The sequence below is a fragment of the Lepidochelys kempii genome, chromosome 3 (assembly GCF_965140265.1).
Source record: "Lepidochelys kempii isolate rLepKem1 chromosome 3, rLepKem1.hap2, whole genome shotgun sequence".
NCBI classification, from domain to species: Eukaryota; Metazoa; Chordata; order Testudines; family Cheloniidae; genus Lepidochelys; species Lepidochelys kempii.
In genome coordinates, this window is record NC_133258.1 from 33,006,290 (window position 1) to 33,150,468 (window position 144,179).

The window sequence follows — 144,179 nt, forward strand, 5'->3', positions numbered from 1 at the left end:
AGCTTATGCTCAAATAAATTGGTTAGTCTCTAAGGTGCCACAAGTACTCCTTTTCATTTTAAATGTGGACTGTTAAGATAACAGATTGTATTTACAGTATCTGGTAGCAGGAATTTACTTCACCAGTCAGAAATTATCAGATCTATCCTCATTTGTGGAAGACAGTAAATTTGATCGTCCTCACACCTGTTACATTTTCTACATAAACAAATACATGGACAGTTGTATGCACTAAGGTGATTAAATCCCCAGTTAATTAAAACACAGCCTGCAACAGTACATTGATTCTGTAGATCTCATCTAAAACTCATATATCTCCATTCTAAGATGGCATTTATGTAGCCTAATGTTTGCATTTTTTTTAAAGCTAATGCTTATTATATACAGCTGAAAACATAGATCATATATATTTATATGGAGACACATTTGTCAACTATTTAAAAAAAATTAATTAGTGCTTTTGTTTTGTATTCTATTTCAAGGCATACAAAAGCCCTTTAAAAATATGCTGAGGACATCCAGATGCTGACAGAGAAACATTAGAAATCACGTGTCTCCTTTCATATGCTTAATACATGCAATCTTCTAAATATTAAATCACAACTACAGGCTATAAAAATATGTTCAACTGTTTCCCCAATAAATTACACTCATGACTGGGGGTAATGCCACTGAAATCAATGTAGTAAATTCGCTGTGTAAGACAACTTGGGCTCACGATGTCTTATTTCCAAGTTAGTGTGAAAATGGAGTAAAAATCAAGCAGCCCTAATTATTAATAGAAAGCTAAAAACATGACTGCCATACAGAACTATAGCTGGTTGAAAATTTTCTATTGAAGCTCTTTTTTCAATGAAAAAAGAGCGTTACCCTCAAACCATTCTTTTTCATGGAAATTTTTTTGTTTCATCAAATTTTCTAGTATTTCATCCAACCCCCCTGAAAATATGAAATATTTAAAACTGAAACAAATCAATATTGGGTTAACCTATAATGATTTTTCCATTGAGAAACTGGCAATTTTAAGAACATAAGAATGGCCATCGCGGGTCAGAGACCAATGGTCCATCGAGCCCAATGTCCTGTCTTCCAACAGTGGCCAGTGCCAGATGCTTCAGACAGAGTGAACAGAACAGGGAAATTTACTGAGTGATCCATCCCCTGTCATTCAGTCCCAACGTTCAGCCATCAGACATTTAGGACACCAAGAGAATATGGTTGCATCCCTGACTCTCTTGGCTAGTAGCCATTGATGGACCTATCCTCCTTAAACTTATCTAAGTCTTTTTTGAACACAGTTATACCTCTGGCCTTCACAGCATCCACTGGCAACAAGTTCCCCAGGCTGACTATGTTTTATTTGAAGTACTACTTCCTTATGTTTGTTTTAAACCTGTTGCTTATTAATTTAATTGGATGACCCCTGGTTCTTGTTATGTGAAGGAATAAACTTTCTCCACACCAGTCATGATTTTATGGACGTCCATCATATTGCCCCTTCAGTCTATCTTTTCCAAGATGAACTGTCCCAGTTTTTTTAATTTTTCCTCAGATGGAAACTGTTCTATACAACTATCACTTTTGTTGCCCTTCTCTGTACTTTTTCTCATTCTAATATATTGGGGGTTTTTTTGAGATGGGGCAAACAGAACTGAAAGCAATATTCAAGATGTGGGCATACCATGGATTTACATAGTGGCATTACAATATTTTCTGCTTTATCAATTCCTTTCCTTATGGTTCCTAACACTGTTTGCTTTTTGACTGCTGCTGCACATTCATCAGATGTGTGCAGAGAACTATCCACAACAGTACATTGATTCTGTAGATCTCCTCTAAAACTCCTACATCTCCAAAGCAGAGGGAAGGAGGGGAGGTGGTGGTGGAGCATCTATAGGGACACACAACTTGAAGAACTCCAGTTCTTTCATAGGTTTCAGAGTAGCAGCTGTTAGTCTGTATTTGCAAAAAGAAAAGGAGTACTTGTGGCACCTTAGAGACTAACAAATTTATTTAGTTCTTTCATAAGAATACAACTGGACATCCACTTTGACTACCTCTGTTTTGAAATGATCAAACCCTTGTTTCTGTCCACAATGGATATAAATAGTGTAGGAGATTTTCCTAAATGATTTGGTCCGGTCTAGGTAGAAGACTAATGCCCTCCTGATGTCAAGAGTATGGAATACGACTTCTTGACTAGTCTGATGCAGTCCTGAGAAGAGAACTGAGAGATGAATGGTTTGATTAATATGAAATTCTGAGGACACTTTGGGTAGTCCCATAGTGACACTTCCTCTCTGGTGAATACCGTAAATGGGAGGTCTGTCATTAAAGACCACAATTCTCCTACCCTGGAGGCAGAAGTGATTGCAACCAGAAGGTGTGTCTTTGTAAATAAATCTAGTAGCGAACAATGTAGCTAGTGGTTCATTGGATGTGTCATAAGGCAATTAAGGACTAGGTTCAGGTCCCAGGTAGGAGTAGGGTCTCTGATTAGCAGGAGATATTCAACAAACCTCTTGGGAATCTTGCTGGAGTTGGGTGAACAAAGAATGAAAAAACCCTCTATCGGTGTATGAAAGGCTGTTGTTGCTAAGTGAACCCTAAAGGAATTTACAGAAAAACCCAATGTCTTCAATTACAACAGGTAATCCAAAACTTTAGGAAAAGGAGAGCGAGTTGACGAAATCCGATGACTGTTACATCAAAGATGATATCATTTCCATTTCTAGAGGTAAGTATTGTAGAGGGTTTTCTGCTGTTTCCTAAAACTTCTTGTACCTCCAAAGAACTGAATATCTCTATTTCCAAGAACCATCAAGGAACCATGCTCGGAGACTCAGAATCTGCAAGTTAGGGTGAAATGTTTGACCTGCATATTGAGTCAGTAGGTGAGGACTGATCAGAAGCTTCAGTGAAGGACAAGAGGTGAGACTGATCAGACTTGTCTTGGCCATGTTGGTGCACTGAGTATGACTGGCCTGATCTAGTCAAAAATGTTTAACAGCAACGGTGTTGGTGGATACATGTCCTCTTGTCAATGAGATAGAAGGTTGAGACCACCTCTGGAGCAATAACTGATGCAGTTTCCATTGGCTGCCATGGCAAACAGATCGATCTCTGGGAACCCCCAAGTTAAAAATATTGTGTAGAGGACACAGGAGTTTAATTCCTATTCATAATTTAGAAAGATGTCATCTGAGGTCATCTGCCATGGTGTTTGAATACCTGGGAAGTAAGAAGCTGAGATCACTGTGTGGTTGATTATGCACCAGTTCCAGAGTTTTATCACTTCAGCACAGAGATAGGGAATGTACTTCTCCTTGATGGATGATATAATACATGCATGTCATGTTGACTGTCATTATCTCTACTGACTTTGATCTGATTGGAGGTACAAAGTGACGGCAAGCATTTTTGACCACTCAATTCCAAAAGGTATATGTACACAAGCTGCTCTTGTAGTAAGCATTTGCCCTGCACCTGGTGAGGTCCCAAATGTATTCCCCCAACCCAAAAGCAAAACATCTGATGTTATCACTATGGTAGATGGGATATGAATGAATGGAATAACTGCACGTCTTGGTCAGGTCCTTCCACCAGCTGTGTTTGCTGGGCTTGTAAACCATGGAGGAGGCATGACAGCTTCATCATGTAATGAGGAGGAAACATTCACAACAGGTGTCACTTCCTTGTCTGCCTTTGCTTCTTGCACCTGACGACAATGGGTACTTCTCTGTTTCATTCAGGGGTGTGAAACCGTCATGATTTTCTGGTGATAGAACTCCCATGGATCCCAGCAAGACTATGGGGGCTAAAAACAACAAAGGGAATAACTGTTCCAACACTATAAACATAGTATTTACTTTGAAAGATAACTAACTAAATATTACAGAACAGGCACATGCTTAGACTCTGTCTTAGGCCAAAGGTGGTTGAGAAAGAACTGAGGGCAGTTCGCCCATGCAGCCCCATATGGCCTCTGTGCAGGCATGAGGATATGTGGGGCGCATGTGCAGGCAGAACGGTCACAGCTCCCAAAATCCTCTGCTCAAAACTGCAGGATGCACCTGAAGTGGAGAACCCACCAGGACACTACTTGAAGAAGAATTGTTTGTTTAAATTGACCATGTCAAAGATGCCTGTTCTTTCCTGTAAGTTAAAAATTATTCCGTCTTTACACAGTGCTTATTCAGGTAAAACCTTGATATGCATCCCTTTATATCTATATGATATGATTGCTATTGCTCACTAAAGGTAACCTAGAAAGATTTTTTTTTAAATTGTCTTTTGTCCCCCTTTTATTTCATCATGATGAGGTAAAAGGGACCTAAAGGTTGTTTGCCCCTTCTCCTTCTCTTTTATTTCCAAAGTATTTGAATAATGAGATGTCTTGCTAGAGGTATCTCCAAGCACATTTGTTATGAAATCTTTCTCCTGAACTGAAAGGACAGGAATGTCCCATTTTTAACAAATCCAGCCTTCATCAGAACTGTAGTGGTTTAAGAGGCACCAAGAGTGGGGTTCACAAAGGGGCATTAGATGCCTATCTAAGTCCAATATTCAGGTGCACTAGCATTCACAAAGCCCCTGCTCAGCTACTATCTAAGCCTGTAGGTGCCTAAAGTCTCTAGGTGTCTACGTTTCCACTGCTGAAGTCCTTGTGGCAGCTGGGCATGCACAGAGCCACCAAAGTCCTGAAACTGCACAGTAGCTTGGTGCCTGTCATGCCTAAGCCCCAGCAGGATTCACAAACTAGGCGCTCCCCTACCTAGCCTGCTTTGGGGACAAATTCCAAGTCAGTGCCTGAGTGCAGTTAAAAGCAAAATTGTGCCCAGCTCTCCCATAAATAAGACATTTATTAAAAATGTTATATGATCTTAGAGTCATTAGGTAGGTAGCAAGACATGAAGGACCAATTATTTTACAATGTGGCCGCTAGGAACGCATTGCTTTGCATGAGTGATGACTCATTTGCACAATTTTTGTGCATGAGCACTTGTGTGATCAGATGATAAAAGGATCATTAATGATTTGTATTATGGTAGTGTCTAGAGACCCCATTGAGAGATCCAGATTCCATTGTGGTAGGGAGCTGTACACACACATTCTAGATAGGTTTGGCAGAATTTGATTTTTTAAAATTTTGTTGATGGCTAATAGAGATGTTTACTTTAAACATATATTTTATTTTTCTCTATTTAAATGTTCACAGTTGCAGGAAATTGGAGGAGGGGTCAGAAAATGGAGATGGTCAGTCAATAATATTTAACAGTAGATGTGGAAATTCAAAAAGTTAAAGCTTTATAACTGTTAAAACACAAATTGTCAACATCACATGTCAAAATATACAAAGTAAATATCCTTAAATCAAATTCTACTTTGTTCTCAAGCAGCATTTTTCTTACTTTGTCTATAAATTTCAATAATTATTATTTTTTCAGTATGTGTGTATGTTGAAATCAATGTTACTGACATCTACCAATAAAGAATCCTTCCAAGCCTACGTAATAAATTGTGACTGCAAATTGAGCATAATGTGAGGAGGGGTGCTTTGAATTTGAAAAGTCTATCAAAGAACTGCATGTACAAGTGATTTGAGCTCATAGAAATGGAGGCCATCTTGGGGTCTTTTAAAAATGGGAACAGAAAGAATAAACTTGTAAGGACAATACCATAGATTCCCTATTCATTTGGTTCTGGATAGACAGTTATTGTGCTGCTTTTTTGGAAAATTTGCTTCATGTCACTATTATGACTCTTAACACCGTTTGCTGGGCAAACTAATCTGTTTTATGTCACTTTTAGACACTGCTCTTCCTCTAGTGCATTAAACAAAAGAATTGCCAAAGGGTAGGGGTCTTACAGATGGATTCTGAAAAATGTCCAGCTAAATACAAGAATAAGTAGACTTCTAAAATGGCACTAAATACAATGAAAACATTTTAAAATAAGCCTCAGAAAACTAACTGCAGCCATTTTTTGTCATGGGATTAAATAATTTTAGAACATTTTATCTAAAGATATGCATCAGGACGTAGACTTTTTTGTTTTATGTGGCATCAGCTGTGTGAAGGCTTCTGAAAAGTCACCAGGCATAGAGAACATTTGCCAGGAATGCGTTGATGGCAATTTAAATGTTAAATGGCATTGTGATTTTTAAGTACTTGTTACTGTGGCCAGTTGTAGTGTAACAGCTTGTGATAGAGCAGAGGGAGGTGTGTGATTTTTAAAGTCACAAGGGCAGCTTGTGTTTACTGCAATTTCTTCTACACCACAGAATGTGAGGTGTTGGATATGGAAATAAACGTTTTTCCAAGGCTGATATTAATAGACAGTGAGAACTATGCGATCCACTGAAAGAATAAAAAAGAAAACAATGCTGTTTTTAAAAATATTCTGAAATGTTTCACTTTGTATAAAAAGCATCAAATAAAACTTTTCCATATTCTTTTCAATATACAGTGATATTGGTATCCATGAAAATTTGTCAAATTGATAGTCCTGGAAAAATAAGTTTCTTTTGGATATGCAGACCAGGTATAGAATAGGCAGCCACAGCTGAATCCTTACCAGTGTGATTCAGCTTAAATCTGAACCACGTCATTTTTCAGGTTGTAAAACTGTTTTTAATGACTGGAAGAGCAGGTTATCTCCCAGGTGCCTATTACAGATTTCCTTGCACCTTCCTCTGAAGCAACTGATACTGGCTACTATCAGAGACCAGATACTAAACCTGATGGACTACTGGCCTGATTCAACATGGCAATTCCTATGTTCCTATTTCTAGTTGTTTTCATGTTAATTCAAACCTTTTGATGGTGGTTTTAGAGATGTCCTCCTGACACAAGTATCTCATTTCACACAGTTCTCCAGACAGCCATGAGATGGTCACTCAATGTAGGACAGTCTTCAGTCACTACTGATACTGGCTGTTCTTCAGCCAGTCATTTTGAAGGGAATGATTTAGTAGCCTGTTACTCCTACCCAGAACTGTTCATTTCCCCATTGCTTGAGCACTTTGAGGAGTGTATACCATTCTTCTGAGTGTACAGGAAATTAAATTAAGATATAGGCCACTTTTCCAAGCTCATCTGTTGCTGGGTTTCTAAACTAGAAAGATATTTATGATTTATATATCTTCAACAATGTTCAGCACATGTCTGATCAGGTTTATTTTGTCATCTTTAATCTTTTTTTAAAATATAATGGCCTGAAAAGGATAGAGGGCCATCGGTTTAAATAGCTTCAGGATCACTAGCAGAAGTGAAACTTAATAGGTAATTATGTATCAGATACACAAGTGCACCCTGACATTGTACAAAGGTCTCAAAACCATCAGTACATTCCTCCCAATTACATATTTACATCCTGCTATTGTGATGTCTCCCTAAGGCAGGATATCAGGTTTGAAGTCAGGAAGACTTTTACTATGTTGGTGGTGCCTAATATCTAAGAATAAACTAACTCGGTTGGAGAGTCACTTTCATGTTTCAAAACAGGTGATGAACCCTCTGGGACAAGTGAAAGGTCAACCAAGCAAAATGAGCACCTACTAGTACTATAAACATAGGACTACATGCTATCCTTAGTAAAATCCACCTGACCCATTTTCTTTACTGGAGCTGCTAGGGTGTAAATGAGGGAGAAATTTAGTCTAGCATGTTTATATTCCAGAGGCAGTTCTTTGACCCTAAAAAGAAATGGAAGTGGGAAGAGAATAAAAATGTAAATTTAAACTATGCATAAATCAAATACATACGAGGCCAAAGCCTGAGTTCATCACTCAGGATAAGTTCCTGGCTGACATCCGTAGGAGTCTGGCTTGAGTGATGACTAAGTAAAAATGGACTCAAAACTTTACAGCTTGACCAACAATTAATGACCTTACTCCTCCATAGGAACAAAGGAATTGGCATATCAAGACTCAGGCTTCAACTAACCCAGTGTCATATATTTGTAGATTTCAAGGCCAGAAGGTACTATTGTGATCATCTAGTCTAAGGGTTGGCAACCTTCGGCACACCAGGGGATGGGCCGTTTGCCGAAGGTTGCTGACCCCTGATCTATTCTGACATCCTGTATAATACAGGCCATAAAACTTCCCTAAAATAATTCCTAGAGCAGATCTGTTAGAAAAACAATCTTGATTTCAAAATTATCAGTGATGAAGAATCCACCATCATCATTGGTAAGTTGTTCTAATGGTAAATTAACCTCCCTGTTAAAAGTTTACACCCTATTTGCATTTGTCTAGTTTCCCATCTGCATTTGTTTAGTTTTGATTCCCAGCCATCGGATCTTTGAAGACTATTATCAAATTTTTGTTCCCCATGTAGGTACTCATAAACTGTGATCAAGACACCTCTAAATCTTCTCTTTGTTAAGATGCATAGATTGAGCTCTCAGAATCTATCACTATGAGGGAGTTTTTCCAATCCTTTAATCATTCTCATGGCTCTTCTCTGAGACCTCTCAAATTTATCAAGAGCTTTCTTGAACTGTGGACACTAGAACTGGACACAGTATTCCAACATTGGTTGCACCGGTGTCAAAAACAGAGTTAAAATAACCTCTCTTCTCATATTTGAGATTCCCCTGTTTATGCATCCATGAATTGCATTTACCCTTTTGGTCATAGCATTGGACTAGGAGTTCATGTTCAGTTGATTATCCACCATGACCCCCCAAATCTTTTTCAGAGTCACTATTTCCAAGGACAGAGTTCTCCATTGTTTAAGTATGGCCTACATTCTTTGTTCCTAGATGCATATATTTACATATAGCAGTATTAAAACACATTGTTTGTTTGCGCTCAGCTTGTCAAGGGATCCATATTGCTCTAAACCGGTGACTTGTCCTCTTCATTATTTACCACTCCCCCAATTTTTGTGTTATCTGAAAACTTGATCAGTGATGACTTTATATTTTCTTCTAAATCATTAATAAAAATGTTCAGAATTACAGGACCAACAATTGATCCCTGTGGGACTGCACTACAAATGCAACTGTTAGATGATGATTCCCTGTTATATTTTGAGACCTATCAGTTAGTCAGCTTTTAATGTGCTTAATGTGTGTCATGCTAATTTCATATTTTTCTAGTCTTTTTTTTTAAAGAAAATGTCATAAGGTACCAAGTAAACACCTTACTAAATATATTACATCAACACTATAATCTTTATCAACCAAACTTGTGATCTCAAAGTGCTATCAACTCAGTTTGCCTGGATCTATTTTCCATAACCCATGTTGATTAGCATGAATTATATTTGATTCAGACTTTATTCTGTTTGCACTTTGTAAATGTGATCCAGTCATTATCACTCATAACTAAGTTACCATTAATTTTTAGTTCTGTGATCAGTTTGTCTTTATCTGTCAAGACAAGGTGTAATACAGAATTCCCCCTTGTTGGATGCAACCCTTTTTGAGTTAGGAAATTGTCATCTATCATATTTAAAAAATTCCAAGCTTGTTTTAGTTCTGGCAAAATGAGACCTCCAGAACATATCACTCAAATTGAAGTTCCCTATGATCACACAGCTTATGCATATTATACATATAGATATATCTGGCCTGTGACTGGCCAGCACCAGATGACTCAAAGGAAGGGGTAAGAAACACCACAGAGAGCAGTTGTGGGCTAATCTCCCCCCCCCCCCCCCTTGAAGGTCTCATCCTGATCCCTAATAGTTAGAGATTGGGCTTAAGCTCCTTCTAATAATGCTAACAGAAAGTAACCCAACAATGCTTGATATTTCTGTTATCCAGATAAACATCCAGTCCTTCTTTGAATCTTCTCAATTTTTTGGCCTCATGAACATCCCCTGGCAATGAGTTCCACAGTCTAATTTCTTTTAGTCAGTTTTGATTTTTTTTCTCCTTTCAGTTTCTGAATAGAGAAAGAAGCAGTCATTCTACTCTTCATGTCTTCCTGGTTTTAGAAATTGCAGAAATTCATCTGAGAGACAAAAGGCCTATCTGACATCACTTGGACAACTGGCAAGGTGTTTACCTGAACAGAGAAGCCAGTTCATAACTATTCAGTTGCTTAATGCTTCAGTAAATAATCCAGTGTCTGTGAAGCTATTTCAAGAAACCCACAATAATTGTTTAAAATGAAACAGAGATTGAAGCAGGTGGATTGTGTGGGCTAAGATGTCACACACATAAAATCTGCACTGAAAGACTGTGCAGTTCAGTGCACTTAAAACAGCTGAAAACAGAGCGGGAGTGGGTCTGGGGTGGTAATATGCAATGTCATTTGAATCTATTTTGGTTCAAGGGAGTTACAGGGTACTTATTGCCCTGAGGCCTGATGTAAAGCTGTAGTGAATTTCAGGATTAGTCACTGAAAAGACTTTCTATTTCCACCAAAGGAAATACATGACTGATCAAGTCAATTCCAGAGTTCAGTCTGAGTCCTCACTTTGCATATTGTGTTTGGTTATACATTTCCATTTACTCTACCAGTAAATTAGTACAATACCTTTGGTCTGTGTATTATCCCTTCCCTTTTTGTACTCTGATTACATCTTGGGATTTACACCTCATTTCCTTGGCAAATGCCCAGACAAGGCCAATTGCTCAGCTGCAGAACAATAAGGTATACTTCTACAGTCTATCTTCACACTGGGTAAACGACAACCACTATGCAGTGCTCTGCTTACTTTGGAGGGAACTATAGTCACAACCAGAAGTGATCTTCAATCTTAAAGGGACAATATGGTTCACTGGATAAAACTGGGGACCAGGAGTCATGAGACTCTACCGTTTACTTGTTGTGTGACCTTGGAAAGTTACTTTACTTCCCCATGATTCAGTTTCCTCATTTGTAAGATGGGAATGATCATACCTACCTTTCTTTGTTTATGTGTTTACACCAGTGAGATATAATCTGCTGCTCTATAATTTCATGCAACTCTGACTCATCGTCCTTCTCACAGAGGGTAGGCATCTAATCAATGCTCACTCAGACTATGTGGGCAAATAGAACTATGATGTGGGTACCTCTACAGTTCTCGCTACTGCTGGCAGAATGAATAGGAGATGTGAAGTTTCTCCCACTGATAAAAGTGGTTCCCCTCTCTCCACTCCAAGAAATTATGAGAGTGTAGGCACAATAATTTTTTCCATCCATCCACAGACAGCATATAGGGTAAATGAAGAGTCTGAAAAATAATTGTTCGGCATTAACCAGGAGTGAGAGGACAGAAGAGATTGTTCTATGCCAGGATCCAGAAGATGAAGTTGCATCAATAAATAATTATGCTAAATTGCAATGATGCAACCATGCACAACTACTATAGCAAAACACTACAAATCATTTTCAGAATGATATTATTTTGCTTCCCTCTGCAAATCCATTTGACGAAGACGTTAAAAACTGAACAGCACTGTTCTACACAAATAAATAAACCTTGATTTGCAACACTCACACATGAGAGGAGGAGCTTGTGGGAATTCAGCAAAGACCACTGCTTACCATGCTCACCAATACTGTCTCACTGTTTATGTATACTTCCCCATCTCTGTAACCATCTGTTGTCTCTTGTCTTATTCTTAGATTATAAGCTTCTTGAGTAGGGAGCATCTTTTTTGTTCTGTGTTTGTACAGCCCCTAGCACAATGGGGTCCTGGTCCATGACTAGGCTTCCTGGGTGCTATGCTAGCGCAAATAAATAATTAATAATTAAAATAAATTACATCATCTGTCAGTATGACTTTTAAATCATTTGTAATGTATGACTTTTAGTTGTAAATGTGCAAGTTACAGATGCCCTGCTTTCTGAATGGTCTTTTATTTCAAATTGCTCACTTTGTAAATAAACAATCATAAATCACTACTAAACATAGGTGAATGGGGTCCCTTTTTGACATCTAATAAAAAAAAACCTAATCATTCTGAGCCAGCAGGGATAAATTGTGCATTTTTCATCCAAAGACTGAAGAAACATATACAATTTGGAGAACAAACATACCCAATTTCATTGGGGAGTACAGCCTTAAAATCAAATTACATAAACAAGAGAGGACTTGTTGCCCTTCCCCTTACAGATACACAGTACGATCACAGATAGAGCTGTCTGAAAGCTGGCATTTTTGGTTTGCAGAAAATGCAGTCATTTTGAAATTTGGTTTTGGTCCAAAACTTTGTTTTGTCTGAAAATTTCTAACCAACTCTAGTAACTCATCTTTCACCTGGGCTCATAATGATGTGGCTTTTACTACAGTTGCCTTTTCAGGTAAAGTGGTTTAATCTTCCAGTCAGTCTGATATTCCCATCCCTTCTGGGAAAAGGAAGGTGCAAAATGAAAAAGACATTGTCTGTTTGGCAACAAGAATTCCACAAAATAAACAAGCTGCCTCCTTGTCGGGTCTGTCCTTCCCAGGTGTTTTCTCCTGAGATCACAAATTCTGTCACTGAAGGGTGCACAAAATAAACAGCAAAAGGATTCTGAGCGTAGGCAGCTACTAAAGGTGTCCTGGAAAGAGAACAGAAGCACTAGAGGAAGGAGAAATCCCAGATAGGAGAGACTGGCTATTTGGGGAACTTTAGGGGAATTTGTTTGAAAAGATTTCTGGGTAAAGAAAGTACACTGAACCACAACTTGGGCACAATATCTGCTCCTTTTCAGGGGCCCAGGATTAGGAGTGTCAGTAGAGGGAGGGCTCCTTCTGTCCCCTCCTTTCACTTGATCCCAACCGCAGCTGGATGGGGATCTTGTTATAACCTGTCAGAAGCCTAAAACCAGGATAGCCAGGTATCTGGTTAGATAATAGTCTAATTCCTGCTTGTATTCCCCTTAATTGCACAACATGTTCACAAAGAAAAATTTCATTCACCTTGAAACACAACAGTATATTTAAGAAATTACTCTATAAGGGCACATAAGGCCACACACATAAGGGCCTAAATCTGCTGTCAGTTACAAGGATGTTAATCCCAAATAACTCCAGTGAAATCAACAGAATTACTCTGGATGTAAGGAATTATTTTGGACAGAATTACTTTGGATGTACCAATGGAAATGAGAACCATTTCTTGTCCTTAATGTGTTAGTCTGGTGAATGGCTTTAGGCATACAGTACAAGTATATTATGTTGAGTTTTTATATTACTGCACTTTTATCCCTTTTTACCTATTCTCTAAACCAATTCTTTTTATTTTAATCATTTTTCCAATATTCAATCTTAATTCCATTGTCATTGAGGACATAATTGTACTCCCTTTCAAGTCAATGTGAGTCTTTCCATTGACTTCAATGACAGATGGATCAAGACCCTTGGACACCTTGACAGTGTTTCAAGATTTTGCCCAGTTCTAGCAACAAACTGTATCTGCTTTTCTGTGAGCATACATCATTTTGCTAATCTGTCAGACGCAGACGAAAATAACCAAAGGAACCACTATTGCAGGCATGTTTCCTTTATGCCGTTAGGGCTCCAGTAACAGTATGTACCAGGACTGAAGATTTTTACTCTCCACTATGAAATTCATTGCCAGCTGACAGATATTAAAATCATTGTGGGTTGTTGTTTTTTTTCCTGAGAAACTTTCTCAAGTCTGATAAATGTTAATGCAAAACCTATGGCACCAGCATGACCTGGCATCCACCCAACCACTGCACCTGCACAATTACAGCCAAGCTTTCCTGAACACTTCTTCCCTCGCAGCTTGGTTTGTTTTGGGGTTGCTGTTGCTTTGTGATTTTTTTCCCCTCTCTCTGAACACTGAGCACTTAAGGCAGGCATAATTTTTCAAACATTGTTTTGGAGAGTTTGTTGGAGCTAATTGTATATGTCCCGGGAGAGGGACTGCAAGACTGGCCCACACTGAAGCAGGAGTTAGTGAGTTCCAGCAAAGATGCCATTGAAGATCTGCAACCACCTGGCTTGCCTGAAGGGCAACAAAAGATTCTGCTCAAGGAGTGCAGAGTGAACAGCTGCTTTCTGCTCAGGCCACTTTGACTGTTCCCACTGTACCAATAAAACCAGAGCTATCAATCACTAAACAAGATCAGCCAGAATTTTACTATTTCCCTCCCCTCTCTCTTTCTCTGCTGCAAATAGGTTTGAGTGTTCTGCATCGATACACAGTCAGGTGTGTTTACACACAAATTATTTGCATGGATGCTTGTGACCTAACAAGGCAAAGAAAAGGAATGCCAGCTCATTTTGCTGCCCTTTGAGTACTTCCATACAAATTTTAAGAAAAGGAGAAAAAATATTAAAATAAGAGGAGCCACATTCTCAGTTGCTGCAAATCAGCAGGAGTTATGTCGATTTACACTAGCTGAGAATCTGACCTATCTTGTAAACTGGTGGGTAGTCTGACACATTAAAATATTAGAAAGAAAAGGAGGACTTGTGGCACTTTAGAGACTAACACATTTATTTGAGCATAAGCTTTCATGAGCTACAGCTCACTTCATTGGAAGCTATAGCTCACAAAACTTATGCTCAAATAAGTTTGTTAGTCTCTAAGGTGCCACAAGTCCTCCTTTTCTTTTTGCAGGTACAGACTAATATGGCTGCTACTCTGAAACCTATTAAAATAGTAGGTGGTCTTTTGCAAGAGAGGTGAATTTAGATATATTGGGCCAAAAATCAGACCTGGGTCAAAGAGGTGCAATGACACTGAAGTCAACAGACAAGATATTGTTCTCATTTACACTGATATAAATTTGGAAAAGAGTGGAGTTACTTGGAATTTATACTGGTGTAGCTGAGACTAGAACCTGGAACTGCACTGTCTTATGTCTGGTCACTGGTTAAGGGTCCATTAATTTTCAAGCAGAACTCCTTCATTGAAAGTGGTAGGGAAGTTCTTCTTAAAGGCAGATGATACATTACAACTTTCAGTTTGGCCTTTGGTCTAGATGCTACTAAGTATGTAGTGGATTTTCATTAGTATTGGAAACTTGTAAGCCCTGTTTTCAGACTAAAAGGAGTTCCATATCCCTTTAAATAAGTCTAAATCCTGAGGGCCTCATTTATGTTGTACTCAGTTCTCCTTATTCAGGCAAACTGAGGAAGCTGACCAAGGTTTAGGATTTCATCCATCAAGATTATTAGATATAGGTTATTATTTCAGGACTTCCTGGGGAAGGTTGCTTGTCTTTTTGTAGCTGACCTCCCACTTAAAAAATTCTGAATACTTTGAGCTGGCACTGTTTAATCAAACCATTGGTCCATAAATAATAAAATAATGAATTTATTAGACCATAAAAGTACATGTGTACTCCATGTGTGTACATGTGTTCTTAAAAATGTGTGACTGGCCACAAAATACTGTAAAATGGAAAAAGACCTTTGAGAAACAGGACACCACACATTTATCATAGTAGACAAAACTACAGTAGTCACTTACATACTGTGGCCCAGCTTCTTAGCTGGTGTAAATCAGCAAAGCTCCAATTAGTGCAAAGGCTGAGGATATTGCTCCACATATTTATATGACTTTTTTTAAAATTGTGATTAAAAACTTTTACTTGAAATATTAACAGCACATAGGTTCAAATATAGGCACGGAAAAGTTGTAGATAATAAGGAAATGTTTTGTCTCACTTTCCCCTTAATTTTGATGTTTTAGTTATTTAACTATACTTGGGCTCTGTTCTATGAGCCAAATTTTCAAATAAAGACAACTTCGTTGCACCTACAAAAATATTCAGACATGGTCACAAGCAGGCAAATGAGCACACAAAATGCACACATTTGCACATTTATATGCCCAATCCCCAGTTTTGTGCATACACAAATATATTTGATGGGTGCAATTATCTGTTGTGTTCAAGTGTGTAGTCTTGTGGTTGCAGTTTAATCACCTAGGCCTTGGTTCAGCAAAACACATAAGCCCATGCCTCTTTAAGGGATGGATTTACACATGAGCTTAAGTATTTTGTTCATTCAGGGCATTAGTTTTGAATAATTGTCCCATTATATCTACTGCTATGTATTTAATATATTATTTAAAAATTAGCTGTGGGACAGTCCCAATGGTCTAATGGGACACAGATCATGGTGATATGGTAGTGATCAGATGACATTCACTGTCAGCTCTAAGGAAGCTGGGTGTTTTGTGCTGCTGTCATAGCAATCTCTATAGATCATTTGGGTAGGAAAGACTGTCTAAATCCTATTTTTGGTGGAATAAAGCATTGATGATGAGGGCCTTCCAAAAGATAGGCCTACTAATGGGGAATCTAGTACTTCTATTTAAGGACTAATGCTCTGCCCTATCTGAATAGGCAGAAATAATCCACACTTTGAAGGAAGAAAGACTGAGAGGGGCCTATCATAAACCTATAAATCTAAAGCTATAAGAACCTGCACTGCTGGACCCCAGCATTGGAATGCAAGATAAGCAGGACTCTGAGAGAGAACAAGCCACAGTATGAAGCTAGATGACAGTAGCATGGGGGTCAATAAGGAGTGTCAACTCCCCAAGAATCTGACCTATGTAAGTACAGGGATCCAGACGTTTCTCTAGTGGAAGTCTGTATTCTATATGCCCAAATAAAATGCTATTTCCATTATGGTTTTCAATAAAGTAAATTACTAAACTTCATGTACCTACATACTTGTTTGCTTTTAAATGATAAATAAGAAAACCTTACTGGCTGAGAGAAATTTCTCATTCCTACTGTCACCATCACCAGTGTTGTAGGAGCCCTTCCTTAGAAACCTTAGCACTTCAAATTTAAAATCTATACACATATAAGCAGTGGTTCACCCACACACATGTACAGTTTCTTAGATTCACATTGAGTGGCTAAAATGCAGGGAAGGTGGATTTTCTAAATATTACAGATGATAATTGTCTAATACAAAAGGTGTTGCACCCTACTTGATGCTAACCAGTTTGTACCACACTAGTATGGATTAAGATGAACTAATCACTGCACTGGCTGCTGGTGGTTCCCTAGGGCCCTGTGATCATGACCAGATTACATTCAACATGGGCCCAACCAGAAATATGTATAATTGATGCTTCCTCTCTGAAGAATATGATTTAATCAAACACAAGTTATTGGGCTCAATACAGCTATAACAGAGTGAAATTTCATGGCCTGTGTAATACAGGAAGTCAGTCTAGATGATTTAATGGTCCATTGTGGCCTGAAAAACTATTAAATGAGAGCCTATAGGTAAACATTTCAAAAGCATCTAATTGATTTAGGCTCCTAAGTCCCATTAAAAGGCAATGGGACTTAGGTTCCTTTGACCCTAACAGCACCTCCATGCCAGAGGGCAAGGAGTTTGCATGTTTGTAGCAGTGAGTCTCAGCTAGCCTGACAGCCGTGTATACCCATACTTACTGTTGTCATAATCTGTATCTAAAAGGTGTCATGTAAGGTATCATATGTGAGCTGGTAACATGCTAGTCATTAATATCATTGAGTGGTGTGTGTATGGTGATATATGAAAACTTATAAACATGTGCTGGAAATATGTTCTTAAAATGTGTTTGGCAGGTATGGCTTAAGCCATCCCTCCTTCGACAAAGGAATGTGGTCCTATGTGCCGGACTGTATCTCCAATGTAAATTGAACAAAGAGATACAGTGAATGTACATTTACATAAAAGATAAACAAATCCATAAAACTAGAGAGTGAGGGAAATAACTACTTAACTATCATGACATGGGAAGGAGACTGCAAAAATTAACATAGTATCAGCTCCCTGATGGACAGAGCAAGTTATGCCCCCAGCAAGTTATGCCTGACTTTGAAAACAAAAATAAAACTTTGAGGATATGAGAAGAGAGGTAAAGCCATTATTGGCATCCTTCACTTGAGAAGGCAAAGAAATCAAAAGCTTTGAGCTTTGTGCTGGATTCTGGCTAAGAATTGGCCAGCCCTGCTGAAAGAACAGCTGTGGGGAGAAATGTACTTTGGACAAAAGACTCTAGTTTGTTAAGTGAGTTTTAGACTTAGAAGAAGCATTTTTACATTTCTTTGTTTTGTTTGTACCCATTTCTAGCCCTATTCCTTCTCCTTGGTATCTCTTAAATGTCTGTTCTTTGTTACTAAACTTAATCTTGTTTTATTACACAACTATCTCAGTGCAATGGTTCAAACCGAAGAGTAAAATCCTCAGCCAAAAAGCCAGGCTGGTGCTGTGTACTCATTCTTTCAAAGGACAGCAAATATGATAAGGTTTGAGAGTGCTTCAGTGAGAGGGGCTGAGCACTGCAAGGGAGATCGTTTTGGGGGAGTTGGGACTGGCAGGGCTGTTGGTGTCACTCTGCAAGGAGTAACCAGGCTTGTGGAAGCCAGGAGGAGGCCATTGTGCTGTGAGCAGGCTGCTGGTGTCAGGGCTATCAGCCAAAGCTGCACCGTGTGGAAGCTCCCAGTGTTACAGGACAGAGGGTGACACAACCCCTCACTATTAAAAACCTACACTTCATTTCCAGTCTGAATTTCTCTAACTTCAACTTCCAGCCACTGAATTGTGTTATAACATTCTCTGCTAGATTAAAGAGCCAACATTATTAAATATTTGTTCCCTGTGTAGATATATAGAGACTGTAAATCAAGTAATCCCTTGATCTTCTCTTTATTAAACCAAATAGATTGAGCTCCTTGAGTCTGTCACTGTAAGGCATGTTTTCTAATCCCTATAATCAGTCTTCTGCCTCTTCTCTGAACCTGCTCCAATTTATCAATAGCTTTTTTGAACTGTGGGCACCATAACTGGACCCAGTATTCCAGCAGCTGTCGCTTCAGTTCCAAAAGCAGAGGTAAAGTAACCTCTGTACTCCAACTTGAGATTCTCCTATTTATGGATCACATTAGCTCTTTTGTCCACAGTCTTGGACTGGGAGCTCAAGTTCAGCTGATTAGCCACTTCGACCCCCAACTCTTTTCCAGAATCACTGCTTCCCAGGATAGAGTCCCCCATTCTGTAACTATGGCCTACATTTTTTCTTCCCAGCTGTATACATTTACATTTAGCCATATTAAAACACATATTGTTTGCTTGTGCCAATTTACCAAGCAATCTAAATCACTGTGAATCAGTACCTGTTCTCTACATTGTTTACCATTCCCCCAATTTTTGTATCATCTGCAAACGTTATCAGTGATTATTTTGTGGTTTTTTTCAAATCATTGATAAAGATGCTAAATAGCTTAGGGCCAAGTACCAATCCCTGTGGGACGCCCTGGAAACAGGCCTGGTTGATGACAATTCCCCATTAACAGTTACATTTTGAGACCCATCAATTAGCCAGTTTTTAATCCATTTAATGTGTGCCATGTTAATTTTATGTCATTCTAATTTTTTAATCAAAAGGTCAAGTCTAATGCCTCACAAAACTCAAAGCATATTACATCAACACTATTACCTTTAGCAACCAAATTTGTAATCTCATAAAAAAATGATATCAAGTTAGTTTGAAAGGATCTATTTTCCATAAACCCATGTTGATTTGCATTAATTACATCACCCTCCCTTACTTCTTTATTAATCAAGTTCCATATCAGGCACTTTATTATCATGCCTGGGACCAACGTCAGGGTTACAGGCCTATAATTATCTGGGTCATCCTGTTTAGCCTTTTTAAAAACTGGCACAAAGTTAGCTTTTTTTCAGTCTTCTGGAACTTCCCTAGTGCTTCAAGTCTTATTGAAAATCAACCTTAATGGTCTAGTGATCTCCTGAGCCATCTCTTCATATGTCCATTGAATATCTGCTTGCATGATATACCAAGTGAAGCCAGGCTTGCAGATATCGGAAGAAAAGTCTGGTTTGCTGAGTCATGTATGTGCATGAGGTCCTGGATCCCAGTACTTGTCAACATGAACACATTGTTTTCCTAGAGCTGGACTTAAGGCTTTTGAACAGGGAGGCTATGGAGTAAAACCTGTCTATCAGGAGGTAAGCCATGGTGGCTGTGGCACTGAGATCTGTTTCTATGAAACTTATTCACTGTGATAGCTATAATGTCAATTTTCTACATTCATTTTTAGGCCTCAGTGAGGGAACAGATGTCTGGTGATGAGAAAGCTGTTCTGGATGTGGTGCCTCATCTTCTCCAAACTAGCCAATCATCAAGATAAAGAAATATTTGGACACCTACACAGTGCAAATGGGCCACTACCACCATCGTGCATGTGGTGAACACCCTTGGAATATAAAACAAAGGGAAGCACCATATACTGATAGGCCTTGTTGAATTGAAGATACTTTCAGTGGCCCAGGTGTATCACCACATGAAAGTAAGCCTGCTGCAAATTGAGGGCAACATGACAATCTCCAAGGTAGGGATAATAGAAGCAATGGTGACCATCCTGAACTTTCTTTTTCTGATAAATCAGTTCAGCTCCTGTAGGTCCAGGATGGGTCAACCACCTCTCTTTTTGGTAATCAGGAAGTACGGGGAATAGAAACCCTTCCCTCTGTGTTGGTAAGAAATTTCCTCTATTGCTCGCAAATCCAAAAGGGACAGTAATCTCTGAAGCAAAAGAGTTTTGTTAGTTGTATCTGACTGAGCCAGTGGCAGCAGGTGAGGCAGTCAGAAGGAAGGGTCAATGCCGACTGCCGGCAGATAGGCGGTTGAGAGCTGCATGGAAGACCTGAGAGTGCCACTATATGAAATGCCATCAATGGAGCCCAAACAGTCAAGGCTAATGGAATAGGTGCCAGACAATGTAGTAAACCAGAGTCCAGCAGAGGCAGACACAAAAGATCCTTCACTACAAGGAAGGCCTGCAGTGTTGATGACACCAAAATCAGAGGCAAGTGTTCCATTACCATTGCCGATGGTACTTTACAGCGCCAGAGACAAAGATGTGCCTGGTAATGATCAAGGCACTAGTCTCAACAGTGCCATCTCAAATGGTGATGGTGAGTGTTGGTGTTTGTAACCAGACTTCAGTTCTGCACCAGAGAACTTTTTAGAAGCTTTCCTGTGGAGCAAAGAGACTTCGACAGTCTGTTGGTCTCAGAGGACACAGATGGTTTCGGACACTTCTAGGAAGCTGCAGGTGAATATTATGAGCCATATTTCTCACCTAATTTGGGCTTAGAGGCCAGAGTGACTGGAGGGTTGCTTCTTGTGGAGGAACTGTCCGTCCTCTGGTCAGGGTTGGGTTCTGAAGGGGGACTCATCGCCTTCTCCATGAGATGCACCGAATGGCAGAAACCCCTCTGCCTCTTTACCCTCATTGGACAGGAGGTACAAATAGGACATTTATACCTCATGTGTCTCTCACCCAAACAAATTAGGCAGCTTTTGGTCCTATCTGTAGCAGGTATCATAGCCCTGCATGTGGCACACTGCTTGAATCCTCGGGATTTTCACATGTTAAAGCCCCGAATAAGAAAACTAATTATCTGGGTTAACTGAACTATACCAATATTAAACTATCTTTAACTATATATAAATTAGAGAAATTCTCTTTCCAAAGGCTGGCTAACTAAAGCTGAAGAGTGATGGGGGAGCACTAATTCTAGCCACGGGCAGTAAAAAGGAACCGAGAGGGAGGCAGTGGTCATGCCCTTAATAGCCTTGCTTGGCACACGAGAGTAGCAGATACGTGTGCACTAGGGAGCATGTACTGCTGGCAAAAGTCTCTGATTCAAGTGCATTGGGCACAGATACACATACAGGAGAATGTATATGTGCACACCCACTCAAAGGAAAACAATCAGCACATAACTATGTCACCTAATATAAATTTTGGTAATCAGGAAGTTCGGGGAATAGAAACTCTTCCCTCTGTGTTGGTAAGAAATTTCCTCTCTTGCTCACAGATCCAAAAGAGACAGTAATCTCTGAAGCCTATATTTGCCAGAACCAGTGATAAATTCTGTTTTAACATTGAATCTATAACTTCTTTGACAGGTTAAACTGACTTAAATTTGCACAGTTTCAACACAAAACTAAGGTATAAATTGGCCTCAGTTTGAACCGATTCCAGATTTACCCAAAATTGGTCCAGGGTTTACTCAAAGAGACATACCAATATTGAGAGTAACCTGTGCTAAGGTCTGAGTTTGAACAGAAACACAAACCCAGGCAGACATCTTTCATATTGATTTGAAATAAGGATCTCTTTGGGTGGACTATGCACCTTGAGTTCTTTCTTCAGGCTGCGAGAGTGTGTTGGCTGCTGTGAAATCCAGATCTGCAAAGGGACATCGCATATTGTTCTTTCTGATGATTGTGCTGTGTATGAACTGGTTCTCAGCCACACGGATTCCCAACCCTCAAATAAGCAGAAAATATCCTGGATGCGTCCTTGATTGATTATAACACTGTGCAAAAAAGAAACCTGCAGGGTATAACTCACAAGGTCCATATGCAGGGCAGATTGCTGGACAAACCACTCTAGAGATACAAGACTAATTATTATTGGCATTCAACCTCATTATCAGGAAAATTCTCCAAAGCTCTCTAGACACAAGCACAAAGTGTTTGAAATATCTCAATGTAAAACAGTCTGTGTAACATCATTAGTGCAGAGCTTGCTTCCACCGCATCTGACATCCACAGATGACATTGAAAGTGAGTGGAAGACACTGCTTTATATAACATGCAAGGTCATTGATGAGACATGCACATAATTGGCTTTCACAAGCACAGAACACAGGACTCAGCTGATGAGAAAAATGATTCAAAGGGAGTGTTGGCTGAAGAGAAACAGAGGCACATAAACCCCTGATTTCTAAACCCAATCTGCTGCTTGAACACCACACTATAAAACAGGGGTTCTCAAACTGGGGGTTGGGACCCCTCAGGGGGTCACAAGGTTCTTACATGGTGGGGTCGCGAGCTGTCAGCCTCCACCCTAAACCCTGCTTTGCCTCCAGCATTTATAATGGTATTAAATATATTTAAAAGTAGTTTTAATTTATAAGGGGGGGTCACACTCAAAGGCTTGCTATGTGAAAGGGGTAATCAGTACAAAAGTTTGAAAACCACTGCTATAAAACATCAGTACAAGAGGGATGCAAAACATTGACTATCGGCTTAGCCTGATGTCAAATATGTTCCCCAAATATGAACAGAATTTGTTTGTCCAGCTGTACAATGTGCAAGCCCCACATTAACTCACCTCGCCCAAGCTCTGCCACAGTGACTCCCTGCTATACTGTAATGCTGGACTAAGGCAAGGTGTGAACAGATAATGCAAACACTGACAAACCACCAAAAAATCCATTTGTCATCACTGACATGGATAGAGATGAACATCTGTGGGTGCATAACTGCATGAATAAGCCTCTGTGATTACCAAGGTCAAGGAAGCCAAAGACCAGATACAGCTATCCATTACCCTTGCATAAATCTAGAGTAATCCCATTGACTTCACTGAATTTCCTCTGGGTTTATAGTGGGTAACCAAGAGCAGAAACTGACCCATTGAATAGTGACTTTACTTCACAGTAAAGTGAGTAATATTTTAATCTTGGGTTCAGTGGTCTAAGTTTCTCTGACAGCAAATGATGGCATCAATAACACCTAAATTTGCAAGTTGCTGCATTCCTTACATGACTTTATCTATCATCAGCTGTAGGAGAGGAAACACAGGACCTTGAACTTTGCAAGCAAAGGAAAAAAAAATATGATCAAAATACATTTGTTTTAAAGCATATTTATTTGTATAAGTTTTTCTACCCACACTGGTAATGATATTGGATAATGAACAGTGGTTTTGAAATGCATTTCTTTGAAATGCTGTTATTTTTAATAACCTAACATTTCAAATTACTGATTATGATTAAGGTGCTTCTGACACCATAATGATGGATGCAATATGAGTGTATAGATAGATTGTCCATATACTATAACTGAAAACTCTTTGTGCCAAATTTCTTTTAAGTGGAAAAGGATTTGTTAATTGATTTTCCCCTCTATTTTTGTTGTTATTTTTTAAAAACTAAGAAGGGAAACATACATAACAGGCTACTATGAAACAACTCAGTTTGATCTGGACCCATAGGACAAGAGGTGATTTATCGTTAAAGTTACCATTCCGCTTAACTTACCCCAGGAAACAAGAGTGCTACTTTGTGTATTCTTATCTTGCAAAAGTGCCAAGTGAAATGAAACAGTTGTGTGCCCTTAAGACAACCGCAAGTGACACTTTCGGTCAGCTAAGAGAAGTCAGAGGATGTCCAGAGAATAAGGGTTCAGAGCGAGTGAGTAAATTTGCAATGAAAAACTTAGAAACAAAACAGTGCCCCAAAATGATAGCCGAAATTTTAGCACCTAAGATGGGAACAGTTTCTTACCTTTCTCTATTACTTTAATTATCCATATTTTGTATTGATTTCTCTCGTGCTGAATATTTTTATACTGGCTCAATTCAAAAGCACCACAAAGCACATCACATAAAGTCACATGGCTAGCAATGCCTCCTTTTTCTAATTTCAATTTGTATCATCTCAGAAGCGGTAGTGCTCTGTTACCAGATTTGCCCATTACTTTGGGGTATGCTCATTTATTAGGGTTACTCTTCTGGGGAGGTGGACAGGTGGGGTGGTTCTGTAATTCTATCCATGTACTACTTGTGTCACTTGTGTTCTCATACAGAGCTCTACTTCTCCCTTCTGCAAGTTCCCTCCCAATGGAGCTATCATACAGGACCTAGGTTCCCCGGGGCTGGGTCCTGGGCATCAGAGCGCTTACTTGAGCATGAGTAAGGGTTTTTGTAGGGAAAGAACAATGGTTCAAGGGAGAACACTAGATTTGTTTGTGGGTAAACTGAATATACCAACGTTGTTTTGTTCAGGCTAGACAAAAGGAACTGATCTTTCCTGGGTACGGGCGGTGTTCCTTCAAGGGAGCTCACAGTGCAATTAGGCAGCTTCAGTATTTTGGATACCAATGAAGGATTTATTACTAGAATTGGTCTGATAACTACTGAGCTGGGTGTGTGCAGGCGTGGGTTCATCAACATCAGGAGCAGAGATCTCCCATGATGCAGTGCTTTCCTGCTTTTCTGGTCCAAGAGTTCCATGCAGTTCTTGCCTTGGAATCTCTGCTCTCCATTCTGTATGCTAGTGGGGATGCCTCCCCATCCCCTCCTTGATGCAAATGAGGCTAGGGGAGTTTCCTTAATCCTGTCACCCTTGTCTGGAGGGGTTTAGGTGGGTCTCCCACTGCCTTTTCATTGCTTTTTGTAAGTCTTTCTTCCGATCGGCTTTAGTTAAAGCAGACGCTGGGGTGGGGAAGGTCTTTTGTGAGTCAGACAGTCTGGGTAATGCACTCTGGTTCCCCAAGAACACAGAGCTGATAGCTAACAGCTCTTAAAAGCTCTGTTTAAGAAGAGGAGACAGTCTGATACAGGAGTAATGCCATCATGTTGGCCAAACAGCAATACTGAAAGCTCACATTTATGCTGATATATTAATGGACGCAGTTTCTTGCCATGAGGAACATGATTTACTGCAAGTGAGAGGAGCAAGTTTCCTCTTTTTGCTTTTTTATCCAAAGACAATCAATAATTAAGACTTTATTATGAATAATGTCCAGGAATCATTCTCCCATTATTACATATCACATGGTTTTGGTAATACTGTACCAACAAGAAATGTACCATCGTAACTGCCTTTAATATTTATAAGACTTGATTCTACAGTCCTGACTCAGAAAAAACTTCCTGTACTTCTCCTCTACGCACCAACAAACTCTCCCTCTCTGATTGGCTGAAGTTAATACTGTGAAAACTATTAGTTACCTCCTGGGACGTAAGCAACACGGTTTTTCCCCTTCCATCTATTTCCTTGAGAATATTGGGTATTAGTATGCTATGCTATAACTGCCCCATGTGGACTGCTCCACTGGCATGAACTAAAAGGTAACGTAGCTCTGGCTGAAAGAGGAGCAGAACCAGCAGCATCCACACAGGGGACTTACAGATCAGCATGCCAGTGCATGCTGCAGTTCACACCCCTGTAGTCCGAACTGCGGGGCCGAATAGACAAGCCCTTAGTTTCAAAGGAAAAATTGTTACCCTTTTGAAGTCCCTGTTCATAATAAAGGGATGTCCAGATATTTCTTCTGAAGACTCCAATCCTCTCTGTTTCTTGTGAAGACTCCAGTCCTCTCTGTTTCTTGTATGTTAACTAATAAAATACCACAAACCAAATATTAAAATAATAATAAATAATATAGACATATATGAGGGCCAGATTCTGATACCTTCATTCACATTGAGTAGTACCTTGCTGCACAAGTTGGACAACTGCGATCAATGGGGCTGCTTGCAGAGTAAGGTACCACTCACTGTAAATGAAGGTACCAGAAACTGGTTGTTAGTGCTTTTAAACTTTGAAGGATTTCCATTGAGTAGAACCCTGGCCCCATTCAGATCAAGGATAGTTTTGCTATTTTGCCTTCAATGGAAACAGGTTTTCATCAACAAACTAATCCTCCCATCACTTATGAATAAGTATTATCAACCCCATTTTACAGTATGAAAACTGAGGTGAAATGACTTGAGAAGACAGTTCATTGAATTTGCATGATTATGCAAGGTCTGAGAACCCTCATTTACCACTGAAAACAATGGGAATCAAGGGTGCTCAGAGCCTTAAACCCTTGGAGACTTGCCCAAAGGTCTCAGTTTCAGATTCATTACTAATTCAAAAGTTCTGCTCTGCATGTTAGGCTCATGTTCATACATTCATAGTGTTTAAGGACAGAAGGGACTATTCGATCATCTAGTCTGACCCCCTGTATATCACAAACCCTTAATGACAGGTTTCAGAGTAACAGCCGTGTTAGTCTGTATTCGCAAAAAGAAAAGGAGTACTTGTGGCACCTTAGAGACTAACCAATTTATTTGAGCATGAGCTTTCGTGAGCATCTGATGAAGTGAGCTGTAGCTCACGAAAGCTCATGCTCAAATAAATTGGTTAGTCTCTAAGGTGCCACAAGTACTCCCTTTCTTTTTACAAACCCTTAAATCTCACTCAGTTACCCCAATACTGAGCCCAGTAATTTAGGACCATACCTAAGTCAATATTTTGCTCTCTAGGCAATATATTTTTACTGTTATTTATCACAGAAGAAGTTAACACTGATTCTTAGCCCTTTTTTTCAATGAAAATGACGTGCTAAATATAAAATTCATCTTATCACAAAATATTTGGAAGGAATGTATCATAGGACTTACTGGGAAAGACTTTAAGGGAAGATTGCATATCTCTTATTGCTTTCTTTGTATCTTTCTGTCAGCATATTTTTAAAAAGGACACTATCAGCTTCAGAATATATGTTACAAACAAATAAATGTCTTAACCTATGTTTCTAGCTACATCTGAGAGTACTAACAATGAAAGCATTTTAAAAATCCAATGCACTTGTCACTGTTTATGTGAAACACACTCAGAGTGGCAATTTGTCCCCCTCTAGTGATGACTGGGCCATACAGTGAGGTTGATGAGCCTACTTGGCTAACATTGGAGGGACTTTTAGCTCTAGCAGAAGAGGTGCATGCTTTAAAAGTCAGAGGTCCCAGGTCCAACTGTGGTCCGGCATTAAATATCCATTATGCTTTGTTCATTTTGTTTACAGTCAATTTCACTTTCAGGTTCTCCATGCTGCAATGTCTGCATTGCTAAGACTAGGGAGGATATTTTTTTTAAGTGCAACTGTTCCCTACAGAATTTTAAGGGGAGAAATTGAAATATTTTTACTGCACTTGGATTTGATACCAATGATGCGTGCCTGTGGGAGCAGAAATGAGATAATTTTGATTCGATGGGTAAGGTTTGTAACAGCTTATTTTCAGAAAAACTAATTGTGACAGTCCACTGGTTTTGCCAAAGGCACCATCTATATATTTCCATAGAAGATGTGAAACTTTGGCAAATCTAATCCTTTCAAGTCCTTCCGGGTTTCCCCATTATTGATTTCCTGTTACAGTTATTAGCAAGTTGGATGCTGTATTTATAAATTGATGTTAAGCATTTTTCTAATTTGAAAAGCAACGTTTTCAGGTTCTATATAGGTAAAGAGTGGCATTGGTGCCCCCTCTATCATGCAGCTCCAGCTGCCTAAAGACGAATTAGACAGCTTCCTAGCCACTGATGAAAATGGCACAGTGCAGTGTACAATAAGAGCAATATTTTGGTTTAGGTTCCTGTTCCAGTAACAGTGGGTTACACTCCTTTCCCCCACCCAAAGCACGCACACACACACTTTACACTTCATGCACACTTTCCCAGCAAAAGGCAGAACAAGAGCCAATGGTTGGAAGCTGAAGCTAGCCAAATTCAGATGAGCTATCAGGCACAATTTTTTAACAGTACAGGGGGTAAGTAGCCATTGGAACAATTTACTGAGGGATGTGGTGTATTCTCCATCACTTGTAATCTTTCTATCAAGACTTTTCCAGTAAAATCAAAGCTTTCCAAAAGATATGCTACAGCTCAGAGAGAATTTGCTGTGCTTGATACTGGAATTACTGGGTGAGGTTCTACAGCTGGTGTTACCTTCTGGATTTAAAAATCTATGAAAAAAACCAAAAATGAGTGGGTACACAAAACACCACATTTCTGTGACTTAATCTGACACCCCAATAGTGAGCTGTGTACAAAATAGAATTAGACAAAGAGCTGGAAAATTATTTGTGAAGCTATTTCAAGAATTCAGAATTGATCTTTGATATGGCTTTATTCACACAACTTTTTGTTCACTTACCCACCCAATTGGAAGAATTTTTCACACACTTTGGAGAATAGCCAATCTTCACGTGCATATTAACACACCAACAGGGGAGTTCATGTACAAATCTGGGAGTTCACTATTTGAGCTGAAATAGTGTTCAATTTCAGTCACCAAACTGAGTTCAACTTCAGTCACCAAACCAGGGACTAGAAACATTGCAGTCACAAGCTTGGGTATTCCCTTAAGTGCTAGCATTTTTATTTCCTTTGAGCTGATTAGGGTGTATTTCATGATGGTAAAAGTTTGGACTAGAATATTGTAAGTGGATAACTCAGTGAACATTTGCACTGCACAGCACTGAACCCATTTTTCCTAAGGGACTCTTCAACTGGACTGCATTCATCCATTTTACCCAATAACTACCAGTACATTAAACGAAGTCTTCTTTTCTATTTTGTCCTGCTAAGCTGAGCTGTTCAGAGGGCTTCATTAACATAATCACGTACATAGTGGGGGTAAAGTTGCAGCTGATCTGGGGGATGTAACATACAATTGTTTTGACCATTGACTCTATCCACTCTATATTGTGTCTATCCTACAGCAACCACCTACACTTGTACCAAAAGTTAAAATGATAAAGTCAAAAAGAAACATTTCGATTAGATTACTTTGATGTTTCCAAAACAAAATATTTAGGAATTTTGTTTTGTGGTAAATTTCAAAATTCAATACAGGACAAGATGGTATCCAAACATATCCTACATACCCTGTCAATCATTATTGTCGACCTGTCAGCTAAACTGAATAACCAACCTCCATCTCTTTCGCCAGAAGGCTCTGTTTATAACCACCACCACCCATATTTTCAGCCTGTGTTTGGTTATTGTTCAAAGATGTGAGGAATGGAGGGAGAAGTGGACATTATATAATTTAGTAATTGTAAATAGTTCAGCATTCTTTCAAGCCAGGGACCTTAGTGCAGGAGCCAGATTTTGGGCAACATCTGCCCAAAACATCTGCCCAAAACTCAACTCCAGAGGCAGAGGTGACATGTGGCGGGGGAAAAGGGGTCACGTCCCCCCACCCACACACAGTTGGTGCTTGGCTTGTACTGAGCATGCTAACATGGACCGAGCATGCTCAGTAACGTCTGCTGAAGCTGCTGCCCTTGGCAGCAGATATGGGTCATCTCTCCTATGGGCTGGAAATAGAGTGCTAGATTCTCTGTTATCCTGCACCTTTTATAGCCATAGGCAATGTGGGTGTCATTACCAGAGTCATATATCAGAGTAGCAGACATGTTAGTCTGTATTTGCAAAAAAGAAAAGGAGTACTTGTGGAATGCATCCGATGAAGTGAGCTGTAGCTCACGAAAGCTTATGCTCAAATAAATTGGTTAGTCTCTAAGGTGCCACAAGTCCTCCTTTTCTCATTGTCATGTAGTCGCACTTAACACTCTACTTTGCATCTATGTCAATGATATCACAAGGTGCAATATAGCAGAGAACCAAGCCCAGTAAATCCTTCATTACACACTTGACCCAGCTTTTGCCAATACAAAGTGTGGATAGTACATATCTAGCCTTATTTTATTTATGCACTTGTACAAGGTGGTTCAAGGTATCCTTGATTTGATACGATCTTTCCCCTCTCTTATGTAAATCTCCATGCAAAGTTAATTAAATTATTTCAAGTATTAGGGCAGGAATTGAAAATATCCAGAGACAGATTTTGTCAAGGTGCCCGAGACTAAAGAATATAAAATAATTACCTGCTAATGAACAAATTTAAACTGAATTATTCAGGTCAAAAGAAACAAATACTATGCAGATTGGAATCAAAATGTGAAATGAGCATGGCAAATTATCTGGTGATAGTTGAATCCAATGTATTCAAAGAAATCAGGGCTAGTTTATGAATGATTTTGAAACAAAAAAAAAGGCTAAATTCTGACGATGTATTCACAATAACAAAGATTGGTCTTCTCCCATTACATTACTAGTAGAGATTCTTTGAGTCACTAAAGAATTATTTTACAACTACATTTCTCTTTGAAAGGAAACCAAATGTAAGGTTACAGGGTATATATCTTGCAATCTTTTATCAGCACACTACTCTATGAAGTCGGGTTTAGGGGCAAGTAGACATTGGTTCTAAGATCATTCCTTAATAACTTGATCTTTTAGCTCTCACCCTCCCCATCTCCTTTTCAGGTTTCAAACACTGAAGAGCTCTCCAAGATATTCTAATGGAATACTTCACAGCAAGACTTTTCTTAAAAGCATCTCTCCTTTCTCTTTTTCTCTCCATGAATAAGATTCAACTCTTAAAAATAGGTCTGACTGTGACACTTAATCCAGCTGGAGAGAAGGAGCCAGCGTCACAGAAAACTTAGCTTCTGGGTGTGAGCTGACTGCAGCAAAAAAATGGGTCAAATTTGGATTTAACCTAACTTTCACTTTTTGATCATTCTATAAACCTCATCCTTAGTGTAGTGTCTCTTGTCTCACATTGAAGATGATACAGTTATACTGAGATAAAACTGGTGAGGGAAGAGAACTGGGCCTTTAGCTTTTAGTCCACTGTTTGCTTCTCTCTCACTAGTTTACCCTTATTTTATATAATCTTTCTTCCTTTTTTTTTTTTTTTAACTCTGCCTAGTAATTTTCCATTTTTCTGCTTCTTTTGTAAAGGTGGAATCCAACTAAAAGCCTGGATCCAAACTCCAGGTCAGGATCTAAACTTCATCTCTCTGCTCCAAAGAGAAGCAACTTCATTTCCAAAGCCAGTTATTATTGCTGAGTAACAACAACGTACTAATCTACCATCTTGTTTACAAAATTCACCCACTTCAAAGCCAGGAAAAGAATAGTTAATGACGTCATACACTGCAAGCTATCCATATAATAAATAATTCTTACTGCAAACTATCCATGTAATAAATAATTCTTACTGAGAAGGTAAAAAATATGTCATCGTACCACAATGATTTTAACGCTGACCCAAAATGAATACTATTCTTTTACCAGTAATCATAAAACAGAAATACAACAGCCCTTTGAAAAACAAGCTTTAATTTGAACATGTATGTTTGTGTTTCATTTTCTACAAGGTTTTGTTGTGAACTCTCTTAAATGGCACATCCTTAACTTCACTATTGCATATGTACCAAGACACATTATCAGCTTAGGCAAAACATTTTATTGCCTCTTCTAATCAAATCTGGAGGACGTCTGAACTCCCATTAAACATACTTTACTTCACACTGGGGGGGTTGAATTAATTAATTAGTTCCTGTTTGTACAGCACACTGAATATGTAAAGCACTGTGTAAAAGCTATGCTGTTATTAAAAACAATAATGATTAATAAATCAATTTTACCCTTTGACTCTTTCCAGTTTAGCTGCAGATCACCCCTCTAATGCTATTAGAAGCAATCATTTAATGGGCCAGATGCTAAGTTACTGTAAATTGGCATACCCCTCGTTTCCATGGAGCTAGACCAATTTACACCAGCTAAGGAGTTAGTCTTCTATTTGAGCAAAAATCACAGTTAGCAAAATAATCATTTCTAAGCTTTAAAAATGATTATTCTCACTCTTGCTTTATCTATTTGTTTTTCTGACTTTCCCCTCGGATTCCTAGGGTGTTTTTAGCATTATGTTTGTTGTTATGAATGAACTTGACTCAGATTTGGATTTTATTTTCCCCCATAGAATACTGAGACAAAATGCTGAAAAATGAGCTCCAAGAACTCAGCAGTAGCAATTGTCCAGTCTCACTCGATGCAATCAAGAATACAACTTTAGAATGTTCTCACAACTAATTGGTGCCAATTATGAAGCTGTGAACAAAAGATGAGTCCTGGCAGGATGCACTTTCTTCAGTGAGAACAAAATTTAAGCAACAGGGCATTCAACACACTGAGATTGATGGCATATTTTCTACTCTTGAGGGCACTGCCCCGATGTGCTGGATTATTTTGCTCACATCCCTGTTTATGGTTCCCAAGACCTCAAAGCCAATTGAAGTGAAGGGGACTCCCGGCATTAACTTCAGTGCATTTTGGATCAGGCCCTTTTTTCTACACTCAAGGTGAAGAATAGAATGATGTCTTTGTTTCTGAAGGAGTGCACCCCTGCACTGATTACTACCTGGAAAAAATGGCTTATCCTTTGGATTTATACATACATAAGCAATACTTATTTAATAATTTGTTTATTTGCTTTTAAAATGGAGCAAACTTAGGGGAAAAGAGAGAGAAAAAAAGAGAGAAGATACTTCCAAATCCTTCAAAAAGCTTTTCACTACAACTGGGTAAAGCATTATTGCCCTTTTTGCCTTCTTGGGAAGAATCCCTGAACAGACTAATTTGTTCATTCTTCAAAACTGTTCAAAGTATACTTTCCGTAAACATTTTTTCAACCTTTGGGTTGTCACAAACTTCAGTTTGGCTATGTCTCCAACTATTCTCAATTTGTTATTCGTGGAAATGTGATTGGTTGGCTCTGTCACATTTTATTATTCATGATCCCTGTTTAGATTTTTGAAACTTCTGTAGACAGAAGAAAGGAAATCACAGAGTTTTCAAGAGGCCTGTGTGAACACTTCCACCAGGAATCTTAGAGCAAACTTCAAATGGTGCTGTCACCTGGCTCAATTTTGGTTATGAGAATCTGTTTAAATGGGAAAATGAATGAATGGATTACTCAATCTCTTTCTCCTTCCCACTGTGCGAATGCACATCCCTGGTGCAAGTGGTTTATTACAGCCTAACTGGGAATGTATTTGTGATTTGAAATCTTAGGGTGCAATTCTGCAATGATTTAAGCACATGCTTAAATTTGGGACTATTCACATGCTGAAAGCTAAGTACCTCCCCAAGTCTTTGGAAGTTCTAGACTGTTACCCTGATCACTGCTTGAGACTATATGTAATTAGGACAATAATAAAATGATTCTTTAAAGTAGCAATGTTTTTTAAAAAGTCAAGAAAATAAACTTGATCCTGTTGAAAACAAAATTTGGATAAAAATCAACAAGAAGTAATTGTAATACTTTGAAATTGTGTAGCTCCTTTTAACAAGAATCTTAAACCCTCCAGGTGGTTGGTATGATTATTTTTCTGAAGTCAAACAGTGAGTGAATAGTCGACTCAGAAACAACACTCTTTGGATATCCTGTCACTTGCTCTGTCCATTTCACAATACTGCTTACCTTAATAAATAAGAAAGGAAATATTGTAAAGGATCTTGGAAATCTGGGAACAGTGATAACCAAATAAATGCCTCAGAATCAGATATCCAGAAGTTTCTTGAGTCAGCAACTTTGGAGTTAAAAGACAGGGTCTTAATAATGATTTCAATTACTTGCAGTTGAAAGCCACTTCCACACAAGTTCTGAGCAAGAATTGGTAGAAGGATGTTGAATTATCATGATTATGGTTATGTCTTCACGTATAGGTACTCAAAATGCACTGGCAGTTTGTGCGTATGTACATAGAACAAAGTGTGCCAAAAATACTCATTGGCACGTGCAAATAGAGGTTTCCACATGGCCATATATTTTGCAATAAAATTGTGTCCTTAAATTGAAGCCTATTTAGACTTTGAGGTTTTTTTCAACTATTAGGTTCTAAATTAAATCTTAGGTTTTAATTTTACTAGAAACAATCAAGTAGGGTTACAATGACTCTAAAACAATTATTTCAAACATTCATACACATGATATAAATCTGAGAAGATGTTTCTGATTTGGAGAAGCTTTAAAACATTGCCATTTGCAATATCTAGCAAAAAAAAAAAAAAAATCCAGGCCAATAAAATCACTTTTTTTTTTTTCAAAAGGGAGGGAAGCCTCCGGGTATGCTGAGTAAAAACTCAGTAGAATTTAGTTTTAAAACTTTATGCTTTAATTAAAATGTATACTGATGCGTATTCATATCCCTGAGCACAGCAGTATGGTAATAAGCCTTTAAAAATTCAGATCTCTGCAGTTTCATTGTACATTTTTCAATCTGATCAAACATTCTTTTCTCTCTCTAATCAGTACTTTTTCTGGTTTATGCATACAGTATGTAATCTGATTTCATCCCCCTTGTGGGTTGTTATATATCTTAAATATGTAGAGTAAAGGTGCATTTAGAAACAAGAAAAGAATGATGCGAGAATACAGTTGTTTTCTTCAATGACTTGTATATGTTAAAAAGACACCATCACCTCCAAAATTACACTTCCATCTGAAAATATTATTCCTTCTATTATTAATAGAAGTTGAAATAGATTAAATGAAAAAAAATCTCCATTATTTTCCCTTGGTTTAATTTACACATTTATAGTCACTTTCATTGTTTTCTAGAAAGTTAGCACTTCCTGTCTCATACAATAGCATGATGCACCCTCTCTCTCTCTCTCTGGGGGCTGATGTGCATGCTGTTCCCCAGGCTTTGAAAGAGGTTGTTTAGCAGGAACAGCAACACCACAGCTTAAAATGGAACAGAAAAGTCACTAGGTAGCATGGCAGGCATGGGGGAGGGGGAGGGGAAACAGGTGTGAAGAGAGGAGAGAGAGGATGCGGGACTCAATATGTTTAGTAGGATCATACTAAACATCAGATAAAGAGCAAAAGACCCCAGCGCTTGTGATAAAGCATGTAAAGCATTTTTAAAACTAGTTAAAAGGTGCTCAATCATAAACTGGGTTTTTTTTAAATGTAGAAAGAAAAGGAGGACTTGTGGCACCTTAGAGACTAACTAATTTATTTGAGCATGAGCTTTCGTGAGCTACAGCTCACTTCATCGGATGCATTCAGCTGTAGCTCACGAAAGCTCATGCTCAAATAAATTTTAGTCTCTAAGGTGCCACAAGTACTCCTTTTCTTTTTGCGAATACAGACTAACACGGCTGTTACTCTGACACCTTTTAAATGTAGGTCAGTTTTGAATATTCAAGATGACAGTATCCCTTCAATCAGGGATGAGAACTGGATTTAGGCTCTCAGAAACAAAAGTTCTGCTCTAGTCAGATTATGTGTGCAATTATGTAATGGTATACACAGCAGGCAACCTTAATTCTGGCATCTCCTAACTCGAGTGCTTGATTTTGCAACCTTAATAAAGTTCTTTTAACATAAGGGTTTTTTTGTGTGTGTGCCTATCTGTTCATTTATGTTGCTTACTCTTGACTGGCCCACAGATAAGGTAAGGCACCTAATTACCCCTAGTAAGGTAAATCTTCTAAAAGAAGGTGTTAGTCCTAGAACTTCCCAGTAATCATGCTTGTTGTCTCTACCACGTGTATTCATTACAATAAAAAATAATTACTGCAGGTTGCTGTGATCACAGAAGCTGTGAATGAATTACATGAAAGAACTTCTGTTGAAGTCATAGGTAATCTTGTAACACTTAGTTCACTTTAGTTGTTATCTGTAATTCAATTAATGGTTTGTTAGTTAATTGGTTCTGGAGGACAGGTTGCCTTTTGTTTTGTTTTTTCCCCTTGCCCTTACTTTCACTCTAAATCTTGATTTTAAGCAATTTCTCAATAGAAATCACCTGCGGGGTTTACCCACTGCCTTGTTGACAGCATATAGTTTTGTAAAGCCTCTGCCTGATTTAACTTGGGTGAAGTGCAGAGCAGAGTGCACCTGCGTTACTATGGTACTGGAACATGCTGTTACTTGATTGGAAGTTGAGGAAATGTGTGTATCTTTGTCCGGGGACAAAGCACAGAAAGCTTCATTGCTAAGAGATTGCTGTTTTGCTTGGGAAACTGGACAATGTTTACAGAAATGGGGCTCATATGGCTACATGTAGGATTGCTGCTTGATGGAAGATGAAGTAACTGTGGCTATTTAGAGTATCCATGCCAAAGGATATTTTGCAACCCTTGTGATAGGAGTAACTGAGTGAATAGGGAATGGGAATTAGCCATGAGGATTCCGATTCAATATGTTCTGGGAGTTGTATACTGTGATTGGGAAAGACTTGTACAAAACTGTATTCAGATCGTGATCTTCTGTCTCCTCTGTCAATGTGCCCATAGAAGCCGAACATTCTGTCCCTCTCTGTTCCAACTGAAAGAACCCCAGGTTTTCATGTTTTTTGCCAGTGTGTGTGATATTATTTGGTAAAAATTCAAGTAATAACTTTCACATCTGAATTTCTGCTGCATTTATGTTTCATATGAAGAGAGTCCTGTGACTGGCTTTAACTGTTGCATTTTTCGGTTCATCTCATTTATTACAGTCTCAACTTTAGAGGACTATTTCAAATGAACACAATGTACATTCGAACATAAACCTCACTCAGATTAAGACAGTACGTGCACATAAATGGCCAAAGAAACAAAATGTTAGTGTCCATCTTATTATTTGTATTGTGTAGTGTGATGACCCCACAAACATGGCTGACCCACTGAGGACTGAACCAGTGACCTCCAGAGCTCAAAGCATGAGCAGAGCTCAAGCTCTTATTATACTGGCAATCATAGATGGAAAAGTTTCAGAGTAGCAGCCGTGTTAGTCTGTATCCGCAAAAAGAAAAGGAGTACTTGTGGCACCTTAGAGACTAACAAATTTATTTGAGCATAAGCTTTGGTGAGCTAGAGCTCACTTCATCGGATGCATCCAGTGGAAAATACAGTGGGGAGATTTATATACACAGAGAATGGTAACACCCATTGTTTCATGTTCTCTGTGTATATAAATCTCCCCACTGTATTTTCCACTGAATGCATCCGATGAAGTGAGCTCTAGCTCACCAAAGCTTATGCTCAAATAGATTGAAAAGACATCTTTGTATTAATTATGGCACACCACAATCAGAGAAGACAATTTGGGTATTAATTAGTGAGGGTGGAATCTTGGCACTATTGAAATCAATGGGAATTTTGTCATTGACTTCAATGAAGCCAGGATTTCACCCGGAAAATTAAATTGTCCTGTAAGAGGTTAAGAAGTAAAATTCTTTGTCTTATTATCTACACATTTGGGCTATGTTTGTCCCTCTTGTTCTGATTTTTGCCACCACACTGAACACATTTTGAGATAAAATCTCAAAGGGTTTTCATGATGCAACTTGCTCTTTGTATTTGTGATAGTCAGGGGAAAGTGCTGGTAACAGCCTCAGCTCATCTTCAAAAGAATGTGCAAAAAGATTGCAAGTGGAATGCAAGCAGCAAATCTTGTGCCTAATGGGGATATTTTGTTGGGGGGGGGGAGGTAAGAAAAGGTACCTCCCGTGCACCAGCACTTGGGATCAAGTAGTGACCGCAGCCCTAGAGATGGGACCTTCAAAAGCATTCACACACAGGTCTAACTCTGATCCCATTGAAGTCAATGCTTTGATGTCAATACGACGCACTTTTGCAAATCCCATCCTAAGCAAGAGCACCACAAATTAACTGCTAGCATCAGAGCACCAGCTGCTCTGTAACATCTCATTAAAACAGCCATGCGATACAGAGTAGCCAAAACAAAATAGGCGTTTGCTTGACAGCAGTTTGTGGATGAGCAGCACTGCTGTAGCTCCCAGTTTTCCCAAACTCAAGCTCAGACTTCAGGCGAAACTGGGGAGTGGAGGAGGAGGAGGAGCAGGAAGAGGAAGAAGACCATAGACATTGCTGATGATGCAACAGAGTGACAGAAATAGGACTGTGGGATAGAAAGATGTTACAACAAAAACAATACCTGGCAAAAACAAGTGAGCATCATGGAGGAGTACTTTTGTCTTTTAATATATAACAAAAGAATACAAATAGAATGACATAATACATCACTTTGTGAATTCTCTTTTTGTTGGCTACCTGATAGAGGTAGAGAATTTAAATAAGAGAGTAGTGGCTTTGCACACCAGGTCTGGAAGGATAATTCATGTGCAAAGATTGGTGTGCAAAAATGAATAGAAATGGTTGTGAACGAAACAGAAAAAAGCTGTAATTGTGATCATTGGTGGAGTGGTGTAGGTAGAGCAGGACAAATGGAAAAGAGGAAAACTAGGTCACATAAGTAAGCAAGGACATAATTGTGAGGCTATTGGAGAGATTCAGTAGTGAGGAAGTCGTGGGGAACCAGCGTGTGCATGTGTGTGTTTGTGTATCACTACCAGTGATGATTGGGATTGTATTTTTGTGTACCGCATGATGCCAAATACATTGTCAGGCTCAAAAATATGCATTGTTATTCTTTATTTGTGGCACAGATGGGGAAAGTAATCATTGCAAACTAGGGCTGTCGATTAATCGCAGTTAACTCATGTGATTAACTCAAAAAATAATCACAATTAAAAAAATTAATCAAGATTAATTGCAGTTTCAATTGCACTGTTAAACAATAAATACCAATTGACATTTATTAAATATTGATTTCAATTTCAACACAGAATACAAAGTATACAGTGCTCATTTTATATTATTTTTATTACAGATATTTGCACTGTAAAAATGATAAAAGAAATAGTATTTTTCAATTCACCTCACACAATTACTGTAATGCAATCTCTTTATTGTTAAAGCACAACTTACAATGTAGAATTTTTTAATTACCTAATTGCACTAAAAAAAAATGAAAAACTTTAGAGCCTACAAGTCCATTCAGTCCTACTTCTTGTTCAGCCAATCGCTAAGACAAACAAGATTGTTTACATTTACGGGAAATAATGCTGCTGGTTTCTTATTTACAATGTCACCTGAAAGTGAGAACAGGTGTTCTCGTGGCACCTTTGCAGCTGATATTGCAAGGTATTTATATGCCAGATATGCTAAACATTTGTATGCTACTTCATGCTTCAGCCAGCATTCAAGAGGACATGCTTCCATGCTGATGACACTCATTAAAATAATAATGGGTTAATTAAATTTGACTGAGCTCCTTAGGGGGAGAATAGTATATCTCCTGCTCTGTTTTATGTGCATTCTGCCATATATTTCATGTTATAGCAGTCTCAGATGATGACCCAGCACATGTTGTTCGTTTTAAGAACAGTTACACTGCAGATTTGACAAAATGCAGAGAAGGTACCAATGTGAGATTTCTAAAGATAGCTGCAGCACTCGATCCAAGGTTTAAGAATCTGAAGTGCCTTCCAAAATCTGAGAGGGATGAGGTGTGGAGCATGCTTTCGGAAGTCTTTAAAGAGCAACACTCCAATGCGGAAACTACAGAACTGAACCACCATAAAAGAAAATCAACCTTCTGCTGGTGGCATCTGACTCAGATGATTAAAGTGAACGGTCTGCACTGCTTTAGAACGTTATCAAGCAGAACCTGTCATCAGCATGGACACATGTCCTCTGGAATGATGGTTGAAGTATGAAGGGACATATGAATCTTTAGCAAATCTGGCATGTAAATATCTTGCTACGCCAACTACAACAATGCCATGTGAACACCTGTTCTCACTTTCAGGTGACATTGTAAACTAGATGCGGGCAGCATTATCTCCCGCGAATGTAAACAAACTTGTTTGTCAGAGTGACTGGCTGAACAATAAGTAGGACTGAGTGGACTTGTAGGCTCTAAAGTTTACATTGTTTTATATTTGAATGCAGTTTTTTGTACATAATTCTACATTTGTAAGCTAAATAGATTGCATTACAGTACTTGTATGAAGTGAATTAAAAATACTTTTTTTGTTTTTTTACAGCACAAATATTTGTAATTAAAAATAAATATAGAGTGAGCACTGTACTCGTGTTGTAACTGAAATAAATAAATTTGAAAATGTAGAAAACATCCAAAAATATTTAAATAAATGGCATTCTATTATTAACAGTGTGATTAATTGCAATTATTTTTTTAATTGCTTGACAGCCCTATTGCAAACATCTTATGCTGCAGGAGATCGCATTTATCCTTTCAAGATATGGCTGATGACTCCAGTTCAAAACTGCCAAACTAACTGCAATGGTGCATACAAAGGGCCAATTTTTCAAAAAAGTGGCCTCTAATTTTGCCTATATATTGAATTACAGAAATTAGAACATGGAAAAAAATTGTTAGATTATTCAGTCCCCCTCTCTGACTGCACGGGAGTTTCCTTCATCTCCAGACTAGCATATTTGAACCCAAAATGCCCATTTGCAAGGGCAAATGAACAAAATGGTCTAGACAAATGTACTTTTGCACAAAAGAGTGCATGCACCAGAGTGAGAAAAAATAAGAGAAGGGTTGATGCAGGCTGGAAATCTGGTCTCACGTTTGGGACAGCTGACTCTCAAACTCTTGTGAAAACTCTGAGCATGACAGTTTTCTGAGATCTTCCTTACTCCACAGGCATGTCCACTTGGACCTGTAAGTTGAAATAAAAACATCATACCATTAGAAAAATAATTATCATAGTACATCCAACCTAGCTGGAAGCAGGAAGTACTGAAAGCCACATAAGAATATCTGTTTCATGAGATTTCGTAATCCATTGCTTGTCCAAAGAAACTCAGATACTTTAATAAACATGGAGAACTTTTGGAAGCTTACTGAAACTGAGAAACCTGCCTACAACTTTTGAAGTTCTCCCAATATTACACTATGTATAAGTAGTTTTTTTTAATAACTCCCATTAAAGGTGCAGTGAATGATTATAAAGCCCATGTCTTTATTTACCTGTAAAATTAAAGAATCACTCCACTTAACTAAGGAAGATCTGGAATAATCCAACTTGATGTTCTCAAGCACTTTTCTAGTTCTGTTGCCTTAATCACAAAGCTATCACACAGCATACTGAAGAGTATTTACTTAGGTGAAAATCTCAGCTCTGAACGGTTTCTACCCCTTTGTCCATTTGATGCACTGAAGGTTGTTTTTCTATTTAAAAGTTATGTCCATGTTTTTAACAAAGCTTTCTTTCTGCCACTACTGACTCAGTTAAGTGCTGTGACTGCTTCTACTATATTGCTTCTATTTCCCTTGTTTCCGAGTAATGCGTCTTATCTCCAGCTGCTGCCACACGTGCTCCCTATCTTTATTTCAGCTCCAGTTCCCGCCAGTCACAGTACAATTTTTTTCAACTGCTGCCAATTCTCACCACAGGAAGCACACACAATTACTCCAGTAAGGTAATTAATATATTTTACAAGCAGGATGGCCATTTTTCAATGCAGGTGCATTTAATAAAAAAGGACCATCAAGAAACAAACCAGATTGGGATGACTTGTCATTCTGAGCCAAGAGGAACACTAAAGGCAATGATCAGGTTAAGATTCACTTGGAATTAAAGATTATCGGTGAATAATCTGTTTTCAAACAATGCTGTTCTCTCCCCTCCCCCCTCCAACAGTGTCAGTGAAGTCTGTTGGAAACAACCTTGGACAAAGAGCAGTTTGCAGTACATTCCCCATTCAGCAAGAATATGAGGCAGACATGATTGTCTTCTCTGTATTTTCAGGGTGGCCACCCAGGAGGAAAAATACCCAGTTAGGGAAAGGGGAAAAGAGAGAGAAACAAGAAAGGAAGAAGTAGTGAGGAAGGGTGGCCGAGTGGATGCTAGCCTGGGATTTAGGAGACTGAGTTCAAGTCCCTCTTCTGCTACAAACTTCCTGTGGGACCTTGGGTAAGTCACTTAATCTCTCTGTGCCTCAGTTCCTCCTCTGTAAAATGGGGATAACAGCACTTCCCTGCTTCATAGGCGTGCTGGGAGGATAAATATCTTAAATATTGTGAGGTGCTCAGATAGTATGGTAACGGAAGCCATAAATTCCTCTAAAATCGATAGAGAGCACACCCCTCCCCCAAACATGGCAGATACTCAGTGTAAGGCTTTTGATGGGTGTACAGGTCAGATACAGTACTTGTGGTTACACCAAATACAAGGGATTCTAGTTAGAGACAAGGCCAGATGTTCTGTCTAACCCTTCTGCTTGACTCTTTATACATCAATATTATCATCCGTGAGTGTCTGTATGCTGACCTCATAAGAATCAGTAATGTTCTGGGAACACTATGGGATCCCAGTGGGGAACAGGCCAGCTTTTCTAGTACCACTTATGATGTCTTTGTGTAGGATGGGTCATATACCTTCTCATCTAAAATCGCATTCTTTTGTTCTTGCCGCTAGTGTTTGTTGCTGTATGAGGCTTATTTCTTGTTCTCTCTTCCAGTCTAAATTCATATACATTCCACATCCCTCTTCCTTAATGGCAAATTGGCAACAATGATGGGACTCAATTTACTGGACTCTCACGTTTGCTGAGCTGTGTGGCTAATACAGCACCTCATACTGAAGGTGTCCACTAATGGTTGAAGCACTATGTGCAAGAGCCCATACTGAGTTAAGTTTCAGGAAGCATATTAAACACAGTCTGTCTGTCTGTTTCTGACACTCTCTAACCTTAAATATCACACACAAGAAAAACATCAAGATGCCCAGTACCTCACTTCTGCTTAACAATTTGCCCTTACAGATTTTTGCATGCTTTGCAGTGAATAATAACCACTGTTCCCATTTTTAGCAGAAAAGCAAATTACAATGGTATGGAATCACCTGAAAATGAAAAAGGGAGCATTCTGAATCAAAATTCACAAAAACACTTTCAACACTTTCACATGGCTCGAATTATGATTCTAAAGAAATGCAGCAGTTTTGTCTAATGAACTGAATATGGGCAAGAAACCAGGAACTCCTGAAATCTTAACACAGTTCTGCCACTGACTTGTGGTGTGGCATTGGGCAAGTGACTTATATTTTCTTTATCTCAATGCATCAGTCTATAAAATAGGGTATCAACATTTACTGTTCTCTCTTCTAGAGGTGTAGGTGAGATGAAGGCAGCTGGAAGGCTAAGGGAGTTGCCAGCTTGGGAGGCTCTCTGAGGTATTTCTGTCTTGATTAACTGTGAAGCACTTTTCTGTGCTGGGAACTTGCCATCAAGTTTGGTAGGACTGGGCTGGTTTACTCATTTGCTGTGTTTGATATCTAGGCTTGGCTGCTGACTGTCTGAGCTAAGGTGCCCTGCAGTTGGGTGAATTAGCAACTAATTCTAGCAGGGCTCTTTGAAGAGAGAGCAGTGCAATTTTTTTAATAAATAGACCAGTGATTAGAGATGTCTGAGGGCTGGTCTACACTACACAGTTAGTAAGGCAGCTTATTTTGACCTAATTATGTCAGTGTCTACACTACAGCCTTCCTCCCGCTCTCTTGTCAATTTCAGGACAGGAGAAGGGGGAGGGGGCAGCTGAGAAGCCCCAAGCGGCTTCCTCTGCTCCCTGTGGGGAACACAGAGTGGAGGGGGGCCAGCTCACTGGGAGCCCAGGAGCTGTGGGGCAGGAAAGAAGAGAGGATGTAGGAAGGTGGTTGTTGGTGACTCCTTTCTGAGGGGGTGTGTAGGCATCATGTCCCAGGAGGTGTGTTGCCTGTCTGAGGCCCACCTCCCAGATATTAAAGAAAGTTTACCAAGGCATGCATCCTCTGACCACTAGCCAATATTCCTCATCCATGTGGGCACTAATGATACTGCCAGATATGAACCTGGCACACAGGATCTGGTCCAAGAGGTGAATACAGCTGAACCACTCGGTAATAGTAAGTGCAATGTGATTAAATTTAACATCCGTGTAGGGGAGAAAATACAAAAGAAACCCACCACAGTACCAGTTAGCTTCAAAAAAGGGAACTACACGGAACTGATGCTAGCTAAACGGAAAATAAAAGGAACTGTCACAAGAGTGAAATGCCTGCAAGCTACATGGAAACTTTTAAAAACACTATTATAGGGACTTAAATGATATGTATGCCCCAAATTAAAAAAAGTGAGTGTGAGGCTTGCTACCACGGCAAAACAAAAGAGGTGGTTAGAGGCAGAAAGATATCCTTTAAAAATAGGAAGTCAGATCCTACGGAGGAATAGAAAGGAACATAAGCTCTCGGAAGTCAAATGTAAAAGTATAATTAGGCAGGCCAAAAAAGAATTTGAAGAGCAACTTTAAAAAGCAAAAAAAATTTAAGTACATCAGTAGCAGGAAGCCTGCCAGACAATCAGTGGGGCCACTGAACGACTGAGGTGCTAAAGGAACACTCAAGGAAGACAAGGCTATTGTGGAAAAGCTAAACACATTCTTTGCATCGGTTTTCCCTGCAGAGAATGTGAGGGAGATTCCCACACCTGAGCCATTCATTTTAGGTGACAAATCTGAGTAACTGTCCCAGATTGAGGTCTCAACAGAGGAGACTTTGGAACAAATTGATAAATTAAACAGTAATAAGTCACCAGGACCAGATGGTATTCACCCAAGAGTTCTGAAGGAACTCAAATATGAAATTGCAGAACTAGTAACTATGCTGTGTAACCTATCACTTAAATGAGCTTCTGAACCAGATGATTCCAGGAGAGTTAATGTAACATCAATTTTTTAAAAAAGGATCCAGAGGCAATCCTGTCAATTACAGGCCAGTAAGCCTAACTTCAGCATCAGGCAAATTGGTTGAAACTATAGTAGAGAACAAAATTATCTGACATAGATGAACACAATATGTTGGGAAAGAGTCAACACAGCTTTTGTAAAGAGAAATCATGCCTTACCAACCTATTAGAATTCTTTGAGGAGGTCAACAAGCATGTAGACAAGGGTAGACCAGTCATATAGTGTATTTGGACTTTCAGAAAGACAAGGTTCCTCACCAAAAGGTCTTAAGCAAAGGGAAGACTCACAGCATACGAGGGAAGATACTCTCATCAATCACTAACTGGTTAAAAGACAGGAAACAAAGGGTAGGAATAAATGTTTTTCACAGTGGAGAGAGATAAATAGGTGGTCCCCCAAGGATCTTTACTGGGACCAGTGCTGTTTAATATATTCATAAATGATCTCGAGAAAGGGGTAAACGGTGAGGTGGTGAAGTTTGCAGGTGATACAAAATTACTCAAAATAGCTAAGTCCATGACCAAGGGATCTCAGAAAACTGGATGAGTGGGAAAGAAAATGGAAGATGAAATTCAATATAGATAACTGCAAAATAATGCACTTTGGAAAACATAATCCCAACTGCACACCCATAAATTGATGCTGTCTAAATTAGCTGTTATAACTCAAGAAAGATCTTGAAGTCATTGTGGATAGTTCTCTGAAAACATCTGCTCAATGGGCAGCGGCAGTCAAAAATGCTAACTGTGTTAGGAATCATTAGGAAAGGGATAGATAAGAAGACAGAAAATATCATAATGCCACTACATAAACCCATGGTACACCCATACGATTAATACCAGGTGCAGTTCTGGTCACCCCATCTCAAAGAAGATATATTTAGAATTGGAAAAAGCACAGAGAAGGGGAAGAAAAATGATTAAGGGTATGGAAGAGCTTCCATGGGAGGACAGATTAAAAAGACTGGGACTGTTCAGTTTAGAAAAGAGACGGCTAAGGCTGATATGATAAAGCTCTATATATCACGAGTGATGTGGAGAAAGTGAACTAGGAAGTGTTATTTTCCCCTTCACGTAACACAAGAATGAGGGGTCACCCGATGAAATTAATAGGCAGCAGGTTTAAAACAAACAAAGGAAGTACTTTTGCACACAAAACATAGCCAACCTGTGCAACTCATTGCCAGGGGACGTTGTGAAAAACAAAAGTATATTGAGTTGAAAAAAATAATTAGGTAAGTTCATGGTTGATAGGGTCATCAATGGCTATTAGACAAGATGGTCAGGGATGTAACTCCCTGCTATGGGTGTCCCTAAACCTCTGATTGCCAGAAGCTGGGTCTGGACAAGAGGGGATTTGCCCTGGTAATTGCACTTGGTAATTGTCCTGTTCTGTTCATTCCCTCTGAAGCATCTGGCACTGGCCACTGTCGGAAGACAGGATATTGGGCTTGATGGACCGTTGGTCTGATCCAGTATGACATTTTTATTTTCTTGTACATCTTTCTGGTTGAGGGTAAGGGCCTAAGCAGGGACAGATGAATCGTAGAAATGAAAGCATGGCTGCGAAGATGTTGTCAACAGGAGGGTTTTGGCTTCCTTGATGATGGGATGCTGTTCAGGGAAGGAGGGCTTCTGGGAAGAGATGGGTTTCACCTAACCAAGAAGGAAAAGAGCATTTTCACACACTGACTCACTGATCTAGTGAAGAGGGCTTTAAACTAGGTTCAGAGGGTGCAGGTGACAAAAACCCACAGGTAAGTATAAAAAGGTGATCTTAATGGGGAGCTAAATGTTGTGGAGGAGGGGGAAAGGAATCCAAAATTGCAATAGGGTCATAGGAGCAGCAAGAGGGAAAACAGTGGGAGAATCTGCCACAAATGTAAGGAGTATAGGGAATAAAAACAAAGAACTGGAAGTATTAACACATAAGCTAAATTATGACTTAACTTGCATCATTGAGACTTGGTGGGGCCAATCTGATGACTGGAATATTGGTATTGAGGGGTATAGCTTGTTCAGGACAGACAGGCAGGGGTAAAAGGGACGAGGCGTTACATTGTATGTCAAGAATATACTTGTTTTGAGGTCCAGAAGGAGGTGAGAGGCAGACCAGCTGCAACTCTGTGTGTAAAGATAAAAAGGGATGAAAAACCAGGGTGATGTCATGGTACGGGGATCTACTCTAGACCACCAAATCAGGAGGAGGAGGTGGACGAGGCATTTCTAGAATAAATAGCAAAAATACCCAAATCACAGGACCTGGTAGTAAGGGGGACTTTAACTACCCAGACATTTGTTGTAAAAGTAATATGGCACAACACAAAATGTCCAGTAAGTTCTTTGAGTGCCTTGGCAAGAACTTTTTATTTCAGAAGGCTGAGGAAGTAAGTACATGGTACAAACATTTTAGACTTGATTTGGACTAACAGGGAGAAATTGGTTGCCAATCTGAAGGTCGTACAAGGGTTTCATGGAAACCTTGCCTTAGATTCACCAAAAGTTTGTCAAACACAGATGTTTTGAAGCAACATTTTGGGCTTGACTAATTGGCAATTTCCATCAAAATTTGTTTCATCAGAAAATTTCTGATCAGCTCCAGTAGACGGTGATCATCATTTGCAGGCAATACATAGGCTGCAATTTATTGATGTTGGGCCCAGTTTAGCAACACAGTTAAGCATGTGCATAACTTTAAATACCTATTTACATGTTTAAAATAGTAATATGAATGATACCAGACTAGGATCTGGGGTAACAAACATCATCTAGTTGCAGGGTGACCAGATGTCCCGATTTTGTAGGGACAGTCCTGATTTTTGGGTCTTTTTCTTATATAGGTTCCTATTACCCCCCACCCCCGTCCCGATTTTTCACACCTGCTGTCTGGTCACTCTATCTAGCCAGGTATTACTGAAACCTGGTGGGATGATTCACATGATTGGAATATTAAATTAATGGTTATAATCTATTTAGGAAGGACTGAGTGGGCAAAAAGAGAAGGGGAGTGGCACTGTGATGGGGTGTACAAACCCACACTGGGCAACAAGGGGTAAAGGGATTATTTTGGGCTCAGCCAGCCCCATCCCACCACAGCTGCAGCAAATGCTCCATCTGCTGGAGGAATTAAAAGTCAGGGAATTAGATCCTTTGAGCTGCAGAGCTGGAGGTGAGCGGACCTGCAGCCCACACCTCCAGTCGAGCTGAGCCAAAGACTCTGAAACAGCTGCCCAAAGGCGCCTCCGTGAGGGAAGAGAGGATCCACTCCGGAGACAACCAGAGAGAGAAGCATCCAGTGGATCTAGGACATTGGTAAACCCCACTTAGCTATTGTGGTTTGGGTTTTCCTACCGGGGATGGATGAGAGGAAGAGGCCCAGGGAGGACAGCCTTAAGCAGTCTTGGTTGCCAGACTACTGGTAGCCCAAAGGACCCTGGGTCAGAGCCCAGTGGACTGGGAGGGCTTACTGTTGGTGTCTGCTATGGACCACCAAATCACACTCGGGAACAGGATGACTGGCTCCTGAAGCATCTACCTATAAGGTGCAGTGAAATAAATGCTGTATGAAAATGGGGCACTTCAATCTGAGGGACACATGCTGGAGGTCTCATGTTTCCAGTACTAAAATATCTTTGAAATTTCTAAATATTACAGGTGACAATTTCCTAACCCAAGAAGTGTTGCATGGGGGGATTCTATGTTAGGTCTCTTCTTGATGAATAAAGGAACTGATCACAGAATTAACAATTAGTGGTAGCTTAGGGGACAAGTGATCATGACTTGACCACTTTGTTATTTGCAAACAGAAAACAAATTCAAGCCAGTAATATATATACTTGATGATTTAAAAGGGCCAATGTCATAAAACTGAAAACAAGTATGAACCATATCAGTTGGGAGAAAGAATTGAAACAGAAAAATGTGAATGATGATTAGGACTTATTTAAGAATTTTTAGTAAATGCCCAAAAAGCCACAATTCCGCAATCGAGAAAGAAAACCACATTGGTTAAAAAAACAACTTGGCTTAGAGGGAAAGTGAAGGGAGCTATACAATATTATATAAATGGAAAAGGAGGTTGATAGTAACTAATATAAATCAGAAATAGAACTTCAGAAAATGTATAAGGGAAGCAAAGGGACAGAAGGAGAAATATACAGCCAGCAGAGTTAAGGACAAAAGGTTTTAAAGTACCTCTACCCGATATAACGTGACCCGATATAACATGCATTGGGATATTGAACGGTAAAGCAGTGCTCCAGTGGGAGGGGAGAGCTGTGCGATTCCAGTGGATCAAAGCAAGTTCGATATAATGCGGTTTCACCTATAACGCGGTAAGATTTTTTGAGTCCCAAGGACAGCGTTATATTGGGGTAGAGGTGTACATTAAGAACAAAAATAATCCTATAACTGGTACTGGTGCACTGATAGAATTGTTAATAATAATGAAGAAAAGGCAGAAATGTTCAATAAATATTTCTGTCCTGTATTTGTGAAAAAGCCAGAAGATGTAGTCATATCATATGATGATGAAGAAACACTTTTCATTCCAATAGTAACTCAGGAGGATGTTAAACAGCAGCTACTAAAGCTAGACATTTAAAATTAGGATAACTTACATCCAAGCATTTTAAAAGAGCTGGCTGAGTAGTTCATTAGACCGTTAATTTTGATTTTCAATCATTCCTGGAACACTGGTGAAGTTCCAGAGGACTGGAAGAAAGCTAAGATCATGCCAATATTTTATAAGTTTAAACAGGATGATCCAGGTAATTATAGGCCTGTCAGCCTGACATCGATCCCAGGCCAAATAATGAAATGGCTCATATGGACTCGAATGATAAAGAATTAAAGGAGAATAATGGGTTTATGGAAAATAGATCCTTTCAAACTAACTTTTTTTTCTTTTTTAATAAAATCACAGGTTTGCTTAAAAAGGTAATAGAGTTGATTTATTATACCTAGACTTCTGTAATGCATTTGATTTGATACCACGTGACATTTTGATTAAAAAACGAGAATGATACAAAATTAACATGAATTAAAAACTGTCTAACTGAGCAATCTTAAAACTTATTTGGAAATGGAGAATCAACATTGAGTGGGTGTGGTAAGTGGCATTCTGCAGGATTGGCCTTGCACTATTTATCATTTTTATCATCAACGACATGGAAGAAAACAAAATCATCACTGATAAAGATTGGGGGAGTACTAAATAATGAACAGGGCAGGTCACTGATACAGAATGATCTGGTTCATTTGGTGCAAGCAAACAATATGTGTTTTACCACGGACAGATGCACAGTCAGACATCTAGGAACAAAGAATGTAGGCCATACTTACAGGATGGGGGACCCCATCCTGGGAAGCAGTAATGCTTAAGAAGAGTTGGTGGTCATGGTGGGTAATCAGCTGAACAGGAGCTCCCATTGAGGCACTGTGGCCAAAAGAACTAATGCTATCCTTGGGTGCATAATCAGGAGAATATCAAGTAGGAGTAGGGAGGTTTTATTACCTCTATATGTGACATTGGTGTGACTGCTATAGGAATATTATATGCAGTTTTGGTGTCCACAGTTCAAGGAAGATATTGATAAATTGGAGAGGGTTCAGAGAAGAGCCATGAGAATGATTAAAGCATTAAGAAAACATGCCTTATAGTGATAGATTCAAAGAGCTCAATCTATTCAGTTTAACAAAGAGAACATTAAGGAGTGGCTTGATCTCAGTTTATAAGTACCTACCTGGGGAACTAATATTGGATAATGGGCTCTTCAATCAAATATCCAATGGCTGGGAGTTGAAACTAGATGAAATCAGACTGGAAATAAGGACAGTGAGGGTAATTAACCATTCAAACAACTTGCCAAGGGTTGTTGTGGGTTCTTTATTACTGGCAATTTTTAAATCAAGATTGGAAGCATTTCTAAAATATATGGTCTTGTTTAAAACAGGAATTTATTCAGGGACATTCTATGGCCTGTGTTATACAGGAGATCCATCGTTTTTAAAGACACTAAGGACAATTAGGTGCTCAACTCCCATTGAAAGTCAGAGGAGTTGGGGATTTAACTGCCAGATTTCTGCCTTTGGATATCTCCCTAGGTGATTAGGCTTGTGGAAGTTCCTTTCTATGTGGAACCCTCCTCACCCTCCATTCCCATACAGAGGGAATTTCATTAAACACCACCACCCTCTTACAGGGTCAGAGATCTACAGCTGGGGAGGGTGCAAGTGCGGGAAGGGGTGCAGAAGACTCTGCTGGGGGACAAGCATTGTTCCACCCATGTCCTGGGAAAATCTAGAAGAGCTAATGAAGACTGGGCTAAATTAATTTTTTTCAAGGTTCCTTCCATACTCGGAGAAACCCCAGGCTTAGGTCCTGAGAGCAACGGGTCAAAGGAAAGCCCTGGCAGTGGGGCTCCAATAAAGCTGCACTTGTCAGAAACCGACTTCAGCTGATGCAGAGGCACAGGGCATTCACATGGAGGGTCCTGGCATCCTATAGATCTCATAGGAACCACAGTTCTTGGAGGCGGAACACTTGCTCTCCAAGAACAATTTGTCCCCAGAGATTCTCCTGGGGCAGCAGTACAGCCATAGACCACCTTTTACACAGGGCTCAGCCGTAAGAATCAGTCTTGCCCATCATGTTATTTTGTATTACTGTATGGCAAATGTTTGTAAGTGAGATATAGGGCACTATCCAAATTGCAACTCTTATCGCTATGATAATGTGCAGTGTCTTTGCTAATGAAGGGCCAGATTCTGCCACCCTTCTTACAGTGATTAATATCTTATTCAGTACGAAGCCCTACTGAACTCAATAGGAAGTGAAGTAAGATTGCGACGTAAGTCACTTCTCTGTGTGAATGAAGGTGACAGAATCAGGTCCATAATATTCAGAATTGTATGCATCATTTGCATACTTATTCTCGCTTAAACTCTGTGATGCTAAGCATCTGTATCACCAGAAAGCACAATGTATTCTCATGGACTTGCCTATGTAGCCCACAAGAAATTTTCAGGAAAAAGCCTTGATTCATTTATACGGATTTGTTCTAACTTTTCTTAGGAGTTTGTTTCTCTTATCTTAACATGTGCTGCCACCTATAGTCAACTCCGTGAAATGACTCTTTGCTCTTTCAACTTCTAAAATACATAGCAGAACATCTCAGTTCTATTATATCTCCTCAGTTTCTTTATGTTACTGGAGAAAAAAAATGATGTTACTTCAAATGAAATATGTGCAAGGATAAAGGAAAACAATTTGCTATTTATCTTAACGATAGTCTGTTGATAACATCTCACTGTTTGTGAATACAATATTACACCATGGCAACCACTTCTCTCCATTCTCTCTTGAGAAGTAGAAAAGAAAACCATAGAATCATAGAATATCAGGGTTGGAAGGGACCTCAGGAGGTCATCTAGTCCACCCCCTGCTCAAAGCAGAGCCAATCCCCAACTAAATCATCCCAGCCAGGGCTTTGTCTAGTCTGACCTTAAAAATATCTAAGGAAGGAGATTCCACCACTTCCCTAGGTAATGCATTCCAGTGTTTCACCACCCTCCGAGTGAAAAAGTTTTTCCTAATCTCCAGCCTAAACCTCCCCCACTGCAACTTGAGACCATTACTCCTCGTTCTGCCATCTGCTACCACTGAGAACAGTCTAGATCCATCCTCTTTGGAACCCCCTTTCAGGTAGTTGAAAGCAGCTATCAAATCCCCCCTCATTCTTCTCTTCCTCAGACTAAACAATCCCAGTTCCCTCAGCCTCTCCTCATAAGTCATGTGTTCCAGTCCCCTAATAATTTTTGTTGCCCTCCGCTGGACGTTTTCCAATTTTTCCACATCCTTCTTGTAGTGTGGGGCCCCAAACTGGACACAGTACTCCAGATGAGGCCTCACCAATGTCAAATAGAGGGGAATGATCACGTCCCTCGATCTGCTGGCAATGCCCCTACTTATACATCCCAAAATGCCATTGGCCTTCTTGACTCATATCCAGCTTCTCGTCCACTGTAACCCCTAAGTCCTTTTCTGCAGAACTGCTGCCTAGCCATTAGGTCCCTAGTCTGTAGCGGTGCATGGGATTCTTCCATCCTAAGTGCAGGACTCTGCACTTGTTCTTGTTGAACCTCATCAGATTTATTTTGGCCCAATCCTCTAATTTGTCTAGGGCCCTCTGTATCCTATCCCTACCCTCCAGCGTATCTACTACTCCTCCCAGTTTAGTGTCATCTGCAAACTTGCTGAGGGTGCAATCCACACCATCCTCCAGATCATTAATGAAGATATTGAACAAAACCGGCCCGAGGACTGACCCTTGGGGCACTCCACTTGATACCGGCTGCCAACTAGCCATTGATCACTACCCATTGAGCCCGACAGTCTAGCCAGCTTTCTATCCACCTTATCGTCCATTCATCCAGCCCATACTTCTTTAACTTACTGGCAAGAATACTGTGGGAGATCATGTCAAAAGCTTTGCTAAAGTCAAGGAACAACACGTCCACTGCTTTCCCCTCATCCAAAGAGCCAGTTATCTCGTCATAGAAGGCAATTAGATTAGTCAGGCATGACTTGCCCTTGGTGAATCCATGCTGACTGTTCCTGATCACTTTCCTCTCCTCTAAGCACTTCAGAATTCATTCCTTGAGGACCTGCTCCATGATTTTTCCAGGGACTGAATTGAGGCTGACTGGCCTGTAGTTCCCAGGATCCTCCTTCTTCCCTTTTTTAAAGATGGGCACTACATTAGCCTTTTTCCAGTCATCCGGAACCTCCCCCGATCACCATGAGTTTTCAAAGATAATGGCCAATGGCTCTGCAATCACATCCGCCAACTCCTTTAGCACTCTCGGATGCAGCGCATCCGGCCCCATGGACTTGTGCTCATCCAGCTTTTCTAAATAGTCCCAAACCACTTCTTTCTCCATAGAGGGCTGGTCACCTTCTCCCCATGCTGTGCTGCCCAGTGCAGTAGTCTGGAGCTGACCTTGTTTGTGAAGACAGATGCAAAGAAAGCATTGAGTACATTAGCTTTTTCCACATCCTCTGTCACTAGGTTGCCTCCCTCATTCAGTAAGGGGCCCACACTTTCCTTGACTTTCTTCTTGTTGCTAACATACCTGAAGAAACCCTTCTTGTTACTCTTAGTAAGGGGTTTATTTTATTCCTGCTAATGTGCAGCTAGCAACTGTTGAATATCATCTGAGATGATATTCAGAGCAAATTTTATATCTAAATTTGTATTAATTTAATTTTAAAACAGTATATATACACTGCAGGATCTCAGAGTACAATGATTACACTCAAGAAAAATTAAGGTTAATTACAATAAGATGAGGATCATCATCTAGTCAAAAGATTAAGAGAGAATTTTATAGCACTGATATTTAGAGCAGGTTTGGGAGACTGAAAGGTAACTATTGTTTGTGCTTCAGAGGGAAAATGGCAGCAGAAAGAGTGAGATCATCTCTAACCAAGGTTTCAGTCCAATAGAATGAATACCTGCCATAAACTTTGCATGACCATGCAGGGGAGAGACCGGTTTTTTAGTATCATATCTGCTAGCACTGCTATATTTCTATGTTCCGAAACAAGGATCTTGCAAAACAGCAAAAGCTATTGATAATTTGACAAAAGTGCCTTGGTCTCTGCACAGCAGGAGGGGGGAAAATATCTAGGCTGTTATAATTGGTATGAAATGTTCCTACTATATATTCCCTTTTGCCCCATTTTTTTAAAAGGTGAAGAGGGAAATCACTTTTAATATTTCTTTTAATTCATATACCCAAATGGTGGCCAGTTTTCAGATTTTAATCTTCACTTTAACAAAGAGCAGTTGGGCAGCTATTGACTATGAAACACAGCAGTCAACTACCTTGTAAATTAGAAGCTGCGGTAGTAAAAATGGATTTGTATATCACCGGGAGTAGAGAGAATGTCTGCCTTGTAAATTTAATTAAACAGCAGGTGCAAAATCAGGTCATATGGCTTTGATGTGCCCCATGTGAGGATGACAACTAGACAATGACTCTAATATGAAGAAATTTGCATACATTTGCATTGGATTGGATGGAACACTGTAGCTCTCACCTATTTTTTGTGTTTCATCTCTGGGAAGTTGAAGATTTGAATGAACGGTGCCTATTTAGTTACTGCAACTAAATACAAGCAATGCTTTCATTTGCTGTAGTAGGGAACATATGGGTTATGAGTCCTTTATTACAATTTTAAAGAGAATGCTTACTAGATAATCAAACATTTGAAAATGCAGCAGAGATGGTTGTAATGATGGAAGAAGCAAAATGGGAGGGAGCCGGGGGAGACCCATCTCTGAGTTTTAATCTTTCCTGGATGAGCGTTTGTTCACTAGAGCATTAATGCAAATCTGGATTTTTGGTCTCTGTCCAGGGGGTGTCACAAACAATTCTCTTTGCTTTAGTAGTTAATATTGTAAACAATGAAATTATGTAGGTCGGAAGTCTTTGCAGATCTGGCAATTAGTGTCTCATATAAATTGTGTTAAAAATGCATTTTATTGCCCTACTGGACAAAGTTAATATAAATGGCTAGACATTAGCTATCATAATCACTTTGAAAATGGTTTAATGGCAAGTACTTTTATGCACCTCAAGATTTCTTCCTTAGGTGTTTAAAAAATCATAAACAATTGCTGTCATTTGCTATATATATTTCTTTGCAAAACTCTGAATTCCATCACTGACTAGTTTACAGCTTTTACAATGGCAAGCTGCATAGGGTCAGGGGCTTTTCAAACATGATTCAATGGGTATAAAGCAACCCTACCCACAGAGAGAAAGGGAATTACGCAAAGGCTGAATCTTGTCCATTAAGTATTTCAAACCTGGCATGGATCAGCAGTGACCAAAAACTACCCATTTGATGGCTGTTCAGGGAACTTATGAACATGAATGTGAAAATGAAATGAGATGTGTCTAAAGTAAAGGCTACAGCGACCCTTAAAGAAATACTGATCCGCATAAGAAGACAAGCAAGGTGGAGAAATTTGCACTGCTGCTCATGCTCTTCTTTGTTCTCTCTATATAAGAGAAGACTTCAGACTCCAGCACTGTTAATCTAGCAGCTTCTTAGGTAGCAGCATTATTATCGTTAGCAAAACAGTAAGTGCAGGAAGACTCTAATTGCAGTGTATTTTACTGACAATCGACACAGAGTCAGATCCTCAGCTGATGGAAATTGGCAGAGCTCCACAGAAGTCAATGCAGCTACGTCAGTTTTGTCCTAGCTGAGGATCTGGCCCCCAATACTCTGAGTAATTCAGATCAGATATTTTTAACTACAACTATTTCTCAAACCCAACATATCACACACATCACTGAATACACAAGGCTACACTAGTGCTGTCTCTTCTAACTGCAGTTTCCCTTCACAGCCATCCCCACGTTACTGAGAATGGACTTTAGCTGACAGTCACTTACAACTTGTATCTCACTCATATCAGTGGTTTTCTGAATGCAGGTTTAGTAGATGTAATTTTCCTCAGTATAATATACCATTACAGCTTGATTTTATCCTGCGAACATAAGTGTTCTTGGGAGCCACATGCGATAGTTTCTTGTACACCAAGAAGAATTCTCCAAGGTCCAGAAATGTCATGTGTGATTAGAGTGCAGAGAGTGGGCAGACCAAAGGGGGTGATGGGCATTTGTCCCCACTATTGGCCCTAAAGGGATTCTAAAGAAAAGGCAATGCAACCAGAGGATCCCTTTAAAGTAATACAGCTGTGGGAAAGCTCCACTTTTAAGTGGATATCATGCGACAGTGACAATGTTTGTCATTTCTGATTACTCAGGAGACCTAAATGTCAACTTCTTAGACAGCTTGCTAGCTTATGGAAAGACAACATCATAGGACCTTGATGTTTTTAAATTGATGGATTTGGTTCCTTTTTTAGATGCTATTCACAGAGCAACATCATTTTTCCATGTTGATTAAAGAATATCCCACCTTCCAGAAATGATGCCTCAGCCCTTCATAATTAGGAAACCTGCTGTTCAGTCTGTGTTGTGCCCACCTCTGTGCCTAATCCACAAAAGAAATAAGTATGCTATAGATAACCACTAGAGGACTTACCGCTTTAGCTGAAACTGTAGAGGCTCATTCTCTTACTGCTGGATCTCCCAGGCTCAGCTCATGGAGACAACCAAAACAAAAGTTACATATACAGTTTCCAGCTCTATATAAACACAAAGCAATGATCTGAAACTTCGCTTAAGAAAAAAATAATTATGTTATTTCTTTCTGCTTCCTCTCCTCCCCCTCCCCTCCATTTTTTTTTTGAAGTGCACAATATATTTAAAAAGCATGAAACAAAACTCATTCATTTTATCATTTTTCAATTTCATTTTTTTAAATAACCTGAAAAAGTAATCCATGGAAGCAAACATCAGAGGTAACCACAAACATGATTAATTATGAGATCAATAAACAATTTAGCAGTTCTGAGGCAACATTCAAATGACCTTCCAGAAGAAAGCGCCAGCAGCGTATATTAAAGTACCTGTAAAAATCTTTTTCGAATAGTTAACATGCTAAGTGAATTCAAGCAGGTTGGGTAATGTTTATTTAGCTGTGTTAAATGCATTGTAAGGTTACTCCAAAAGATCACAGAGAAACTGAATAATTAGGAGAACAAAAGCACCAAAAAGACACATATATATTGTAAAAGGGATAGTAATAAAAAAAAAAGACCGGAAGATCAGAGTCAAAAGTTAGCTACATTTCACCAAACATTGCGTTTTCCTGCTATGGGCCAGATTGTGCCAGGGTCTTGTGCAAGTGCACAAGGAGGGGAGGGTGCAAGGAACCCTTTTCAAGTCCGGCCAGTTATACATCTGCCCAATTGACAGCATCCTGCTAAAAAATGTGCAAAGATTAAAAATAGCAGGTGCGGCCACTCCATCCCTAGCCAGCCATAGAAAGGAGTGCACATTGTACTCTCATAAGAGGTGATGCCACAGGCAGGCTATTCTCTTGTGAGTTAAGTAGCTTAAGGTGGCATTGTTGCTGAACAAATGCCTCCTAGAGGAACCCCTGGAACAGTGTGGATGCAAACAACCCCCAATGTTGACTTGTGCCAATGTCTAGCAAGGTTTTTATAAATCACCCATGACCATAGAATGTGAGTTCCCCCCAATAGTCCTGCCATTACCATGTGGGGGACAGGAAACAGTGGCATAGAGCATGCTATACTGCTTCTATGCCAGCCAGTAGCTCCACTATGCAAGAGGAATCCTCAGCTCTCATTGTTGAGGCAGCTTTCCAGCCTCTCTTGCTACCAGAGCAGTGCAAAAATACCCAAGCAGGGATTGAGAATCTGGCCCACTGTTACCATTTGCGTAAATAACTACACAATGTGTGAGGTAGTGGAGAATCAGGCCCTGTACTCTGAGAGACTTCTACTAGTACATGTGCTAATGGGATGCTAGGAGTAATAAGCACAATAAAATACACATTTTATCTGACACTGTTGATCTTAAATTATATGCAAATTAACCTAGTATTTACTATTGAATCAAATAATTTGAATGTACAGTGCATGAGATTTGCAGTTACCTTACATTTCCAGAAATGTAAGATCAGCAAGCAAGAGGGATGGTGATGGCCCATAAAATTTGCCAATTGCCTTAGATAACTAAGAACCAGGTTCAAATATGCTTACTCACACTGAATAGGACCTTATATTACAACTAGTCCCATAAAAATTAGAGGGTATTCCAAAAGTAAAATACTACTCAATGTATAGCAAAGATGTAATAATATAGCCCTAAATGAGTATTTTCATTGTGCCATACATAGCCATCAATTTTTAAGAAAAAACACTGACTTACTTCAATGGGAAGTTCTGATCAAAATCCAATGTTACAATGTGGAACAGTATTTTCAGCATTCAGAATATTTCTTAGAGTTTATGTGAGGGAAAAACAAGGGAGTACTGTGGGTATTGAGATGACCGTTCATAATTACCTTTGGAAAACCTAGCGAGTTTTAAAAGACCATCTATGTATATTAAGCAAGGTGGAAGCAGTAAGCCCAATTTTTCATAATTTACCCATATTCTCCATAATGTATGTGCTTTTCTTCTCTAAGATTACTCAGAAGTGAATGCTTCCCTTACTATTCCTACCTCAACCAGGGGAAACACCAGATGAGGGCAACTTACTGTTATTCATTTGTATTGCATTATAAGAACATATAGCAAGAAACAGTCCCTGTCCCAAAGAGCTTACAATCTAAATAGACAAAATAAACAGAGGTGGAAGTAAGGAAGTATCATCCCCATTTTACCAAGAGAGAACAGAGACACAGAGATTAAGTGACTTGGCTCAAGGTCATATAGGAAATCTGTGGCAGAACTGGGAATTGAAACCATGCCTCTTGATTCCAAGTCTACTGCCTTAACCACAAAATCATCCTTCCTCTCCAGCCTCCCACACAGCCTGTATATCTTAAAAAATAATAAATGCGATGTAACTAGGAAAATATACCAATACAGGATTCATCATCATCAAACACTCTATAGTCTATTGAGGACCATTGCACCAGCCAGAGTGACTACAGTAGATGACATCATATCAGGAATTGTAGAGTGATGTTACCGGATCTGGCTCAACTTAGTAAAACACAGGTATGTTAGATTCTGAACTTTGTCTCAGCTCAGAGACATTTTTTGTCAATGGGCAAGACCTAGTCATTGGAGGATGTCCATTGTTTGAAATCCAAGTCCAGCATTGGTTATTGAGGTGCCTAATCAGAGGCCCAGGACAGACAAACCGTAGGCAACAAATAACGTCAGAAGCGAAGCAGTGTTGCCATTTGGGGAACCTGAAGCACAAGGGATCTATCATGGTTTCACACTCAATTCAATCACAGCCAGTCACAGCATTGAAATCCCCATGTGCTGGCAATGTGTCATGCAGCTGAGATGACCAGATTTTTTGCTGCTAGCTGATGGAAGAAATGTGTCCTTTTCCACAGGTGACATGTCTTCTTTTGGCATATAGGCCACAAAGACAGATAAGTAGGCACGGTGGTGTTGAACCTGAACATAAAGTAAGTGTGAGGACATGGGGTTTCGTGTAGTTAAGGTCTGTGCTACAGGTTGTCTAATAAGTGCTACACCTGAGTACAGTCTAGACCAGTGGTTCTCAAAGCTGGTCCACCGCTAGTTCAGGGAAAGCCCCTGGTGGACTGGACCAGTTTGTTTACCTGCCACGTCTGCAGGTTTGGCCGATCACAGCTCCCACTGGCTGTGGTTTGCCGCTCCAGGCCAATGAGGGCTACGGGAAGGGTGGTCAGCAAGTCCCTTGGCCTGCACTGCTTCCCACAGCCCCCATTGGCCTGAAGCAGTGAACCGCGGCCAGTGGGAATAGTGATCAGCTGAACCTGCAGACGCGGCAGGTAAACAAACCGGTCCGGCCTGCCAGGGGCTTTCCCTGAACAAGCGGCAGACCGGCTTTGAGAACCACTGGTCTAGACCCCGGAATGGAGGAGAGTTGCTCCTTTAATAGTGATTTCATCACTTTGTGTCAGGCAGGCCCCTGTGATGCTGGCAATTACAATCTTGTAGCCAGTGAGTTCTCTGACAAGGACTGTCTTGTACCCAGTAACATTTGGTGTCAACATGTTCCATGTGGTGACACAGAACACACCTCTGAGGTCTGAGTTGGACTTCAAAAGAGTTGTGGCCTTCCCTGAGCAGGGCTTGGGTCATGCCCGTCACATGCATGCAAAATACACCCCTCCTTCTGGAGTCAGTAATAACAAGGGCTTTAGCCCTGATGCTTTATTGCAGTCTGTCCCATCATTTCTCTCTGCCTCCTTGGGACTGGGGAGATGTAGAGGGCTTTTTGGGCTGCAGCAGGGAATCTCCATTCCCAAGAACTCTTCCACCATATTCCATTGGTTCCTGAATGTGTTTCAAAGATCTAACTCCTTTTCCACCTTGTATATCCATGCATTGACAGTCATAGCTCATCCACCTTCACCACCAATGGGGTCCATTGTTGGTCACTATAAACTCTGGTTTAGTAGCTTGTGGCCAGTAAGCAGACTATTGATGGTCTATTATTCCAATGGTGATAGCTGTTCTTTTCAAACGCCCAATCATCCTTTTTACCAGCTGCAAGCGGTGTTACACTGCACCGCTAGAATATGGCACCGAGGGTTAGTGCTTTTTTCCATTTCATTTGGCGCAAACGTGTGTAAATACTTTATTAAAATAAAAAACACATGAAGTGAAAGCTGTTCCCTACTGATTGATTTTTCAAAAGCTCCCTAGACTGATTCAGCTACAGATGTTTGCAAAATGATTGGATGTAAAGTGGGTTTAATTCATAAAAGCAATAAAATGTTGCTTATTGACTGAACAGATGAACTAGCTAAGGGGACATAATTCGGAGTGTTCTTATTGGAAATGCTTTGAAGAAACATAATGATGGTGCAGAGAAAGAGCTTTATTAGACACGGTGAATATATTTTCTGCAGAACATTCTGGAAGATTTGAAATACTAAATTTTTTTTTCCTGAATTGTGGGCTGTATAATTGTACAGTGGAGTAAACTTGTTGTGACTTCTCAAACTACTTAACTTAATTCACAGTTATTACAATCTTGTAATAAACAGATTTAAAGCAATTTTCAAGGACAAAAAAGAAAAATAAAACATTACAAGGCTGACAAGCCTATGAAAGGAAGGAAATTCAGTCATTTAAAATTCTGCCCTACTTTGCCTACATGAAGAGTTTCCAGGGAATACAGATTCTGTGCATTTGAGACAGTCAGTCCTATAGGCACAATGAGGTAAAGCCTAGATAACCTGGAATGGGAGGATTAGAGTGAGGAAACATTGGCACTCATTTCTAAGATTCCCTTAGTGAAGCTTTCTGCAAATCACACGATCTAGTATAAAAGGACTTGTGAGATGGATGCAGAGGGAAGGCCTTTTAATCCTACATATCCTTGTTTTCTGCAAAGATGGCACATACAGGAAATCTGTACATTGGCAGACTACAGTTATGCTCACACAGCAATTATTACAAGGTCATTCAACACTGCTAGAAAACAATGCCTGGGCCAGTGCATTACAGAAAGACTTATTACTGGGCCTCATTGTCAAAATGCTCCTTCAAAGTCTCCCTGATTCGAATAGCCCCGCATTGTGCCCCTCTAACAGCCTGGTATCTGGCTGCTCAAAAGCGGCCGCCAGCAAATCCACCTCTATGTTCCACCCCTGTGGAAATTTTTCCCCTTAGCTTCACAAATGTTAGGCAAAGCACAGCAGGCTGCTATGACCATGGGAACAGTTTCCTCACTGAGGTTTAACCTTCCAAAAAGGCAGTGCCAGCGACCCTTTAATCTGCCAAAGGCACATTCAACAGTCATTCTGCACCTGCTAAGCCTGTTGTTGAAGCGCTTCTTGTGGCAGTCAAGGTTTCTGGTGTAAAGCTTCATAAGCCATGGGAGTAAGGGGTAGGCTGGTCTCCAAGGATTATCCAAGGATCCTCAACATCACATGTTGATGTTGGTGAAATGACCCCGATGATCCACCAGCACTTGCAATACCATAGAGAAGCAGCCCTTTCTGTTGATGTACTCCATCACAAGATGACCTGGGGACCAAATGGGGATATACATGTCATCTATCACCCCGCCACAGTTAGGGAATCCTATTGCTGCAAAGCCATCCACTATTTCTCCCACATTTCCCAGAGTCACAGTCCTTCAGAGCAGGAGGCGATTAATGGCCCTGCACACCTGCATCACTGCAACCCCCACGGTGGAAGTTCCCAACTCCAAACTTATTAGCGACTGATCATTAGCAGTCTGGAGTTGCATGCTTTCACACAGCAATTGCCACGCACTTCTGCACCATGAGGGCAGCTCTCATTTTGGTGTCCTTGCACCACAGGGCAGGGACGAGCTCCGCTCACAGTTCCAGGAAGGTGGCTTTGTGCATCCAAAAGTTCTGCAGCCACTGCTCATCATCCCAAACCAGCATCATGATGGAATCCCATCACTCAGTGCTTGTTTCCTGAGCCTAGTAGCGACAGTCCACTGTGTGCGGCTGCTCCATGAAAGCCAACAGCAATCTTGAATTGTTTCTTTCCATGCAAACACAGCAGGGCAGACACCATGGAGTCATTATCAGATCTGCAGCTCATGAAATACTGCAGAATCAGCCACATTGTGGTCATAATGCACATGATGAGACTGGAGAGAAGTGCAGGATCCATGCTTTCAGACAGAGATGGGGGGTGCAATTTACAGGGGCTGCTGAAAAGTGGCATGAAACGTAATAAGAAGCCCACGGAATGTTGGGACGAAGAAAACTGCATCATGGGATGCTGGGACTGCCCCTATGAGGCACTGTGATCCATTCCCAGATGGGCAGACGGTGGCAAGTTGCACAGTGGGGTAGCTACCCATGGTGCACTGCTCTCTCTATCAATGCAAGAGCACAAACTGTGGACATACTCTGCTGTCATAAGAAGCATTGTGTGGATATGCAAAAGCTATTTAATTACAGAGGTAGGTGATCATCGATGTAATTTAAGTCGACTTAACTTAGTGTAGACATTGCCTTAGATACCTCTAACGTGGATAAGAAGTAGAAGAACAATTGGAGAGATCAGAAGGCAGTATCCCACAGAAGGGAACTATTATTGCTGAGACTACATACTTTCCCTGTTTCACTATAGAGTTTCTGCCTATAACCTTCCCCAAACCCTTTCTGCTACAGTATTAAAGAAACAACACACATCTTCAAACCACAACATATGTCATCATTTCCCACCCAGCTGTAGCAATAATGTTTACTTACCTACTTCACGGGAGTATTGTGAAGAACAGCTAAAGTCTATACAGTGTTTTGAACATGTAAAGCAATACATAAATGCTAAGCATTAATATTACAGTTTGTAACTATTTCTTCAGAGCTTTTTTAGTCAAAGCTAACACTTACATGTAACAATTTTAGGCCTAACCTTTTAAACGTAGCTCTTCTAATTTTGCAAGTGTAGTTTGGGCGCTCAAGTATTTACAGCGGCAATAAGTTGCAAACAAAAGAGCAAATTTCCTAAAAATGCAGGCTCTTCGTTTTCAAAGCTCTTACACATATTAACAATTTAATTTTTACAACACGCTTGTGAGGTAAATAAAGTATTTTTAGCTCCTTATTACAGATGGGGTAACTAAGACAGAGAGGGTAAGTGACTTACCTGAGGTCACTTTATGAGACGGTGCCATGATTAGAATCCAATTCCCTGTTCTTTGCTCATATCACTTGTTGGCTTGAATGTATGCTTTCACTAAGGGCAGGTCTATACTACTGCTTAAGTTGATCTAACTTACATCACTCAGGGGTGTGAAAAAGACACTCTCCTGAGCGACTGACTGAGCCAACCACGTACATACCATGAATAAAAAAATAGCAAGGAGTCAAAGTGAGAAGTTAAAGAAAGGTCCACATAAACCACTTGGAAAATACCAATGAATAATAAATACATTTGTAGAAATCTGAATCTGTGGACAATTTGTTAACTGGAAAAAACACAAGAGTAAAATTTGCAGTGAATAATATTCATGATGAACAATTCATGACACTCTACTCCTGACCAACCAAGTGGTGGTATTGAGTCTGTTGATCTCCCTCATTTCCCAAGCCAATCAGAAATCTTTTTCATCAGTGTCATTAGGAACCAATATACAACATTTAATGTTAAAACAGATAATACAGCATATATCATCTACTCAGCCACTATCTGAAACTGTCATCCATAGCTGCTCAATGAAAAGCAAATATTACATTTTGGTGGAAAGTATTCACTACTATCCAAAGTATCCAGTGCAGAATAGATTGTTTCACTCAAGCCATTAACTACGCAGCCAGTAACAGATGTTTGCACACTAGGCAAATTATTACTTGTGTGTGTGTATGCTGTGCATCTTGACACTTCAATATTTAAATTCTCCACTTAGAAGGAAACATCACCTGGAGTAGGAAAAGATCCAGGGACAGACAACCAAAAAAGAAAGGGGTGTGTGGGAAGAAAACTGCTGAAGAAAGAAAAGTCTCATGTTCTTGACAACTTTTTTTCTTTTTATTGAAATACAGAAGGATTGTCTCTGTTCCTGCTTGAGTTCAGAAGTGTATGGAGTCTGCTGCTTTTGCTCCTCAGAAAGTGTGAGTCAGTCCATAAAACTCAGCGTTTCCATATGGGAAACCATATGGGAAGCTTGGAGGAGGATGTCCAAAACTGGGGGAAGAAGGGGCACTCAACTCAAGCAGCAGGTTGTGCAGTGGTATATCTCTTATAACACAGCAGCATGTATATCACAAGTCTTTATCAAATGTGCCAGAAGACTTTTTCAGTCAGGATTACACCATCAAAGCTTCACAGTATCACTCAGTAGTGTTGATTTTGAAAAAAATTCTTGAAAATAAAACATCTGCCAGAGCAGTACATTTATTACAGCAAAAAGCAGCCTAGCGTTGCATGAAAATTTGGCCATAAAGTCAAAGTCTATTCCAAATCACTCAGGAGACCATTTCTGGAATAAGACTATCTCAGAGTTACTATGGCAAAATGTATGCTGCTAGTTCTGCTAGAACAGTAATGAAGTTCATGGCTACAATAAACCCAGAGAATCATTTTTCTTATAGGATTTCACCAAAGCTTCTCTATACTTACAATGCATAAGCCTCCATTATGTCCCCTGATTAAGGGCCATATATTGCCTTCTGTCTTCAATACAAACTAAAGAGGGCACAAGGATATGGATATGGTCCTAGACTTACAGTTAATATGGGACTCACTGATTTCCATGATAGACTTGAGACCCATGTGTGGGCAGGAAAGGAGCAAACAAAGAATACAAAAGAAATCCCAATCATATTACATAATACAGTCATATTATTTTCACTTACACAGATGTAAGGATCCAATCCTGCAAAGGGATCGACATAGGAATAGAAATCCAGTTGTGGGGATCCCTGTAAAGGGTTCAGGCTCTAAGATAGAAGTAACTTCACTGTGATCAGTGGAGTTATACCAGTATAAAACTGATGGGAGAGAAGAATTAAGACAACCTTTTAAAAGTCTGTAAACATTTCTAAAATTGGTTTCTAGCATCTGTGGCATGTGCCACAAACATGATTGGGTGCTATATTATGTATACAACAGTAGTGCCCAAAATGTGTGAGGTGCTGTACAGACATGTCGGATATACAGTCTCTGATTCAAAGAGCTTAGAAAAACACACATATTTAGCTGTAGGCGTGTGAACAGTTCCAATGGACAGGTCTGCAGTGCAGAGTTAGCCTGGGCTAACGTACCACAGGTGGAGCATCCCCATTGCAATGCCTTAGCCATTCCAGATCCATGTAACTGCATCCACAATGGGCGGGATGGATTTCTGTCAGGATGGTTCATAGTCATTCATTAAACTGGGCTGCTCGTGAATTCATTCTCAGGGTTCTCTCTCTGTCTCTCTTGCCTAGTGTGGAGCTGCTGTCTGTGGCAGTGACAGGAAAACAATACTTTTATGTAAATAACTCCCAAGTGGACTTATTCATTACTAATGCAGACATTCTGGAGGTGAAAGCAAAGAGCGTTTGGCTGCAAGAACTTTTAATAAGAATGTTATTAAGGAATTAAGTCTGCAAATTCACAGCACACCTGACTGACTTCTCTGCCTTGCCATTTCTTTCCTGTCCACTAAACATAAAGGTGTCATTCGAGATACATTTCCACAAATTACGGGTCTTACTAATATCACATCACAGCTTTACCAGAAGGCTGCTGCCAGCTTCTGCCCAGCTGCCAGCATGATGGGAGGAGGGTTTCTTGGCCAGCATTTCTGTTCAAATGCTGTGGAATGCATCAGAAATGGAGCAGGCAACTGTGGGATTAAATGGCTGAGCCAGATGATTTCCAATGCAGAAAGAAGGAGTTAGACAAGAAAGTACATCCCAGGTGGAATTGTGGGCTAGAACTGGAGAACTAACAGCACCCAGGCTTGATGAGACTGCATTCCCACAACAAAGTAGGTGGGTCGCCAGCCCAGGAGGACATAAAATCCAGGCTCAGGCCTATACATTGAACCAGGGCCGGCTCCAGGCACCAGCATTCCAAGCAGGTGCCTGCGGCGGCAATCTTAAAGGGGCGGCAGTCCATGAGTTGTTAGGGCGGCATGGGTTTTTTCGCCACGGCGGCAATTCGGTGGCAGTTTGTATCTTCACAGTCCCATGGCACCAATTCGGCAGCAGCCCCCTTCTTTGGCTGCCCGCTGTGGCAATTCTGTGGCAGCCCCCTTCTTCAGGCATTGAATTTGGCACGCGGCTTGGGGCGGCAAAAAGTGTAGAGCCAGCCCTGCATTGAACCATGCCTGGGTTCAAAGCACCTCAGGTTCAGGCTAGAGGGTTTTTTGTGTAGACAGAAGGGAGATCAGGGGCAACACCAATGCTAACTCTGCAGTGAAGACACATCTACTGAGAGGAATTAGACTACATGTCCCTAAAGTAAAGTACATGCGTAAAAACTGGCAGCATCAGGGCCCAAAATAGTATAACACCCATGAAAGTAGAGGAAAAGGGATATAACGTGTCAAATGACGAAGATGATCCCTTCTTTTTTATAATATACAAGTAGGCTTGGCAGAATTCATTTTTAATAATGTCAATGGATAATATCAATGTTTATTTGAAAGCATATTTTTAGCTTTTTATCTATTTAAATTTTCACAGCTGTGCAAAATGATGGATTTTGAGCTTTTTTTTATTTTCGCCAATTTAAATTTTGACAGTTGCAGAAAATTATGGGAGGGATGAGACAATAATCATTTAATGTCAGCAGACACAGACTCAAAAGTTAAAGCTTTAGAACTTTTAAAACACAAATTGCCAGCATTACATGTCAAAGTATACAAAGGAAATTTCTTTAAATCAAACTGTAATAAATTCTTGAGCATCATTTATCTTACTTTGTCTATTAGAAATTTTGATTATCATCGATGGAAATATTTTTTGCCAATTTGTTTGTGTGCAATGAAATCAATATTTACTAGTAATAATAATATATATAATTTATATATAAGTAATCCCCAGCCTCTCTCCTAACTAGTCATGATTATCTCTTTATGTATTCTGTTAAATGCCACTTTTAAAAAAATTGGTTTCAATCCTTATTTATTGTCTGCCTTTATTTTTTAATTTTAACTAATATCAGGCGTTTTATTTTTCACCCTTGTTTAACCCTTGCCTTCTCTCTAGTTGTTAATTTTACACTTGTTTATGCATATTTTTAATCTATGTCTTTTACAAATAATGAATCCACAAGCTATTCATATCTTTTTAGTAATTCTGTTTTTTAAAATATTGGCTCCTGGTCTATTTTCTATCACCTGTATTCTAAAGATTTTAAGCTTTGCCTATCATTGATATTTGTCCCCACAGCATAACACCTTCATTTAGCCTACATTCCCAATTCGAAGATGTTGCCTACTCATCAGATTATGAGAATCCATTACATTTCCACTCCATTCCCTTCCAACAGGTGTTACCTCTCCTCCTCATACACAACTACCAAAGACCAATTAATCCAATTAAGATGCGGTTCTATGGCTACAAAACAGTGGGTCAGATTCTCAGTGATGCTAGTTGTAAGGTGCTTTAAGCCAGTGGTTCTCAACCAGGGGTACACATACCCCTGGGGTTATACAGAGGTCTTCCACAGGATAAATCAGCTCATCTAGATATTTGCCTAGTTTTACCACAGGCTACATAAAAAGCACTAGCAAAATCAGTACAAACTAAAATTTCATACAGACAATGACTTGTTTATACTGCTCTATATATTATACACTGAAATGTAATTACAATATTTATATTCTCATTGATTTATTTTATAATTATATGGTAGAAATGAGAAAGTAAGCAATTTTTCAGTAATAGTGTGGTGTGACACTATTGTATTTTTATGCCTGATTTTGTAAGCAAGTACTTTTAAAGTGAAGTGAAACTTTGGGGTACGCAAGACAAATCAGACTCCTAGAAGGGGTACAGTAGTCTGGAAAGGCTGAGAGCCACTGCTCTAAGCCACCATTCCACTCCCCTGATCCTGAGCTGCCCAGGGTGCCAAGACAATTCCTGGCAACAGTTACAGAAGTCTAAGGGCTGCTTTAAGTACGCTTGCTGCAGGAACCAGTGTGCCAGGACATAAGGTGCAGCACTGTGTGCTCTATTCTGTTCCCGCACATCCCCAACATACCTATTCCTCTGCCAGGAGAATCTTCAGATGATGCAGTAAAAAGCAGGTAAAGTTGGAGCCAAAAATCTGGCCCAGTGTGTTTAGTCACATCACTGTGCAGGGGCAAGGCATGAAGATGTGTTCCTCAGGGAACCTATCTAGGTGTAGCACCTGCTCCATGAGGCTGCAGGAGGCATTAAAGGTACTTCTTTTAAACCAATGGACTTACTGTAGTTTTACACCAGTGGGAGAAGAGAACTCGATCCAATATGAACACTCACAATGTGGATGCTATTAGACAGATATATCCAGCAATAAGTTTATCCTTCATAAAAGGCCAGATAAAGAATCAGAAACAAAGCTGGTGACCGTAAGAAATGCTGCCCCTGGGAAATTGTAAGTTGTATGTCAGTCAGTGAACAAATGGCAGGGAAATAACAGTATTTTACACTTCTATAGAACCTTTCATCTGAGAATGGCAACGTATTTTAAACACATTATTAAACCTCACATCACTACGCTAACTAGGTATTATTATTAGAGCTGGAGAAAGTAGGGATGGTGTTCCCCCTTTTGCCCAGTGGTTAGAGCATTCACCCAGGATGTGGGATACCCAGGTTCAAATATCCGCTCTGCCTGATATTGAGTGGGAATTTGAACTTGAATCTCCCATCCTGTAAGTAGCTGCCCTAGCCACCCAGATGGTATTCTCCGCTGGGTCTCTCTCAGTCTCTCCTGTTGAAGATCCTTCTGATTTGTATAGCTACTTAGATATTCATTGAGCAAGAGTGTAAGACTGATTCTACACCTAGCAGTTAGGGCACTCACACACAGGCAGGGGGCATCTGGGTTCCAGAACCTATGCCAATTAAGATTGATACTAAATCAAACAGCTTCAAAAGGAGACATTGAGACCCACCTCAGTATAACTCCTCTCTAGCCCAGGGGTTAGCACAATCATCGTCAGAGAGAGAGACCCATGTTCAAATCCTTTCTCTACAGCAGGTAGAGTGCAGATTTGAAGCCAGGTGCCCCACATCCTGGATGAGTGCTCTAACCACTAAGCTATTGAGTAAATGGCAGCAGCAGCTGCCAACACATCCAGTTTTATAAATGGCTTGTCCAAATTTCCTTTGCTTTTAATTAAAAAAACAAACAGTTCAATATGCCCAGAATTGAAATGAAGTGTTTGGTTTCGAGTCAAACGAAACATTTCCTTCAATCTGAAAGAAATATTTTTTAAATTTTTGTTTCACCAAGAACCAAAAGATTTCCATTTTGGGCCGATTCAAAATGAAAACTCAATCATTTTCACAGCTGTAATTATTATCCACTTTTGTAGCTGGAGAAACTGAGGCTTAGACATGACAAGTTACTTAACCAAGGTCACACAGTGAATTAATGGCAGAGTGGATTCATCATTCCCAATCCCATACTTTAACCTTGATACCTTGTTGGATCCAGACTTCAGAATTTCTGCACATGCAACACCTGATCCAAAGTCTATTAAATTCACTCATGGTATGTCTATACTGGCCTGGGGCAGCTGACTCAAGCTCATGGGGGTCAGGCTAAGAGGCTGTTTAACTACGGTGTACACAATCGGGTGTGTGCTGGAGCCTGGGTTCCAGGACCCTGTCAGGTGGAAGGGTCTCAAGATGTAGCCTGAGCTGGAACATGTACACCACAGTTAAACACTCCCTTAATCCAAACCGTGTGAGGCCAAGTCAGCTGGCATGGGTCAGCCACGGGTGTCTAATTGCAGGGTAGACATATCCTCGGAATCCATTGATTCGGGGCTCTGGCTCAGGCTTGTGGATACATAGGGGAGATCAATAGGGTCAACCTCTGTGTGCAAAGCCGAGGGGTGAATTTTGACCTAAATATTGTAGCACTTGAACTAGTGTTGCTGCAAAAATTACAGTACAGCTTAGTCAGGAACCACTCCACCAGAGTTAAGTATGAAATACCCTGGGCTATTAAATACTCTGAATTTACATAGTGGATAAACACCCTGCAATTTAGTAAAAATGTTTCTGGAACTGAGATGCCCTGGGAATATTCACAGCATTCAACTGCCCTTCATTTTGTAACTCTTCTTGAGCATTCATTGATGTAGCTGGTCTGGTGACATACTGGGCTAAGATATAAAATATGCAGGAATACTGTCTGCTGCAAGACCTGCCAGAAGTTGGTTGCTATACCATCTGGGCTGCTTTTATTTATCCAGCTGTATTTCTCTGGTTTTACATTTTTAATTAGTACATTCTAAGGAAGGGGCAACTTTTGCTTAACCTCTTCAGTGCTGTATAATGTATGTGAGGCAAACTAAACCCCATTCCCAGTACTCCCCAGTCCAGGTAACAACATCTTGAACCACTGACGTTCCTAGAATGTACTGCATTCTACCGTCACAGTCTGCAGTCTTTTAGTTAGTTATTTTGGTTGAGGGAAGGGAGGAAAAGGCTGTCTCTTGAAAACAAGACTCAATCACCGTATCTCTCCACCACAGGATTCCTCCATAGCTTCCTTTATTCCTTCCATCACAGGTCTCATCCTTTCCCTTACCTGCTTCCCACCCAAAACCCATATACAATCTTTATGTCCATATTTTCATATGTCTGGCTTCACAGATAAGCCCATACATTTTATATGCATCCATAATGTATGCCAGAAAACCTGTTTATGCCTGCAAAAGAGCTATTCACAGAGATTTGGTAATTCCACACTAATTACCCCCTTATACATGCAATTATGCATTTGTGCATGCAAATGATTGCTCTGTACATCAATTACTGCAAACAAAAGCATGGTTGCTGCAAATGCTTAGGCATGTGCTTAACTTGAAGCTAATGAGATTAACCATATGCTTAAAATTAAGCATATGACAGTTTGCAGATTTGAGTATTTAGGTTTAAATCCTACAAAAAGTTTGCATAGTTTAACTTGTATAGCACTGTGAAGTCCCAGTGAAGTCAGCTGAATCTGTGCGGATACTTTTACCTGACCAGGGCATGATAAATGCAGGTTGTTGTGGAGAGGAAGTTGGTTGATTTTTGCTTTTTTGCACCCTCGTGTAGTTCTCAAAACTTTTCTCTCAAGAGATAAGGGAGTGTTTTGCCTTTTTTTCTCAAGCTATTTTTAAAAGACTCAGATTGGGTTAAACACAAGCCTGGGGCAGTTGGCAGTTTGGAAATGCACTTTACATTTTTGGCACTCTGAGTTTTAAAAATGCATTCGTTTTATTTTAGCCAAATATTTGTACCCCATGTCAATATTTTCTATTATTTTTCCATCACAAATATTAGTACAAATATCTTTCCAAATGTTAGCAGGATAAAGACTCCCAGGTGCAGCTACACATTTGCACTGTGTATGACCCCTTTCACATGCTAATCACGGCAATATCAACACTTGTACCCGGCTGAACCTTCCCATTTAGGCCAGAAAGAGTTTTGGTTAGTCAAGAGATCCACATAACACAGAGAGCTTATAGCAATATCAACCATAAAATTAAAATAGAAAAAATAACCTAAAAAAATGAAACTGTCAGGTTAGAAAAAACAAACAAACAAAACCAAACCCAGATGCATTAGCCTGTTACTATGTGGTACTAAACACCTAAAATTATCTTAATAGATGGGTTTTTTTCAATTACTGTCCATTATCTATAATGTTTGGTTACTTTTCTGCATTTCATTGATCTTGCATGATAAGAATAGATACCAAGGTGATAGGAGCCTTCTAAATAGCTAAGATCCTAAGAGCTGAGCACTGACAAATCTCACCAACTTCTGGCACCTAGGCCCTGATCCAGCAAAGCACTCAAACATACACTTAATTTTAAGCATTCAGGTTGTCCCTAATTAAGAACATGCTGAATTGGGGCTCTAGTTAGTTTCACTTTAGTCTCTGGTCAATTTCTAGGCACTTATTTTTTTGGTTTTCATGCAATGCACAGTGCTGCAATGTTTGTACTTCAAATATTGCCTAGGACAATTAAATCACAATTAAAAACAGCTTTCATTGACATTTGTAAAGCATTGCTGTTAGAGCTGGTTGACAATAAATATTTTTATGGGAAAAATTATTTGCATCTAAATGTTCTTTCTTTCTGTCTTTTTCATTTTACCAAGTTTGAACATTCTCCCCTCTCCCAGGAAAAAGATGAAGTGAAAGGAAGTGTTCTCTCCCTACTACCACCAAAACAAAAAGAAAAATACATTTTGAAATGAAACATTTTGAAAAATGTTTTAAATTTGCTGAAATAATAAACTATTTTTACATTATTTGCAAATACACCCTTACATTTTTTTTCAGCCAGCTCTAACTGATATATTTATTAAATATATATAATAAAGTTTTATAAAACATTATTCATTTTTAACAAAACTTCAATGGGTGCTGTAGAGAGCAAGACAACATCATTCTTGTTTGGCTTCACTCACTCTCACAAACAGAAGCCTGGGAGTGGACTTTATTTAAAATACTAAGTGTATTTTGTGAGCAATGGACAAATGTCAATGCTAACATTCTTAGCTATCTTTGATACTGTTGACCATCAAGTACTACTGAGATAATTTTGTTGTAACTTGAAGTAACTCCACTTGAAATCAATGGACTCAAATATTTACTCACATGAGTAAGGATTGAAGGAAGGATCCCAGATTCATAGACAAAACTCAGATCTTCCAACAGGAGGAACAGCTCTTTGCTGCTGCAACTACTGGATTATGGTGTTATATTAGATCTTCTGAAGAATTTTGCATGTGAAATTAAGAGGGCTTTGCAAAGAAAAACTTCACCAGAGCATATGCAGCAACAGAAGAATCATAACATAAAGATTTAACATTATGGTAATATACCTTTTAAAACATCTGAAAATGTGTAATTTGTGTAGTTGGTACTGGACTGAAGTTTTGCAAGATTAATCTAATTTATGCAGGAAAACATTTTACTTTTAACTTGCTAAAATTGCTCTACAAAATGCACAAACAGCATCAATGCAGTGCTATAATACTTCTTTAAATGTAATACAAACTGTTCATTTGTACAACTATCTCTTTAGCTCAAGAAATTAAGCACAAAATTACATTGCTAGAGTTCAGAAGCTTCACAACAAATGCAGCATCAACATTACAGCAATAACAGTAATTTCTATTTTATATTTCACAAACAACAATTTCTGAATGTTCTGAATTCCGTTTTATTAAAGACACGTCCATAAGTTAATGTATTTTCCCAGTTAAGAATGTCTATAATCTCAAGTCAACTGTGTTATTTTTACCATGATTTCTATACATTCATAGGTGAAGATTACCTGAAGTTAGCATGATAGCACATTAGATTTCATCCAGCTCAGAAGTGGGAGACCTGCTCAGACTGAGTAGACCAAAAGAAAGTTTCTCAGATAAGGTGTAATCCTGTAAGATGTAAGATCTTCGATTCCACTGGAAGCCAGTGTAGTTGAAGGCACTAAGGACCTCTCCCGAGGCACTCAGAACCTTGTAAGAGATGGCCCTTTGTGACCTGTTCAGGTCCTATTTGTCAGAAACAGGCTTCCTTGCATGACTCAGACAAAAGAAAAAAGGGCTCTGTAAATTTTAAACATGCAGTAAAGTGCATAAGACTAAGTAGAACTGGCATATTGTCTAATATGTATTCCCCATGGACTATATATTAACAGTTCTATATTTTTGCGAACAGGGGAGTTTGTAAGAGAAAGTCATAATAAAACTGCTGTGGTTAGGAAGGGCTGCATTGCCAGTGCAACACTGCTCCTATCTCCTTCGCCTGCACCTGTATCCAGACAGAGAACCGAACCATGGATGCCTTACCCAGATCCTGGTGTGGATTTGCAGAGACTGTGGCCTGCACTTCCCATCTCAGAAAGCCAGGCTGGGGGGACCATCCCGTGGGAGAGGTGTCTGCTGATTGACTCTCTCAGGAAGCAGGTGGGAGAGCTACAGGAGGAAGTGGCTAGGCTGAGGAGCATCCGTGCCCGTGAGGAATTGCTTGAGAGTATTCATATGAAGACATCCAAGGCTGAGGAAGCTATCCAGCTACAGAGGATGGCTGTCACACCACCGAGGGAGGAGGATATGGCTCTGTCGCAGGGAGGACACTGGATGCTGGTTACTTCTGCAGAAGACAGTGCTCCACCCATACTCCCAAACCACCCACCACAGTGATGAAAAACCATTATGCTCCCCTGGCAAACAAGTAATGAGGAATCTCCCCCAATGGTGGAGGAGGAGAAGCCATGTACCCCCAAGGCTGGGAGAATCGCAGCCACCACTTCCAAGAGGAAACGTAGGGTTGTAGTAGTTGGTGACTCTCTTTTGAGGATGACAGAGGCACCCATCTGTTGGCCTAACATGGCATCCTGGGAGGTATGTTGCCTGCCAGGGGCCCGTATCCAAGACATTATGGAGGGATTGTCTAGGATCATCTGGCCCTCTGACTACTACCCCATGCTACTCATCCATGTGGGCACTAGTGATACTACAAGGTATGATCCTCAGAAGATCAGAAGTGACTACAGGGCTCTGGGAATAAGGGTGAAGGAGTTGGTGGCACAGGTGGTGTTCTCTTCAATCCTTCCAGTCAATGGTAGGGGCCCAGGCAGAGAGAGGTGCATCCTAGAGATGAATGCTTGGCTGCAAGGTGGGACAATATGCATGACTGGAATATTGGTATAGAAGGGTACAGCTTGCTCAGGAAGGAGAGGCGGGGGGAAAGGGAGGAGGTGTTGCCTTGTATATTAAAAATGTATATACTTGGACTGAGGTTGAGACAGAAATAGGAGACAGACTTGTTGAAAGTTTCTGGGTAAGGATAAAAGGGATAAAAAACAAGGGTGATGTCATGGTAGGGGTCTACTACAGACCACCTGATCAGGAAGAAGAGGTGGATGAAGCTTTTTTTCAAAGAACTAAGAAAATCATAAAAAGCACAGAACTTAGTGGTGATGGGGGACTTCAACTACCCAGACATCTTCTGGGAAAATAATACAGCAGGGCATAGGTGCTGACTCTGTGAGTGCTCCAGGGCTCAAGCAACCTCTGAAAAAATAGGGGGTGCTCAGAACAGACGAGCTACCAGTAGGTGGCAGGAGCACGTACATAGCACATCATGAAACCAGAAGGTTGAAAGCACCTACTGGCAAAAACAAAAGTCAATGCCTATGCAACAGGACACAGATTATCCAACATATTCTTGGAATATATTGGACGCCATTTTTTATTTGAGAAGGTGGAGAAAGCTACTAAAGGAGAAGCTGCTCTAGATTTGATTTTGACAAATCAGGAGGAACTGGTTGAGATTTTGAAAATGGAAGGCAGCTACGGTGATAGTGATCATGAAATGACAGAGTTCATGATTCTAAGGAATGGTAGGAGGGAAACTGCACAATAAAGATAACAGACTTCAAGAAGGCAGACTATAGCAAAATCAGGGAGCTGGTAGGTAAGATCCCTTGGGAACAAGTCTAAGAGGAAAAACAGTTTAAGAGAGTTGGCAGTTTTTCAAAGAGACATTATTAAGGGCACAAGTGCAAACTATTCCACTGCATAAGTAAGATAGGAAGTATGACAGAGGCTACTCTGAATTTAACCAGGAGATCTTCAGTGATCTGAAACTCAAAAAAGAGTCCTGCAAAAAGTGGAAATTAGGTCAATTTACAAAGGATGCCTATAAACAAATAACACAAGTATATAGGGACAAAATTAGAAAAAGCCAAAAGGCAAAAAATGAGATTTAACTAGCTAGAAACATAAAGAGTAACAAGAAAACATTCTACAAAAAGAATGGTAGGCCCGTTATCAAGGGGGGGGGGGGGAACAATAACAAAAAATGTGGAAATGACAGAAGCATTAAATGACTTTTTTGTTTCAGTTTTAACCAAAATGGTTATTAGTGATTGGACATCCAACATAGAGTCATATAAGATTATGGTTGGAAGAGACCTCAAGAGGTCATCTAGTCCAACCCCCTGCTCAAAGAAGGACTAACACCAACTAAATTATCCCAGCCAGGGCTTTATCAAGCCAGGCCATAAAAACCTTCAAGGACGGAGATTCCACCACGACCCTAGGTAACCCATTCCAGTGTTTCACCACCCTCCTAGTGAAATAGTGTTTCCTAATATCCAACCTAGACCTCCCCCACTGTAACCTAGACCTCCCCAAATAAAACCATTGCTTCTTGTTCTGTCTTCTGCCACCACTGAGAACAGCCTAGCTCCATCCTCTTTGGAACACCCCTTCAGGTAGTTGAAGGCTGCTATCAAATTCTCCCCTCACTCTTCTCTTCTGCAGCCTAAAAACAAACCCAGTTCCCTCAGTCTGTCCTCGTAATTCATGTGCCCCAGACTCCTAATCATTTTCACTGCCCTCCACTAGACTCTCTCCAATTTGTCCACATCCTTTCTGTAGTGGGGGGCCCAAAACTGGACACAATACTCCAGATGTGGCCTCACCAGTGCTGAATAGAGGGGAATAATAACTTCCCTCAATCTGCTGGCAATGCTCCTACTAATGCAACCCAATATGCCATTAGCCTTCTTGGCAACAACGGCACACTGCTGACTCATATCCAGCTTCTCATCCACTGTAATCCCCAAATCTTTTTCTGCAGAACTCCTGCTTAGCCAGTCAGTCCCCAGCCTATAACAGTGCATGGGATTCTTCCATCCTAAGTGCGGGACATAGTGAATGTCAATGAAAATGAGGTAGGATCAGAGGCTAAAATAGGGAAAGAACAAGTTAAAAATTACTTAGACAAGTTAGATAGATGTCTTCACATCACCAGGGCCTGATTAAATGCATCCTAAAATACTCAAAGAGGAGGAGATATCTGAGCCATTAATGATTATCTTCAAAAAGTTATGGAAGACGGGAGAGATTCCAGAGGACTGGGAAAGGGCAAATATAGTATCAATGTATAAAAAGTGGAATAAGGACAACCCGGGGAATTACACACCAGTCATCTTAACTTCAGTACCAGGAAAGATAATGGAGTAAATATTTAAGCAGTTAATTTGCAAAGACCTAGAAGATAACATGGTGATAAGTAACAGTCAGCATGGATTTGTCAAGAACAAATTGTGTCAAACCACCAAATAGTTCTCTTTGACTGGGTAATAAGCCTTGTGGATAGGGAGGAAGTGATAGATGTGGTATATCTTGACTTTAGTAAGACTTTTGATACTGTCTCGCATGACCTTCTCATAAACAAACTAGGGAAATACAACCTAGATGGAACTATTATAAGGTGGGTGTGTAACAGGTTGTAAAATTGTTCCCAAAGAGTAGTTACCAGTTGTTCACAGTCAAGCTGGAAGGACATATCAAGTGGGGTCCCAGGGGATCAGTTCTGAATCCGGTTCTGTTCAATATCTTCATCAATGATTTAGATAATGGCATAGGAAGTACACTTCTAAAGTTTGTGGGGGTTGCAAGTGTTTTGGAGGATAGGATTAAAATTCAAAATGATCTGGACAAACTGGATAAATGGTCTGAAGTAAAGAGGATGAAATTCAATAAGGAAAAATACAAAGTACTCCACTTAGGAAGGAACACTCAGTTGCATATATAAAATATGAGAAATGACTGCCTAGGAAGGAGTATTACAGAAACGGGATGTGGGGATCACAGTGGATCACAAGCTAATTATGAGTCAACAGTTGCAAAAAAAAGCAAACATCATTCTGGGATGGATTAGCAGGAATGCTGTAAGCAAGACACAAGAAGCAATTCTTCTGCTCCACTCTGCACTGATTAGGCCTCAAATAGAGTACTGTGTCCAGTTCTGGATACCACATTTCAGGAAAGATGTGGACAAATTGGAGAAAGTCCAGAGAAGACCAATACAAATGATTAAAGGTCTAGAAAACATGACCTATGAGTGAGGGGGACATAAGAACAGCCATACTGTGTCAGACCAAACGTCCATCTAGCCTAGTATCTTGGCTTCTGACAGTGGCCAATGCTAGGTACTTCAGAGGGAATGAACAGAACAGGAAATCATTAAGTGATCAAGGCCCTGTTCCCCATTCCCAGCTTTTGGCAAACAGAGGCTAGGGACGCCATCCCTGCCCATACTGGCATTAGCCATTGATTGCCATTGATTGACCTATACTCCATGAATTTATCTAGCTCTTATTTGAACTTTGCTATTGTCTTCGCCTTCACAACATCCTTAGGTAAGGCATCCCACAGGTTAACTGGGTGTTGTGTGAAGAAATACTTCCTTTTGTTTGTTTTAAACCAGCTGCTGACTAATTAAACCTCCTGCCAATTAACAAGATAATAGTTTTCAAGTACATAAAAGATTGTTACAAGAAGGAGGGAGAAAAATTGTTCTTCTTAACCTCTAAAGACAGGATAAGTAGCAATGGGCATAAATTGCAGCAAGGGCAGTTTAGGTTGGACATTAGGAAAAACTTCCTGTCAGGGTGGTTAAGCACTGGAATAAATTGCCTCAGGAGGTCATGGAATCTTCATCATTGGAGACAAACACCTGTCAGGGATGGTCTAGATAATACTTAGTCCTACCTTGAGTGTAGGGGACTGGACTAGATGACCGCTTGAGGTCCCTTCCAGTCCTACAATTCTATGATTCTATTATTTTCTAGATATGGGTCTTAAACTGTACTATTAGATTCAGATCCAGATTTCAAACGCTTCTGTTTGTGGAAGTTCAGATCTGATTTGTGTTCATCTCTATTACTTCCCCTTCAATTGCACAGATGTAGTCTGTGATGCTGTATGAAAAGGAAGATGACCATTTATATCATTGTTGCTACCGCTGTTGGACAATTGCACTAAATTTCCTACAAAGTGTATCATGTAAGGCAGTGGTCCCCAACGTGGTGCCCGCGGGCACCATGGCATTTATGTGTGCCTGCCGTCAGGGCTGGTGCCAAGGAACGAAGAGGAGAGGAGCACATCCACTGGAGAACATGCTGCCAAGGAGCGTGACCACCGGAGAAGCTGCCGCTGAAATGCCGCCGAAAAGCGTCGCTGCTCGCCACACACTTCTGAAGGCATGAATGTGCTCTTGGCCACAGAAAGGTTGGGGACCACTGATGTAAGGTGCCAATGGAAAAGTATGATGATCCTGATTAAATCCATGTATCATCATTGTATCTGAAGTTATGAATAATGGCAATGTATTTGTGTCTCAAATATGTCTGTTCTTGGGGTGACACCCACAAGGTCGTTTACATCCAGTCTTGCCAGCCCATTATGAATGGACTATTCAAGCTTGACAGGCCATTAAGAAGAATCAACTCTCCAGATAGCGCTTCCTGAAAGTGCCTCCGGCAGCAAGGAGCCAGTGGCCACCCCTGTGATTCAGCAAAACATATAAGGGCATGTGATATGGACATTTGCCCTCAGACTCCATCTTTGTTAGTAACTTTCCCTACACAGGGACTGTGGGCTTTGTTTGGGATGGTAAATTTCCATGCACATGGCAGGTGATATAAAAGACACCTGAGACATCTTCATTTTGCCTCATTCCTGCTCCAATTCTCTCGACTGTAACTTGACAACTAAAAGGGGCATTTTGAACTATGGACTGAAGACCTTTCAAACTCTTACCAGAAATACTTTTGCAAGCCAGCAGTCTAGTCCATCACTGCTATGATCCTGATCTATGAACACTGAATATAATTTGTATGCATATGATTTATTAGCTATTCAATAACCCTCTTCTTTTCTTTCATTAACAAAATCCTCAGTTTACTAAGGATTGGCTGACAGCATATTTGGGTAAGATTTGGAATATATATTGATCTGGGGGTAAGTGTCTGATCCTTTGGGATTGGTAGAACCTTATGTATGGTGAATTGGGTTTTCAGTAACCTCTCACTATATTAGACTTTTTTGTCTGGATGGGAGCAAAGGACTGGAATTCCTAAAGGGGACTGTATTTGGCTTCTTATTAACCAGGTGGTGCTACATAAGCTCTTTTGTTACTGGTTTGGTGAATCATATTATAGAATAAACCACTGCTTTGGGGGATTGTCTGCTCTGTTTCTTGCAGTCTGCCCTGAGTATGGCATTCTCAGTGTGGTGCATTCCAGGCACCCAGCCACATGGTCCACAGCTAAGTCTTTTTAATTATCAAAGACTTTTGAATGATGTTGGAAACCATGGGCTAAACCTTGCCCTGACTTACACCTAATACAACCTCGTTAGTTTAATTGAGATGGCACAGGAAGAAGGGAAGCAAGCTGTTTAGTCTCTCTTATTGAGATCTCTGATATCTCAGTATAAGCCTTTGAAATGGATATCACATAGATGCTCACAATGGAATAAAATCATAAACCACACCAAAATGTGGCCTAATTTGATGCTGGTATTCTTTTTGCATCAGCATTTAACTGTTCCCTAAGTAATAAAAGTGACAACTCTATTGAGAAACTGCTGAATTGGAATTCATTTGCAAATTGGATACTATTAATTTAGGCTTAAATAGAGACTGGGAGTGGCTAAGTCATTATGCAAGGTAGCCTATTTCCTCTTGTTTTTTCCTACCCCCCACCCTGCCAGATGTTCTGGTTTAACTTGGATTTAAACTTGGAGAGTGGTCAGTTTGGATGAGCTATTACCAGCAGGAGAGTGAGTTTGTGTGTGTATGGGGGTGGGGGGGATGTGAGAAAACCTGGATTTGTGCAGGAAATAGCCCAACTTGATTATCATGCACATTGTGTAAAGAGTTGTCACTTTGGATGGGCTATCACCAGCAGGAGAGTGAATTTGTGTGGGGGGGTGGAGGGTGAGAAAACCTGGATTTGTGCTGGAAATGGCCCAACCTGATGATCACTTTAGATAAGCTATTACCAGCAGGACAGTGGGGTGGGAGGAGGTATTGTTTCATATTCTCTGTGTATATATAAAGTCTGCTGCAGTTTCCACGGTATGCATCCGATGAAGTGAGCTGTAGCTCACGAAAGCTCATGCTCAAATAAATTGGTTAGTCTCTAAGGTGCCACAAGTACTCCTTTTGTATTTAGAGATAAACCCAAGAGTCCCACGGTGAGGATTTGTGCTCAGGATAAGAGTACTGAGATGACACAGCTTGAACAAACACTTAATTATCGATGAATAATGAATGAGATCTAACAAAACTGAGTGTATTGTTTAAAAGAATGGCAAGCTGAACTGTCAATACCTCACGGTGTGTGCAAAGGCAGAAACAGTTTGATGAAGAACAATAGTACATAGACCTACCCACTTCCGGTCACTTCTGGACTTACAATCAAGCAAATCAAGGCATATCTCTGAGTTTGCGCATAAAAGACAAATAACGTATAGCGTGTTAATTGTTTAACAAAGTTCTTGTTAATTACCCTCAGGTTTTTTTTTATTTTATACAAATAATAAATGACATAAATAATATGAGATGCAATCCTGACTCCACTGAAGTCAACGGCAATTTTCCCATCTACTTCAGTGGGGCTGGGATTTATAGATATGTGATTGTCAAGATTTTCAATACCTGCTTCAGTAAGTAGACAACCCTCTGCCGTGGCTCTTATCTGTACATCACCAAAAATGTGTGTTTTAAGGAGGGTTGATCACGGGCTATTGACCAGCACCCAAGAAATTTTAATTAATTAGTTTGATTTAATTGGGGATTGGTCCTGCTTTGAGCAGGGGGTTGGACTAGATGACCTCCTGAGGTCCCTTCCAACCCTGATATTCTATGATTCTATGATAAGTTCAAATATGTTCCAAGCATCAAAGAAGTAGGGAGATAGGCACAAAAGCAAGTGACAAATATTGAGAGGGGAAAACATTGTTATTTGTTTTAAGTTTCCTTGGTTTGTGGCCTCTACTGTGTAAGAAATTTGCCTGGCAGACATAAGGCTGTTGCAAAAAGATATACCTGAAAATTGCCACTGGAGTTTAGATTTTAGATACCATGTGGTTCAGGTGAGTACTAAAGACTTCCTTTTATGAAACTAGAAAATGTCTTTGATATATTTCTTATGGAGCATAAGACAAGGGTCGGGAATTTACAGATCTTGATAAGAGTTATAATGAAATGAAACTTAATAAAAGATAATTCTTCAAAATGTTAGTAAAACAATCCCAATGTTCCACTACTGAACTTTATAATATCTATGTATTTATACTTCACTCATTACGGTAATATGTGAACAGCTAATAAGCTCTATTACTAAAATGAAGCATTTCATTGCCCATTGAAAAATGTTCCAGGAGGTCAATAAGCCTTGAAAGTCCTGATTATTTTTAGTACATTGTACTCCTGTATGTACAGTGGAGATCTGAATTATTTATGTGTTGATGGTGCAGGATGGCATGTAATTTCGCATATCATCAGGCTGAGAAAACCACCCCTAATTTGAAAAACAGGCCATTACCACATAACAAATAACATTTAAAAATATGTTTAAGCTGAAACCACAAAACATTCAAATTCAAGACTGAAACTGTGTCTTTCCTATGCCCTATTATGGAGCACAAAGTAATGCATGTTCTCCTGTTGGTCTGGAAATAAGAAATAAATAGATATTAGAGAGACTAGGGTGGATGAGGTAATATCTTTCATTGGACCACTTCTGTTGGTGAGAGACACAAGCTTTTGAGCTACAAGCTACAGAGAGGTCTTCCTCAGATCTGGAAAAGATACTTAGAGTGTCACAGCTACATAAAAGGTAGAAAAAATTGTTTAGCATAAGTAGTTCCTATTCTAATAGGAATATGGAAGAGAGTAACCAATTTGTACTTACAGTACCTGTGCATAACTGTGAAAACAGATATAAATTACCACAGCAATGTAATTTGAATCTGACGATGCTTAAACAAATTCATAAGACAAGAGAGTGCTACCACAAAGAAACTTGATATTTATATTCCAGTAATGCCCAGAGTTCCCCACATCCCCTCTTAGCCCCATGGATTGTGATATTATAGGCAGGGCTGGTAGCCTCACCTATTAAGGTTGCCTGGGAATTCCGTGTGTGAAGACCATATTTTAAATTACTTCCATTTTTGCCAGACTTCAATGATATGGGCAGAAATTTTCCTTGCTAGGAAATTACACACACAGAAAATACCCTATATGTTTAAACAACGTTACTAAGGTCACAAAGTCAAGAATTTAAAATTATGAAATAACAAAATTAAGGTTGCATGTGCAAACTTAATTTGTTCCCCTGGTGTGTTTGCATTATGAACCAGTCTGTAAAGACATGACTGTATACTATTTTTTCAACAGGGCTCCTGCCCCATTCAGTACAAAGGATGAACCAAGGTTGTGTAGTGAAAGAGACTGTTCCCTGTAGGATCTCTGCCAAATTTGTTGCAAAAGTTGGAACTGTGTTGTGAATGAGGCAGGAAATTGCAGAAAGAGAAAGCATTGTCTCATGCTTAATGCAGCTGAATGCAGCCCTGAAGAATTCTGATTCTACCTCTGCCTCTGCCACAGAGTTCCTATCTGTGCTATGTAAATCACTTTAACCAAACTTTTCATAGATGGTGTGTGTTCCTCATTTTCTGGGTGCATGACCTCAGACCCTGGGACCTTATTCCGAGAAATGCTGAGCACTCAGCTGCAACTGAAGTCAACGGGAGCTGTGCTTTGAACATATTACGTGCTCTATAATGCTAAGTACTCTGGAAAATCAGGATCTCAGTGTCTCAGATTGGGCACCCAAAATTACCTTAATCGAAGCTATAGCAGGCTGCTCGGGGGAACTACCCTCAGTTCCTTCTCTACCATCAAAAAAAAAAAAACGAACAGGAGTACTTGTGGCACCTTAGAGACTAACAAATTTATTTGAGCATAAGCTTTCATGGGCTACAGCTCATTTCATCGGATGCATAGAATGGAACATATAGTGAGAAGATATGTATATACATACAGAGAACATGTAATGGTGCAGTAAGAGGCTAATTAAATTAAGATGAGCTATTATCAGCAGGAGGAAAAAAACTTGTCGTGATAATCAAGATGGCCCATTTAGACAGTTGACAAGAAGGTTTGAGGATACTTAACATGGGGAAATAGATTCAGTAAGTGTAATGACCTAGCCACTCCCAGGCTATTCAAACCCAAGTTAATGGTATCTAGTTTGCATATTAATGCAAGCTTAGCAGTTTCTCACTGGAGTCTGTTTCTGAAGCTTTTCTGTTGCAAAATTCTCTACCACCAAGTCTCAGAGGAAAGCTCTAAAGCAGAAGGGAAGGAGGGAGAGTAGTGAAGCACCCATAGAGACACACATCTCAAAGAACCACAGTTACTGCACAGAGTGAGTAACCTCTCTCTCTTTCTTCAAGTAGCATCCCTATGAGTACTCCAGGTGACTCCTGAGCAGTATCCCCATAAGGAGGAGGGAGCTTCAGAATCAAGTCCAACACAGACAAAATAATTGCACTGCCAACTGCCGCATCAGATCTAGAGGCACTGACTAAGGCACAGTGCCTGGAGAAGGTATGTAGCAGCTCTGCAGATCTCAGATACTGGGACTTTTTAAGTAGAGCCATAGATGCAGATTATGACCTTATCGAGCAAGCTGACACACCAGCAGGGTGTAACAAGCTATAATACACCGAAAATCTATTTTGATAGTCTTTGGGTAGAAACAGCAGAACCTTTAGATCTGTCTGCAAATGAAATGAACAGTCCAGGAGATTTATTAAATGATTTAGTCCTATCTAGATAGAAGAATAATGCCCTCCTGACATCTAGAATATAGAAAGTGGTCTTCAGGTTGAGAATATGTGGGTTTTGGAAAGAAAACTGGTGGGTAAATGATCTGATTCAGATGAAACTATTAAGACCCTTTAGGAAGAAACCTGGGGTGCAGTTGTAAGGAAACTTTGTCCTTGTAGAATACTGTGAAAGGAGGGTCTGCCATTAATGCCCCAATCTCTCCGACTCTCCAGGCCAATGTAATTGCCTCTGAGAAGGCTTTTCATGGACAGATTCAGTAAGGAGCAGGTTGTCATCAGTTCTAAAGGAGATTTCATGAGACTTTTAAGAACCAAAGTAAGATCCCAAACTGGGGTGGGGACATGCGCCGTTGGGAAGAGGTTACCCAGACTTTTCGTGAACCTTACAGTTATAGGGTGAACAAAGAGCAAGAACCGCTCAATAGTGACATGAAAAGCTGTTAATGTTGCTGAATGGACTCTAAGAGAGCTAAGTGATAGACCCATTTTCTTTAATTGCAGTATTCCAGAATAAGCAGAAGTGAAGCAAATTTGGGAACAGTATTCTGGAGATCACACCAGTAAGTAAACCTTCTCCGTTATTGAAAGTATGTATTTCTCGTAGCATCCTTCCTACTATTTAATAACATCTGTTGCACCTCTGCAGAACAGACTGACTCTAACACTACAAATCATCAAGACTCCTTGCCTTGAAGCTGAGAATGCTCAGATTGGGATGCAGCAGGTGACTGACATCCTGGGGGGAGGAGTTGAAGAGTGATGAGAAGATTGGTCACTGGACAAAGAGCTAGTCAAAATAGGTAAGGAAACCATGGCTGCCTTGACCACATCAGGGCAATTAGGATAACTCTGGTCTTGTCCTGTCTGATTTTGTTCACCACTTTGAGAATAAGAGGTGCTCGGGGAAACACATAACACAGCTTCTTTGTCCAAATGAGGACAAAGGCATCCCCCCATGGAACTGTGACCTAGACTCCTCCCCTGAACAGAATAGCTGGCATTTTTGTTCATAGCCGTGGCAGAGAGGTCCACTCTGGAAATCCCCAAGTCTCAAATATGTCAACCAAATGGGAGTATCTGGTACTGAAAATGATCTTGGTCTATGACACAATGCATGAATCTTGGGTGGATGGGTTTATTGCTATATGTAAGTATGTGTCCTGAAGATTGAGGGCCAAAAAACAATCCCCTGAATCCAAAAAAAGGAATTATAGCTGCCAGAAAACCACCCGGAACATTTGAGACCTCATGAATTTGTTTAGGAGTCTTGGATCTTAGATTGATTTCCACCCTCTGTTTTTCTTTGGTACAGGGAAGTACCTCAAGTAAAAGACCCTTCCCAGGTGCTGGGCAGGGACTGGCTCTATCTCCCCTAAATGATCAAGGGGAGATATATCTTCTGTCTCAAGTCTTAGTAGGAACTCATGAGAAGGGTCCCTGAAGAGGGATGTGGAAGGGGAATGAGGAGAAGGGAGGTAGGTAAAATGGATGGTGTAGCCTGATGATATTATCTCCAGCACCCATTTGTGTGATACACTCCTATGATATCTGGAAATGGGAGAGTCAGTCTCCAAATGCGAGGAGGTGGACAAATTGTTATAGCTGACAGGCTAGAGAGAGAAGAGTGTCCAAACTCTCTATTATGCCATCAGAACTGATGCTTCAAAGATGAAGCCTGCTGCAAATGTTTGTTGGGCAGATTAGAGGGTCTTTTCCTCTGGAACCTATGTCTTCTTTCCATCAGTTTCTGAAAACCAGAGAATTGCATTGGGTGGGATCTTTGAGCCATTTGCGATCTACTGAATTTTCTTGTGTTTGAAGCAGTGTAGATGCCTAATGAGCATAATGGAGACCTACAGTTTTTAAAAGTGTGCAGTGACTCATTGGTATTCTCCACAAACAACTTCAGACCATCAAACAGGAGATCCTCTACTGCAATAATTCTCAGCCAGAGGTACACAGGTACACAGTACATCCACTCATCTAGTTTTACAGCAGGCTATGTAAAAAGTACTAGCAAAGTCAGTACAAACTCAGATTTCATACAGACAATTACATGTTTATACTGCTTTATATACTATACACTGAAATGTAAGTACAATATTTATATTCCAAATGATTTATTTTAGAATTCTATGGTAAAAATTAGAAAGTACGCAATTTTTCAGTAATAGTGTGCTGTGTCTCTTTTATATTTTTATGTCTGATTTTGTAAGCAAGTAGTTTTTAAGCAAGGTGAAACGTTGGGGTATGCAAGACAAATCAGACTCCTGAAAGTGATACAGTAGTCTGGAAAGGTTGAGAGACACTACTCTACCGTATTCTCTGGGGAAATCCAACAACAGTAGCCAAGATGCCCTATGCAACAACACTGTTGTGTAGATGGAACAGGCTGCAGTATGTGCAGTATGAAGAGCTGTCTAAAGAGATATCCTAGCCAGTAACAATGTAACAATCTTGGCCAATAGCAATGGTAGCATGAAATTGTTCACTTTGGTTTGGAGGAAGATGTTGAATAAAGGAATCAATTTTTGCATAATTTATAAAGTTGTATTTGGCCATAAGTGCTTGGTAATTCATAATGCAGAATTGTAGCGTTGCCAGTGAGTAAGATCCACGCTCTTCTGGTCTCTGTTTTAGAGGTGGACTTATATCAGTGTTTTTTTCCCCATTCATTTAATGTGTCATCCACCCAAGAGTTAGGTGGAGGATGAGAAAATGGGATCTTGGAGATCTTGGTAGGAACATAATATTTTTTATAGGCTCACTTACATGTGGGTTTTACTGTACCCAGGGTTTGCTAAATGGTTTTTGCAGGTTCCAGCAGAGCCTCACTGATAGGAATGGCAACTCCACATGGTGATACTGAATGAAGGACCTCCAACAATTTGTGTTGGAATTCTTTGACCTCCTCAAGAGGTATCTGTAGGGAGCCTGCCATCCATTTAACATGATCTTGAAACTGCGAAAAATCATTGTCTATAGATGAAGGGGGAAGCATTACTGCCTCCTCTGGTGAAGACGACGAGATGGTAGTCAGCCTCTTTGTCTGCCCTGGTCTCTTGGTCCTTGAACATTTTCTCCTGTTCCTGGGGGGGTAGATGCTTGAGTCTCCCTATTATCCACAAGGACTGCTGGGGCACGGATGAGCTAATAAGGGGCATTGTAGTTATGAAGTCTATTTTTTTACAATCCTATGCTTTGTATGATTAAGTTAAAGGGTAATAATGTTACACTTGTGCAAAGTGTCTTGTATTATAAAAAATTCAGCTCTATAGTGCCCCCAACACAGATCTGTGGCTGAATGTTACAATTTACCCTTCGTGCTTAAAATGCATGTTTTAGATCCTTTTGTTTGTGAGATTAAAGTTTATGAATAAATTGGAGAAGAAAAAAGGAACTCGTGATATATAGGGACTATTAAACTGCAGTTTATATTTATACATATAAATCAATCAAAAGGTATGTATGTTTGCTAAAAATTAGCAACTTTAATTCTTGCCTTCATTTAGTTATCATAGGGCATTCTAAATGAACACTAGATGTTAATGTATTACTTTCATGTTTATTGATGGCTGACACAGGTACTTATGATAATATCCCACTATTCAGCACTCACAATAGTCTATTAATATATTTATGGATTATAAAGCCAGAGGGGATCATTCTGATCATCTAATTTGCCCTCTTCTATAACACTTCCCTGAAATAATTCTTGACTGAACTTGAGCCAATCTTTTAAAAAATATCCAATCTCGGTTTAAAATTTTCCAGTAAATCTACCACAATGAACCATTGGTAAGTTTTTCCAATGGTTCATTACCCGCACTGTTAAAAAAAAGTGCCTTATTACCAATCTGAATTTATCTAACTTCAACTTCCAGCCTTTGTGAGATAGATTGAAGGATCCTCTATCATCAAATTTTTGCTCCCCATGCAGCTACTTACAGGTTGTGATCAAATTACCCCTTAACCTTTTCTTTGTTAAACTAAAACAGATTCATCTTGAGTCTTTCACTATAAAGCATGTTTTCCAATCCTTCAATTGTTTTCATGGCTCTTCTCTAACCCCCTTCCAATTTATCAACATCTCTCCTGAATTGTTGACACCAGAACTGGACACAGCATTCCAGTAGCAGTTGCATCTTTGTCAAATATAGAGGTAATACATCCTCCTTACTCCTATTCGATATTCCCCTGTTCCTATACCAAGGATTCCATTAGTCTTTTTGGCCAAAAGTTGCACTAGGACCTTCTGTTCAGCTGATTATTCACCATGAGTTCCAATTAGGACTGGCCAAAAAGGGGAGAGATCCCTTTCCGTGAAAGTTTTTGAGAAAAAGTTTTGTCCGAAAGCATGACAAAACATCAACACCCAAAAATTTCCCCAGAAAGGGACTGAAAAGAAAAACTCCATTTTGGGAGAGGGGAAATTAAATTTTTCAGCTTTATGCCCTAAGTGAAGGATCTTGTCAATTTCAATGAAAATGACAAGTGCTTTCCAGGCTGGTTGCCCAGCCACTCTGCCTCCACATCGATCACCCAGAGGTCCCCAGTGGTCTGCCTCTCTGTACCCTGAGTCTGTGGGGGAGGTAGCATTCAATAAAAGTTATGTCAAATCTGTCTTACATTCAACAAAGTGAGATATGGAGAACTGGCATTTTCTAATGAAACTATGTTTTGCTGGAAAATTTCCAATCATCTCCACTCTCAAAGTCTTTTTCAATGTCACTGATTCCCATAATAGAGTCCCCCAGCCTGTCAATATGGATTCATTTTTCCTCTAGATGTATAGGTCCAATAACCGTGCGGGACACTACTAGAAACACACCTGCTCAATGATGATCCTCTGTTTGCAATTATATTTTGAGATCTATACAACAGCCATTTTTAACCCATTTAACGTGTGTGATGTTGATTTTGTTTCATTTTAGTTCTTTAATCACAATGCTGGGCAGTGCCAATTCAAATACCTTATGGAAGCATAAATACATGACACAACACTATTCCTTTTGTCAACGAAACTTATAATTTCAGTAAAAAAATCAAGTTAGTTTGATAAGATCTTTCTTACACAAACCCATTTTGATTGGCATTACGTCAGCACCCACAATATGCTATATTGAAGGCAAGGTGGATAAAAAACAATTATTTTTTTAAATTAAAAAAATATATATTTAAATTGGATTGTTCAAATTTAAATACAAGTTTATTTTTCTAAACAAGCCTATTTAAAATTAAATTTGAAATTATGAAAACCTATTAAAATAATTTAAATTAAATTAAAAATATTACGCGGTATATTTGCTTGCAAAGTTTTAAAGAAAGTCAAACCACTGAACTGGTTTAATTTGCTAGCTAAGCAGCTGCAACCAGAATTTGGTGAGGTGCTAAACCAACAGGTGCAAAGAGAATATTTTCATTTCAGTTTATTCAACTAGTTCATTTCAGTAGCTAGTTAATTCAAAATTAAGAAACCAGCTGTTAGTTGAAAATGCTTGGTTTCCTCCTCCAATCTATGAATAAAAACTAGATCTGAGAGGATGAGATCTACTAGTTCTAAAATCTTGAAGGACAATGGTAAACAGAAATTATCAATTCACTAACTACAAATAATACTATGTTTAAACTTTCTGATAAACTTATTTTCTTATATATATAGCGCATTTAAAGTAGATTTATTTAACTAATTTTTTTTTAAAAAATGTTGTTTGTGTGTTTGTAACTGAATTTGAATTTCCATCCAAATGCAACTTGACATAAATCAGAATTAAAAAAATAAATCTAGTAAATTAGAAATGCGTCTGTCAGGGTTTTTGGGTACAGATGTGGGGACCCGCATGAAAGACCCCCTAAGCTTATTTCTACCAGCTTAGGTTAAAAACTTCCCCAAATCCTTCCTTGTCCTTGGATGGCACTGCCACCACCATCAAGTGAGTTAGACAAAGATGCAGGAAAAGGACCACTTGGATTTCCTGTTTCCCCAAAATATCCCCCCAATCCCCTTCACCCCCTTTCCTGGGGAGGCTTGAGAATAATATACCAACCAAATAGGTAAACAAGGTGAGCACGGACCAGACCCTTTGGTTTTTAGTGTCCTAAAAACCAATCAGGTTCTTAAAAGCAGAACTTTATTATAAAGAAAAAAGTAAAAGTAACACCTCTGTAAAATCAGGATGGAAGGTAATTTTACAGGGGAATAAGATTTAAAACACAGAGGATTCCCCTCTAGGCAAAACTTCAAAGTTACAAAAAACAGGAATAAACCTCCTTCTTAGCATAGGAAAAATTCACAAGTTAAAACAAAAGATAATCTAATGCATTTCCTTGCTATTACTTACAATTTCTGTAATTTTAGATGTATCATTTCAGTAGAAGCTGGATTACTTGCTTGGTCTCTCTCTATGTCTCGAGACGGAACACATAGAGAGCACAAACAAAACCACTCTCCCCGCCCCCCCAGATTTGAAAGTATCTTCTTTCCCCATTGGTCCTTCTGGTCAGGTGCCAACTAGGTTAATAGAAGTGATTAACCCCTTACAGGTAAGTGATTCTGTACCTCTGGCCAGGAGGGATTTGATGTTACCGCATATATAAAGGTTGTTACCCTTCCCTTTATATTTATGACAGCATCATTTGCCATTTTCTAACAATTTCAGTGCTGCCAACCTCAAAAAATCAAAAAATATGAGTCATGTCCCCACAATTCTTTTTTTTTTTTAATCAAATGATGGTTTTAGTCTGCAATGTGGGTAGCCTGCTCAGGGAACTCCTCCCCCCTCCACCCCACAGACACATCATATTCTACCAGGCAGGCACACAGATTGGTTCATGATTAAACCCTTCATGAACACAATTGCAAATGCTACCACTATTACTCAGTATTTCTCAAACCAATTATCTTGCATTAGACTATGTCTACACTGGCAATTGAATGACAAACCTTTTGTCTTTCAGAGGTGTTGAAAAAAAAAACCCTGAAAAACAACAAGCAAGAGTGTGAACAGCGCACTGTTGGCAGGAGTGATCTCCTACTGATAATGCAAACGTCGCTCGTTTAACTACATAGCCAAATTTACCAAACCATTATAATTATACTGGTAAATTACCCTCTGGAAACAAACATTGACAAGAATAGCCAATCCTTGTGTATGCTCCAGATGTTCTTGGTCAAACAAAATACAAGGCCAAACCTGTACATCAAAGATCTTGTGCATTTTGAGGTGATTTGTGACAAACGTTTTTACTTTGCCATCAAAACCATTTCAGTATAAATCATGTAATGTTAATCATATTTTCCACACGTGATTAGATATGGCCTACTCAAGATTTTTCCTTTTATTAATGTATCAGTAACAATTACTGCGATATCAATTCTCATTGGCATATTGTAAATCTAAATTTTTGTTTCTAAAATTTTAAATTAATTACTATTTAGTTAAAATGCTATTTTTAAAAGAAGTGCTCCCGGAGAAAGTTTACTGTATTTCCATTCAACAAGCACCTTGCAACCATACAAAAGGCAGTACTTTTAGGGGTTTGCACCACTAAAGAATTTATCTTTCCCAGTCAAGAATTTGCCAATTAAGGCCCAAATCTGCAATGTGCTGAAGAGGAGATAACCAATGTCCTGTAGGATTGGGTTCTATTATGTTTAATTACCAACATTCATAGATTCATAGAGTTTAAGGCCAGAAAGGACCATCAGATTATCTAGTATTTCACATGCCATTAAATGTCATGCAGTTACCCACGTACTGAGCCCAACGACTGGTCACTGACAAAAGCACACATTGTGTTTGACTAAAGCATATCTAATAAAAAGGCATCCAGTCTTGATCTGAAGACATCAAGAGATGGAGAATCCATCACTTCCCTTGGTACTTTGTTCCAACTGTTAATCACCCTCACAATTAAATTTCTTAGTCTCCAAATATCCACAAATCCAATATCCTCCAGGGATAATGGATGGTTTGCAAAGGCCTGCAGTTTTCACCTACAACACTGAGATTTGTCTATGATAGATCATCCATGACAGCGTTCCAATTTCCTCCTAATACCACTGGGACATCAGCTCTGATGGATAAAATGTCAGTTATTTCTGCAATAAAGGGTTCATTCCCACCATTATGATTATATACACTCCCTAAAATTAATCTCTTAGTATTGGATTATCCTGGATCTGCCCTCTATATCTGACCATGACTGAATAAATTGAAAAGGTAGGCTCTTATGGATTGATTACTCCCCCACTTATGCAGTTGAAAGAGGAGTGATATTCATATCCCACCCATAGTTTTTAAATTCTGTTGGCATTTTCATTCCTTATAAGCGTTTCCTGAAGAAAAGCCATCTGACATCCATTTGATTTTAAGAGCCTCGAAGTTTTGATTCTCTTGGAGTTTTTAGTAAGCCCCCATACATTCCAGGAACAAACCTTAACAGAGTTCATGAAAAATTCCAATTGACACCCAATAGCTTGGCATCCTCCAAGTGCCTCTCTATACAAAAAACAAACAAACCAAAAACAAAGGAAACATAGACCGCCCACCTTACTCTTAACATACCAGACTTCCAATATGAGCATGTTCAGGTCCCAGATGGTGTATGCTTGCACCCACCCACCCCATGCATAATATGAATTAATTAGGAGTCTGCCAGAAATATACCTATATTTACCAATACCTACATATGCCAAGGTATATAAATGAATGAAACCTACTGCTTAATAGTGACGAATGCATAAATAATAGTACATAGTATATAAATGTTCATATTCACATGGTATATAAATATTTATACCAATACACAAATGAAAAAAGTAAACATGAAGTGACAAATGATGTGTGCAAATAAATAAATATAAATATATTATTACCATACACATGTTATAAATACATAAACTTTAAGTATGGGTTGAAAAAGTAAAAATAAATATACAAGTGCTCATATAAAATGATACATGTAATCACAAATAACACACAAGTAAATAGATATGAATATATTAGCATCATGTATATATTATAAACATATACATTTAAGTAGAAATAAAGAGATACGAATAATATAGTTATTATTAATATATATATATATATATACTTATGTTTTCTTAACATATTGAAATTATTGATTATCAAGCTATATTAAATATCCTAACAGTACTACTTATACCCTATAAAACTAATATTAAATATGCCAGATGCAGGTACCAACTGTTTTCAGTTCCCTTGAGACTGAAGAAACAGTAGTTAACCCCTTTGGCTCTCTCTCTGCACTTCCACTTATTAAACAGTTGAAGCACCTTTAAGGAAAAATGCAATTTTTTAGGTATACTCTTGGAGTGTTCTTCAGAAAATCGAGTCCAGTACCACTTCTTATCTCACCAACTCTCCTTCCATGCTAATCTGGATTAATCCCCATTTTAAATACATTAATAGCTCAAAACTCAGGGCATACTAACCATAAAAAATATTACTAACTGGACAACTTTAGCCTCCTTCACATATCTTTGCGAAAACTATCACTTACCAACAGAGCAAGGTCCTTTCTACAATAAGCTTTGATTTGAAGTTATGAAGGAGCTTGGGAATTGTTGGCAGGCTGCACATAACACTCCACTTGAAGTGCACCTTAAAAAGTATGATAGTCAAAAACATTTTGTGAGTAACACATACAAATGGCTGAACTCCTTAATTTATCTAATTGACTATACCATAAAAGAAAAATAAGAGAAGGAACTAAACATCTCCATTTCCTCCGACAGGTGGGATAATATATTGCACAATAGATGCAGAACATTAAGTTCTGTTTTTGCATTTCTTTCTGAACAAAATTCTAAATAGATATTATTGGACCACTGAGGGACTGCATGATGCTGGAGTTACCCCGACAGGGGATGGATGGATCACTTGATGATTACGTGTTCTGTTCATTCCCTCTGAAACACCTGGAGTCAGCCACTGTCAGAAGACAGGATACTGAGCTAGATGAATCTTTGGCCACACTAACTTAGACCATATCACACAGTAAATGTTGGAGATGTGACAGCTCCAATGCAGACCTGTCACATACAGTCTTTGAATGTCAAAGTATATCCACATTCTGGAAGGAAATGTGTGGTGCTCTATCTAAGGCCAAGTCCTAAGTCCAGCAACCTCTGTGTTTGGGGCATTCTAGAACATCTACCCTGTTCTAGTAATGCCAGGAAATGGATTGCTGCAGCACTTATAGTGGCCAAAGAGTCATTTTACAAAAATGGAAATCTGCTATTCCTCCCACGTTTCTGGGATACAGTAAGCAAATACCGTTCACTGCTCCTGATGGAATACTGATGTATGGCCAATAGCTGCTACGAGAGACTTCTCACCAAAAGGACCCTTAAAACAAGATGTGAGCTTGGCTTTTTCTAAGTCTAAAAATTAATGTTGCAGAACAAAACCCAGAGAACAGAAAAAAAAAGGGGGTGAGGAATCAGAAAAGAAAAGCTCATTTGAGCCATGTGGCGGAGAAGCCAGCAAGAGATTTCCCCACACAAATACCCCTTGCAGACAGTCGTACTGGCGAAATCCTGCCGATGTCCTCCTGAGGCTGGGAAACTGTGTTCTGCCCTTAAAAGCCACTGTTTTGCTCTAAAAATAAAAATCACTCCAGGAAAAGAGGTAACATAGAGCAACCTCTCAACAGCACTCAGTCTTGGGGAAAAAAGCATTAACCCCTATTAACTCTACAGTGATCCATGGGATAACTCTGCCAGCAAAGTTGGGGGGGGACACAGCCTTTCAAGAACCCTGCAGAAGACCCAGGTGCACAAGTTCCCAATTGCACCCTTCCAACACCAAGGCTCAAAACACCTTTCACATGGCCAGTTTACCACTCTTCTCCCCCCGCCCAACCTCCTCCACTTCTGCCCCACCTCTATTCCTCCCTCTCCCCATCTCCCAGTTCTCCCTCCCCTTCCCCCAACCTCTTTCAAACCTCCTCCCTCTCCCCCACCTCCTCCCCACCCCTAGCCACCCCCATTATCCCTTCCCCCATGTGAGCTCCTGCCAGGATTCCACCCCTCTGTGGCTGTGTGTCCTCCTCAATGTTTCCCTTCGAGCCTAATTCCCCTTTGCCTCGGTATCTCCCCTCCCCCATGCATCTGCCCTGCCATCCTGGTTTGAGGGAGGAGCTACTAGGTATGAGGCCAGAGCCACCTGATCTACCCCTACTCTGCACTCAGGGTCCAAGCAGACAAGGAGAGGTCAGCTCCAGGGAGCAGCCTCCCACCTGTTCAGGAGCAGGACAGAGCACCCTCTCATGGCAGGAGACTGTTACTAGCACTGTTTCCTCTGTGCCCAGCTGATTAGATCAATGGTGCTGAGCTGCACTAAGAAGCAACTTGGGACTGCTCCCTGCCTCCCTTCCAAGTGAGAGCTGAAACAAAGTTAGGGCTGAGCTGAAAATAGAAGGGAAGTTATCCTCCCTAAAATTACCCCCATGATAATGATGTATTAAGGGAGCATGCAACAAATATATTACTACCTATAAGAACATAAGAATGGCCACACTGGGGCAGACCTAACATCCATCTAGCCCAGTATCCTGTCTTCCAACAGTGGCCAGTGCCAGGTGCCCCAGAGGGAATGAACAGAACAGGTAATCATCAAGTGATCCATCCTCTGTCGCCCATTCCCAGCTTCTGGAAAACAGACGCTAGGGACACCATCACTGTCCATCCTGGCTAATAGCCATTGATGGACCTATCCTCCATGAATTTATCTATTTCTTTTTTGAACCACCTTGAACCCTGTTATAGTCTTGGCCTTTACAACATCCTCTGGCAAGGAATTCTACAGGTTGACTATGCGTTGTGTGAAAAAATATTTCCTTTTGTTTGTTTTAAATCTGCTGCCTATTAATTTCATTTGGTACCCCCTAGTTCTTGTGTTATGAGAAGGAGTAAATAACACTTCTTTATTTACTTTCTCCACACCAGTCATGATTGTATAGACCTCTATCATATCCCTCCTTAGTCACCTTTTTCCAAGATGAAAAATCCCAGTCTTATTAATCTTTCCTCATACGGCAGTCATTCCATACCCCACTCATTTTTGTTGCCATTTTAGGAACTTTTCCAATTCCAGTAGATCTTTTTTGAGATGGGGCGACCACATTTGCATGCAGTATTCAAGATATGGGCATACCATGGATTTATATAGAGGCAATATGATATTTTCTGTTTTATTATCTATCCCTTTTTTAATGATGCCCAACATTCTGTTAGTTTTTTGACTGCCGCTGCACATTGAGTGGATGTTTTCAGAGAGCTAGCCACAATGACTCCAAGATCTCTTTCTTGAGTGATAACAGCCAATTTAGACTCCATCATTTGTATAGTTGGGATTATTTTTTCCAGTGTGCATTACTTTGCATTGATCAACACTGAATTTCATCTGCCATTTTGTTGCCCAGTCACTCAGTTTTGAGAGATCCTTCTGTAGCTCTTGACAGGCTGCCTGGGACTTAACTATCTTGAGCAATTTTGTATCATCTGCAAATTTTGCCACCACACTGGTTACCCCTTTTTCCAGATCGTTTATGAATATGTTGAATAAGACATCACTATTTACCTCTCTCCATTCTGAAAACTGACCATTTATTCCTACCCTTTGTTTTCAATCTTTTAACCAGTTACCAATCCATGAAAGGGCCTTCCCTCTTATCCCATGAGAGCTTACTTTGCTTAAGAGCCTTTGGTGAGGGACCTCGTCAAAAGCTTTCTGAAAATCTAAGTACACTGTATCCATTGGATCCTCTTTGTCCAGATGCTTGTTGACCCCAAAAAGAAATCTAGTAGATTGATGAGGCATGATTTCCCTTTACAAAAGCCATGTTGACTCTTCCCCAACAAATTATGTTCATCTATGTGTCTGACAATTTTGTTCTTTACTATAGTTTCATCCAGTTTGCCCAGAACTGAAGTCAGGCTTAACAGGCCTAAAACACTGAGTTTCAAAGTTTAGAGTCCAGTCCTCCATGTACTGAGGGTTAATAGTAATTTTGCCAGTGATTTCAATCTCTTTCTCTAGTTATTTATAACACATTCATCAATATAGTATCTGAGCACTGGGGACTAGGATCAGACCCTTACTGAATTCTAAATAGTTATTCTGAATTATGGCCATGCCGATTCCTGTGATGCATCCAGCATTAAAAATCAATGCATATTTTGGGTCTCTGAAGTATACGCTCTTATTTAATGATCAGTTCTCTTGCTGTGAGCACAAAAGCTACACAAGTTATATTAATGCTCACATTCAAAAGGGTTATCTAAGTGACTTATGCATCCTCTGATGCGATCATCCTGGTGGACAGTAGCTGACTTTGTACAGAAGACAGGTACTGCCTGTGGGAACCTCCACTTCCCAGCTTCAAAAGGATCTACGTAGATGTTTAGAGAAATTTACACCAAACCTAGTGTGGAAATGCTGAAAGATCAAAGGTGAATCAAAAGGAACTTAGAGTAGCAAACAGGATAATAACATCTCCCTCAACAAATGTCTTCACATACTGCCCCTAAGGCAGTTTGAAAGCTCATAGGTACATTGCCTATAAAGTATGCAATGGAGCCAGATGTTGCCAGTGGAGCAATGTATTCCACGGCTTATGTGAAACAGAGTACAACCATGCCCTGGGCCCCCAAATGCTCTTGACTCCTGAAAGCAACAAAATGCATGTAAACAACATCATGAGCATCAGTAACAGAAAGGCAAATGCTGCAGCAATATGGGAATGACTGTTTATTCACTGTGCACCAATCTTCATCCTGCCTTCTCTGGGAGCAAGAGATACATTAGCCCTTTATTCATGCATATTCCAGCTCTGCTCCACCTGATTAATTTTGAGGATGGTCAAGCATGGTGCTGAATGTGGACAGAAGGGCTCCGTGTCGACTCTGTGTTTGGGACTCTTCCTCAACTGGGGCAAAGGTCAGGGATAAAAAAAAGTATATGGATCAAAGGAATATGTTTTGCCTGCATTAAGGTCTCCATTGCTACTGCAAGCTAAATATATATTTTTAATTAAGTAGATGGATTTATTTTTTTTATGAGCAATACAATATCACTTGGTATTTACAAGATATTTCTAGAGGCTAAACAATGTACGTTAGCCAGATTTGGTTTATCTCTTACCAATCCATATACTGTATAGAACCTAGAAAACACAACTTTAGGCACAGAGGAAATACAGTCTAGAGGAGTGAACAGAGTGGAATAATGCAGACCAAACACTAGCCCTTTCCAGAGATCCTTCCCATGTAAATTGTGGGATTCATGTACTTACAAAAAAATGCCACCCTTTCAATCTCTGTAGCAAAGTGTTTGCAATATTCATTTCAAAGCAAAGGAAACAAGAATCCATATAGAGCAAAGAAAGTTAATCTGCATCCACAGTGCACTTCAATCTTTGAAAAGTTAATCAAAAACATCAGTACAGACCTGCTGACTCCTGCCAATTTATCCCTTTGTGCCCGTTTATAGGAAACACAAACACACTAATAACTCCGAAATATTTTGTTTTTTGTTACTAGACCTAGACACACACACACGTAGAATACTGCATTATATTTGCATACATTACAAATATTCATTAAGGGACTAAGTGCTGAACGCACATCATCCCCCCAGATATCTTTGTACTGTATACTGTATTTTCCAGCCCTTATCTGTTTTGGATTTTGAGGCTGATGAGCCTTAAAAAAAAAAAAAAAAGATAATGAATCATAACATCTGTTCTCTTTTCTAATCAGAATCCTTCCTTAAACTCTGAATACAATAGTTCTTCTATAGAAGGCACAAATGAGTCTGCAACTAAAATACTCTCATTAGATGAAGAAACAGGTAATGCTGTTGTGACTATGGTTACTGAAGGAAACACCATGCAAAACGATAGCATTGAATGCAATTTTCTGGGATTCTTCCTGTGAGATGTACCAGCTTAGCAAGGCTAACTTCAGCAGTAGTGCAAGCGAGGACAGAATATATTATCAGACCAGGAGATGAGAGCTCTGAGTTCAAATGGGGGCAGCTAAACAGGGGACCCAAATCCAGTATTTGCACACTTAGTTTGGCGCACAGATCTGTGTGAAATACCCATATTTTGTACCTATGGACCAATTTGTATGAAATTCCGATTCAGATGCTCTTTTAAGACATCTGTGTTTGAAAACTTATCTGATGTGTTTATCACAGTCATTCATAACAAAGTTTCTTCTAAACAGCTATGATACAAAACCAAAGAGTAAAACCCTGGCTCCACTGAAGACCATGAGAGAATTTTACTTCCTAATTACACAACTGATGCACAGTAGTTTGCTATGTATGCTTTTCACCTTTCCAAAACAAAGAGTTAAGGCAATATTTTTCAAACAATACATGATACACACATTTAAGATACAAATGGGTTTTGTTACAGGTACATAAAAGTGACTCAGTACTTTGCGTGAATCTTCATATGTTGGGAGGAAAGTGTCAGAACAAGGGGCTTTTACAAGTGTGGAGAAGAGGAATCCCTAAGAATGATCTATATTGCTCTTCAAAAATTTGGCATTGTGTAATGATAAGCTGTACTTCATTAAAGACTCTTCATTAATGTACTTTAAGTAGTGGTAAGATTACTCAGGAAGTGAGAGGCAGAAATATAGTTTATAAACTGGGAAAAGATTACTGTTACAGCCTAGCCCAATACCCATCTGTATGGTCACCAGTCTGTTGTGAGTGGACTCAGTTGCTGGGTCCCATGTGCTCTCTAGCTCTGTGACCCTGGGGCATAGTCTCAAGCTCAAACCTCTTTTCTGACTCCCCTCCTTGAGTGGTGGGATGCCACTGTCCAGTCACATTAGTCCTTGAAGTCAGTTCCTGAGACATCCCCCACTCCCAAGCAACTTCAGTTGCTTACATATGCTCCCTCAGAGTTCTACCTGGGCTGTAGTCACTTTAGGTTTACTCATTTAATTCTTCTGAAGACATCACAGCAGGAAAGCAAGGAACACAAACAGAAGGGGGGGGCGGGGATCTCTTAACCACATTGTCTTTAATCTTAGGGTATGTCTACACTACGAAATTAGGTCGAATTTATAGAAGTCGTTTTTTTTGAAATCGGTTTTATATATTCGAGTGTGTGTGTCCCCACAGAAAATGCTCTAAGTGCATTAAGTGCATTAACTCGGCGGAGCACTTCCACAGTACCGAGGCAAGCGTCGACTTCCGGAGCGTTGCACTGTGGGTAGCTATCCCACAGTTCCCGCAGTCTCCGCTGCCCATTGGAATTCTGGGTTGATATCCCAATGCCTGATGGGGCTAAAACATTGTCGCGGGTGGTTCTGGGTACATATCGTCAGGACCCCGTTCCCACCCTCCCTCCCCCCGTGAAAGCAAGGGCAGACAATCATTTCGCGCCTTTTTTCCTGAGTTACCTGTGCAGACACCATACCACGGCAAGCATGGAGCCCGCTCAGGTAACCGTCACCCTATGTCTCCTGGGTGCTGGCAGACGCGGTACGGCTTTGCTGCACAGTAGCAGCAACCCATTGCCTTCTGGCAGCAGACGGTGCAATACGACTGGTAGTCGTCCTCGTCGTGTCCGAGGTGCTCCTGGCCACGTCGGCTGGGAGCGCCTGGGCAGACATGGGCGCAGGGACTAAATTTGGAGTGACTTGACCAGGTCATTCTCTTTAGTCCTGCAGTCCTATTGAACCGTCTTATGGTGAGCGGGCAGGCGATACGGATTGCTAGCAGTCGTACTGTACCATCTTCTGCCAGGCAGGCAAGAGATGAGGATTGCTAGCAGTCGTATTGTACCATCTTATGCCAGGCAGGCAAGAGATGAAGATGGCTAGCAGTCGTACTGTACCATCTTCTGCCAAGCAGCTATGAGATGTGGATGGCATGCAGTCCTTCTGCACCGTCTGCTGCCAGCCAAAGATGTAAAGGATAGATGGAGTGGGTCAGAACAAGAAATAGACCAGATTTGTTTTGTACTCATTTTCCTCCTCCCCTGTCTAGATCACACTGCAGTCAGTCACAGAGAAGGCGCAGCGAGGTTAATCTAGCCATGTATCAATCAGAGGCCAGGCTAACCTCCTTGTTCCAATAACAACGATAACTTTGGTGCACCATTTCTTATTGGAACCCTCCGTGCAGTCCTGCCTGAAATACTCCTTGATGTACAGGCACACCCTTTGTTGATTTTAGCTCCCTGAAGCCAACCCTGTAAGCCGTGTCGTCAGTCGCCCCTCCCTCCGTCAGAGCAACGGCAGACAATCGTTCCGCGCCTTTTTTCTGTGCGGACGCCATACCAAGGCAAGCATGGAGGCCGCTGAGCTCATTTTGGCAATTAGGAGCACATCAACCACCACACGCATTATCCAGCAGTATATGCAGCACCAGAACATGGCAACGCGATACCGGGCGAGGAGGCGACGTCAGCGCGGTCCCGTGAGCGATCAGGACATGGACACAGATTTCTCTGAAAGCATGGGCCCTGCCAATGCATGCATCATGGTGCTAATGGGGCAGGTTCATGCTGTGGAACGCCGATTCTGGGCTCAGGAAACAAGCACAGACTGGTGGGACCGCATAGTGTTGCAGGTCTGGGACGATTCCCAGTGGCTGCGAAACTTTCGCATGCGTAAGGGCACTTTCATGGAACTTTGTGACTTGCTTTCCCCTGCCCTGAAGCGCATGAATACCAGGATGAGAGCAGCCCTCACAGTTGAGAAGCGAGTGGCGATAGCCCTGTGGAAGCTTGCAACACCAGACAGCTACCGGTCAGTTGGGAATCAATTTGGAGTGGGCAAATCTACTGTGGGGGCTGCTGTGTTGCAAGTAGCTCACGCAATCAAAGATCTGCTGATATCAAGGGTAGTGACCCTGGGAAATGTGCAGGTCATAGTGGATGGCTTTGCTGCAATGGGATTCCCTAACTGTGGTGGGGCTATAGACGGAACCCATATCCCTATCTTGGCACTGGAGCACCAAGCCGCCGAGTACATAAACCGCAAGGGGTACTTTTCGATAGTGCTGCAAGCTCTGGTGGATCACAAGGGACGTTTCACCAACATCAACGTGGGATGGCCAGGAAAGGTGCATGACGCTCGCATCTTCAGGAACTCTGGTCTGTTTCAAAAGCTGCAGGAAGGGACTTTATTCCCAGACCAGAAAATAACTGTTGGGGATGTTGAAATGCCTATATGTATCCTTGGGGACCCAGCCTACCCCTTAATGCCATGGCTCATGAAGCCGTACACAGGCAGCCTGGACAGTGGTCAGGAGCTGTTCAACTACAGGCTGAGCAAGTGCAGAATGGTGGTAGAATGTGCATTTGGACGTTTAAAGGCGCGCTGGCGCAGTTTACTGACTCGCTTAGACCTCAGCGAAACCAATATTCCCACTGTTATTACTGCTTGCTGTGTGCTCCACAATATCTGTGAGAGTAAGGGGGAGACGTTTATGGCGGGGTGGGAGGCTGAGGCAAATCACCTAGCTGCTGGTTACGCGCAGCCAGACACCAGGGCGGTTAGAAGAGCACAGGAGGGCGCGGTACGCATCAGAGAAGCTTTGAAAACCAGTTTCATGACTGGCCAGGCTACGGTGTGAAAGTTCTGTTTGTTTCTCCTTGATGAAACCCCCCGCCCCTTGGTTCACTCTACTTCCCTGTAAGCTAACCACCCTCCCCTCCTCCCTTTAATCACCGCTTGCAGAGGCAATAAAGTCATTGCTGCTTCACAGTCATGCATTCGTTATTCATTCATCACACAAATAGGGAGATGACTACCAAGGTATCCCAGGAGGGGTGGTGGAGGAGGGAAGGAAAATGCCACACAGCACTTTAAGCACAGCACTTTAAAAGTTTACAACTTTAAAATTTATTGAATGCCAGCCTTCTGTTTCTTGGGCAATCCTCTGTGGTGGAGTGGCTGGTTGGCCGGAGGCCCCCCCACCGCGTTCTTGGGCGTCTGGGTGTGGAGGCTATGGAACTTGGGGAGGAGGGCGGTTGGTTACAGAGGGGCAGCAGTGGCAGTCTGTGCTCCAGCTGCCTTTGCTGCAGCTCAACCATACACTGGAGCATTCTGGTTTGGTCCTGCAGCAGCCTCAGCATTGAATCCTGCCTCCTCTCATCAGGCTGCCGCCACATTTGAGCTTCAGCCCTGTCTTCAGCCCGCCACTTACTCTCTTCAGCCCGCCACTTACTCTCTTCAGCCCTCCACCTCTCCTCCCGGTCATTTTGTGCTTTCCTGCACTCTGACATTATTTGCCTCCACGCATTCCTCTGTGCTCTGTCAGTGTGGGAGGACAACATGAGCTCGGAGAACATTTCATCGCGAGTGCGTTTTTTTTTCTTTCTAAGCTTCACTAGCCTCTGGGAAGGAGAAGATCCTGTGATCATTAAAACACATGCAGCTGGTGGAGAAAAAAAAAGGGACAGCGGTATTTAAAAAGACACATTTTATAAAACAGTCGCTACACTCTTTCAGGGTAAACCTTGCTGTTAACATTACATACATAGCACATGTGCTTTCGTTACAAGGTCGCATTTTGCCTCCTCCCACTGCGTGACTACCCCCTCAACCTTCCCCCCTCCCTGTGGCTAACAGCGGCGAACATTTCTGTTCAGCCACAGGCAAACAGCCCAGCAGGAATGGGCTATACTGAGTGTCCCTGAAGAAAAGCACTCTGTTTCAACCAGGTGACCATGAATTATATCTCACTCTCCTGAGGATAACAGAGAGAGATAAAGAACGGATTTTGGTTGAATGCCAGCAAACATACACTGCAATGCTTTGTTCTACAGTGATTCCCGAGTATGTGTTACTGGCCTGGAGTGATAAAGTGTCCTACCATGAAGGACGAAATAAGGCTGCCCTCCCCAGAAACCTTTTGCAAAGGCTTTAGGACTACATCTAGGAGAACCGCAAATGCCAGGGCAAAGTAATCCTTTCACATGCTTGCTTTTAAACCATGTATAGCATTTTAAAAGGTACACTCACCAGAGGTCCCTTCTCCGCCTGCTGGGTCCAGGAGGCAGCCTTGGGTGGGTTCGGGGGGTACTGGCTCCAGGTCTAGGGTGAGAAACAGTTCCTGGCTGTCGGGAAAACCGGTTTCTCCGCTTGCTTGCTGTGAGCTATCTACAACCTCCTCCTCATCATCATCTTCTTCGTCCCCAAAACCTGCTTCCGTATTGCCTCCATCTCCATTGAAGGAGTCAAACAACACGGCTGGGGTAGTGGTGGCTGAACCCCCTAAAATGGCATGCAGCTCATCATAGAAGCGGCATGTTTGGGGCTCTGACCCAGAGCGGCTGTTCGCCTCTCTGGTTTTCTGGTAGGCTTGCCTCAGCTCCTTCAGTTTCACGCGGCACTGCTTCGGGTCCCTGTTATGGCCTCTGTCCTTCATGCCCTGGGAGATTTTCCTGGGAGGTTTTGGCATTTCGAAAACTGGAACGGAGTTCTGATAGCATGGATTCCTCTCCCCATACAGCGATCAGATCCCGTACCTCCCGTTCGGTCCATGCTGGAGCTCTTTTGCGATTCTGGGACTCCATCATGGTCACCTGTGCTGATGAGCTCTGCATGGTCACCTGCAGCTTGCCACGCTGGCCAAACAGGAAATGAGATTCAAAAGTTTGCGGTTCTTTTCCTGTCTACCTGGCCAGTGCATCTGAGTTGAGAGTGCTGTCCAGAGCGGTCAGAATGGAGCACTCTGGGATAGCTCCCGGAGGCCAATACCATCGAATTGTGTCCACAGTACCCCAAATTCGAGCTGGGAACGTCGATTTAAGCGCTAATCCACTTGTCAGGGGTGGAGTAAGGAAATCGATTTTAAGAGCCCTTTAAGTCGAAATAAAGGGCTTCACTGTGTGGACGGGTGCAGGTTTAAATCGATTTAACGTTGCTAAATTCGACCTAAAGTCCTAGTGTAGACCAGGGCTTTAAGCACTCAAGAGACAGATCTTTGAAAAAACAAAGATCCTGAGATGCACCCGCACCTAGTCTGGTTCACTCTTTCTGTGAGTCCACGGTTTGTCAGCATTATAGGCTGGGCAGAGACCCTCCTGCCCTCTCTCTCTCTCTCCTGCAAACGCTTCTTACATGTGGCAGTGGGCAACCTCCAGCTGCAGAGAAGAACCTTGCTCTTAAAGAGGGCCTCTATCTCTCGGCCATGTATTCAGACTGTGAAGTTCCATACCCACCAGCATGCTTGCCTGCCCCTTGTGGGCCTCTGTGTAGAAAGACCATCATTCCATGTGGGTTTGCAGAAGTGGAAAGTCAAAATTGATAGTTTCAGACTGCAGCCTTACAGGGCCGGCTCTAGGTTTTTTGATGCCCCCAAGCAAAAAAATTGCCACCCCAAGCTCTGAGAGCGCAACTGCCCAAGCAAAAAAAAAAAAGATGGCCAGAACGCCGCCCCTGGAATTGTTCCGCCCCAAGCACATGCTTGCTTTGCTGGTGCCTAGAGACACTTCTGCAGCCTTGATGTGTTACCCGGGGTTCTTTCAACTGAAAGCTCTTGGTAACTTTTACTCTGTGCGAGGTGGTGTCAGGAAATAAGTCAGGGGAGACACAGTCGTCTGACTGATAGATGGCTGGCACAAACAAGACAACACAAGAGTGCTTTCACTTAAAGCTAAACTTTACTTAGTCTCAAGCATTTATTCACACGTCCACAACAGGTTAGTAAAACACCCCCAACCCTCGATAATTACCAAAGCTGAGTGTGGCTCTCCAGTGGCACAGCAGCAGCCCGTCTGCTAGTGGGGAACACAAGATGCATCCAGAGGAAGAGTCCAGTCCTGAAGAGTCCCATTACCTCAAACTTTCCCCCCTTATTTATACTTTACATTTAGTAAAAGAATGACTTGTCCCTTAAAGAAAACTTGTTAAGCAAGCAGTTCCAATGGTCAAGCAAGAGGCTCCTTCTGATTATTGATTAACCAGGTGTGGATTTTTCCAGAGTTTGCAGCCTTGAGGCCCCAATAGACATTCCTGAGGCACATCCTGCTCTTCTAAAATGTATGTATCAGTAATGTCAACACAATTCTTATCAGGAAGGACATGGGGTCAAGCTGCCCTTTCTGTGGCACCCAAAACCCCCTCCCCTCCTTCCTTGGTCAAGCTGAGTTTGTTACATGGCCACTTTATGGCCTGCTGACTTGGCTGCTTTTAGCAAGAAGCCATAGTGGTTTCAGACACTTTACTGGTTTGCTGACATCTCCCCATACAGATGGCTCTCAGTGGTGGTCCTTCAATAAAGTGTCAAATGACTTTCCAGGGCAGGGCAGCTATCTGGGGTGCCACGAAACAGGCTGAAGCTAAGAAAATCCAAATGAATGCAGCCAGAGACAATACTTCAACACAGGTAAGAAACAAACTTCACAATTTGATACAGTCATATCCCATTCCACCACAGTTTACATTAAGAAAGAATTGAGTCTTACATTTCAAACCAAAATATGGCATATCAGATCTAGAAGTTGGCAAACATACCAAATGGATCATGGGTTCAGGCCAGGTCTACACTACAAATTTTTGCCAGCATAGCTATGTCATCCAGGTGTGTGATGATGTGTGATCTGTGACTATCGTAGCTATGCTGGCAAAAGCCTTTAGTGTACAGTTATACTGGCAAAACTGCAGTTTTACCAATACAGATTATTTTGCTTGGGGCGGGGCATGTGAGCTGGAATAAGCTGTCCCAGCAAAAACAGAGTTTTGCCAGTATAAACTATGCGTACAGTAGGAACGCTTTGCCAGTATAGTAAACAAGTATTCCTATACCGTCAAAGCACTCCTAGTATAGAGCAGGGTTTAATTTCCAAACATTTTCACCTGAAGTTGAATGTGCTCCCAGACTTTGAGTTTTTGCCAAACTTTGTAAAATTCATTAGGCCAGATTCTTTGTACAAATATACAGACCTTTTCCACTCAATTCAATGGAAACCACCCACATGTACCGAAGGAGAGAAGTTTGCCAAGAATTTTGCAAACAATCATAAAAAGAAAAGGACCACCCATGAAAGAGATGATAGATGGTCCACTGGTTAGGGCACTAGTCTGGGCCTCAGGAGACAATTCAATTCCCTCCTCTGCCACAGACTTCCTGTGTGATCTTAGATAAATAACCAACAGGCAGATTTTCAAAGTTATATAGGCACCCAAACATGAAAACAGGCACCAAGTGGGGTTTTCATAAGCACTTAACTCCTATTGATTTTGACTGGAGTTAGGTGCCTTACCTGCTTACGTGCTTCTGAAATTCCCACTAGACTCCTGTCTGCAACATTAGGAGCCTTCTAAATATCTGATCCTTCATCTTGCGGTGCCTCAGTTCCCCATCTGTAAAATCAGAACAACATTATTTCCCTACCTCACACAGGCGTTGTTAGTATATATATATAATTGAAAACTGTGAGTAGTTTAGGGAGATTAACAGAGCTGCTTGGAAAAGAGAAATACCTCTTAGCTGAAATTCCATAGAAAATGCCATCCCTTTTGGTGGTTTACAAATGTTCTAACCATCCCTAGGCAATAAGATGGAGCTTGTTATGGGAATGTAGCAGCTCTGAGAGAATATATCATTTTTTACTTACCACTGTATTGTCACAATAAGGCACTGGAATTAGTATCACAGAAACCAAAATCTTTAGTTTTTAAAATGAGTCAAAAATATTAGCATGAATCATCCAACATGTCCATGAAGACATAAAGGTTTAGTCTCTCCTAGATGCACAGCTGATTCCTGTTAATATTAATGGGGCATTGTGCACTGTAGTGGTGCTCTGGTCGTCCCTCCCCTTCTGGGTTGGAGGGAGGCCACACTGCCTCCCTACATAGCTGGGATCACTGCCTAGTCTTGGGAGAATTAGCAGCCTAGGAATTAGTGTCCCAACTGCCCTAATGGGCAAAACCCCAAACACTCTATAGGCTCTGGCTCTTAGGCAGGAACAGAGCCACCAAGGAGCCCACAGACGCTGGCCCTCAGGCAGGGGCAGAGCAGTGAGTAGTCTAGCATCTGAGTTTTAGAGGACGATAGGCTAACACCAGACACCTGGCCCACTGTGGGGAAGCTGCAACCCCAGGGGTGGGGTGGGATGGAGTAGGAGGACCCAGGCCCACCCGACTCCACCAGGTCCCAGCCCAGGGCCCTAACGCTGGTGGAGTGTTCTGCCACGGGGTCAGCATGGGATCCAGCCACAACATGCTGGCCATGTTTCAGGCTGCAATACAGCCAGACTGGAGTCGGCTGTCCCTGGGCCACATCCTCCCCTCCCCTTGAGGTGTACCTGGATCAGTGGGTGTCCTCCATCTCCTCAGGGGAGGTGGCCAGCAACAGTCTCAGCAGCTCCCCTGCAGACACAGGCTCCTTCGGGAGAAGGCATCTCTTGGTTTGGCAGCGAAGTCAGCAGCCTGGAGTGAGCAGGATGCATCTGTTTCCCTCCCTCCTGCAACTGTGCTGGAGGCTCTGCCTTTTATACTTCCTGTCCCACCTTTCCACTTGTTGCAGGAGGGCAATGCGGGTCTGGCTCCGCCCACCTGGGCACAGAGGGTGCTTCCTACCCTTCCGGGTTGGACGAAGGTCACACCCCCTCACTACATGCATACTGAAGAGATAGAACAGACTCCTTAATATACTAAAAAGTGTCTTTCAACATTAATGAGAAAGAAACACACTTGTATATGCTACACGTAAGCTGCTTTGGGGATGGGATTACATGGACCCTAAAATAAGTCCACAGAAATAGTAAATCAAATCACTGACATTATTATTGCTGCACAAGCCTTTCCTTACACATACCTTTAAAACGGAGACACTGAACAAATTAGTCCCGGTGAAAAGCTGTATTGATTAACAGAGCTGGTAAACTAGTAAACCAACAGGTTGATTGTTTACTTCTGTCCCCATTTAGTTTCCATTTGCACTTGCTCATCATGGTGCGTAAGTACTATGGGCCTGATCCAGAGCCCACTTAAGTAGGTGGAAAGATTTCCTTTGACTTCAGTAGGCTTTGGATCAGGCCCTATGCAAAGAACTGTGGATCAAGGACTGGTTTATTTCATTTCTCTTCTTTTCCCCTGTCCCTTTCAGAGGAGGCGGTTGGAGTGGGGAGGGAAACAGACTCACTCAAGACCCCTGTGTGAATTGTCACACTACATCTTCTGACCTTTGCTTTATTAGTTGAATTTCAGCACAATTAATTTAGTGACTGAAAAACTTTTCAGATTGCTTTAATGAATGTGCCATTCAGTTAATGCTAACTTTTAGTGTATTGTATTTATTATGAAGCATGTACCCTAGAGTGTTTCTCGAGTGAAAAACCAAAGAAACTTAATCAAATCATATCAACACATTGCCAGACAGCTTCAGTGACATGGCCATTTCATGCCAAGACCAAGTTTATTAAGGTGGATCATTTAACCTAGCTTCTGCTGGCTTAAATATGATAGCAGCTCTATTCAAAGAGGAAAGAACAAACCATTTTGGAATATATAGGCAACTTTTAAACCTTACAGGCCTTAAGCCCTACCACCCTTACTCATGCAAGTGGTCCCATTGAATGAACATATTATTCACACCAGTATAGCTCTGCAGGGTAGGAGCTTTAGTACGATGTAGGTCAGAGCCTTGAAACAAAATGAGTGCCCAACATTATCAGGAAATAAATGAAAGCACTTCAAGAAACATCTACACAAAACTTAAAATAACTCTTATGTTCTCTTCCCAACATTCTTCTATATTTTATTTTAAATGTATCTCTTATTTTTATTTGTTTCATGTTTCCCCAGTTCCATCAAAACACCAAATAATATTTTTAAAAGAAGATATTAACAAAACCTACACTAATCAATTTAAATGAGCTTTGCATGAAAATGTTTTATAGTACTTTTATTTCCCTTTAGTCAACAGTACTGCCAGAGTTGAGAAGACAAACAAAGGGCTTTTCTGTGACTCTCCTTTATTGATATTTCTAGATCTGCTCAAAAATGGAAATAATTTTCTGTGAAAAATATTGTTTTTTTTCTTGGTTTTTGACATTTTAAACATTTTTCAAACAGCTATAAAAGTGGTCAAAAACAGAAAACTAATTTAGTGAAAAAATTGACTTTTCTCCCCACTTTTTGTTAAAAATTCCAGAGCTTGTCAGAAATAAATTGCAGTTTTGATAAACTCAAATTTGCACTTGGCCCTTGTACAGCCATTCAGAATGTACAAGAAACCTCTTGCTGAGTTTATTTTACATATAAATAAGCTTCTGGTCCTTTAAATTTCAAGGTCTGACCACAGTACTTTAACACAGTCTTCCTCTCTAAGATCTGGATGAGAAAGTTTGGTTAATGACATACAGAGTGCAGGGACAAGTGGCATTTGTGTCTCATGGCAAATTCATATTTTATTTAGACTTTGACATTTTGATCTTTATCGATTGAGGTATTTAAGCTTACATAACTTACAGTTTGCTATAGTATATTCATATGTTGTGTGCATTATAGCCAATTACTAAATATAGAAATTGATCAGTTAAACCACTGTATATAATAAATAATAATAATATAGTCTAGATTAAGCTTTATTATCTCCAGCAGAAGAATGGGACTTTTGCGTCCAAGGTCTTTTGCTTACACAATGTACACCGTTTTATGGAGTATCATATGTGTAACTGCTGCCATTGCCACCTTGTGACTGGAGTTCTTTTATTTTCTTTTTGCAAATTTTGATTTGCTGACCAATTCTCCTGTATTTGTAAGGTTTTCTGTCACGACAGTGACACCTGCTGTTGAGAGCAAAGTTTAAAAAATTCAAAGAAAAAAAGACAATAATTTCCAAGGCAAAGATTGCTTACAGGCCTCTGACATCTGGGAGTTGTATCTTCTCCTTTGTGAGGTGGGCTAGAAAGAAAAGAAAAAAAGATTCAAAACTTAAATTAGATAAGGGGTAAAATATTCAAATGGAATCTAAATCCTAATGACTTTGAAAGAGATTTAGGATACATTATCTACACTGCAATCAAAGATGTGATTGCAGATATAGGAGGCATACCCCTTATAGCTTTAATCTACCTAACATGGCTAAAAATAACAGTGAAGACAGGGCAATATAGGCTTCAGCATGGGCTGTACAAGTCCACCTGGTCCCCCTGTATACGCCTTTGCATTGCTAGCCTAGACGGAAGCCTGTACCCCATGTCGTCACTTCTATTTTTAATGCTAAATTAGAGGTGGTATGCCTGCCCAAGAAGCAACCACGCTTTTGATTGCAGTGTAGACAGACCCTCTGGCTCCCAACTCTCTTAAGAAGCCGATTTTTGAAGGTTTTTACGTACCTAATTCCCATTGAACTAAGCACCTACAATCCTTTTTAAAATCTTATCCTAAGTCACTTCTGAAAATGGCATTTAGGTGATTTTGAACATTTGACCCATTGTTCCTTGGCCACAATCTTCTCATACAGAGAAACATAAATAGTGAAGAGATCTTTTTGCACAAGGGAATCTGGTTCATGTGTTGGCACAGCTGGTATGGTTTTTCCACTAACTCAAAACACTGACTTTTCAAGTCAGTTGTAGTACGATGAGGTCAAAATTCCTAATAAAGACAAAGTTTGAATAGAGAAGTGAAAGAGCTTTGTGCAGCTTTTATTGTTTAATGTCTTTTCCCAAGGAAAATTTGTGTCGGGTCTATTTTTCTACTTCTTTAAAGGAAACTAAAGCATTTTCTTTTAAAGATATATTTATCTATATCCCAGCTAAAGAAGATATAGTTGTGTGATTGCAAATCATGGAATAATGCAGCAAACTGCATGTCAGTAGAGTACACAAGCAGTGGAAGTGGAAACACACACACAGAGTGTTGTAAGAGAATTCCTATGTGCTAGCATACATAAAATATGAGCATCACTAATAAACAGCAGCTGTAGTATATAACAGGCTGGATCTTTGCGTGGAATATCTTTAAGGTGTTTTTGGCATAGCTTCCAGGACTGTCTTGACCAACACTTTCCCAGATGTGTAGGATTATGGGATATATCTGTTTGAATCTCTCAGGCAAACACTTTAATTCTTAACCACACCTGGGTTGGATATTGCAATCGGCTCCCATTTTCCATTTAACATTTTTCTACCTTGTTCATTTTAAATTCTCTGTGTTTTCCCTGATCACTTAATACATTTTCTTCATTATTGGCATCTGGGCTGTGTGCTGTAACACAAACACCAAAAGCCCAAATCAAGTTGTTTTAAAAAAATTTTAAAAGAGCGAAAATATTCCCATTTCAGATGGAAGAGCAGATGGAGCTTTTGGCACTTTAGAGGATTTAAATTGACCCTCTGCACCAAGCTAGGGGAAGACAGACTGTCACTATGACTGGGAAACACTAAAGAGATCTGGTTTTCCCATAGAATATACAGTAGCATTTTCTAGTTCTTTAGCTCTAAGCTGTGCATGGTGATGAAAAAACAGCTGATTTTATTAGCTCAGGCTATTTTACACCCCAGGAATGCTCTTCACTTGCTTTCATGTTGAAATGGGTAATAATCATTTGGAATTCTTGGGTATAATTTCTATCTCACCCTTTTCTTAGCAATGCCCGTGGGGATGCTGAGTAGGCTGCAACTATGTCCTCCCCCTCCTTGATATTTTTATTAAATAATAAAGTGGTCTAGCAATTTAAACATTCTAACCCTAAAAGGCCAGATCATCAGCTGGTGTAAATGGATTCAGCTCCATCGACTTCACAGGAGTTACATTCATTTAGATCCATTCAGGATTCGGCCTGAATTCTCAAGAACAACCAGATTTTCAACCTAAGAATGTTTCTAAATTCACCATCTATCCAGTTTGAAAAGCATTGCTGCAGTATACCACGAAAGAGTTTGCACCGTTCCATTTTGTTTTCAGCATGACATCCTTTGACTCATGCCAACAGCCCAGTTTTAAATATCTGACTACTAAAATCATGTCTAAGCAGTGCCAGAAATGCAACCCATAAAAGCCAGAAAAATTAGATTTATTTTAATAAATGTATTGACTTGAAAACAAAGACAGTAGCAAATGCATTTTCTGTGTGACATGTAGAGGTAGGTATATATTTTGCTTTATTGGAGTGTAACATTCTTTTAAAAGACATCCTTTAAAATGAGTTTAGTTGACAGCTCAGACTGGCACAAACCTCAATTTTTGTAAACAGTTCGGGAAGGCCAGACTAACACCTATGCAGATTCCCACTGACTTCAGAAAAGCCATTACTAGTATGGCACCTCTTCCAAGCAAGATCCAGGGAAATTTTATGAGGGAGGCTGAAGAGCAGTGATGTCTTCCCAATATTTTTAACAAAAGTTTTCCACAAATATTGTCCAAGATAAGCACAGTGTGCTAGGGTGCCTGTGCTCACAAAGAGCAGGTGTGGGTGGCAGTGAGAACTCTATTGATTCCCTGTTTACACACACTACCCTTTCATCCATAACAAAGAAAGGCAGCAACACCACTGGGCAAGCAAACATCTACTAAGTGCACTAGCTGAGAATGCTAGTGTTTTCTTCCTGGGAAAGAAACTTGGGACACTGATAGTGTACCATCTTCAGTGTGTGCAGTCTGAAGGAGAATGGTGTAGGATAACGACTTGGTAGTGAAAGACTGGCAAAGCATCTCATCCCTTCCTGTGTTTAACTGTGGAATGTACCTAGGGGCTGCGACATGGCTTAAAGTAGATCATTTCTGGGAAACCCCGGATAGCCCCATAACCTTTAACTTTTTGCCACTCACTCTGGTCTCTATGGTGAAACTCTAAATAGGGCCTGAGTCACCGTGATGGTGGGTGTGATTCCAGAGTTGTGATTGTAGCTTACCCTTCATCCACTAGGAACTGGGCCTCAAGCTCAACTAGGGCATCATTCTTCTCGCTTGTGAGTGCCTTCTAAGAAGTATTCCTACTGAAATCAAGAAGTAAGTGATAGAATTGCTTGAAAAACAGCAGGGGGAAATTAAAATTTATTTTTTTCCTTTTTTCTCCCTTGCTTTGTTTTTGTTGATAACAGAAAACTTTCAACTAGCTCTGTTAAACTGCTAGGCACCTGGCAGGCTGTGGCCCTTATGCCACTCGAACAATTTTAGATCACTACTAATATAGGCTGGATTTCACCTGACCTAGAGAAGTATGCTCTGTATCCCCTTATCAAGTCCACTGTAACTGGCTTTAAAAGCAAATTAATTAGGTTATTTATCGTTTCACAATAGACTAATCAATAGTAAATTTCATGTGCCAATAGTGATTCAGTTATAAGAGGGTCTAAAAGCATTCTAAAACGATTAACTTATTTATACTCAAGTGTTTCTAACCATATTTTAAGCCAAGTTTTGGCATGAAGCAATTTTTCAATGGCGTTAACAACACAGGTTTGTGGTAGACATACTGAGAGATGCTCAACTACAAGGTCGCAAATGATTTCTCTATCATACTAACAAAAAAGTGCTCATTTTTGTGTTTATTTTTCTTTCTTAGCTTGTTCCTGATGGTTGGGAAGTTGATAGTTCATTTTTCTACTGCCATTCACACCAGCTGCTATAAAACAGCTATAAAAATACTCCCAGTACAGATCTTGACCGTAGATCACTGTACCTAGACCCAGCTGCAGATGGATGGAGCAGCTGGTCCAGAGAGGTACTCCCATACCCACTTGGTCATGATGCATGAAGCAGCACAGTTGCTCCCCAGCCTTTATTCCTGTTCAGTCACAGATTTATGAAGTAATGAGCCACCTACCTGAAAAAAACAACAGCTCTCCAGCACACTTTAAACAAACATCCCAAACACTCCAAAACTATAAATAACTGTCGCTCAGAAGTATTGCTAACTTCTCTTATTACAAATCTTGTTAAACAGGAAGAGAACATGGTGGATCAATGAGAAAGACAAACATTTCTGGGTGGGGAGCTAGAATCATATGGCAGAGGTTGGCAACTTTATTTCTCAGGACCGTTTTTTATCAAGATGTGATGGAAGTGGGGCTGTAATAATTCATGGATATTGTATGTGGCCTGCTTATTGGGATGTATACTGTGTGAATATGTTGGTTTAGTTGAGTAGTGGGCTGTAAGGAAAACAAGCAGGAAGATAAAAGAAAGATTTGAGATAAGCCACCATAGTAAACACTCAAGGGCCGTTAAGAGACAAAACCCAAGCTATTAGCTGTGAAGATTCTATCTCCCTTGATTCAGCCAAGTTTGAACCAGTTTTTGACAAGCACGCTAAAAGCCCAGAAACAAAGAAAAGCAAAAGGTTCCTGGAAGATAAAAAGAGACTTTCTTTCCAGAGGTGGAGCAGTATTTGTTGGTCAGTTGTTCAGACTAAGACTGGTACTGGCTGGGGTGTCTGAAGGAGCTAGGTCTGCCTGTCACACCATCTCAGGTGATAAGGCTTTAGATGTAAGATATACATGTGTGTAAATTGTTTATTTTTTCAAAAAATCCTTTTTTTCTTATGGTATAGTTTGTTCCTACTATTGAAATTGAAGAATTATTTGATTTAAGAGGGCGGTCTGATCACTGTATATACCACTTGTCACAGAACTGCAGGCATCAAACATAGTCAGAGCTGTTGGGTAAGATCAGTTGATACACAGGGTAGTGTAACATAGGGCCAGGTCTAAGAAAGGAAGAATTGTAGAATTCCACCCAGGAGAGATAAAGGCAGGAAGCCTGACACTGGAGAGCATAGAGAGGCCACTCCTCCAGTTTTGAACATGACAGGCCTCTTTTTGGGTGGTTTGTCCCTGAGGTGCTTCTGTCCAGTATCAGATGGGGGATGCCATTTTGAAGAGAGCGTTACTTCACCTCTGCTGGTGTAATCTCACACACACCATGAGTGTGAGGTCATGCCAACAGGGGCAAGGCGGTGTGCGTCTCAAAATGGTGACCCCCGTGTGGCATGGCCGCACACATACCATGCATAAAAGGGCATTGGTGCCAACTCCGTGGGTGCTCCAGGGCTGGAGCACTGACAGAGAAAACTTAGCAGGTGTTTAGCACTCACTAGCAGCCAAGCTCCCCTTCTTCCCCCCATTTTCACCTGCCAGCGGCCCAGCAGATCAACTCCTCTCCCTACTTCCCAGAGCCTCCTGCATGCCACAGAACAGCTGTTCCGTGGCATACAGGAGGCACTGGGAGGGAGGGGGAGGAGCCAGGACTGGGTGCGCTCGGGGGAGGAGACGGAAAGAGGCAGGGAAGAGGTGGGGCGGGGGTGGAGGCAGGGCAGGTTCTTGGGGGAAGGGTGGAGTGTGGACAGGGTCTAAGGCTGAGCAGGGGTTGAGCACCCCTGGGGAAAATTAGAAGCCGGCACCTGTGTGCAAGGGCACGCTGGCGTGGGCAGGTCGACACCATTCCCAGAAGTTCTGTCCAGTATTCAGGGAATGAGTGCACTCAGAAAGACCAGAAAGGACCAGGGAAACAGCTAGCTCTGTGTCACAAGTAAGCACCTGCAGCTAGCCTGCTTATCTGCTATTTAACCCCCAAGCAATCTAGCGAGCACAGCTGGGCCCCAATTGAGCCACCTGATTGGCCCAGCCACCCAAGTTGCTGAGAGGACCAGCAGATCTGTTCTTAAGGCCAGCAGCAGGGTGCTGGATGCTCAAATGGCTCCTGCGTCTGCTTGTTCTCATCACTGCTCCTATCTTTGCCCCACACTTGCCGCCTTGCTTCACTCCAGCAAACCCAGCTCTGATTCTTGACTTCTAACTCCGGCTCTGATCCTTGGCTCTGGCATCTGGCCTCTGACTCTAGCTCTGACTCTGGGCTCCTACTGCTGGCGACCGGCTCCTGCTCTAACCACTGGACCTGACTCCTGCTCCAGGAACTAGGCACAACCACCCACATCCCAGTCTCTGACACTCTGTTACAACATGACAACACTTAAAATATGCATTCACGGCCAGATATATACAGCTCTGAAATGGTATTTATCTAGCAACAACGTGATTTTTCAATATCCTTTCATGGATCCCCATGTAATCCTCCTTAGCATTCTAACAGCTCTGCTTATCCTTTAAAAGGACCCACCTTCTGCCTATTATATTTGCTCTGCTCTTATTTAGGCTGCTGGGTTATTTATATTCTCTATACTCAACTCTCTTGGAAAATCAGCAGCTGCTCTTAAATCTCAGAGACATTACATGAACAATGGCTGGTTTTCCAGATAATGATGAGATGTGTACTACCTTTGAAAAAGGCAAGTTTGAACCCTCTGGGTCCACTATTTCCCAGAATGAACATAAGTAATGCAATAATTTGTCCTGCACTGGCAGTAAGATGGAGTGGATGATCTAATAGAATCATAGAATCATAGAATATCAGGGTTGGAAGGGACCCCAGAAGGTCATCTAGTCCAACCCCCTGCTCAAAGCAGGACCAATTCCCAGTTAAATCATCCCAGCCAGGGCTTTGTCAAGCCTGACCTTAAAAACCTCTAAGGAAGGAGATTCTACCACCTCCCTAGGTAACGCATTCCAGTGTTTCACCACCCTCTTAGTGAAAAAGTTTTTCCTAATATCCAATCTAAACCTCCCCCACTGCAACTTGAGACCATTACTCCTCGTTCTGTCATCTGCTACCATTGAGAACAGTCTAGAGCCATCCTCTTTGGAACCCCCTTTCAGGTAGTTGAAAGCAGCTATCAAATCCCCCCTCATTCTTCTCTTCTGCAGGCTAAACAATCCCAGCTCCCTCAGCCTCTCCTCATAACTCATGTGTTCCAGTCCCCTAATCATTTTTGTTGCCCTTCGCTGGACTCTCTCCAATTTATCCACATCCTTCTTGTAGTGTGGGGCCCAAAACTGGACACAGTACTCCAGATGAGGCCTCACCAATGTCGAATAGAGGGGAACGATCACGTCCCTCGATCTGCTCGCTATGCCCCTACTTATACATCCCAAAATGCCATTGGCCTTCTTGGCAACAAGGGCACACTGCTGACTCATATCCAGCTTCTCGTCCACTGTCACCCCTAGGTCCTTTTCTGCAGAACTGCTGCCTAGCCATTCGGTCCCTAGTCTGTAGCTGTGCATTGGGTTCTTCCGTCCTAAGTGCAGGACCCTGCACTTATCCTTATTGAACCTCATCAGATTCCTTTTGGCCCAATCTTCCAATTGGTCTAGGTCCTTCTGTATCCTATCCCTCCCCTCCAGTGTATCTACCACTCCTCCCAGTTTAGTATCATCCGCAAATTTGCTGAGAGTGCAATCCACACCATCCTCCAGATCATTTATGAAGATATTGAATAAAACCGGCCCCAGGACCGACCCCTGGGGCACTCCACTTGATACCGGCTGCCAACTAGACATGGAGCCATTGATCACTACCCGTTGAGCCCGACAATTTAGCCAGCTTTCTACCCACCTTATGGTGCATTCATCCAGCCCATACTTCCTTAACTTGCTGACAAGAATACTATGGGAGACCGTGTCAAAAGCTTTGCTAAAGTCAAGAAACAATACATCCACTGCTTTCCCTTCATCCACAGAACCAGTAATCTCATCATAGAAGGCGATTAGATTAGTCAGGCATGACCTTCCCTTGGTGAATCCATGCTGGCTGTTCCTGATCACTTTCCTCTCATGCAAGTGCTTCAGGATTGATTCTTTGAGGACCTGCTCCATGATTTTTCCAGGGACTGAGGTGAGGCTGACTGGCCTGTAGTTCCCAGGATCTTCCTTCTTCCCTTTTTTAAAGATTGGCACTACATTAGCCTTTTTCCAGTCATCCGGGACTTCCCCGGTTCACCACGAGTTTTCAAAGATAATGGCCAGTGGCTCTGCAATCACAGCCGCCAATTCCTTCAGCACTCTCGGATGCAACTCGTCCGGCCCCATGGACTTGTGCACGTCCAGCTTTTCTAAATAGTCCCTAACCGCCTCTATCTCCACAGAGGGCTGGCCATCTCTTCCGCATTTTGTGATGCCCAGCGCAGCAGTCTGGGAGCTGACCTTGTTAGTGAAAACAGAGGCAAAAAAAGCATTGAGTACATTAGCTTTTTCCACATCCTCTGTCACTAGGTTGCCTCCCTCATTCAGTAAGGGGCCCACACATTCCTTGGCTTTCTTCTTGTTGCCAACATACCTGAAGAAACCCTTCTTGTTACTCTTGACATCTCTGGCTAGCTGCAGCTCCAGGTGCGATTTGGCCCTCCTGATAACATTCCTACATGCCCGAGCAATATTTTTATACTCTTCCCTGGTCATATGTCCAACCTTCCACTTCTTGTAAGCTTCTTTTTTATGTTTAAGATCCGCTAGGATTTCACCATTAAGCCAAGTTGGTCGCCTGCCATATTTACTATTCTTTCGACTCATCGGGATGGTTTGTCCCTGTAACCTCAACAGGGATTCCTTGAAATACAGCCAGCTCTCCTGGACTCCTTTCCCCTTCAAGTTAGTCCCCCAGGGGATCCTGGCCATCCGTTCCCTGAGGGAGTCGAAGTCTGCTTTCCTGAAGTCCAGGGTCCGTATCCTGCTGCTTACCTTTGTTCCCTGCGTCAGGATCCTGAACTCAACCAACTCATGGTCACTGCCTCCCAGATTCCCATCCACTTTTGCTTCCCCCACTAATTCTACCCAGTTTGTGAGCAGCAGGTCAAGAAAAGCACCCCCCCTAGTTGGCTCCTCTAGCACTTGCGCCAGGAAATTGTCCCCTACGCTTTCCAAAAACTTCCTGGATTGTCTATGCACCGCTGTATTGCTCTCCCAGCAGATATCAGGAAAATTAAAGTCACCCATGAGAATCAGGGCATGCGATCTAGTAGCTTCCGTGAGCTGCCGGAAGAAAGCCTCATCCACCTCATCCCCCTGGTCCGGTGGTCTATAGCAGACTCCCACCACTACATCACTCTTGTTGCACACACTTCTAAACTTAATCCAGAGACACTCAGGTTTTTCTGCAGTTTCGTACCGGAGCTCTGAGCAGTCATACTGCTCCCTTACATACAGTGCTACTCCCCCACCTTTTCTGCCCTGCCTGTCCTTCCTGAACAGTTTATAACCATCCATGACAGTACTCCAGTCATATGAGTTATCCCACCAAGTCTCTGTTATTCCGATCACGTCATAGTTCCTTGACATCACCAGGACCTCCAGTTCTCCCTGCTTGTTTCCAAGGCTTTGTGCATTTGTATATAAGCACTTGAGATAACCTGTTGATCGCCCCTCATTGCCAGTATGAGGCAGGAGCCCTCCCCTCACAGACATTCCTGCCTAATAGGCCTTTTCCATCTCTAACTTCTATGATCCCATTAATGCCAATGGGAGTTGAGTTTGTGCATCGAGGGGAGAATACACTAGCAGAAAGCTGAGTTAATGGAAATAATGAGGTCTCAGATGGAGAGGTCTGTTTTCAGACTTTACTAAGATTAGCTGCAGATTTTACACAGATAGGTACTAGCATTTCCTGCTCTCAACAGCTTCCCTCTTAGACTTCCTCTCCCCTATTCTCCCAGCAAGCTCTTACATAAATGAAATGCCTACAGAAATTCAGTACAGCCGTAACATTCCATATTAAATATTCAGTAAAGCTATACACATTACATTAATTTTAGGCCAGCCTGTGCCCCATGCACCGCCTTACTCTTCCTTCATGGTCTACTCATGCCACTGGCAGCCATGCGAGAGGGAGAGTAATCTCCTCCAGGCCACTCTAGTTCCAACCGCTATCCTCTATAACACATTGGTGGGAGTCGGTGAGCTGGGTTAGAGAACAGAGAGCTAAGGAAGCTGCTTTTAGTGCAAACAACAGTTGGAAGAGTCCATTTCGTGAATCTTTTAGTAGCCATGTCAGACAGCCAGGACCAAACTCACAGTGGAGTTACTTTGCATTTACACCAGTTTAACTGAGACTTGTATCTGCCCCGTTATATAATATCAGTGGGTGCTGGAAAAGCACTCATGTAAAATAGGCTATTTGATGTCAGCCAAGGAGAAAAGTACCATTCATTGTCTACAATGATCACATAGGGCTGTGAAACACATCCAGATAAATATAACTGCCCTCCCTGCTATTTGGGAAGATGCATTTTATTCCCCAAAACAGCAGCTCATGGGCAAAAGCGTACTTCTAACAACCACATCCAACAGCCCCAAGATATAGAATCATAGACTATCAGGGTTGGAAGGGACCTCAGGAGGTCATCTAGTCCAACCTCCTGCTCAGAGCAGGACCAATCCCCAACTAAATCATCCCAGCCAGGGCTTTGTCAAGCCTGACCTTAAAAACGTCTAGGAAAGGAGATTCCACCACCTCCCTAGGCAACCCATTCCAGTGCTTCACCACCCTCCCAATGAAAAAGTTTTCTCCTGATATCCAACCTAAACCTCCCCCACTGCAACATGTATGACAGCTCAAAAAGGACGCAATCCATCCTTCAGCATTTACTTCCAAATGCTCAGACTCTGTAGTCGTAAGTGCAGTGACACACAGCTGCCCCCCAACAGTGCATTCTTTTTCAGCGTGCTGGTTCAAACACAGCGACTTTTTCACTTGGCTTCCCCATGCTGCCAGATGGGACTCTCCCTAGTGCTAAAATGTTCCTGGTCACTACCCTGGCACCATTCCAGTGAAACTGTCCTGGGCTTGAACTGATACGAGTAGAATCTGAATAAAGAAAGCCTCCGGGGCAAAGAGTGTTAGTGTTGCAGAGCATAGGAACTTCCCCTCCAGCAGCTCTTGAATAGTTTGCATGCAATGCTCTTTGCAGTTCAATGCTGTTTTCCCATTGGCTCCAGAGTATTATTATTTTTTGTACTATAGAGAAGTACCTGCTTAATAATGGTCCATTACTTTATAATCATTAACCAACCAACATCTAATAAAGTGAAACCTTCACAGCATTAAAGGAACACAGATGTTGTTTTCAGTGTTTAATGAATAGGGTTTATGCATTATCATACTATATTACCTGACCTCTCTCAGTCTTGGGCCTCGAATAGCAGGCAAAGTTATTTACCACATAATCCACATATTTGAATGTTGCCTGTGGAATTACCCGGAGTCCATTTGGAAAAACAAAACAGCCCTGGGCAAACAGGCTGGTGAGGATAACATCTGAGCAATTGAAAGCAGGACAGTTGAGAGATACAGCTCCCAGAATGCAACTGTTCACATGCTCTGTGGTCTCTTAGAGGCATGTGAAAAGTTTTACACTTAGCAAGAAGCCAGAACATTTTGCCTGTTGGACAGTTTCACAGAAAGGCAAGAAGGAATAAATATCAAGCCGCCACCAGTGTGGCTGAATTGTTCTTTTCCATTTAAACAAAAAAAAGCCACATGAAACAACTATGTATTGAAGCAAGACCTGATCTCTCTGAAGTCAATGGCAAAGCTCCCACTGGCTTCACATACCAGAATTTTACCCTTAATGAATATTAAATTTGTGAAGTGAATCATAGCAGAAATGGGGAGCAAAGGTTAAAGGATTCATTACCACATGTTTTCATAATAGCTGAATCACCTTATCACCATCATTCAAACTAGCAAGTAGAGGAACTTGGAGAAAGAAAGAGTCTGCCAACTGTAACACTGAGCCTCTGACTAGGGTTGCCAGCTGTGGGGATTGAAGCTGAGATGCCATAATCTTAAAGCACGAACCTCTACTAGCTGAGCTAAAAGACCCCCTTCTGTTATCCACAGTGTTAGCAAGCTCAGTCTCTGTCTGTGGCCCAGCCACCACTCCAGGCGGACAGAGGCTCACATGGGTGTGAGTTAAAGTTATTCCAGTTTTACATGAAAGTAACCCCACTTCCATCAATGGAGTTACCCTAGGGTAAAACTGAAATAATTAACAGGGAATCAGGCCCCAGCACCAAATATGCTGATAAATGGCAAAGCCATCTAGTAAGTATAAAGTCATTTTCACTGTCAATGATATAAGTAGCAACATCTCCACCATGTACTTTATGGCTACATAGAATGCCAACATGAGAAGATGACTCTGTTAGATCCAGCCAAGCATAAGGGACCCATCTGCATGATCTTACCCACCTTTAGACAGTACCAGACAGTTACAACTGCTGAGATTTTTAGTGATGTTCACTTCAAGTTGTCAGGTGAATTGTGTTCCTAATTGTTTCCGGTTTCCAAAGATAATAAGTAACTAATATTGCAACAGTTAAATGCTGGTTTGTGTTAGATACAGAACACACTGTGTGGGACAAGGTGGGCAAGAAAGGTGCTATAACGATGATTGTGAGGCACCTGAAGTACCAACAGCCATTTTGTTGTGTGGTTTTAGTATAAAGCCTGGATGAGTGAGAGCAGCTCAACGTTTTCATTCCCTAATAGCTTCAGTCAAGTTCTGAAGGCTGTTCCCCTCATCCTGACCATCAGGGCAGCTACAAGGACATGCAGATCTCTCTGTCCCTGCAAGGAGAACCCATGGTTTTACTTCCCTATGGTTGGGTTACCTCTTCTGGGTAACACATCAGATCCCAGAGGTGAACCCCTGAATAGGTCTCTGGGAAGTACTTCCAGGTATTTCTATCTCTAATCACTTCTGAAAAATTGCACACTGAGGTCTGTTCTACACTACAGCGTTAGGTCGACATAAGCTGCCTTATGTCGACCTAACTCTGTGTCTACACTACAATGGTGCTCCGACCAATATAAGTCACTCACTACATCGACCTAATAACTCCATCTCTGCAAGAAGCATAGCGCTTAGGTTAATGCAGTTAGGGCAACAAAGTGTCTGTGGGCTGGTCTACACTAAGGGGGAGGGAGAGAAATCGATCTCAGTTACACAATTTCAGCTATGTGAATAACGTAGCTGAAGTTGACGTTCTTAGATCTACTTACTGTGGTGTCTTCACTGCAGTGCGTTGACAGGAGACACTCCCCCGTCAATTCCCCTTGCACTTCTCGTTGAGGTGGAGTACCGGAGTCAAGGCTAGAGTGATCGGCGGTCAATTTATTGCATCTATCCTAGACAAGATAAATCGACCCCTACTGGATCAATCACTGCCAGTCAATCCAGCTGGTAGTGTAGACAAGCCCTCAGCTACTTACATCACCTGTTGGCTGTCAGCCCTGCACAGGGCTCACATCCCAGAGCACCACTAGGCTGACAGCTGGAGTCCAGCTGATGCGTCCTGGTGAGGGATTTGGGGCAGAGGGGAAGGAAAACCTGAGCCCGGATGCTGCCTAGACTTTGGTTCTCTTCTCCCCCAGCCCCCACCCAATTCCTCTCCAGGTTCTCGGGCCTAGCAGCACCCCTGGGATGGGAGTGGGGCTTCTGCTATAAGCCTGAGCAGGGTGAGGAGGCACCAGCTGTCACTGCCTCACAATGGCCCATTTTTGGTGAAGATGCCTACCACTGACAGAAGGAGCTAGTATGGACACGAAAAAAATTCACAGTAATTACTCCAGTGGCTGTACGTCAACCTAACTTAGGTTGACTTAATTTAGTAGTGTAGACAAGGTCTGAGAAAAATCTGTGTACAACAGGGTGCACTCACCTCTTGTGAGCTCCCTGCTGGCTGACTGCATGTGCCTTCACACTCTCTCTCAGGTTGTCCCTGCTCTGGGATAGAGCAGTGCCCCAGAGCTCCCACGCTGGAGACAATGTCTTCACCCTTTTGGGGCTTCCCGGCTACAGCTCTCCAGCTGGGCCACTATAGTTCAGTTCCCCCTCTAGGGTGCCTTAATGTCCAGGCCACTTCCCCTCAATGGCTAATGGGAGGGACTCCAAGGAACTGCAGGTCCCAGCCCAGGGACCCTGTAGATCACAGCCATCAGTTGTGTCTCTTTAACTATGTTGCATGACTTCTCTAAATCTCTGGGCCACTTCCCCGCATCATCTTTACCCTTATCTCAGGGCCTTCTCCAAATGGAGTCCCAGCAACCAGCCCAGGGCTCCTTCTCACTTTCCCCAGCTTCTGGCAGCACTGCCCTGTCCAGAGTTCTGTAGCTCTTTCGGCCAGCCACAAACTACCCACACTCCTACAGCAAGGAATTGAGCTCCCGCTGGCCCCGGAGCTCTTCTTATACAATGTTGCTGGGCCTGGATTGGCTGTGTCCCACAAGCCACTCTAGGCATCTTGGAGGACCCTCTCCACCGCCCTTTTTTGGGGCAGGGTGTGGCAGGGCCACAAGAGCTCCAGAAGGAGTCTCAGAGGGTCTGATGTACTCCGTCACACTGTGCTACACTATGCTGTGCATGAGCTTTTGGTGGGTGATCATTTAATCAGATTGATAGAAATCTTTTCCTTTCCCTACTGTTTCCCCCCATTGTTTCCATTTCATTCATTGCATCATGCCTGAAATTAGCTTGCAAGTAATTTGGGGGCAAGTGTAAGCGGGGGAACAGTCCCGCTCTTGTGGGGAACTTTCCTGGCTTCTACACTACCCTGGTGAAGTGGGCTAGCGAAAGGATCTGAGTCCTTGCTCCCACTTCCTTTACCCAGTGGCCTCCCTGTCCTTGAGGACTCCCCTTCCACTCTCCTGTCTGGCAGAGTCCTCGTAACCCCAACAAGGCTGGACCCAGGATTCTTGGGGGGCTCGACCCCCAACCCTCCTGTGGTCACCTAGAACAGGGGCTAGGGTGTCCCCACTCCGGGGTACTCTCTCTGCACTGGGCACTTCTCCGACCCACTGACCATTACATACAAGTTAAAGCAAATACAAGTTATTTAATCAACAATTAATTTTAAAAAGAATAAGGAAAAATGGGAAAGATTAAAGGAAACACATCACCCCGCTCTGTGGCAGGGAACATCACAAACAGTGTCTCTGGAATGTCCGGGCAGTTCACAGTCTGTTCCTTGTAAGGCCCAGGCCTCCTTCTCAGGCCCTGGCTGTGCTGTAGGGATGCTGTGGGTTGGACACTTGCTCTGGTGGTGGCCACACGCTCTCAGGCTCTAAGTGGTAGGACCCTTCTTCCCAGTGTCGCCCCCGCCCTGTTGGGGTTATGATCCACGCCTGGCCTGCAGAGCCCTGGGCTGAGTCCCAGGGTCCCCCTCGGTCTTCCCAGCTGCTCACCGCACCCAGCTCCAGACTGCTCCAGCCCCAGCTGCACCACTCTGTCTCTGCACTGCTGCTGCTCTGCCTCCAGCTCCCTGGGCTGCTTCTTTGGCCCCTCTGGCTCTGTTTGCTGCAGCTCTGCTCCCAGGACAGGTCTGCTCTGCAGGCTGCTTCTGTGACTCTGCTCCCAGCACTGACCTGCTTCCTGGGCTGCTTTTCTGGCCCCTCTGGCTCTGGTTGCTGCAGCTCTGCTCCCAGGACAGGTCTGCTCTCTCTGGGCTGCGTTTCTGGTCCCTCTGGATCTGGCACAGCTCTGCTCCCCAGCTTAGCTTGGGCCCCTGCTTTCTCCGTAGCTCGGCCACATTCTGTCTGACCCAGGCAATTCCAGCTCACACGGAGGACGGGACCTCCCTGGCCTCCTGACTCCCTGATTAACCTGCCCGCCTGTCATTCAGGCTGACCTGGAGCATTGGCCTCTCCCCATTGTTCCTGGAGACTATCAATCTCAGGGTCCTGGTTTCCCATAGACCCTTCCCCTTTCAGTACTGGGAGCTAGCCAACCAAAATACCACCACTGAATGTTAGTAAGGGGGCAACAGTCCCCTTACACAAGGATCATGTCAGATGTGACCAATGAGGTGCCCACTACATTATTGGGCATTGCAAAATAAATAAGCTAATAACTAAACAAACAAACAATAATCACCGACACCCAGCACATTAACAATTGAAAAAAATCCATTCTTTCTTACTGAAAATTGTAACAGTTTTGTAATCATTTACTGAATGATTTTTCTCAATTAAAGCTGAAATTATGGAATAAGAAATAAACAGAATATAATTTAATATTTGCTTTTTAATGTTTATGAAATTTGCCAACAAATTTCACTTAATTTTTGAAAATACTTTTAGCCATTTTACTTTCCTCTGCTGTTCGTGTATTTTAAAAAATATATATTTTTTCATTCTGCAGTGTAAGATCAGAACTGAAGGTTACATCCATCATTTCACAGATCTCTACCATGTACAGTCCCACCCTGACCTTGTGTTTCTTAAAGACACATTGTAACGTGGAGAACTACAGACACCAACATATGGTACAGATAAAGAGGAGGGTATAAAATGTATTCTCAGCTTTATCCTACAGAACTATAAAGAACAGGAGATATTTTGCTGTAGCTGTCACTGAGAAATGAATGATTTTGTCATTGGCTGCCCAATACCCAGACCTAATCAAAGCCATACATCATAACCTTCATTCTGTACAAGGAAAACCTTATTCTCATTATATACTGTAGCCACACCCTGCTGAAAAATCAGAATGGGTGGGTAATGTTTTGGCTCAGTCTTTGATATGATAGATAATGGAAAAACAATACAAACGTGTGTGCTGTAGCTGTTAAATACTTTAGCAGAGTAATCTTGTGATTATGAAATCTAAGAACAAAGGAGAAACTGACATTGAATAAACTGAATTGTTATATTTACACTACTTAGCACAGCATAACGTTCCAGTGGTGTTATTGTCCTTTTGTTGAGTCACCATCCATAATGCAATTTATAGGAGACAAGTTGTCAGGTTTGCAGTGATTATGAACCCTTTTCCCAGGTGGGTAGATTGCAAATGATAGGGAGATAAGGTGACAAAATAGCTCCTTTCTGCTATAGCTGTGTCTGCATCAGCAAATTTACCTGTTATTGACAACTAGCATCAGAGGACTGGTGCTGAAAACTTGCTTCAAGCAGGGTTCAAACACGGTGTCTGAAATGCTGATGAACATGGCTGGATCCTTCCCCACTTACAATTAAACCATTTCCACCACTGGTTCACCTGTACACAATGCTGACGACAACCTTCAGCAACAAGTGAATTTTCCAGTGTAGACAGAGTCTATGAGATGTTAGATGCCCTTAGTGGCGGGGGGGTAGTGTTTGTTATGCTAATGTCCAAGGGAATCACAGGCAGTCTAATTTATCAGGCTAACATTCTGTAATTACAGCACTTGGTGAGGGGCTTAATAGACATCCCTAGGATAGATAGATAAATAGATTAACTGCCTACTTACTGACTGTGGCTGGACAGAGCATTGTCCTGCTACCTGCTCTGGACTGATATGCATGAGGTCAGACTAGATTATCACAGTGGTCCCTTCTGGCCTTAGAATCTATGAGTCATGAGTCATGCCTATGACTGAACTCTACCCTGAGGACTTAATTGCAATAAGTCAATAAGCAATAAAAAAACGTTGATAGAGCCGTTTTCCTTTTCAAAGCACTCAGACACTATTTCTTCCCACAACCTGTGATGTGGGTAAATATCAGTGTCCGCATTTTACAAATGAAGAAATCAAGGCAGATAGATAGATTCAGATATTTTAAGAGAACATTCTGCGTTTGAAAGTAGTTGGGCCATAAGCAGTTTAACATCTGATTTGCTACATTTGGGGACATCACTGGCAGCGTGCTGAGCACCTTGTGAAAGATGCTTATGCCTTCAACTCTCAGTGACTTCAATTGCATTGAGGGTACTGAGCACCTGGGATGATCGGTCCCTCTATCAGTCTCTGCTAAAATAATAACAAGAACAAATGCTTAGCAAAAGATCAGTTAAAACCTTTTGATGCTGATTCTTATGTAAAAAAGAGTGACTGCATGCTAGGTACAAGTAACACATCTACTACATTTCACAATGACATCCTTTAAATGGTTCAGCCAACTGAAATAGTCGATGTGGAAGGCTTGAACCTGGCTAGTTTGAGCTATAGCTTATTTTACAAAACAGCAACATGCGATCAGCACATAGCCTGAAAGTTACCTTCCACCAGAAATGAACCTTAGACAACTTTGTCATGGGTGGGCTGACTGGCCTTTTGAGGAAAGCTGGGCTCTGTCTTGCCCATGATTTAGCAGCTATCCATCGTCCGCATTGATGAGCTGGCAACAGAAGGGCTAATTTGGGACCCCACCTGAGGTGATAGGGCTTAATTAGAAAGACCAACTCCAGGTATGGTGGTGAACCAGGGAGAAAGGTACTTAAATAGAGCTGGGAAGGCCGTAGCGGAAGGAAGACCCTGAAGGAGAGTTCTCTGGGAAGAGCCTGAGGAAATAAAGCTGTCACCCACTATGAGTAAAGTAAACTTCTGCGGGGAGCCCTGAGATAGGACCTAAAAGGAGCAGGAGTAAACTGCTAGAGTTCCTGGTGAAGGGAAGCAGTAGGGGAATCCTGCTGGGGAAGAAGCAAGATAAAAGAAGAGAACAGGCCAAGAAGCAGAGGACTTCCGTGGAGCCTGAGAAATGCAGAACTATTATTCTGGGTATTTCATTTGGACTTTATGTCAGATCTTTTGTTATCCTGGAAGAGTAGTGAACTGTTACATGACTTGGCCAGAGGGCTGGGCCACAGTAAAACCCAGTGAGGGAAATAGGAGAAAACTCTATCTGGGAGTGGCCACTGGGTGGGGCATGAGAGGCAATACCCCCTGCAATGCCTCCTCCAGGCCTGAGGTGAGGATGTGGTTTTACAGCCTCAACCCTTTCTTTCTTGAATCAACGCTTCTCCCAATCCACACTGGTTAATGTTGATTCCAAATTCAGCGAGAGAGAGTCTGGTGCCGTGCCATTTCCCATGAAAACCTACAGTTCAGGAAGGCAGGCATATAGTCCACTACTAGCTAGTCTCAGTTTAACATATACAAAGATCACAGTCATGGTTATATTTTTTCAAAGGCACATTGTGGGTCTGATTCTCATTTCCATCATCTCTCTCCTCTGAGATTTTTGCTGGGTTGAAGCTTCAGCTCCCACTCAGGAATCCATAAGAGTAGGGGTGCCCCCAGAAATGTTTCCTATAGTACATGCCATCAATCCCTGGGAAACCATCCTCCCTGCAGCTGCTGACCCCTGCCCACTGAGTCTGCTCCACGCTCAGTTCCTGCCTTCCAACCCAGCCTGCCCCAGGTGCAATGTCACCCCCCAATCCTGAGAGGGAGATGGGCTGCTAGAAGCAGGACAAGTTCTGGCATGCCCCTGGGGAGCGGAGGGAGTTCTGGTGCAGGGCCTGGCCCCACAGCAGCAGCAAAGAGATGCAGCATTGGCTGCCCCTCTGCCATTCATAGGTTTGGTCCCATGGCCCCACAGCTGTAAGGCCGCACCTGAGCAGCACTGCAAGTCTATGCACCAGGCTGCAACACCATTTGCTGGGTTCTGGTTTTGCAACCCTGCTATCAAAACAGAGTTGCCAAGAGTCAAACCTCTGGGGGCAGCCAGTGCTGCTCCTCCTCGTTGCTTCCAGTGGTAAGCACCCTGCATCACATGCATATGGCTGTGAGCGCCACTGCATAAGAGCTCTACTAATTTGAGCTCCTGAGTATCAGTGCCGGATCAGTGCCCGCCCCTTCCAATGTTCCCAAGTTTCCCTTTCAGCGCTACTCTAAGTCACTGCAATCTCCTCTCAGCTGGGGCTTGCACCAGGGTTCTTGGAGGCAGAAGCTTATGTAAACTTAAGGTGAATTTGGCCCAGTGAGTGTGCAGAAACATGGACCTTATTTTGAGAGATTTTTGAGCAGCCATAACAGCAGCAAAAGTCAAGGGAAGCTGCAGGTGCTCATTACCTCTGATGTCAGGCCCTAAGTGTCAGTGTGTGCTCCACATACTATAAATGGGAGTTGCCTCCACGTCTGGAGGCAAATACAGATGTGAGTCATGTGCCGAAGAGTACGTGTGTTCCATGTTCTTGCAGGTGTATATTGGAAACAAACCAGCCCATTTACAAAATCTATCCTTGTGGCGGAGACCCTTTTTTGTAACAAAAGCCATCAGTTCTGAAGTTCAGACATTCAGGGCACCCCGTGAAGCAGCTCAAATAAATGTATGCACATACATACATACATCCACTTTTACATTGTTTGACAGATTATACAAAAAGGTCTGGAAGGTATTGGAACACTTTACAATACTTTCTTCGTTCTCATACAGCACCTTTTCTCCAAAGTGCTTTAAGAGCAAAACCCTGCCTTTATTTATAGGAGTCACACAGGAAATAGAAGGCACGAGTCATGTCCCACAGGCTGCCAGTGGATCTCTCAAAATGATTCTGGACAGCCTGTGAGAATGTGACTTGAAAAGCACCTTCCTACTGCTTTGAGGAAGAACTCTATTTTTCTCTCTGCTAGCATGGGCTATAGCCTGTAGAAAGGAAGGTTTGAATGTGCAGTCACATGCCCAAGCAGTGCATGCTAGGTACCTTGCCCTGCTGCTGCATGAATACATGGGTGCCAGCAGAAGGAGTAAAGATGCTCCCTGTAGTCTCTTTCCACTCGCAATACCTGTGAAAAAGTAGATGAGCCTCAATGCCTCGGCTAGGGTAGGTAATTAGTATTCCACCCAATTTACAGATGGAGAAACTAAGGCAGAGAGCGGTTAAAGGACTTGCCCAACATCAGACAGTGAATCAGTCAATCTCACTGCTGGGGCTGGTTGAAAATTTTTCCTTGAAACCTTTTTCTACAAAAAATGACCTTTTCTCAATGAAAATTTCACCGAAATTTTCATTCAAAACTTTCCAATTTTAAAAGTGTCCAACTTCTTGTTTTTCACTGAAAAAACAAAATTCCACTTTTTTTTAAAAGCCCCACATTTTCCATTTCTTCCCAATTTTTTCTGTGGAAAATACTATTTTCCTTCCTGCACTCATCAATGCCAATAATAGACCCCTGAAATACTGATTTCCAGAGCCTGACTCTAACCACTGAATTTTATAGCATGATGTTTCAGCAACATTATGGGGAAGTAAAACCAAAAACCCAGCCCTGAATTATCAACATAAAGCAAACAGAAATGTAATCACAAGAGTATATCTAGGGCTTCTAGCATTTCTGTGATACTTCCAAGACAGTATTTAGGCAAGAGTCAGGGCAGAGACCGATACTTCCAGCAGTGATAGTATCTATATGGGCAATTCCACAGCCACAGAATTAACTGTCAGCTACAATTTTTCTGCACGTAGGGCTGAATTGACCAGATTTACAAGCCCATAAATCAAAACTGCAGTTATAGTCCCTGGAGGGTGGGGGAAGGGAAAAGCTATGACTCCCAGAATAATTCAGGGCAGAACACTTACCTACCACGTTAGTGTCTTTCTCTTTGACTGCTGATTTAGGAGTCCAGTTCTGCCTTCTTCGCACCTGATTTATACATTTGACACACATCAGTCTGCTAAAATCATTGATGGGTATAAAAAGAAGGGAGCGTGAGCAAAACATGTTGTTTTGGTTATGAACCATTTCAATATTATTTTTAAAGAACTTCTTTTGGCTAATTTTTCATCTTTGTTTTAATTTTAAATAAGGATGGAGGGACAGATGACTGGCTGGATGATGCCAGGTACATGAATAATATGATCTGATGTAAAAAAAATGGAAAATGTAAAACACAGCACACTCTATTTGAACAGACAGTGTTTTAGTCAAAAGAATAATTAACCATCAAAGTTCAGAATTTCATTTAATATCTGAGAGAGGGTGCTAATAGCTCAGATGGGCCAGGATCCAACCCCAAATCCAAACACACTCAAGCTTTAAAAAAGCTCAGATACAAATCTTGCCCTGTATCTTTAGACTGGGCAGAACCAAAATCCCAGTTCTGAATCTGTCAAGTTTTGGAATTTGAACCAGATCCAAATGTGGTGACTTGGTCTCATCTCCTGTTAATCCTTCTTGACTCCTACTCTAATATGAAATTACTGTGTGTACAACCCTGTTTTCTTCTAAGTTTCAAAAAGACAATCAGCTTTGATCCAGGGGAGAGGAAAAGAACCCTGTATTTCTGAAAAATCAAAGAAAAAGGAAGCAGGATGGAAATCACTTTTAACAAACATGTTTGTCCCACTTCCAAGGAAACCTGTACAGTTTAAAGTACTGTTTCGCCATCTGCTGGAAAATGTGCACACTTGAATCATTGCTACTACCAGAGAGTCTAATGTATAGTCACATAGATACAATTCAGAGGATCAAAATTGGGTCAAAAATGCTTTTAGAAATCCTAAAGCCAAAGGCAAAGTTCCATGACTTTATAAACATTTTGTTTTTTCAGATTGGAGCAAGTAAATTAGCATTGCCATGCAGTGTTGAAACCTACAATTTGCAGCATAATGTTAATATACGGGAAAGTGGGAAACAGGAGAACTTGAAAGTGAAGTTGATTAGAAGGTGACTGGCAGCAAAATGAAACTGATTAGTCTGTGTTCATTGTCCTCAGTGGGATAATGCAAAAAGAAAGCAAACAATGAAAAGTAAATTACGTTTTTATAAAGTCATTGAGACCTATGGATTCAAAGTATTCTTTGTAACACAGATGAAGAAATTAGTCTTTTTTCAATATAGGAGTTTTAATGTGATATGTCCATTTAAAACAAACACCAGATTTAGTACGTTCATCCATTAGGGAGCCTCTGACTTTTCCCATTATTCCTGCTTAGACCATCTTTCCACTGAGATTCCTTGATCCTTCCACAGTACCCTTTACATGTATGTTTTTCCGGCTTTTAATAGAATCCATAATTATTCCCACAGTTATTGAGCCCACTGCTCTCTGCTCCTACTGAGGTTGCCACTCCCCATAAAACATTCCCTGCTCACCTCTCAATCCCACTGAGACTGTCTCTATCATTGTCACCCCTCCCCTCCGCCCAAGATCTCCAAATCCTTAAAGATGAGGCCTAGATTGGTTTTGATTCTTCCAGTAGAAATGATGGTCCATTAAACCTGAAGCTTCATTTCAAAATGACCTGAAGTAAGCTAACGTATAATAACTTATGTGATTCATAAGCAGGGTTTTGGTTGTTCAGATGTATCTTCTGTGTTTGAGCAAGGAAAGGAAATATTGCTCCAGTCTTTCTGCTTCTTTGCTGTTTTTTATATTAACTACTTTTTAAGAGACGGTGGAAAATCTCCAGTTCGGAAAGAGGTACTTAGATGAGACCGTGTCAAAATATCTCTTGAGAGTATAACAGTTTCTTTTGTGCTGATGCACAGCAATGGTAACCAGAAGAGTTCAATGCACATTTAGCATAACTCCAAAGTTCTTATGACAATTTTGACCCAGTGTTCTGCTGATTTGGTGTGTCTCTTGCTTATTTTTATTAGATTCTCCACTCTTTTCCTCACCAGCTTCTTTATGAAGCTTGCTTGAGATGCACTTCCTAATTCCTCAAGTTTTCTGCTGCATTCAAGCCTTGTTTCCAAAATCGGAGTGTGAAACAAGTCTGCCACTCTTCAGCAATTCCAGGCCAATTAGCCTGTCATGTGTCAAAACTTCCACTTCCAACTATTTCCCTGTGTTTGCTTTGAATTTTTTGTTAAGAGCTCCATGCAAAGAACACTCTGTTGCCATGCACTGCAAATATTTATACAGATCCTAGAGGACCAATGAACAATGCTGCACATTCTTGAGCACCATCAGCACATTATCTATACATGAACTGTCTCTATATATGCAAACATCTTTTGTGGAGCATTCTTGTAATGCTTGCTGTACATTTAAGACTTGCTACACTGTACCACTTGGAATATCTTTCTGCTCCCCCCGTAGTCCCCAGTTGCCAGTCTACTGAAGTACAGTGGAAAAGAACATTGGGGCCCAATCCTGTGAACATAACTCCCTAAACAAGTGGTTCCACTGAAGTATTCATTTGGATTACTCAAATGAGAAATGGTGGGTGCAGGCAACAGGGTCTCACAGTTATAAAAAATGAAATTTGAAAGTTCAACACTGAACATGATTTTCTTTCTAGATAAATTATAAAAAAAGAAAAGTCCAGGTAAATGACATTAATATTACTATCATTTAATGCTACATGCATTTAACAAAATGTTTTTACTGAACAGTGGCCCTTTACTGAAGGGACACATCATAAATAATAAACTATCATCTACCTATTGTGCTGATTTTCTCTCAACAAAGGCATGAGGTACAATAATTTTTCCTAATATTATTTAAAATTCTAAAATAGATAAAAAATAATCAGTTGGTTTCAAAAACGTATTCCTCAGATGAATTCAGCCCATTCTAGCCACATATGGAACAGTGGCTTTCTTAGAGCGTTTCAAATACATGAAAGAGGTACTTAGTGCTGAACACTATAGTTTCATAAGAGACAAGAAAGCGCACAGGGTGAACGGCAAAACTCAGGGGGGTCAGGTTTTCATACCTGGTCTCTGGATCAAAGCATTTCAAAGTTGAAGATGCAACATAGCCATGACCAATTGCAATAAACATGTCTATATCAGCTGGAGACTGCATTTTATGTGATTTTTGTAAAATTCCAGAGAAAATAATTTTGAAAGCCTGCACATTTTACATATCAAAAACACCTGGACAGATGTTACTTCAACTGTAGCCATTACATCATGACAACTGAAATAGCATTCCGTAAATCTCTCTAATACCCTTCAGAAAGGTCATGAATTATTTTTAAATGCACATAATGCTGAAGTGAAGGATACAGAAGGTAGAGCTGTCCCTTTGGATTTAGAGTAGCATGGAACCACAACTCCCAGTAAAGTCAAGAGAAAGTGCATAGCAGTACACGGCTGCATTCTGCTTTGATCTGCAGTTTGGTAGTGTCTGCCTATTTTAATATTTTATTTTTAAATTATTTTGCTTGATGTGCTGCTTGCCTAATGTGCTTCTCTGAGTAGTTTTAAAGTAGACTTACCTTAAAAATAGGTCAAAAATCCAGTCCTGATTATAAATATGTAATGTATCTTTGCCTCACCTCACAATATTATTATTTTTGTGTATTTTTTTCTTTAGTACAAACAATGAGCTTGGCCCTAAACAAAATAAAGACACTCCCTGAATCAATCACATGATGAACTCTATTCCTAAGAGACACTGTTATTAACTATTTTTATCCTTATTTTCTTTTAGAGCCTATAATGTGCTAGGCATGAGAAAAACAGAAAAGAAGGTAGTGTCCCTGCTCTGAAGAATTTAGGATCTAAAGCAGTCAGGCAAAGAGTAGGGGAATGGGATACACCATGAAAGGGTGTCAATTGGACATATCCTAATAGAGTATTTTAAAATAAATAATAATACTTAGCTCTTATATAGGGCTTTTCATCAGTAGATCTCAAAGCACTTTACAAAAGGAGATCATAGAATCATAGAATATCAGGGTTGGAAGGGACCTCAGGAGGTCATCTAGTCCAACCCCCTGCTCAAAGCAGGACCAATCCCCAACTAAATCATCCCAGCCAGGGCTCTGTCAAGCCTGACCTTAAAAACTTCTAAGGAAGGAGATTCCACCACCTCCCTAGGTAACTCATTCCAGTGTTTCACCACCCTCCTAGTGAAAAAGTTTTTCCTAATATCCAACCTAAACCTCTCCCACTGCAACTTGAGACCAATAGTCCTCGCTCTGTCATCTATCACCACTGAGAATAGTCTAGATCCATCCTCTTTGGAACCCCCTTTCAGGTAGTTGAAAGCAGCTATCAAATCCCCCTTCATTCTTTTCTTCCGCAGACTAAACAATCCCAGTTCAGTGTCATTATCCCCATTTCTCCTGTAGGAAACAGGAGAAGTGAAGCAACTTGTGGAAAATCACACAGAAGTGAACAGTGGCAGAACCAAGACTGGAACCCAGGTCCCCAGTCCACTGTTCTATTTACTAGGCCACACTATAGATAATAAGATATATCTTATCTTATTATTATATCTGCTATTGCCCCTTTGTGTCAGCATTATTAGCCCATGAATTTCCTGTAGATGTCACTGTAGAAGTGTAACCTCAGGGGAGACTTGAATGCTGAGAGGTTGGTGGTCTTGTGGAGTAGCTCAGGAAGGGTGTTCCATGTGCACTGAGGGGTGGTGGCGGGAGAAACAGACACATGGTGTGGTGAGGCTGTTATCATTGGCAGAGTAGGGGGGATGAAGTGTTGTTAAAAAAAATCCAGTAAGGGCAGATAATTAGGGATGAGAGGAGTTTTGCAGGAGCTAGAAGGCCAGGAGAAGAAGGATGATGCAATGGAGGAGGGGGAACGAGTTAAGAGATTAACAGTGAAGGATATTATGGTCAAAAGGATGGTTAAGGAGGCAGTCTTAACAGCTGCATTTTGTATATGCCAGAGTGATTGCAACGGTTGTTTGGACAGGTCAGAGAAAAGGAGGTTCCCATAATCAAGAGAGAAGATCACGAAACCTTGATGAAAGTTTTAGGTGTAAGGACAGAAAGAAAAGTCCTTAGAAAAGTTGTGGGGGTTTGGACACTGTCTGGATATGTAGCTCTACAGAGACACATCAAAGATTTCTTCCAGCTTCCATGTCTGTTATACTGGGTGAATAGTGGATTTGTCAACAGTAACAGAGAGGAGGAAAAAGATGGGTGGTTTCAGGTGGAAGACTAGGAATTCAGGTTTGCCTATTAAAGTTGACCATGAGATATCCAGGAAGAGATTTCAGGAAAACACATTGAAATGTAGGACTAAGTGGATGGAGATAGGCCATGAGTGGCCAGGTAGATTTGTGAATCATCAGCACAGAGACAGTAGCTGAGGCCATGTAAACAGATCACTCAAAGAAAGGGTTTAAAACAGTAAGAGGTGTGGGGAGGATAGAACCCAAGAATACCCCATGGAAAGTGGGAGAAAGAAGGAGGACCTCCTGAAGGAGACAATGAAGAAATGGCCAGGGAGGCAGAATCAAAACCAGGAGAGGACTTAGTTACAAAATTGTAAGGAGGATAAGACACTGAGAAGTAGGGAGTGACACTGGCAAAAGCAGCAGAGAAAACAAGAAGGATGAGGATGGAGTAAAGACCCTTAGAGGTCATTAGAAACCCTGGGTGAGAGCAGTTTTGGTGGAATGCAATGGCTGGAATAGAGACTGGAAGGATCCAGGAGCTGGAAGAAAGGCAGCACATTTGATGAGTTAGGTCATAGACACAAGGCTGGTGGCCGGGATAGGTGTACTTGGTGCTAAAGACTGGGATGCAGGGAGGGCCAGATTTGGGGGTTATGTGCCGAGAATCTTAAGAAGAGGAAATTGCAGAGACTGAGTACTTAAACCCTGGATCATTACTGATCCTGACATCTTCTCTCTGTTGACTGTGAGGTCAGGGAAGATGATGCTGGCAGCTGGGTGGGTTCAGAGAAAATAGGTGATGGGTTAGTTTGGGTTTTATTCTTTATTTATACTATAAACTCATTCTTGTGGGCGCTAGAGGAGGAGTGAGTATTTTGGAGACATCTGAATGAGGAGGTAGTGCTACCCCTGTAATAAAAAAGTTAAAAACAAAAGATTATCTACTATTTTTCTGGAACCAAAATAATGTATTGTTCTTGTGCTTCCCCTGCTGCCTATGAAGCAACACTGAGTTATTGCTGTTCCAGCACTATGCCCAAATATGTGTTGAGATCACTGATGGCATCAAGACATTTTAAAAGTTCCACCAAAGCTAAAGGAATGTTGAGAAAGATGAAAGAGCATTAGTGCCTGTCAAGAAGAGAAATGTTATTATAAAAGTACTGAAGAGTGTCATCTCCACTAGAGCCCTGGAAAATCTACCACACTGCAGATGAAATTCTGGTTTCATTTAGAAGCAATAATAGTGCAGCAAGTTGAAAATCAAACATTCCTAGTACCATATTTTTGGTAATCTTTCCACATCTTCATCTGCCACCACGTTTTCATATTTTAAAAGGTGAATAACAGTTGAGCAAACCTTCTGGAGTTTGAGGTTTTGGGGAACCTCTCAAACTACTTTTTGAGGCTGCAAAACTAAATAAAAACCATCTGAGCATCTGGCAAAGCTCTTTTGACTGAATATTTTTAAAAAAAATCTGATCCTAGCATACAATGAACCCAATCCAAGGCCATTTAAGTCAATGGAAACTTCATTATCCATTAAATTCAAGGGGCTTTAGATCAGGCCCAACTATACCTCCTCCTTAAATGATAAGAAAAAAGAGTCCATTTATCTAATTACAGGTTTTCTACACAATCTGCAGATAAAAGTTATGGATTGTAGACTGTGCCTTTCAGTTGAAAAGGCTTGGCCTCTGTTGGACCAATGGGAAGCAAATTCCCAGAGTTGAGAATGCTCTGCTACAAGCCCTCAAATGTCTAAACAGGCACTGTTAGCTCAAGCCCATCATCTGATCTTAACTACCATGATCGTATGTAGGGAGAGAGCATTGTAGGAGTGTTAGTCACCACAATGAGAGTAATGTGGCTAATAGCTCTCCAATGCTTTCAAAAAGGCATCATTTCAGTTTCAAGCTTAGTGCACTAGGAGAACATGTCAATGTTGGAAGTAGCAGCCACTTTCCCTGTGGACAGCCTGTGGTTTCAGTTCCAATGGGAACATGAGACCATCTTTACTAGCCCCCACTCCAAACCCCTCACTGAAGAGTGACCATTCTTACTGACTGACTTCAAACTCATTTGGTAACATCAGCCCCATTGTAAAATATGGGAGGTAATGGCCACTTTGAGTAAGGGAAACTTGTAAACAGAATGGCAGGGAACACAAAAATCGATCATGAATAATTCTGATTAATTGAACTCTAATTCTTTATGTATATTTATTACTAACTGGAAAAGAGTTTTAACTATACAGAAAATGTGAATAAGAACAAACCAGCCATTTATTAGCATAAGGGATCTATAAAAAGCTGAGACACATGGTCTTCATTTTCTTAAAGGTCTTCCTTTTCATTAATTTTAACACAAACTAAGTAACATATGTATTTGAATATCCTCAGACAATTCAATCTTCACTCACAAATTATGTAATGTAAATATGGGGCAAACACAATACATTATTCATATCAAAAAAAGGTTGATTTTCTGCTGCCAGTGCAAAACAGAAATCAATACAGACACTCTATGGTGCTTCTACAATGGCAAGCAGATAAATAAACACTGAAAGCCAATTCAGACGATTCTGAGAACCTTAATATTCTACCACCAGCCTATTTCTAACATAGGTCCCAATCCAGCACACTTTAATCTTTTGAGTAGCATTTTAAAGTTATTAGCACCCTGTGTAAGAGTTTGCAGGACGGGGCCTTATTGATTTTATTTCTATACTTTGAATGAAAAAAAATTCTAAAAAAACCCTCAAAACAACTAGTGGACATGCTTTTAGCTGGGAAACAGAAGATCCTGTATGGTTAACTCTTACAACTGCCTCTGTTCACAAAAGTTTCAATGGAAAAAATATATTCTCAAAAATTTTCACTATAAAATGTTCTGTCCAGGTGGTTGGACATTTTTTGAAAATCTTGTTGAAAACAGTTTCTTGAACAGTATCCCCTTGTTCTTTCCCCAGCTACATTATTTACTACCAGTTCCCATAATTCATAGAATCACAGAATCATAGAATAACAGAATTGGAAGGGACCTCTGGAGGCCATCTAGTCCAACCCCCTGCCCAGGGCAGGACCAATCCCAACTAAATCATCCCAGCCAGGGCTTTGTCAAGCCTGATCTTAAAAATTTCTAAGGAAGGGGATTCCACCACTTCCCTAGGTATCGCTTTCCAGTGTTTCACCACCCTCCTAGTGAAAAAGTTTTTCCTGATATCCAACCTAAACCTCCCCCACTGCAACTTGAGACCATTACTCCTTGTCCTGTCATCTGCTATCACTGAGAATAGTCTAGATCCATTCTCTTTGGATCCACCTTTCAGGCAGTTAAAAGCAGCTATCAAATCCCCCCTCATTCTTCTCTTCTGTAGACTAAACAATCCCAGTTCCCTCAGCCTCTCCTCATAACTCATGTGTTCCAGACCCCTAATCATTTTTGTTGCCCTTTGTTGGACTCTCTCCAGTTTCTCCACATCCTTCTTGTAGTGTGGGGCCCAAAACTGGACACAGTACTCCAGATGAGGCCTCACCAATGATGAATAGAGGGGAACGATCACGTCCCTCGATCTGCTGGCAATGCCCCTACTTATACATCCCAAAATGCCATTGGCCTTCTTGGCAACAAGGGCACACTGTTGACTCATATCCAGCTTCTCGTCCACTGTCACCCCTAGGTCCTTCTCTGCAGAACTGCTGCCTAGCCATTCGGTCCCTAGTCTGTAGCGGTGCATGGGATTCTTCCGTCCTAAGTGTAGGACTCTGCACTTGTCCTTATTGAACCTCATCAAATTTCTTTTGGCCCAATCCTCCAATTTGTCTAGGTCCCTCTGTATCCTATCCCTACCCTCCAGCGTATCTACCATTCCTCCCAGTTTAGTGTCATCCGCAAACTTGCTGAGGGTGCAATCCACAGCATCCTCCAGATCATTAATGAAGATATTGAACAAAACTGGCCCGAGGACCGACCCTTGGGGCACTCCGCTAGATACCGGCTGCCAACTAGACATGGAGCCATTGATCACTACCCGTTGAGCCCAACAATCTAGCCAACTTTCTACCCACCTTGTAGTGCATCCATCCAGCCCATACTTCTTTAACTTGCTGACAAGAATACTGTGGGAGATCTTGTCAAAAGCTTTGCTAATGTCGAGGAATAACACGTCCACTGCTTTCTCTTCATCCACAGAACTAGTTATCTCATCATCGAAGGCAATTAGATTAGTCAGGCATGACTTTCCCTTGGTGAATCCATGCTGACTGTTCCTGATCACTTTCCTCTCCTCTAAGTGCTTCAGAATTGATTCCTTGAGGACATGCTCCATGATTTTTCCAGGGACTGAGGTGAGGCTGACCGGCCTGTAGTTCCCAGGATCATCCTTCTTCCCTTTTTTAAAGATGGGCACTACATTAGCCTTTTTCCAATCTTCCGGGACTTCCCCCGATTGCCATGAGTTTTCAAAGATAATGGCCAATGGCTCTGCAATCACATCCGCCAATTCCTTTAGCAAGCTCAGATGCAACGCATCCGGCCCCATGGACTTGTGCACATCCAGTTTTTCTAAATAGTCCCAAACCACTTCTTCCTTCACAGAGGGCTGGCCACCTCCTCCCCATGCTGTGCTGCCCAGTGCAGTAGTCTGGCAACTGATCTTGTTCGTGAAGACAGAGGCAAAAAAAGCATTGAGTACATTAGCTTTTTCCACATCCTCTGTCACTAGGTTGCCTCCCTCATTTAGTAAGGGGCCCACACTTTCCTTGGCTTTCTTCTTATTGCCAACATACCTGAAGAAAC

The 144,179-nt window shown here is 41.1% G+C and overlaps 1 long non-coding RNA gene across 2 annotated transcripts; it reads right to left on the reverse strand.

Moving 5' to 3' along the window:
- Positions 1-40,316: 40,316 nt before the first annotated feature.
- Positions 40,317-110,517, reverse strand: LOC140908609 (uncharacterized). Of its 2 annotated transcripts, none has more exons than XR_012157931.1 (4): positions 110,318-110,517; positions 109,271-109,370; positions 57,113-57,169; positions 40,317-40,922 (listed from the first exon to the last, which is right to left on the reverse strand). It is a non-coding gene; the product is annotated as an uncharacterized lncRNA (long non-coding RNA). The 2 variants fall into 2 exon arrangements; XR_012157932.1 differs by having other exon boundaries at positions 107,741-109,370.
- Positions 110,518-144,179: the final 33,662 nt, after the last annotated feature.